Source organism: Schistocerca cancellata, chromosome 2 (assembly GCF_023864275.1).
Source record: "Schistocerca cancellata isolate TAMUIC-IGC-003103 chromosome 2, iqSchCanc2.1, whole genome shotgun sequence".
In the NCBI taxonomy this organism is placed as follows: domain Eukaryota; kingdom Metazoa; phylum Arthropoda; class Insecta; order Orthoptera; family Acrididae; genus Schistocerca; species Schistocerca cancellata.
In genome coordinates, this window is record NC_064627.1 from 43,334,029 (window position 1) to 43,478,207 (window position 144,179).

General features: G+C 39.9%; 1 protein-coding gene across 1 annotated transcript; it reads right to left on the bottom strand.

Moving 5' to 3' along the window:
- Positions 1–2,495: 2,495 nt before the first annotated feature.
- LOC126161317 (acetyl-CoA acetyltransferase, mitochondrial) lies at positions 2,496–118,242 on the bottom strand. The gene is made up of 9 exons (XM_049917068.1): positions 118,094–118,242; positions 73,718–73,864; positions 58,845–58,959; positions 45,738–45,931; positions 29,836–30,040; positions 26,918–27,003; positions 24,273–24,461; positions 23,822–23,979; positions 2,496–3,307 (listed from the first exon to the last, which is right to left on the bottom strand). The coding sequence occupies exons 1-9, from the start codon at positions 118,130–118,132 to the stop codon at positions 3,187–3,189; spliced, it is 1,254 nt and encodes a 417-aa protein (XP_049773025.1). The 5' UTR covers positions 118,133–118,242; the 3' UTR covers positions 2,496–3,186.
- Between the last annotated feature and the right edge of the window lie 25,937 nt (positions 118,243–144,179).

Below are 144,179 nucleotides of genomic sequence, written 5' to 3' on the forward strand. Positions count from 1 at the left end.
GGAACTGTCACGAAACAAATTCTAAAGCTGTGCTTCCACGCTATCATCACTCTGCAATTCTTCTGCAACCTCTAAAGGTCAATCTCCGTGGTATGCCTTGTCCTCACTACACAGAAAATCACTGTCATTTAGTACACTAAGTAACTGTTCCTCTGTCAATTTAACACTTTTCCTGCTCCTTTTCACATTGGAAGGACCAGGTGTCGGTTCATTAGTCGCCATTATGAACAATATACGTTTGATAACTGACCACACAAAAACGTTTACACCCTTTGATGCTAGCTTAGACGCTGCAACTAGACAGTGAGCGCGGACACTTATAAGCATCGGCTGCACTGGCTCGTGGCTTGTTTTGGCGCTTATAAGCGTCAGCCGCAGCGAAAGTGTTAAGTGTGTTGCATATTCAGTCACAGATAGGTATTATCAAAGAGTAATTCAAAGCCATATTGACCACTGTTTAGTCCAGTTGATAAGATGCTCCAGTTTCTTCCAGTAGTGTGCCATTTTTCAAGCACTTGATAGATTTTAGTGTACATGCTATACATAGTGAATACTGAAAAAACATTCTATGGCACATTATTATTATTATTATTATTATTATTATTATTACTACTATTACTTGTCTTGGAGTAGCCTGTTCATCACTAGCTCCTTGTGAAAGTTAGCATTAATTAAATTCCTGGTATTTGCTGTCCATCAAAGTGTTCTTAATTTCACCAAAGTGTGAAAAAAGTGTGTGTCAGAACTGTAGTTGTTCGTGTTTGGTACCAGATGATAGGCTGCTGTAATGTAATTAAAGGTCACAGATCTATATGTAAATGAATAAAGAAAGTAATGAGTAAATAAGTTCAGCTACTTACCACTCAGTGAGATAGGTACTTGGGCTGTTGCCCCCCCCCCCCTCCCTCCCCCCTTTTGTGTGTGTAGTGTCATTTATTTACATTAATTTTATAGTGGTCTACACACATTTAATGAAAGCGCACAATTAGACTTACATTACATAAACCGTATAGTAACTCTGATGGGTGCTCACATTCTCTTTCTTTTTTCAGAGTGGCTTTAGAAATCTTATCAAAATGCATTGTAAACAATATTTTTCAGACACACCTTAAGTTACTACACAACATCCATTATAGTGAACAGTACACAACATGTTTGCTATTTTTTCTCAGTAGTGTACCTCCACTTGAGGAATTGAGGAAATGTGGAATACACACAAACAGAAATTTGTCAAGAGAATAAGCTCCAAGAACTATATCTCTCACATCTGAAATAAGAAGAGAGAAAGAAGTGTACAGGAGGGGATGGGAGAGGCAACATTACACAGTGTCTGCTCCAATATTTTTATGTGACTTCAGCAAACACTGAGAGTAAGCACTAGTACATTTCACAGTTATGAAGCAAGTAATAAAAGAAAGTTATTGATGTTATTCATTCATATGTGGCTACTTATTACCGCCACCACCACCACCACCACCACCACCACCACCACCACCACCAACAGTACTATGACTAATAACCCCCCCCACCCCTCTCTCAACAAATACACACACACACACACACACACACACACACACACACACACACACACACACACATTAACACCTGCAATTTTTCTTCCCATTTTAAGAACTGTTTCTAATAAATAGCTAGTTCCCCCCTAAGGTTAAAAAAATTGTTTTCCACTTTTAGACTTTGAATCATGGTTGTGAACAATAATAAATGTTAACTCATATGATTTACAGTAATAAAAGAGAGGTCAAGCCTAACTGCTCCTACAAGACTTAGGTACAATGAAGAGAACACAAGATTAAATATATTGCCACAGATGAAACCACTAGGCTAAAGGAACGGATTTCCAAATGTTTCATAGTCATCGCTAAAGAGGAAAAGAAAATACCTTTAATAAAAGCATAGTGTGTCCTCCTGCCATTTTTTTCCTTTTTTTATACGGAAAAATGATTTAATTTTCTGACGAATGTGCATGTTACTGTGTGCAATTCACTACATAGGATGTCGTCGTAATTTGTGGTGCAGGGAATTGGCAATTTTTGATAGGCTCATTACTCTTCTATCACTTAATTCATATAAGAGGGAATCAGAGAACCATCAAAGTGCATTGTCAGAATTAACCTCTTAATGCCAGTGTCGTGAATTCGCATCACACCAGTGTGACGCTACAAACTAATGTTAACTGTTTTTGAGTGCCAGTGCTGGTAGGTGCAGATTCTACATGAAGCTACCAACACTTCTTACATGTGCTGCCATGTCCTGAGTGTTTTGGATACTTCTAAAGGGACATAATTTTTCAATCTTTTTTCCTCCATGAAGAAATTTATTCAGGCACAAAGAGGTTAATTTAATTCTGATGTATTTTGAAGAGCCCACAGCAAAGCAGACATAAGATCAGCAGAATTTTAATGTTAACAGTGAATACGTATTACAAACAAAAGACAGAAGGGACTTACGCTGTATCTTTAAATACAAAAAGGCAATAAAAGAATAATCATTTTTATTGTATTTTAAACATGCTTCCTTACATACGCAAAAACATCTAATAGTACAAAAATAATAAAAATTATAACAAGAACAGGTAGCTGGATTTAGTACTGTACATTTACATTACATCTAAAACAGTTCAGTCTTCATTATAAGTTGTACACATCTTTTAATAAGAATGAAACACAAGACAAAAAACAGTAGCTCATACAAACTTAGTACAATACCTCCAAAAGTAATGCAGTCGAAGATAAATGTGAAAGCTGGTGTACCAGTTGTATCACAATCTCTTTAATTTGACTTGACTGCTCTTTTACATTAGCTTCAAACAATGTTGCAAGAGAGGACTCTTTACCAAGTTGAAAGAATTATAAACTATTTTGTTATAATAAAGAATAAGGCAAAACTGAATCCACAGGTGAAAATACAGTTTACAATTGACTTGACAGACTTTGCCTTTCACCTGGTTCGGTCAAATATGGTGCTGAGAGATAATTAGCAAAGATAATACTTTGTACATTTTGTAAAGTAACACTTAAAATTAATGATGTGATTAAAATGACACAAAAAAATTAAAAATTTTGGACCTTCTCTGTAATTCTTGTGCATAAAAATGATAACTGAATAAATTCCTCTTAATTACTCTTTAGTTTCCTTTTTTCTTCAATCTTCCTCATATCTCTGCAATTATAGTTTCTCAATTAAAATTGAAGAAGCTCCACCACCTCCATTACATATTGATGCAACTCCTTTTTGACCAGGCTTTAGTGCATGAACTAGATGTAACGTTATGCGAGCTCCAGACATGCTGGAATGTAAGATTAAAATGCAAAATTAAACACTGTGTAGTATATTTTACAGTGAGTTGATTAATTTCTGTATGTTAATGTGCAATCTAAAAGTAATTATGTGCTACAATAATTTCCATGTATTTTCAGAACTACCCACAGTCACAGCTGGGGCACAAGCCTTTAACATTTCCCCAACAAGGAAGAAGAGCCAAACTGGCTCATTAAACATCGTGAAACATTGTTTGAAAAATTTTCAGGATTTATGCAAGACCTCATTATTAACACTCTGCGATCCAGCGACACCACAGTCGTGTCTTGCGTGAAATAGCGGTCAACAGCTGGCAACACCACAGTGGTGTCGTGTGCATAGTATCACTCAGTGGCCGGCGACACCACAGTGATGTCATGAGCATATCGCACAGTGGCCGGCTACAGCATTTTAATATCTTTTTTATTCTGTTGGTGTTTTGTTTAGGTAACAATAGGTTACACACATCAACAAGTTTTTTGCTTTTATAAGTACTTGTGCCCTTTTATCATGGCAGACGAGAGAGATGATACGATTATTTACAACGAATGCGCGGAGCAAAACTTGGAGGTTGCCACTACATCACGTACATCTCATCATGATCCGGTTGACAGACTTTCCCGTCACATAAAGCAACACCAACTAATAGGCTATGTATTTCCAAAACGAATAAACAAAAATAAAGGAACTGCCATGTACGTTCAAAAAACAAAAAAAAGAACAACAAACTTAATGTGCAAGTCTTGTGGAGTTGTACTACATCTTGGAGACTGTTTTGCTGCATATCATATGAAAGAGAAATACTAAGTACCAAAGACAATGCAAATAAACAAATATATGAAACAAAGAAATTTTGTATTTATTTACGTATGTATATCTTCAAAATTTCATGAAAGTAGGGGAACAGCATTGAGAACTTATAAGAACTAATGATGAGATTGGAAAAACTTAACAATTTATAATCTCCCAATAACATCAAGAAAGGCTGGTGATAATCCAAGTAATCCGAATTAGCGCTGCCAGTGCCAAGCGAATAAATTTGTATGAGACGTGCGGATGGCAAAGTGTTAATTTTCTGCCATAGAAATAATTGTTGCATTGCCTCTGATACTGACTAATTGTGTTGCATACATGCAATGAATACACTGCTTGTTACTTTGGGGGTCATTCTGTGTCAAATAACAGAGTCTGCAAGATTCTCCTCTCCCCTCCCCCTCACATTTTTGACCAAATTTAAATCTGTAAAGAATGTATCTAATGGACCTGAATGAATTTTAGCCAAGTTTCAGCTCCATCTGTCACATGTTGTGAGTACTAGAGCTATTTGAAATTCTTCTAAAATTGAAGTATGCAATATAATTCTCAACTTTGCAAGTCATTGTTCCTTACATGACAGAGCTAGGATCATCCAAATTAATGTCCTGACAATGTTTTGTGCAGAAATCGGAAATAATCTAAATGAAGATTAGAAATCAGTTCTATGGCACTTAAGTTGTGCTGTGAGAAATTTTCCACACATTGTAACAAGTAATGTGCACTGAGTAAAGAGCACTGGAAATGTGATCATTTGTCAGTGTGTTGTCTGTGGACCAGTCAGCAATTTAATGAATTGTGAACTTTCTTACAATTGTATTCACTATGTTAGCAGCCTCCAAAGTTACCAAACATACCAAATGTACAATATTTAGCTTATACTAGACACCATATCTTAAAATTGACACCTCTGATTTTATAATCATTTACACAACTGAAAAGCTTATCAGAAACACTGTGGCATAGCACTATGCATTGATGATTAGGATAGCTGTAAGATTTGTCTATTGAATGAGTCCCCATGCTGGGAAATGTTACCACCTGTTGTCTCTTATCACTTGTGGTTGCAGGCCGATCCATGCACTTAAACTTTACAGATTGTTTTAATTACTCATCGACCTATGAATTAATGAAGTCATTTACAGTAAAAAATTGTTAAGGCTTTTGTAGCTGCTTGTTAACAAACTGCACATTGACTTCTACCTCAGATTCTTTAGCCAACGTTTGTCGGATGATTTTTCTGATGTTTTGTCAGCATGAGTGGCTGACATTGTCAAAGCTTCAGCTTCCAGTCAGCCGAAGAACTCGAGACAGAAGCCAACAGGCAGTTTGTCATTTACAACACATCAATCAGGATGAAATTTCATATAACCTTTCAAAATGACAATAGTTAACTGTAAAACCAATTTCAGTATCTTACTTAAATTAATATTGGAAATATAATGTAATTGGATAGATAAAAAATTACTCACCAAGTGGTGGCAGGAGAAGGGATGAGAAGGGATAAGGAGGACAGACTGATTGTTGTGAACTACAAGATTTGAAAACCTGAGAACTTAAAGGTGGAAGATAGATCATTGCCAAAACATTGTGCATGAGTTAATAAGAGCGAAAAAGCTAAGTGCATTGTATGTGTGTGAGGTGGAAGGGGGTGGAAAGGGGGGGGGGGGGGGGGACAGCGAAAAATAATAGACAGTTCAGAAAATGAAAGATGTAGAAAAACAAAAGGGAGTGAAGAAAGAGAACAGTTACTGTGAAGAAATGCTGATTCTGAAGAAACTAATGCAAATTAAGGTCAGGTGGATCTCAGCATTTCTTAACTCCTTTTTAGTTTTCCACATCTTTCATTTTCTGAACAGTCTATTTTTCAGCCCCCTCCCCCTCCCCTGCCCCTGCCTCTGTCATATACAATGCTCTTAGCTTTTCGCTATTATTAACTCGTGCATGTTGTTTTGGCAGTAATTTCCGTCTTCCACCTTTAGGCTACCAGGTTTTCAAATGCTGTCCAGTGCAGTCCCCCAACAATCAATGCATACCTTCCAGCAAGCCTCCCCTGACCTGGGATTGTGGACAACTTTTCCAAACTCTACCCCTTTTCCTAAACCATGTTGAGTCTTTTATCTTCAGCCCTCTTCCTTCTACCAGAAGGAGCCACTGGCTCCAAAAGCTTGCAAACTTTAACACGTTTTACATGTTTGTTCTCCTGCCACCACTTGGTAAATAGATTTTTATCAATACAATTACATTTTCAATAATTGATTATTTTCATTAAAATAATTTTGGAGATATTAAAATTACCTGAAAACAAATTTTATACCTTCCTATTGAAAACAACAAATGGACATCTTAATATGTATTGGATGACTTGAAAACATTTTGTAGCTAAATAGTTTATTAAACCGTATTATGTCTAGAACAGTAAATTTCAGTTTCCAAACAGTAATTACTATTTTCAGTTGTATGACAACTATTTTTATTTGTTACACTGACAAAATAAGTGACGATGTGAATGCAGCACCCCACAATGACTGGGTGGTAGTGGTTTGTCATCTTCATCATCATCATTAAATCCCCACTATGGTTGGAGGAAGGCAACAGCAAACCACCTCCATTAGGACCTTGCCCATACAGCGGTGTGGGTCTTCCACATCATTCCCTACACTCTGTCAAGAAGCATGGGACTTCATTTCCATTCCCTTAATTCTGAATGAGAGAGTGAATCATATAGATCAGTGCGTCATCTACAAGGTACAATGTGTTGAAAGAAGCCAGTTAGGGATTGCAGAAGCAAAATCTTTACTTGCATTCTGAAGACTAGTGAAGAGTTTATTTTCAGTTTATTTGATTTTCAGGAAATATTTTGTTTGGAAACTGATTGAAGTAAATTTGGAGTTGGAGATTGGTTGAAGAGGGAAATAACCATTCTGTCTGTGGTAAACTGTGATGCTGATTGGTTACAGTATGTTCCAGCCAGTCATGGCAGAGAATGTGAACACTCATTCTGGAGGGGAAGAGATTTGCACCCATCCATCTTGATATCTCTTAATTCAGCTGTAGCAGTGAGCGGAATTACGTTTAGCTGCTAGTCTTAATTCAAAACCTCACATTAATGGTGAAATGTGCAGAACGGGCAAGCATACTATAAATGGTAACCACTTTCAAAGCATTTATTGACTGTTAAAAGTTGCAGTTCTTTAGACAGCAGGCCACAAGTTCTGTACTTATGCTGGAGTTTGCATTGAGAGAATATGTGAATGTGATCATACCACCTGTAAGCAAATATGTGTCTCTACATCAAGAACTTTGTATCATGGTGGACATGGCAGCAGATGGTGTATTGTGTAAATGAGAAAATATGCCACACCCAACAGCAAACAAAGTCACTAGTGGGTGTAAATCTTTATTCAAGGTTCCAAAGCCATAACATGAGCATCTTATAGTTCCCAAGCCACACTTGTGACTGTTTCTCGTTTACAAACCATAATTCTTTATAATTCAGTTCAGTGTTCAGAATTTGTTGCTGATATTTTTAACATTTGCTGCTGGCAAATCCTAGTTGCACTTTGTGAGTTGGAATTACTGAGATTATCTACTCTTTAATCCACAAACATCTCTTCTTAGAAGGCCACAAGGAGGATTGAGCAGCTCCATAAGCAAGCACAAAGTTGGTTAGTGCATCTCTGCCTTCATTTGAAAATTCACTGATATTTCTAATCCACCATATTCCCTTGTATACACAAGCAACATACTGATTAGACTGGAATTCAGCAGTGTCAACATACCTATATGTCGTATTTGTACACTGGCCTGCATTGGTCACAAAGGATCCTCTGTCATTTGGTACACTGCTAATCAGAAGCCCTGTCTCATCAGTTGGCAAAAGAAGGTGGAGATTCCTTGTACCATAAACAGCAGATCCATTTTCAAATTACTTTTCCCAATGATGATCTGTTTTTTCACTAATTTTTGATACAAATAAATTCAGTGCCAGGAAAATATTCTGTGCAATTTGAATAAATCACCCAGCATTAAAATTTGGTTTTCTACTAGCTTTTGAAGAAGGCTACCTCTTACTGCTCACCATTAACTGTGCCTCCAATCTCATCATGTAGTGCTTCGCCATAGATTGTAAAAAACATCTATTATGCACTGATGTTAAAAATCCCTTTGATGATAGCAAAGATAAAGAAACTTCTCAAAAATGTCTATATATAGCAGCAGAACCATCACTAAAATAGCAAATGTACTTTATTTCTGAGACGATGCATTTCATTTTATATACCCGAGTAAACAACTGAATAACAAACTTGAATTCAATAACTGTCTGATAGTAAAAAAGTATTGGAATATATGTTCAATAGGAAATTATCAAGCAAATTTGAAACGTTGCTGAAAATAATATTACAACCACAACTACAGAAAGCAATAATGGTTCAAATCAAAGTTGACATATGTGCATCTACAACATCAAGACATGTTCTGATTAAGGCAATAAATTTGAAATAAGCTTATACACTAAAATAATCACAGAAGGGAAAGTAGAAAAGTGGAAGGGGTATATAGAGGGTCTATGTAAGAGAGGTGTACTTGAGGGAAATATTATGGAAATAGAAGAGGACATAGATGAAGATGAGAAGGGAGATATGATACTGCGTGAAGAATTTGACAAAGCTCTGAAAGACCTAAGTCGAAACAAGACTCTGGGAAGAGACAACATTCCCTTAGGGTTACTGATAGCCTTTGGAGAGCCAGCCATGAGAAAACTCTCTCATCTGATAAGCAAGATGTATGAGACAGGTGAAATACCCTTAGACTTCTAGAAGAATATAATAATACCAATTCCAAAGAAAGTAGGTGTTAAAGGTGTGAAAATTACTGAACTATCAGTTTAATAAGTCACAGTTCCCCTTTACAGAAGAATGGAAAAACTGATAGAAGCCAGCCATGGGGAAGATCAGTTTGGATTCCGGAGAAATGCAGGAACATGCAAGGCAATACCAAACCTACAACTTGTAACAGAAGATAGGTTAAGGAAAGCCAAACCTACGTTTATGGCATTTGTGGACTTAGAGAAAGCTTTTGACAATGTTGACTGGAATATTCTCTCTCCGACTCTAAAGGTGGCAGGGTTAAAATACAGGGAGTGAAAGACTATTTACAATTTGTACAGAAACCAGATGGCAGTTACAAGAGTCGAGGGACACAAAAACGAAGCAGTAGTTGAGAAGGGAGGGAGACAGGATTGTAACGTTTCCCTCATGGTATTCAATCTGTATACTGAGCAAGCAGTAAAGGAAACAAAAGAAAAATTAGGAGTAGGAATTAAAGTCCATGGAGAAGAACTAAAAACTCTGAGGTTTGCCAATGACATTGTAATTCTGTCAGAGACAGCAAAGAACTTCAAAGAGCAGTTGAACAGAATGGACAGTGTCCTCAAAATGAGGATAATGGAATGTAGTCGAATTAAATCAGGTGATACTGAGGGAATTAGATTAGGAAATGAGACACTTAAAGTAGTAGATGTGTTTTCTATTTGAGGAGCAAAATAACTGATGATGGGCGAAGTAGAGAGGATACAAAATGTAGACTGGTTATGGCAAGAAAAGCATTTCTGAAGAACAAAAATTTGTTAACATTCAAGTATAGATTTAAGTCATTTCTGAAAGTATTTGTATGGAGAGTAGCCACGAATGGAAGTGAAACATGGATAATAAACAGTGTAGACAAGAAGGGAATAGAAGCTTTTGAAATGTGGTGCTACAGAAGAATACTAAGGAATGGATGGGTAGATCACATAACTATCGAGGAGGTACTGAATAGAATTGGAGACAAGAGAAATTTGTGGCACAACCTGACTAGAAGAAGGGATCAGCTGGTAGGACAAATTCTGAGGCATCAAGAGATCAACAATTTAGTACTGGAGGGAAGCTTGGAGAGTAAAAAAATCATAGGAGGAGACCAAGAGATGAATACATTAAGCAGATTCAGAAGGATATAGGTTGCAATAGTTTCTCGGAGATGAAGAGGCTTCCACAGGATATAGTAGTATGGAGAGCTGCATCAAACCAGTCTTTGGACTGAAGAAAACAACAACAACAACAACAACAACAACAACAACATTAAAAAAATCAAGCAGCATACTATTTTACAATTCTCTTAACATCTGAGCTACCCCTGCATGACTCAGTTTCTGTGCTAATTAATTTTATCAGTGTGACCAAAGAGAGACACACCACAACTGTATCATACTGTAAGCAATCACTGATTATGCAGTAATTGATACTTTTTAATCTGTCATTATCCTAATAATTAATGAGAGAGGGTACAGATCTGCTTTGCTACTTTCCCAGTGAAGTCCTCTAACTGTATTTTCAGCAATAAAGGAGAAGTTTTCAGCAAAATACATCAATACAACCAGCTTAACCACTTGCAAATTCTTAGTTTGATGCTTAGCAATGTAGTGATGACTCTACTCTGAAGAAAGTGTTTGAACTCAGTTGCTCCAACTCACTGCAATTATGTCCACAAATTGTTGTAATTTTCTTAATTATTGCATCAATATGATACACCTTCCACTTTGCATCGCCTTTTTCACTCATGGAGCATTTGGTTGAAATCAGTGGCGATATTTCAGCAACAGTTAACACCTTCAGTAATATTGGTCCCATCAATGTCACCTGTAGGATATTCTTTGAGGAGAAATCTTTTCTAGATGACAGGCACTCTTCCAGATCTGATTTTGGATCAGACAGACATACAAAATAACTGAAAACAGACATTTTCAATTTGTACGATTCTTTTGCCAAAATGGTTAAAACTTGATCTTTGTAATAATTCATGTTTGTGTAAGAGCAATGCTTCATGATGAATGCATGTATGTGCAGCTCCATCCAAGTATAAACTACTTTACCAATTAAGCAGCTGCTTTTTTAAAATCCTTTCACAGTTTTTAGATCTTTACAAACTTGCTACACAGCTAAATATCATGAACATTTTCAAAACTGCAAAGATTTAATTGATCATCTTACACATCCACAGCTGATATAACTAAGACAAGTGGCTACATTACAATGCTGGACAGTAACCTCACTTGAAATGTTGAACTTCTTTAGAAGAATTCAGTGTAATAATTTTCCAAACTCACTCCATAAAGGAAACGGGGAACAGAAATATTTGGCCACTAAATTAGCAAATAGTATTTAATTAAACATACTGATAAAGTCCCAAAACGTAAGCAATTTTTTTCACACTTTAACTGAAATAACACAAAAATGAAAATAGGTGTTTCTGGTACACTGAAATGCACTCTTTTCAGTGATGTAAACAATTATACAATCAGACTTGTCAATTTTATGATTGTGGTATCAAAAACTTGGCACAATTGGTGTTTTTTGTAGCTTCGGAAGCTGATAACATGGTGAATGCAGTTGTAATAAACTTCATATTTCACTAAATTGCTGACAGGACACAGGCAATGCACTGACAAATAATCATGTTTTCAATGCCCTTTGCTCACTATCTATTCCTCGTTAAAATATGTGGAATATTTTTCACAACAAAACTTTTCAGCAGGTTTGGAGAGATATTGTGCCATGGGGAGTGCTTTCTGATCTTTATTTATCAACAATTATGGAAAAGATAGATTGAAAGATTCTTGCACATTACGCTTTTGATCAAGCCTTCATCAGAAAAGAAAAACACATACAGACATTCACACAAGTAAGCACATCTCACCCACACATCACCACCATCTCTGGCTGCTCAGGCTAGACCTATCTGAGAATCTTGTATCTTTTAGTATAATTCAATACAACAATGCAAGCAGGTCAGCCAGAGGTAGCAGTCATGTGTGTGTGGTGCACTTGCATATGTGTTTTTCTTTTCTGATGAAGACTTTGCCTGAAAGCTTAATGTGTAACAGTCTTTTCGTTGTCTCATCTTTATGGCGAGCAGCTATTTATCGTTGTTGTGATTAGCATTTTATTTAATTCCATTTAACCTAGTGGACAGCTGGTTGGTGGTCATACCAATATAAAAAGCTGTGAAATTGTTGCAGCAGAGCTAGTATATGATATGGCTGCTTTCACAGGTGGCCTGGCCTTTGATGTGGTAAGATAAGTCTGTGACAGGACTGCAATAGGAAGTGCTGGATGGATGGATTGGGCAGGTCTTGCACTTTGGTCTTCTACAGGTATATGATCCCTGTGGCATAGGGATGGACTAGGGTGTTATGGAGGTTTAACGGGCAATGCAACATCTTTGGTAGGATATCCTTCATTTCAGGGTACAATGATAGAAAGCCATGACAAAAGATGTGGTTCAGTTATTACAGTCCAAGGTGATACTAGGTGATGGTGGGGGCACTCTCTTGTAGCTGGCTCTTGAGGTTGGTGGGAGAATTGGGGGTGTGTGGGGAGAGCACAGAAAAACTATCTGTAGACTAGGTCCAGAGTATAGTGCCAATCTGTGAAGGTCTGTGAGGCTTTCAGCATACTGGGAAAGGGAGTACTGGTCACTGCAGATACACTATCCCCAGGCTGTATGAGAGGTATTTTTTGGTGTGGAAGGAATAGCAGTTGTCAAAATACAGGTACTATTGGTGGTTGATGTGTTTAATGTGGGCGGAGATGTGAATGGAGCCATCAGAAAGGAGGATGTTGGCATCCAGGAATGTAACATGTTTGGTTAAGGAGGGTCAGGTGAAGCGGATGGGAGAGAAAGTGTTGAGTTTGTGAAGGAATGATGATAGGGTGTGTTGGCCCTGAGTCCAGATCATGAAGATATCATCAATGAACCTGAACCACATCAGGAGTTTGGGGTTTTGGGAAGCTAGGAATGTTTCCTATAGATGGCTCATAAACAGAGTGGCATAGGAGGGTGTCAGCTAGGTGCCCATGACTGTGCTGCAGATGTGTTTATATATCATCCCTTCAAAGAAGTAGTACCTGTGGGATAGGATAAAGTTAGTTTTGTGTATGAGGAATGAGGTAGTGGATTTGGAGTCTGAAGGATATTGTGGAAGGTTGTGTTCAATTGTGGCTAGACCATGGGCATGAGGGATGTTGGTGCATAAGTAAATTGCATCAAGAGTGACCAACAGGGAACCAGGAAGTAAAGGGTTAGGATTGATGGAGAGTTGGTGAAGGATGTGGTTGGTATCTTTGACGTGGGAGATTAGATTATGGGCAACTGGTTGGAGGTGTCTGTTAATGAGGCTTGAAATTCTTTTAGTAGGGAGCACAATAACCAGTTCAGTGGGGCATCCAAGGTTGTTAGGTTTGCCAGTTTTGGGCAAGCATGCAGAAGGTGGATGTGCACGGATAAGGCCTTAAGCAGGGATTGGAGGTTATGTTGGATTTCAGGGATGGGATCACTGTGGCAGAGCTTATGGGTGAATGAGTCAGACAATTTCAGAGACTTTCGATCAGGTATTCACTGCAACTCATGTCCATGAAAGACCCAGATGCATGACCTGCCGAATACACCCACCATGTGCTTCCTATTCCAGTCGTGTCACAGGCTTATCTTACCCCCCATCAAATGTCGGCTCACCTGTGAAAGCAGCTATGTGTTATGTAAGCTCAGCTGCAACCACTATATATCTTTTTATATTGGTGTGACTACCAACCCGACGTCCACTAGGATGAACAACCATCACCAAACTGTGGCCAAGAGCAAAGTAAACCACGTTGTGGCACAACATGCAGCTGAATATTACATGCTTGTTTGCAATGGCTGCTTCAGAACTAGGGACATCAGGATCCATCCCAATATCACCAGCATTTCTGAAATGCTCAGATGGACATTATCCTTACAACACATTCTCTGCTGCTGAAATTAACCTGGCCTCAAGCTGGGGTAAACTATTGTCCCCACACCCTCCATCCATCACTTCCCACTCCCTCTGTCCTATCACCTCCTCCATTTTCAAAAGCCGTCACTCTCATTATGTGCCGACCACGTGCATCTTTCCCCCTCCCCTGCTCATCACCTCCCCCCCCCCCCCCCCAAATACACGCTATACCTCCCAACAATGCACTGGCAGTCTTGTCAGGCTGACATTTGTTTTGTTTTGTTTTAGGGTGCAAAAACAGCAAGGGTAATAAATGCCCGTGTCAGGACTGAAGAACACGAAGACAAAGAGAGCAATGAAAAATGACTACATGTAAATCCCAATTGATGGAAGAGAAGACAGCTAAAAACAGGAAGGAGGAGAAAGGTCTATAAAATATGCCATAGAGAAATGGAGGTCCTGAACTAAAGATTAAATGTACTTCGCCATATGGGTACGACATATAAAAAGTAAAACACGGCCAACAGCCTGCACATCATTTGCTAAAACGGCCGATAACTCCGACGGCAAATACAAATAAGAATGTTGTTTTTGTGGTCTTCAGTCCAGAGACTGGTTTGATGCAGCTCTCCACGCTACTCTGTCCTGTGCAAGCAACATCTCCAAGTAACTACAGCAAGTTACATCCTTCTGAATCTGCTTAGTGTATTCACCTCTTGGTCTCCCTCTATGATTTTTACCCTCCACACTGCCCTCCAATATTAAACTGGTGATCCCTTGATACCTCAGAACATGTCCTACCAACCAATCCCTTCTTCTTGTCAAGTTGTGCCACCAATTCCTCTTCTCCCCAATTCTATTCAGTCTTCTTCTTCTTTCTTTGCACTACAGCTCATGATGAGCCTTTGCCTCTTCCTCACTTTCCTTCCATTTCTCTCGGTCCTTTACCAAAAATCTCCAGTTTCTATAGCCCATCTTCTTAAAGATCTTTGATTGCTGCATCTTTCCATCTGGCTCTTGGTTGACCATGTCCTCTCTGCCCTCCTGGCTTTCCCTGTAATATTTTTTTTGGTACTTCTGTAACATTCATGCGAGCCACATGTCCCGCCCACCTCAGTCTGGATGATTTCCACTATCCTCCTGATGGGTTGGTCTTTATATATGATATGCAACTTATGGTTGTATCTCCTCCTCCATCTTCCTCTTTCACAGATTGGGCTGATAATTATTCTAAGTATTCTTTCAAATGCATCCAGTGTTAATATCTTTAGCTGTTAATGCCCAGGCTTCAGAGGCTTATGTAAGCACTGGTCATATAAGAGATTTATAGACAGTTAATTTAGTGGTATGAGTCAGGAACCTTGAGGATAGAAGTCTTGTTAGGGCAAAATAGGCTCTACTGGCTAGCATTAATCTCTGCTTAATTTCATATAAGGTATCATTTAGATGCATAACTGTCGAGCCCAGGTACTTGAAATGTTCAACTCTATCAAACGTATAATTGCCCATTGTTATTGTATTTGGCATCTTTTCTCTATGTGCTTTTCCAGCTGCCATATATTTTGTTTCTTGTACGTTAATGATCAACCCCATGTTCCTACAAGCCTGTTCGAGAGCTGTAAATGTCTCTTCCATTGCATTTTGAGTTCTTGCTATTATATCTATGTCATCCGCATTGGCCAGTATCTGCACTGATTTATAGAAGATCGTTCCACTATTCAGAAGATCTGCGTTTCTCATCACCTTCTCCAGGGCAGCATTAAAGAGAAGACATGCCAATGCATCCCCTTGTCGCACTCCGTTTTTAATATTCAATGCATTGGACACCATTCCTCCTATTCTTACACTACCTTGTGTTTCACTCATTGTCATTTTCACCAGCCTTACCAACTTACTCGAGATTCCCAGTTCATCTAGAGCTTGATATAACTGCTCTCTATTTATGCTATCATAAGCTGGTTTGAAATCTATAAAGAGGTCATGCATGCCAACCCCGTATTTGTTTGTTTTTCCAGGATTTGTCTTAAGGTGAATATTTGATCTGTAGTTGACTTCCTGGGAAGGAATCCGCATTGGTATGGCCCCATCTCCCTCTGTATGATAGGGAGTATTCTGTCGAATAGTATATTAGAGAATATTTTATATCCCAAATTAAGTAGTGTGATCCCTCTGTAATTGCCACACTCCATCTTATCTCCTTTCTTATATATGGGACATATGATACCCTCTTTCCACTGTTGGTGAATTTTCTCCTCTTCTCGTATTCTGGTGACCATTCTCAGAAGGCTTCGTTCCAGCTCTCTGCCTTCAATTTCTTCATAGCAGTTTTCACTACTTCTGTATTTGGTGGGGTATTGTTGTCTGGATCCTCTTCCCCATTCATTTCTGTTGGATTCCCTGGTATAGTTATTCTAGGGTTGAGGAGACTATCAAGATACCTGCACCATCTTTCGCATATTCCCTTCTCTTCACTTATTATAATATTCCCTGTCTCATCTTTTATTAAGCTTGTTTTACTACCAAAAGGCTTCTGCACCACATTCGCCTTTCTATAGAATTTTCTCATTTCATTTTTGCTTCTCATGAGCTCAATTTCTTTGACACTTGCTTTCATCCATTGTCTCTTTTTTTCTTAGGCGAGTCCTGTTTTCAATCCCCCATTTTTCTTCTACGATTCTCCTTGTACAGTGTGATCGCAGTGTCCTTCTATATGCTTTGTTCTTTTTTTCAGTTACTATTTCACATTCAGTATCAAACCATGATGGTCTTACTTGTCTCGTCCCAATTCCAAGTCTTGCCGATGTCCCCATCATCTTTTTTATCACTTCCCACTGATCTTCGATATTATTATATTCTCCAACATTTTCCAGAACCCAAGTTATCTTCTCCTGATACTATTCTCTAACTTTCACTAATTCTAAAGTTGTAATATTATATTTCTGTGCCCTGCGTCTGACTGCTTTTGCTGCATTAGACATCCTTGCCCTCACCCATGTCCATACCAGAAAATGATGTGTATCTATGTTTGGGCCTCGGAGACTCCTCACGTCCAGTAGGTCCAATTTGTGTCTGAAATCTATCGACACATGGTCGATCTGGTTTATTGTGTTTCCATCCAGTGATTTCCATGTTCCCTTATGCATTTCTTTATGTGGGAACAGTGTTGATCCTATTACCATATTTCTAGATGCTGCGAACAGTATAAGCCTCATTCCGTTCTCATTACGTGTTGCACATTTGCTGTGGGGGCCAATTATCGGTCTATAAATCTGTTCTTTTCCCACCTGAGCATTTAGGTCTCCAGCTGTTATATCATGCCCTGGGCACTCATCATATACTCTTTCCCAAGATTCATAGAATACTTCTTTCTCTTCTCCTTCTTCGGATACTTCTGGTGCATGGGGATTAATTATGGAATGGTTAAACAATTTCCCCTTTATCCTGAGTGTTGATAATCTTGGACTAATGGGTATAAACCCCATTACCTGGTGCTTTAATTGATGGTGTACAACAAATCCTCTCCTCAGCTCATGATTTCTTTCACTGCAGCTATAGAATATACTTGCCTCTTTCTTCTCTAAAACTCCACGCCCTGTCCATCTAATTTTTAGTAGTGCTATTATACTTTGCTTCAGATTCATTATTTGATCCAGCATTACTTTCAGTGCTCCTGGTCAATATAGGGATCTCACATTCCAATTACCAATACATAGATCTGATCTATGCCTTATATTTCTCTTCTTCCTTATTTTCCCTGCTTCATCTCCCAGTACCTACTGCAACCTACATCCTTCTGAATTTGCTTAGTGTATTCATCTCTTTGTCTCCCTCTATGATTTTTACCCTCCACGCTGCCCTCCAATAATGAATTGGTGATCCTTTGATGCCTCAGAACATGTCCTACCAACCGATCCCTTCTTCTAGTCAAGTTGTGCCACAAATTTCTCTTCTCCCCAATTCTATTCAGTACCTCTTCATTAGTTACGTGATCTATCCATCTAATCTTCAGCATTCTTCTGTAGCACCACATTCTGAAAGACTCTCTATTCTCTTCTTGTCTCAACTATTTATCGTCAATTTTTCACTACCATACATGGCCTTACTCTACACAAATATTTTCAGAAGAGACTTCCTTACTCTTAAATCTATACTCGATGTGAACAAATTTCCCTTCTTCAGAAACGCTTTCTTGCCATTGCCAGTCTACATTTTATATCCTCTTTACTTTGGCCATCATCAGTTACTTTGCTCCCCAAATAGTAAAACTCATCTACCACTTTAAATGTCTCATTTCCTAGTCTAATTCCCTCAGTATCACCTGATTTAATTCGATTACATTCCATTATCCTCGTTTTGCTTTTATTGATGTTCATTTTATATCTTCCTTTCAAGACCATTCCATTCCTCTTCCAGGTCCTTTGCTGTCTCTGACAGAATTACAATGTCATTAGCAAACCTCAGAATTTTTATTTCTTCTCCATGGATTTTAATTCTTACTTCAAATTTTTCTTTTGTTTCCTTTACTGCTTGATCAATATACAGATTGAATAACATCAGGAAGAGGTTACAATCCTGTCTCATTCCCTTCCCAACCACTGCTTCCCTTTCATGCCCCTCGACTCTCATAAATGCCATCTGGTTTCTGTACAAATTGTAAATAGTCCTTGCTCCCTATATTTTACCCCTGCCACCCTCAGAATTTGAGAGCAAGTATTCCAGTCAATAATGCCAAAAGCTTTCTTTTAAGTCTACAAATGTTAGAAACTTAAGTCTATCTTCTAAGGCAAGTCATAGGGTCAGTATTGTCTCGCGTGTTCCAATATTTCTATGGAATCCAAACTGACCTTTCCTGAGGTCAACTTCTACCAGTTTTTCCTTTCATCTGTAAAGAATTCATGTTAGTATTTTGCACCAGTGACTTATTAAGCTGATAGTTCGGTAATTTGCACACCTGTCAGTGCCTGCTTTCTTTGGGATTGGAATTATTATATTCTTCCTGATGTTTGGGTATTTCACCTGTTTCACACATCTTGCTCACCAGGTGGAGGAATTTGGTCTGGGCTGGCTCTCCCACAGCTACCAGTAGTTCTAATGGAATGTTGTCTATTCCAATGGCCTTGTTTCGACTTAGGTCTTTCAGTGCTCTGTCAAATTCTTCAAGCAGTATCATATTTCCCATTTCATCTTTATCTACATCATTTCATCTTTATCTACATCCTCTTACATTTCCATAATATTTCCTTCAAGTACATTGCCTTTGTATAGACCCTCTATATACTCCTTCCACCTTTCTGCTTTCCCTTCTTTGCTTAGAACTGGGTTTCCATCTGAGCTCTTGATATTCATGCAAGTGGTTCTCTTTTTTCCAAAGGTCTCCTTAATTTTCCTGTAGGCAGTATCTATCTTACCCCTAGTGAGATAAGCCTCTACATCCTTACATTTCTCCTCTAGCCATCCCTGCTTAGCCATTTTGCACTTCCTGTTGATCTCATTTTTGAGACGTTTGTATTCCTTCTTGCCTGCTTCATTTACTGCATTTTTATATTTATTCCTTTCATCAATTAAATTCAAAATCTCTTCTGTTACCCAAGGATTTCTACTAGCCTTTGTCTTTTTACCTACTTGATCCTCTGCTGCCTTCACTATTTGATCTCTCAAAGCTACCCATAGCTCTTCCACTGTATTTCTTTCCCCAGTTCTTGTTAATTGTTACATAATGCTCTCTCTGAAACTCTCCACGACTTCTGGTTCTTTCAGTTTATCCACGTCCCATCTCCTTAAATTCTCACCTTCTTTCAGTTTCTTGAGTTTTAATCAACAGTTCATAATGAACAGATAGTGGTCAGAGTCCACGTCTGCCCCTCGAAATGTCTTACAATTTAAAACCTGTTTCCTACATCACTGTCTTGTCATTATATAATCTATCTGAAACCTTTCAGTGTCTCCTGGTCTCTTCCATGTATACAATCTTTAACTATGATTAAGTTATGCTCTGTGCAAAATTCTACGAGAGAGCTTCCTCTTTCATTCCTTAGCCCCACTCCATATTCACCTACTACTTTTCCTTCTCTTCCTTTTCCTACTATTGAATTCCAGTCCCCCATGACTATTAAATTTTTGTCTCCGTTTCACTATCTGAATAATTTCTTTTATCTCATCACATATTTCTTCAATCTCTTCGTCATTTGTGGAGCTATTTGGCATATAAACTTGTACTACTGTGGTAGGTGTGAGCTTCATATCTCTCTTGGCTACAATAATGCATTCACTATACTGTTCATAGTAGCTCGCACATGCTTCTATTTTTTTATTCATTATTAAACCTACTCCTGCATTACCCCTTTTTGATTTTGTATTTGTAACCGTACATTCACTTCACCAGAAGTCTTGTTCCTCCTGCCACCAAACTTCACTAATTCCCACTATATCTAACTTGAATCTATCCATTTCCCTTTTTAATTTTTCTAACCTACCTCCCCACTTAAGGTATCTGACATTCCTCACTTCGATCCATATAACGCCAGTTTTCTTTGTCCTGATAATGAAGTCTTCCTGAGTAGCCCCCGCCCGGAGATCCGAATGGGGGACTATTTTACCTCCGGAATATTTTACACAAGAGGAGACCATCACCATTTAACCATGCAGTACAGCTGCACGCCCTCGGGAAAAATTATGGTTCTAGTTTCCCCTTACTTTCAGCTGTTCACAGTACCAGCACAGCAAGGCCGTTTTGGTCAATGTTACAAGGCCAGATCTGCCTATCATCCAGACTGTTCCCCTGCATGTCCGAAAGAACAGATACCATCAGTGACCATGCAGTTCGTTAGAATGAAATTACAATGAAATGAACACTCTTAGCTGCTTAGAGGCGTTGACATACGTCAACGGGGACGGATGAAAATGTGTTCCCCGACCGAGACTCGAACCCGGGATCTCCTGCTTACACGGCAGACGCTCTATCCATATGAGCTACTGAGGACACAGAGGATAGCACGACTGCAGGGATTTATCTCTGGCACGCCTCCCGTGAAACCCACATTGTCAACGTATTGTCCCGCACTACATTTGTAGTGCCCTCGCCCATTATACTCATTACTCGCGGCACGTTGCATGTCCGAAAGAACAGATACCATCTTAGTGTGTATATATATATAGTTAAGGATCACCGGCCACTTGACCATCTTAATCTTCTGTGTGAATGCACAAACACTGCCTGAACTCTTACGGGAATCGGCAATGCGCTGCGAGCAGCTATAAGTCCTCTTTGTTGGATCAAAGGCCACAAATGTTCCACTGGAGGAGAATCATGATAAGGAAAAAATGAAGGGCTGTCACCTCAGCAGCTCCCAAGTGCCAGCCTTGGGAAATTCACTGCTACAGGGCACAGAGGCAGGCTGATCCTGCTCCACAAGTACTACAGAGATGTCGGCATTTTCCTTCTGTCGGTCTGCGGAGTGCAGTCCAGAAAAATGGTTGGGGGTGCGCACTGGCAAGAAAGAGGTCGGTTGGGGGGAGGGTATCACGTGGTGACACAGTCGAAGTGGATCTCTGAGTCAGTGAAGGAGAAGACCGTTTCACTCTGTTTGACATCTTGGAGATTTTCTAGTTGGCAGAGAAAGACTCAGATGTTTGTTGGCTGGAGGGACGTAGGAAGTCTTCATGGGAGTATTCCTTGTGTCCTTTCCGGCCTGCTGTTTGTGTAGCAGGTGACTTTGCCTCATGAGGCGAAAGTTTGGTGGCTTGTTGCACAGCTGGAGGAGGAGACAGGGGTTCTACCATAACACTGGGTGATTTCAGAACTGCAGTGCTAAATCTGAGGTTGCGTGTCCACATGGCCATGTCCTTTGTGGAGCGAGATGTAGCAAGAACAGTACTGTAGGTGTCAGATGTTAGAACGCAGGGTTTCTGACTATCCAACAACTTGCAAGTGACCAGATAGGCACTATTTCCTTCACCCAAATCTCCTGGACAGCCTGCTCATCAAGATACATGGGTCATTCATGGGAGGAGGCAGCATGGTCACCATTACAGTTGACACAGTGGGGAAAAGGAGGCAGACAATTGCCCTCATGAGGATCCCTACTATAGGTTACACATTTGGTCGGGTATCAACAGGACTCTTGAGTGTAGTTGAAATGATGACACTGGTAGCAGCGCATCGGGTTCAGAATGTATGGTCGGACTGTGATAACTTCATAGCCTGCATTGATCTTTGACAAAAGAATCACTCCATCAAAAGTGGGGCACTAAGGATTCATCTACTTTTTTCATCAGCCAATGGACTGCACTGACGCTCTGATTAGAGAGGTATGTTTGGATTTGTGCCTCAGTCAGACCATTAAGCAACCTAGTGTAAATAACACCACGGGAAGAATTCAGCATTTGATGGACCTCAACATGAAAAGGATAGCCATGGAGGACCGAAGCTGCAAGCAGTTGTTGTGCTTGAGATTCAGAAGTAGTCTTCAAATGCAAAGTGCCATTTTGTAAATGAGAGCAGGATTTCAGAAAGACAGTAACTGCATCAACACCTTTCTGAATAATAAATGGATTTACCACAGCATAGGCCAGACCATCTTCAGTATGTGAAACCACGAGGAACGGTGGTGCAGTAGGGAGGGTCTTTGAATCATTAGCCTCATTATATTTATGTTTGGTAGACAGTGACAGTGAAAAAGATGATTGCAAGAAAATCCCCCAAAATTGCCAGTGTCTCCGATAGTGCACTCCTTCCAACTGGGGCCCCCCCTCAGAAGGGGCACACCTGCCTTAGGTGATTGTTCACACCTCATTTCACACCTCCCGAACACCTGACAGAGGGACCAATTGGCAATTTAGGACAGCAGCAACTCAGGCAATCAACCCTCCCTGGGCCTGCCTTTACCAGGGGGTATGTACGAACCCTACCTTTCAACCTGGGACTGGGAATTACGCATTACCCAGTCACCTGTTCTGTATCAAGCATGTGGGCTGGCCTTCAGAAGTGCACAGGGAGGAAGAATAAAAAGAGGAACCTCAAACACTGAAGCAGAACCTCAAACACTGAAGCAGAGGAAAGATAAGAGAAGAGGAATCAAAAACCAGAAAAGAAAGAAAGAAGGAAGGAACAAAAGACAGTGGAGATACTGTTCTGATATCGGCAACTGAATATGCAGAACACATTTGCAACAACATCCCAGACATGTTCCCCAAGGGAGAGGAAAAAAATAGCAAGCAGATAGACACACAGCATGGAAGTGAAAAGATGTTGCAAAGGCTGGGGTCCCATGGTAGCCAAGCATGAACCTATCAAAGGGAGCCCCATGGGGGGAGAGGGGGGGGGGGGAGGGGCAGGTTGCCATGTTGTCCCTGTATGCCCCGCCAGACTGCATTCTTCCCCCCCCCCCCCCCCCCCACCCATACCCTGCTTTCCCACTGCCTTCCCCACCCACTCCAGATTGCTATTCACTTGACAGCAGTGATATTCCAGTCAGAGCTGCAGTGGTAGCAGTCATGGTTGCATAAGGTGTGTTTGCTTGTGTGAATCTGTGTGTGTGTGTGTGTGTGTGTGTGTGTGTGTGTGTGTGTGTGTGTGTGTGTGTGTGTAGGATTTGGCCGAAAGCTATAATGTGTAATTGACTGTTCATCATCATGAGTATTATGAGCAAATGATGTTTATTTATTACCTTGAGATGAGTAAAACACTGCAAATAATTTACAGTACTGGAAATTTAAACAACAGGTTTCCAGAGAGCAGGAACAGTTTCCGTAATGAAAACATTAGTACCACAAAGACGTCTGAGGTACAAACTTTAAGAAAGTACACAATGTGTTACTTCTTCACATAAGCATTATCTATGCAGAATACAGAACAACAACTATTAATGTCACTTGTACTAAAAACAGATTAACACATACCCTATAGGATGACCCAAGCTCACTGCTCCACCATGCACATTGACCTTACTTGGATCAAGGTCTAGTATCTTGATGTTAGCTAGAACAACAACACTGAATGCCTCATTTATTTCCCAAAGGGCAATGTCATCTTTTTTCACACCGCCGGTCTCCAGCAACTGAAATGGAAACATCTTTTTTAACCAACCATTTACAAAAAAAAATAAGTAGATTCATTAATGTATTACAGTGTTCTCAACATTGAATATGTAACATTCAGAAAGCAGAAAATAATTACTTTATTTATTTCTTCACTACTGTGAAGGAAGACCTTACAGAAATGGAATGGGTAATAGAATACATCATCACCAAAGCAGCAGTAAGAAATGTATAGTCCCTATCATATATATTCTTGTAACTTTAATCTAAACTACAAAAACATTCATTAATTGTGAGCAATGTGGAAATGTACCTTTGGAATAGCAAAAGCAGGTGCAATTGGAAAATCTATAGGTTCTGTTGCTGCATCTTTAAAAGCAACCACTCTTGCTAGTGGTTTACAGCCAAATTTTTTCAGAGCAGATTCTGTCATGAGGACACATGCTGCTGCTCCGTCATTTAGTGTAGATGCATTTCCAGCAGTTACTGTGCCATTCTCTTTCTGAAAAGTAAAAAATAAAATAAATACCAAAATATTTATACCTCCCATACACAGCTATTATTCATATCACAAGTGAACTCTGTGGTAACCAGTCAAAGTCAAATCTGAATCAAGACATGTCAAAATCATCCAATTTAGCTTTTGTCACAAAGTATATTCCCACATATAATATAATGGATACAACCACATACTTTTCTTGAACATAAGCAGAAAACACACCAGCATAAAGAGACTTTTAAAAAATGTTCAGCATATTCCAGCTCACACAAACTAGACCTTAACTCAAATGATAATATTCACTGCATTAAGTAATAGTTGTAATAATTCAAATGCTCACATGCTTTCACAATAAAGAAGAAAAACAAAATAATGTCCACAAACAGGGTGCCACCTTGTCTGATTGTAATGCCATCTGACATATTTATACAAAGCAGTTACAAACGAGTACATTTAAATTAGTATGATGCTCAAGGACATTTTAATAAGGAGAAGAGTGCATGATGTCAGTCAGCCATCCAGAGGTCCTTATGAAAGATGTATTGAAATCAAAATGTCAACACTATGAATTTATGTTGGATATCTTTAGCAAAGTTAACTGACATGCATATGTGGTGGTTTATGACCATGAAGCAGTCATTTTTAGTGCTGATGGTAGAAGAAATTTTAACCACAATTGTTTGGATGGCAAGGGGAGGAGAGGTGATAGTGTGAAATTCAAGACTACCAGACTTGGTACCAGTGTCATGGATTCAGTTTCAAACATAGCTGCAGTGTCTTAGAAATCATAAAGTGAGAGCACCTGACACTTTAAATGGTGATTCACCTGTTTGATAAGAACATTACACCTGACAGTCCCCTTCATGCTATTCAAGGGGAGCTGTTATGTGCTAGCATTGGGTCTCAAACTTTTCCTGCTCTCATCATCATTAAAAAAAAAAACAATCATGATACCACAGAGCCACTACAGTCACCTGCACTCGACAGATACACTGAAAACAAGTCTCATACAGCATGTAGAAAGTGCCCAATGTGTGCGGAAGAAGAAAACTCTTTCCAATCACGCAGCTGAAATTACCTCTGAGGGTCTTCCTGCCAATAATGCCACATGATTCTTTCCTTTTTATACTGTATAAACACAAATTTCAAAACTTTTTTTTTATTATCAGCATACCACTGATTCTATAAGAGAAGCAATCCTGCCCTGTCACAAATATTTAGGAGACTAACTGTGGTGTCACCGCCAGACACCACACTTGCTAGGTGGTAGCTTAAATCGGCCGCGGTCCATTAGTACATGTCGGACCCGCGTGTCGCCGCCATCAGTACTTGCAGACCTAGCGCCACCACATGGCAGGTCTAGAAAGACGGACTAGCAATCGCCCCAGTTGTACGGACGACATTGCTAGCGACTAGACGTACGAAGCCTTCCTCTCATTTGCCGAGAGACAGTTAGAATAGCCTTCAGCTAAGCACATGACTACGACCTAGCAAGGCGCCATTAGCCTTACCTACTTTGAGAGTTATAGTATAAATGTCTCAAGAAGAACGCTGTATTCATCAGAGAATAAAAGTTAAGTATAAAGCAACTACGTACTTTTCTTGCTACCATTCAATAGTTATCCTGTTTCAGACTTCACGCCCGTCTGCATTAGTTAGCGTGCCTTTCGGCTACCTCCGAGTGGTGTGGCTGTCTTGCTACGCCACAACACTAACTGCAGTTTCACCTGATATATCAATCTGACGCACATGCTCACAAATAAGCTGGAAGATTTCAATATTATGGGAAAGCTGCATGTAAGTAAATCTGTCTTCAATCTGAAGGGTATTTTCAACACCACAGTTCTTATAACCTTCAACCAAACTTAATCAGGTTTTGGAGGACCTACAATTAGATGTAGCCCCTGAATTGCGGCTGAACTCAACATTTCTCACTTATAGAAATCACTTCAGAAGTGAAAGAAGTGGTAAAGTGATGGAACAAAAACCCCTAGGGTCAACTGACAATCAAACCCCCCAGGCCTTTGGAATAATAGCCAGGCATGTAGCCCAGTGAGCACCACAAACATGCTTCTCGAGCTGGCACTTCCAACAACATAAGAGGGGAAAACCACTTCAGTGGGCAGTTTTAAATTAATAATAGAATGACAATGTTCAATTCCTCATGAAGAGGAAATAAATATGCTTAATAATGCTGAATGGTCCACACTAAAGCAGATGAAGGATTCTTTAATATCATAACACAGCTGAGGGACAGCCCTGAGGAACATAAATTCTTTTTGCTCCTAAACTGATTTTCTTCTAGAAGCAAACATGGTTAAATGACAAAAGTGTAAGGCCTGAAGAACTGAAAGTAACCTGGGACTATTAGATAACAGAATACCAGCATTTAAGCAACACTTTTTATATATCAGTGACATTACTACAGAGAGGAAGAACAACTTTAATGAATGCCTTACCTGAAATGCTGGTTTAAGTTTTGTAAACTTATCAAAGTCAACCCTTCTGAATTCTTCATCTTCAGAAATAACTAGGTCTGGCTTCCCTGCAAGAGTACAAAAAAACAGTAAAATACAAATGCAATGCCACTGCTATACAGGGTGTATGTTTTAACTTAGACAAGTAAATATCTCTAAATTAACATGGCATACAAAAAGACTGTTTAAGGTGAAAAGTTAATATTAGTAACTGGGACATCAGTCAGTGCTACAACTGGCCACCTCCTAACCACCCTTTCTATATGGGGTGCGGTCAACTCTGTATTTTCAAATGGGAAGCCCCCCCCTCCTTTTCCCCTATTACTGTTTATTTGGTTTCTATGCCAAAAACTATGTATGGTTTATTCAGACCATTGCTTCCGATTCATGCTAGCTGGTGTTGTAATCGACAAATATCAAGTGCGCCTGTTTTTGCAACCAAAACATTTGATTCCACGTTTCATACAATGTAAATGTCAGCCTTGGTGTTCTAATGGTTGATATTTATGTTTGAAATTTACTTTAATGTTGCAAATTTGAGTGTACAGAACAATACAGTTAGCCATTTCAATGTTTGGTTAGATACTACATTTAGTGTGGTGCAGGAACAACAACCTGGACATAATATTTTTCTGTTCCCACTGAGATGCTTGATACCTCTGAGTCCCCTTGCCTCTCACCATTGAGGTGGTTGATTTCAGTGAGTATCCATGGCAGATGTGCCTGTTACTATAATGTCATGGACATTTTAGTCTATTACAATGATTGTGGTTTGTATTCCACCAATGGCCAAAACAGCCACCACGAGTGTTACGGCAGTTGGATGGAAAAATACACATACAGGAATTAGTCATCCTGATGGCAGGTTTCGAGGGTAGCCACCAAAATCATGCATTCTGATGGTTTGGGGACTTCCCATATCAACCTCATAGGGAACGATAACTATGTTACCATGCAAGTAGCTCATCTGCCAGACGTGTAAATGTCTTGCCATATTATTTGTACTGTACAATCATATATACAACACTTTAAAACCAGTATCAACTATTAGAAGACAAAATATCACATTTACATCATAATGCAAATGAAAGCTCCAAAACTAGCTGCAATGAAGTAACATATTTTTAATATTTCACACGACAGGTATGTTTTGGCTTATTGCCATTATCAATGGATGTCTATTTGGAATTGACAACCATATCGCACTTGTAGTAATTTTTTCGTCAAGTAGTGGTAAGTATAATATTTTTTGTAATTACAGAACATAAAAAAATATGTTTTTGACAGATATTTTGACATTCCACATGTACTATATGCTATACATGTATATAGTATTATGCTAAAGAACTGTCAAAATACTGAAATGCCAAAATATCTGCCAAAAACTTAATTTGTACATTTTGTAACTACAAAAAATATTATACTTAACAGAGAAAAAAATTACTATAGATGCCATATGGCTGTCACTTCCAACTAGATGTCACTTGATAATGACAATAAGCCTAAATACGCCTATCCTGCAAAATATTAAAAATATATTACCTTACTGCAGCCAGTTTTGAAGCTTTCATTTTCATTGTGTCTTATAATGACAAGCTATGCTGCAGGCCCTACATAATGTAAAATTTACATTGTAAATGAAACGTAGAACCACATGTGATGGTTCTTAGTTGCAAAAACAGGAACATCTATCAAGAATGGGAAACAATGGTTTGAGTGAACCATACATATTTTTTGGTGTAGAATCCAAATATGCAATAAAAGTGGGGAATTCCCATATGAAAATACAAAGTTGACCTTGCCCATGCAGGAGCAGTGGTCAGGAGGATGCCAGTTTTAGCACAGGCAGATATCCCCTTTACGAATATCAACTTTGACCTCAAAACTTTTTTTGTGCGATGTGTCATTTTCGAGATATTTAGTTGTCTCAGGTTCCATTTTATTCTGTATCCCTTATTTCACAATTAATATTTAGCTATCATATATTTACAATTTTGTGATAACCTAAAATCTAAAATTTAGAGCAAAAAACAAAACTTTAAATATAACGCAGTCAGGTCTACCAGGACACGTGGGTGAGACAGAAAATGTGTGCATACACAGAGGGAGGGGAGGAAGGAAGTAGTAGGGAATCTTAAGAAAAACAATGAAAAACTGAAGAGGAATTACTATTTCTGAAAGCCACAAGCTGTAGTAAAATTAGTACTCATCACAGCACACTCAAAAGGCAATAGAGGCAACGTGGGACAATGCCAATCAGTCCCTCCAATCAGAGACTATAGTTGCTTAAAATCAGTGACTGGAAGTTCTTAATAGTTCGTATGTTGAATGACTGTAGCTTATCTAATAACAACAAACTTTTACATAGCAGGCCAACATCCAGTGTTTCTTCGGGAATAGCTGACGAAAGAATCACTTGCTCTCGTCATTAGCTCCTTCACAGAAAACTTCAGGAAATTATATAGAAACTACTTTTTGGTTACAAAATTAAGATTTCACTAATATGATACAGCACAGTTTCTTTAATCTGTGAAATTACAAGTGGTAGGTCAAAGCCTGGCTAATTACAAATGGTAGGTCACATCCTGGCTGAAAACATACAAGAGTAGAACTTGTCTACCTTTCCATGGAACCTAAAACAGAAGAAAAATGACATCGACTGCTTTTCTCTACTCACTTCTTAACCAGCTATTATCAATATTGGTTCTAAATATCCAGCTTAGAACTCCCCCTTATGATTCCTATGGACAGGGCAGTCTGTGAGGTGTACTTTTTCAAATAATATACATTCACAGCTGTCAGTTGCACCTTCACATATTTCCTGTCTATGCTCTTTTAATATCTAAATAATTGGACCATTGTGTCAACTAATTGCAGACATATGAAAGTTAAATACTCACCTTTCTTCTGCGGTACACTAACAGGTACCAATTCATCTTTGTATGCCCCTGTTTTGTATGCCTCTGCACTTTTCTTGTAGCTGTTTATTGCATATTGGTCTTGATCTTCACGAGAAAACCCATAATTCTTAGCTGTATTTTCAGCACAGTTTCCCATATGGATGTGATGGTAAACATCAAGCAGTCCATCAAAAACAACACCGTCCTGCAAGAGGAGAAACATGTAACTTTTGAAACAGACTGAAGTATTGACAAAATACAATAGGAATAAACAAATACCACTTAATGCAGTATGATATACTTACAAGATTGATAACATTTGTACCTTACTCCTAATTATTGTTTAGTAAAAGCCTTCAACAAAACAGTCACAATACCATTAGTTCTACATTTAACTCTTGAATGTTGCACAACTAGGTATTCAAAAATAAATATTGTAGTCGTTTTTTAAATTACACAGAACACTAGTAATGGTCACTTTCAATATTTCTTAACATCCAGATTGGAACTCTTTCATATATTTTACTTTTTGAAGAATGTGGCATATCCTTATACCTTAAACTCACTAATTCACTATGTTAGAAAACATGAATTTCCCAATCATCTATATCGTTTTGATGGTAATATATTGCTGATTTCTAGTTCACCTCCTGCTACCTTGAGTATTACTCAATTTTCATCATGAATTTATATTATTTCTTCAAAATATACCAATTATAATAATTGCTAATTGCCAAATTCACCAGCCTATTACTGGCTGAGCCTCCAAAAAGGGGGGAAGGAGGGATTAGGTAGCCTGGAACAGGTAGATTTTGCTGACTGATGATTGGCCTTTAACTCTGAAATGGAAGGAAATTTAAATGAATCACAAAGTCCACTTGTTTAAAATGTTTCAAACACACCTGCATTCAGACCTTTTAGTGATGAATCCTTCGCTGATATGCTTTGAAAATGATGGAAAATGATATATATGATGGTCACGAAAAGCTGAATAATTTGTACCTAATTACAGTACCTCATAAATGAAATTTTGTTTTGTGGCTGCACTACAGGATATAGGACGTAGAAGAAAGAAAGAAAGAAAGATGGAATGAGTGAAAGAAGGAATGGTTTAGGTTTAATATTTTGTTGATATTAAAGTTATATGAATTATGAGCTCTGTTAGATAATTAGAAGTACAAACAATGAGCCTAAATGTGCTATATTAGGTAGCACACAGACACCATTCATTTTCCAAGTAAATATGAATGAATATTAGAGTTATAATAGAAGGAAACATTCCATGAAGGAAAAATATACCTAAAAACAAAGATGATGTGACTTACCAAATGAAAGTGCTGGCAGGTCGACAGACACACAAACGAACACAAACATACACACAAAATTCAAGCTTTCGCAACAAACTGTTGCCTCATCAGGAAAGAGGGAAGGAGAGGGAAAGACGAAAGGATGTGGGTTTTAAGGGAGAGGGTAAGGAGTCATTCCAGTCCCGGGAGCGGAAAGACTTACCTTATGGGGAAAAAAGGACGGGTATACACTGGCACACACACACATATCCATCCACACATATACAGACACAAGCAGACATATTTAAAGACAAAGAGTTTGGGCAGAGATGTCAGTCGAGGCAGAAGTGCAGAGGCAAAGATGTTGTTGAATGACAGGTGAGGTATGAGTGGCGGCAACTTGAAATTAGCGGAGATTGAGGCCTGGTGGATAATGGGAAGAGAGGATATATTGAAGAGCAAGTTCCCATCTCCGGAGTTCGGATAGGTTGGTGTTGTAGGAAGTATCCAGATAACCCGGACGGTGTAACTCTGCGCCAAGATGTGCTGGTCGTGCACCAAGGCATGTTTAGCCACAGGGTGATCCTCATTACCAACAAACACTGTCTGCCTGTGTCCATTCATGCGAATGGACAGTTTGTTGCTGGTCATTCCCACATAGAATGCATCACAGTGTAGGCAGGTCAGTTGGTAGATCACGTGGGTGCTTTCACACGTGGCTCTGCCTTTGATTGTGTACACCTTCCGGGTTACAGGGCTGGAGTAGGTGGTGGTGGGAGGGTGCATGGGACAGGTTTTACACCGGGGGCGGTTACAAGGGTAGGAGCCAGAGGGTAGGGAAGGTGGTTTGGGGATTTCATAGGGATGTACTAAGAGGTTACGAAGGTTAGGTGGACGGCGGAAAGACACTCTTGGTGGAGTGGGGAGGATTTCATGAAGGATGGATCTCATTTCAGGGCAGGATTTGAGGAAGTCGTATCCCTGCTGGAGAGCCACATTCAGAATCTGATCCAGTCCCGGAAAGTATCCTGTCACAAGTGGGGCACTTTTGTGGTTCTTCTGTGGGAGGTTCTGGGTTTGAGAGGATGAGGAAGTGGCTCTGTTTATTTGCTTCTGTACCAGGTCGGGAGGGTAGTTGCGGGATGCGAAAGCTGTTGTCAGGTTGTTGGTGTAATGCTTCAGGGATTCCGGACTGGAGCAGATTCGTTTGCCACGAAGACCTAGGCTGTATGGAAGGGACCGTTTGATGTGGAATGGGTGGCAGCTGTCGTAATGGAGGTACTGTTGCTTGTTGGTGGGTTTGATGTGGACAGACGTGTGAAGCTGGCCATTGGACAGGTGAAGGTCAACATCAAGGAAAGTGGCATGGGATTTGGAGTAGGACCAGGTGAATCTGATGGAACCAAAGGAGTTGAGGTTGGAGAGGAAATTCTGGAGTTCTTATTCACTGTGAGTCCAGATCATGAAGATGTCATCAATAAATCTGTACCAAACTTTGGGTTGGCAGGCCTGGGTAACCAAGAAGGCTTCCTCTAAGCGACCCATGAATAGGCTGGCATACGAGGGGGCCATCCTGGTACCCATGGCTGTTCCCTTTAATTGTTGGTATGTCTGGTTTTCAAAAGTGAAGAAGTTGTGGGTCAGGATGAAGCTGGCTAAGGTAATGAGGAAAGAGGTTTTAGGTAGGGTGGCAGGTGATCGGCGTGAAAGGAAGTGCTCCATCGCAGCGAGGCCCTGGACGTGCGGGATATTTGTGTATAAGGAAGTGGCATCAATGGTTACAAGGATGGTTTCTGGGGGTAACGGATTGGTTAAGGATTCCAGGCGTTCGAGAAAGTGGTTGGTGTCTTTGATGAAGGATGGGAGACTGCATGTAATGGGTTGAAGGTGTTGATCTACGTAGGCAGAGATACGTTCTGTGGGGGCTTGGTAACCAGCTACAATGGGGCGGCCGGGATGATTGGGTTTGTGAATTTTAGGAAGAAGGTAGAAGGTAGGGGTGCGGAGTGTCGGTGGGGTCAGGAGGTTGATGGAGTCAGGTGAAAGGTTTTGTAGGGGGCCTAAGATTCTGAGGATTCCTTGAAGCTCTGCCTGGACATCAGGAATGGGATTACCTTGGCAAACTTTGTATGTGGTGTTGTCTGAAAGCTGACGCAGTCCCTCAGCCACATACTCCCGACGATCAAGTACCACGGTCGTGGAACCCTTGTCCGCCGGAAGAATGACGATGGACCGGTCAGCCTTCAGATCACGGATAGCCTGGGCTTCAGCAGTGGTGATGTTGGGAGTAGGATTAAGGTTTTTTAAGAAGGATTGAGAGGCAAGGCTGGAAGTCAGAAATTCCTGGAAGGTTTGGAGAGGGTGATTTTGAGGAAGAGGAGGTGGGTCCCGCTGTGACGGAGGACGGAACTGTTCCAGGCAAGGTTCAATTTGGATAGTGTCTTGGGGAGTTGGATCATTAGGGGTAGGATTAGGATCATTTTTCTTCGTGGCAAAATGATACTTCCAGCAGAGAGTACGAGTGTAGGATAGTAAATCTTTGACGAGGGCTGTTTGGTTGAATCTGGGAGTGGGGCTGAAGGTGAGGCCTTTGGATAGGACAGAGGTTTCGGATTGGGAGAGAGGTTTGGAGGAAAGGTTAACTACTGAATTAGGGTGTTGTGGTGTCAGATTGTGTTGATCGGAATTTTGAGGTTTTGGAGGGAGTGGAGCTGGAAGTGGGAGATTGAGTAGATAGGAGAGACTGGGTTTGTGTGCAATGAGAGGTGGTTGAGGTTTGCTGGAAAGGTTGTGAAGGGTGAGTGAGTTGCCTTTCCGAAGGTGGGAAACCAGGAGATTGGATAGTTTTTTGAGGTGAAGGGTGGCATGCTGTTCTAATTGGCGGTTGGCCTGTAGGAGGATGCTCTGAATAGCCGGTGTGGATGTGGGAGAGGAAAGATTGAGGACTTTTATTAAGGATAGGAGTTGACGGGTGTGTTCATTGGCTGAGTTGATGTGTAGGTGAAGGATTAGGTGGGTGAGGGCAATGGATTGTTCAGTTTGGAACTGGTATAGGGACTGATGGAAAGAAGGGTTGCAGCCAGAGATGGGAACTTTAAGTGTGAGGCCTTTGGGGGTTATGCCAAATGTCAGACAAGCCTGAGAAAATAAAATATGTGAGCGTAATCTGGCTAGGGTGAAGGCATGTTTGCGGAGGGAATGTAAATAAAACTTAATGGGGTCGTTGTGGGGGTGTTGTGAGGGTGACATGGTATTAGAAGGTGGAGAGTTTAACATGAGGTTGAAATGAAAAAGAAAGATAGAAATATATGGGGAGAGATGAAGGCGAACTAGAAAGCAATTGGAGATCTGGTATGAAAAAAGGCGAAAAAGTGTTGGTTAAGTTGATCCTGTGGTGAACTTGGGTTGGTAGACAGCGATGTGCAAAAAGGTTAGGTGGTTGTGTTGCCGCTAAATCACGTTAAAAGACGGAGAAATTTGGGAAAATTTCGAGAAAATTTCGAAAAAACGTATTAAAGGAGTGGTGTTGTGGTGAAAGATTACGAAAATGGGGCTAACAATTGTAGAAATAATGACGTTAAAACCTGTGGGGAGCGGCTAAAATGATCAGTGATGTGCGAAAAACGGAAGTGGAAATAAAGTTAAAGTTATTAGAACTAGCCGAAATGGTTGTTAAATACGTGAAAGCAGCTGTTATTGAACTAGAAACGGTGGATATTATAGCAGCGGTAGTGTTGAAAGCGGAAAATAAAAATTTTTTGGTTATGGTTTTATTTGTTTTTATTTATTTATTTCGTGTTCCATAGATCCATATGGGAAAATATCCCTGGACATAGAACGAGTCAAGGTTTTTACAGATTATTGTTTTGTGCACAAATGCATTGATCTTATCATTAGATTAAAGAAACTGTGAAGTTTAGCATATACCCTTACATATTAGTTAAGATACAGGACATCTGAAAGAATATACAGTCATACATAAATTTGGGTATTGTATTAAGTTACACTGTACTTACAGAGTATGATTAATCAATTGTAGAGGTCACACAGTAAGGTCTAAGCACAAACAAGAGATTCTATGCATTTTTGCTAAGAAATTCATCAATACTGTAACAAGATTCATCTAAAAGGAACTGCTTGAGATTTTCTTTAAACTTGGGCATGTTTCCAACCAGTTCTTTAATGTGCAGTGGGAGGGCATTAAGAATCTTGGTGCCACTGTATAATACCCCCTTCTGGACCATGCTTTTCGTTTTTAGCTCATAATGGATATCCAGTTTCCTTCGGGTGTTATAACTGTGGTAAGAGCTATTGATTTTGAATAAGTTGCTATTTTTTAAACAAAGCACACCAGGGAAAAATATATTGGGCAGGTGTTGTAAGGATTTGTAGAGCTCTAAACAGATCCCTGCACGAGTGCCTAGGATGTACTCCACACACAATTCTTATTGCTCGCTTCTGTGCATGGAACACTTTTTTTGCTATTGGTTGATTTCCTCAAAATATTATACCATAGGCCATAAGTTGGTGAAAACAGCCAAAATATGCAGTTTTTATTGTGCTCATTTCCCTAGTGTCTGAAATTATTCTTAAGGCAAATGTTGCTGAGCTTAGCCTTTTGTACAGATCTTGAATATGGTGGTGCCACTTCATTTTGCTATCTATATGCAAAACAAGAATTTGGAGGACTCAACCTTCAAAATCTCGTGCTCACCCATTTTTAGGTTCATTTCATTAGTAACATTTGTGTTACAAGAGAAATGAATGTAATTTGTCTTTTTTAGGTTGACTGTAAGGCCATTGGTTTCAAACCAGTTTGTCAAATCTGCAAAAGCTTTATTCGCAGCCTCATTTGACACATTCCCTGAGAGATTATTAACTGATAAAGTGGTGTCGTCAGCAAACACGAGTATTTTCCCATAATCTGTACATAGTGCTAAGTCATTTATAAATATTAGAAAGAGCAGTGGGTCCAATACTGAGCCTTTGGGTACTCCTGCAGTAATGGAGCCCCATTCTGAAGATACCTGGCCACCATGCAGTCCTTCCATGATTACTTCTACTTTCTACCACACAGATAGGATTCAAGCCATGTGCCTATGGTTCCACCCATTCCTAGGGTCTTGGCTTTACTCAAGAGAATAAGGTGACTTACACTGTCAAAAGCTTTTGACAGGTCACAAAATATTCCAACCGTCATCATATTATTATTTATGGCTCCCGTAACATTGTCAACAAAGGCATGTATTGCATCCACAGTTGATACCCCTTTCCGAAAGCCAAACTGGCTACTGCTGAGGATGTTATATTTACTAAGATGCTCAACCATTCTGCTCTGCATCAATTTCTCTAGTACCTTGGAGAAAACTGAGAGTAATGAAATTGGTTGATAGTTTGTAGCCTCAGTCTTTTCTCCCTTTTTATAAATTGGTCGTATAAGCCCATATTTTAGCCTGTCGGGAAAAACACCTTCTTCCAATGATGTATTACTAATATGGCAGAGGACTGTACTTATTTCTTTACAACAGTATTTCAGTAACTTGCTGTAAATGTTGTCAACTCCAGCAGAATTTTTACATTTTAAAGACATAATTATTTTTTCTAATTCTATCACTGTAGTTTTTAGAAGATGCATCTCATCTATTTTGTTAGTTAAGGTGTTATGCAAGTATTCTGTAGCTTTCTTTACAGAACCCTGGCATCCCATTTGGTTGGCGACTGTTAGAAAATGATTGTTAAAGATATTAGCCACCATTGCGGGAGCATCCACCGAAAGGCTCCCAGTTCTTAAGTTAATCACTTCTTTGGCAGATAGGCTTTTCCCCATCTCGCTTTTAACATATTTCCATGTGGTTTTCATTTTGTTATTTGATTTGTCAATTTCCTTTTTTAGATACATACTTTTAGATTTCTGGATCACCTTCCTTAACATCTTAAGAGTACACTTTATATTGCTCCATCACTGCAGTATTGTTAGACTGTCTAGCTGAGGCACACAATTTTCTTTTTGTTTTACATGAAATTTTGATGCCCTGTGTGGTGTCACCACTGGACACCACACTTGCTAGGTGGTAGCTTTTAAATCGGCGGCGGTCCGCTAGTATACGACGGACCCGCGTGTCGCCACTGTCAGTAATTGCAGACCGAGCACCACCACACGGCAGGTCTAGAGAGACGTACTAGCACTCGCCCCAGTTGTACAGCCGACGTTGCTAACCATGGTTCACTGACAACTACGCTCTCATTTGCCGAGACGATAGTTAGCATAGCCTTCAGCTACTTTTGCTACGACCTAGCAAGGCGCCATTACCAATTGATATTGTGATTATAAAGCCTGTACAGTAACGAGAGATGTTCTACAAATGTGGATTAAAGTTAAGTATTCCAGAAGCTTTCTTTATAGCATTCATTACGTATCCTGTTTCAGACCTCACGCCAGCCTGCGTGAGCTTATAGCGTGCATTTAGGTCTCCTCCAACAAAACAGTGTTGGCACGTCTGCCGACACTTCACCCTGGGTAACCCATGGCTTAAATGCAGGGTTACATTGATTTTCTCTTACTCTTATTTGGAAACACCTCCTCAAAAAGATTTGACGTCAAATTAATAAATACATTAAATTTTGTGTTGACATCTGCTGAGTTGCTTCTGCCTGTATGTCTCCATTGTTTCTTCATTTATTGGTCTCACATTTTTCCAGATAGTTTTTGGTTTTCTGTTAAGATTTAAATGGGGGATTGTCAGAAGTATAGCATCATGGTCTGACAGCCCATTTAGGACTTGACTGGCTGTCAAGCTACTGTGCCTAGACTTATCAACAAACACATTATCAATTAGAGTACTGGAGTGGTCAGTTATCCTAGTGGGAAATTCAACTACTTGCGGTAGATTGTAACAGCTCATTAGTTGCTCCAGCTCCATTCTGTCATAACTTTCATTCAGGAAATTTACATTAAAGTCGCCAAGTATTATGGCTGAAATTTTTTTTCCTGTACAATTTTGATAACATTGCTTCAATCTATTTGAGAAAGATTCCAAGATTCCCTGATACACTATTTGTTGCCAGTGAGAACAGTTTTTCTTCGAGTCACTCAGCAGATCACATTTCTTTCCCTCTGCTTCCGTTAGTCACGCCAAGTGGTATGAAATTTAATTTTGACACTAAAAATCAAATTAAAATTAATGAAGATTGACACATTTATCAGACATGGAAAGTAGCAACAAAACCATTAAGGAATTTCTGCTTTCGTGGATGGCTTTCCATCAGCACACAATTGGATAAGAAGAGGCTAAGATGCAGAGGTCAATGGAAAATTTTTAAAAATTTAACAAAAGGGCATTTTTGTTTGCATTAATTGTTCTTCCTGGTACTATTGAACACTGTGTTGTCATCTGGAAGAGAAATTTTGATTCAATTCTTCACCTTTTTTCTTTGGTTTTTTAATGAAATGATGAAGATAAAGAACATATTAATCAGCTTCAGCTTACTGAATGAGAATGAGCTCATCCAGCCAATTTAGAAGAACCTAATTTTGAAGATGATATCTTAAACACAGTACAACCTAGCTCATTCCCATTCACACCCTACTGTCACACATGAAAGTTTAATCTAGGAGAATCCTTTAAGAAGCCAGGGAACATACTCCAAACCTCTGAGTTGTTGACTCTTTACTGCTTTAGTCAGCAACCCTTTTTTTCTCATACTGTGCCACAAATCAGATTAATTAATGACATCTTGATATAATTTTAATTCATAAATAAAGATGACCAAAGAACAGTTTTACTGTAGTGTCAGTCTTCAAGTCCAACAATTGGTATTACAGTTGAAAGGAAACTTAAGGCTCAGAATACACTCACTTTTTTATAAGCTTCTCCAATAGAGAGAGATTGGTATCGACATTTCAGTTATCCTCCTAAACATATTTTTTACCTGAAGTGTATCTTCATGCTGAAGCATTCCAAATGCCTGTGCCTGACACTGGTATCCCTTCTGCTTGAGCTATGACAAGTAAGAAATTTTGTCTAACAGCAGTTATAATTAATACATCCATGTGAATAAGGTTTATTAATAGTGTATGGTACTTCAGTTACCGACACAACTGAACTTTCTCTGTCGAATGCAAACAACATGGCAATGCAGTAACAGTACCTTCACAATTAAAGATACTTACTGCTGAGATTTGTAAGCATCTGTGAGAAGATGGAAGAGCCTTTATTGCAATGATTTGTGCAGATTATTATTAGTAACAAATTTCAAAATTTTTCCAGAAGATCCTTAACTACAACCTGAATGGGACAGACAGATATTGGAAGATGTTGGAAAAGAAGGGACTTTTGTTTGACAGTTTGGAACATCAATAGCTTAATCCTTGAAAGCAAGAAACAAAATAGTAGTATCCAACTTGAAAATGGAAAATAGCTTTGATTTGTTGATGGAAATAATTTCTAAAAATAGAATGGAGAAGGGAATTTAGCTTTTTACCATAACATATTAAACAAATTAATGAAACCAAAGACGAAATTACTCTTAACCCAGATTATCAAAGTATCTTTCCCTTACTCATGGAAAATATATATGCTGAGCATCATCCCTGATATCCAGTCCATCACATGCATAATAAGTTTTGAATTAATATGGATCTATCCAACAGAGAAACTATATTTTTTAGATACGGAGAAAATTTTAATTTCATATAAAATATAATATGCAAAAAATAATTATGTTGTGAACAGTCTGTTATTAAATTACATAAAAATCCATTGAACTTTGGAAACATGATTTACCAGAGTATTATACGATAACATTTTTCTTTTTTTCTTCAGAAGCTTTTAGAAAAAATTTTATCATTCACCTATTCTGAATAATCAAAACTACAAACTATTTACTGATAGAAAGAACCTGCCTACAAAAGTTAATCATCGTCACTGGTATCAGTATCTCCATTTGTAAGCCCATTGGCATTTCTTTCTTTCCATCACTCCTCCCATAGTATATTGTCATCTGAGCCATCCATAGCATTGGATTATGCAGCACCCTTTGACTACTTTTATAACAGATTCACTTGAAATTCTGACCCAGGCAGTAAGGGCCCACTGGCTCAGCATGGATGTTGAGTATTTCTTTAACTTCCCCCTGTAGCATGGGCACTGTCTCCAAGAAGTCACTCAACTGTTACATGTGAGCTTTAAAAGGTCTGTTCACAACAATATCCATTACTTGAAGTTGTAAGGTCAGGCTGCACAAAATTATTACCATGAATGTGTGGTACTTTGGTATCAGATCCTTAACTTCCTGGCTGTAGTGTTCCCTGAAAGAAGTGAGCACCAATGTTTTCCTTCTGTTTAGGAAAGAGCTTGGTATTCTGCTCCAAACAACCTTCAATCAATCTAGCGTCAAGTCATTTGTCATCAACATCTTTGTTGGCTTCTAACTATAAGTCTTGCAGGCAGTTTTTGTTTCGGTATCTTTTTCCTGCAAAGTATGCCATATGGATGGAACCACCTTCCATTTTCTAGTGCGCCCAGTATTACTGTTATTCTGGACTTTTCACTGCCAGAACTTACAGGAACACTATTAATACCCTTCACATCAACAGTAACATTTGATAACATATATGGCCTAGCAAAGTTCTGTAGATTGATTATACGATACTCATCTTATGGTTCAAATGGCTCTGAGCACTATGGGAGATAACATCTGAAATCATCAGTCCCCTAGAACTTAGAACTACTTAAACCTAGCTAACTTAAGGACATCACACACATCCATGCTCGAGGCAGGATTCGAACCTGCGACCGTAGTGGTCGCACGGTTCCAGACTGAAGCGTTTAGAACCACTTGGCCACACCAGCCAGCTCTCATCTTATGCCAAGGGAAATTGCTGAGCAAGCATTTTTCTGCGTTTTAATGTAAGCCCAACCCCCCCCCCCTCCTCCTCCTCCTCCTCCTCCTCCTCCTCCTCCTCCTCCTCCTCCTCCTCCTCCTCCTCCTCCTGCTTCTTCTTCTTATCAAAATTATTCTTCTGTTCCAGTTTGGATGATTTATTGAGTAATTGGGAAGCCTTCACTGCATATCTCTTGCATGTACTGAAAAACGTGGTACTCCAATTCATGAAACATTTCCTGTTTTGGTCCCCTCATTATCTGCATTCATCTGACACCGCCTACAAAAATTCACTTATGCGGTCTCAAATTTCCCTTCCTGCAGCAGAGTTGTTTGTAGCCTCTGCCTCATGATTCACCATTAACTTTAAATTAGCATTCTATTTTCTGCATGAAACAGCTGTGAACTCATATATCCATGTTCCTCAACAGTCACAGCTGTCATCATCAACCATTATCAGTTGCTACAATTTACTATTCTTACTGCATTTACAATATAAGGAAACTGAATGACAACAATAATTTGTCCTCTCAGTTCTCTACAGCTGAATCAGCAGAAATCTTACAACCTCTGATTAACACAGCAGGCAGTCTTGAAAAATAACAGTATGGCAGAGCAGTATCAACTTTGGCATCTTCACTGAAGCTCACATTTTATTTCATGTGCTGCATTTCGTATTCTGTGTGAACATATTTCCATTAGCATTAATTTGTATGCTGTGCTAAATTCTACATTGGGCCACCATCAGTGACGATGATGTCTATCTAAAACTCACAGACTGGCAATGTGACAACTGTGTGTTGTCAAGGACATGACAGTTTCATTTAATCAATGAGAGGTGAGAAAAAGAGGCAATGTATTTCCACATATAAGTAGCAATGAAATTTATAATCTCTGTTGTCACAAATATTTTTCTGTTTCTTCTCAATATGTTGTGATTTCGGGGGTTCTGGTTACTGTGGGACCTGAGGACACAGCTGTTTTTTCCAAATATATATAAGCAGATTTAGTATTGATACTGATGTGATAATGTAACAATATTCCTTTGTCTCTTGCTTGTCTGCTCATTGCTCTTTCATTTGCTGCAAAGAACCAGACTATGACACACCCCCTTTTGTTCGTATCATACCTCATGGCAAGCACTGACATCATTGTTGTGCAAAACATGTAAGCATGCCACTAGCTTCTAAGTAGACTTTCACTGTCTCCAGCAAAATCTACACATTATCTGTCCAATTTTGTAGTCAAATCAGTTCAGACTACAAATGGATTCAGGCAGTTTAAATGTGGCAGATGTTCATGAAAAACCAATGTACATGGTGTACGTTCCCAAGGTTGGCAGTATGATGCAAGCAGCTCACCACTCTTTCTCACACTTTTCTTAGTTCTCGACCAGTCTAGTGTCACTGTTCTCCCTCTAAGCCAGTCAAAATATTCCAAATAAATCTGCATGTCACCCCAGTTGCCAAACACTGTATTAATCTATTATACAACACAAAAATGTTAACCTCAGCAGCAATAATGTAATCAACAAACGTAAGATGATCCTGGACTTTTCTAATGCCAAATTTGGGAAAAAACCTCATCTTATAACCAGATAAATCTGGGAATTTAAAACAGGAACTAATATAATGAAACAGCCAACTGGAATGCCCCAAACTTGTGGTATGTCTAACTACACATGCCTTAGACAATATCCATGCAATCTGGTTTCACTGCAAACTTACTTTTTTTTCTTTTTTTGTAAAAGCAATTTTTACCCAACCACTAAGGTTCAAATATCAACATGAACAGCTCTCACAAAAATCTACTTTTAAGTATGTGTGAATTACTTCTACGTTAACCAACTGTGACAAACCACCTCAAGAGCGTCTACTATGTGGTCCACTACCAATTACAGCAACAATTACCAAATTAAAATCTCCAACAAAATCCCAATTTTCTTCTCATCTGCCCACAAAAAAGTACTTTGCTACTACTACATCTATGATCTTTTCTGCTCTTCCTGCTCTTCAATCACGAACACTAACTTTAATTTCTAACCTGCATTATCCCAAAGTGCGTTCCAATGTTCACTCTGTATTCCCTTAACTCTCCCTAAACAGACAAGAAACAAAACTAAATGAAATGAAGATGACAGAGTAATGGAATTATGAAATGTTTACTGCACCTCTAGGTACAGCTGACATCTTTGAAGCTAATGAGTATATGTCCTCATTCCAGCAAACATAAATTGAAAGCTCATTACTTGTTTCAGAAGTTGTATGAGAACTCTAGAACAGATATAAACAAACAAAACAAAATACAAATTGAAGGTTCAGACAGTTGAAAACATTGAACTGAATCTTCCTATCAGCTCATATGATCTCTTTTCCCCAAGATAAAAGCGAATATCTTTTTCCATGGAGGATATTGAATTAACTGACTGTTTAAAAGTGCAATACATAAGGAATTTGTTGTGACTGATTTATAATATTATAAATGAACAGTATAATTTTAAGCAACAATTTACAATGCCAACTATATTTTGATGATGCTACACCATAAATCTATACAAAACTTGCTCCTTTCATTCATTTCATGAGGCAACTAGCAGCACAGTCCAGCTTTTCATCAGTATCATTAAGTATCTACAGTCAAATGACTTGACTGCAAACAAATAAAATTCAGAGAACAATGTTAAGTAAGTGAATATAGTCACTTTCATGTAACTTGCACAACACAAGCAGTGCACACCAGGAAAGTTGTGTGTTCCACACTAAACTGGTATTTGGAATGACATCTCGTGTCAACGATGGGATCACATCATGATGTAAGTTAAATGTTTAAAACCAATGTAGATACTGTATGCAAATCGTGTGTGTGTGTGTGTGTGTGTGTGTGTGTGTGTGTGTGTGTGTCTGTCTCAATATGAAACGAAGGCTGGCTGATGTGGCACAAACAAAAGAAAAAAACAGGAAAAAATATTAATGGTCTACATGTTTAACTCACATTACAACACTCTTCTTGTGAAGCTTAGTACGCACTGTGATGCATTGTTGAGACTCACTGCCACAGTTCTTTGTTGTGGACTTTTTATAGCAGACTTCTTCACTTTGCCACCCAAAGACTCGTATCACAAGTGGGTTACATTCAAGGAAAGCAGAAAGCTGAGTCACCTGCTGCACTGCTGGCAGAATGTACAGTACGTAAATGAAGCAAAGTTGCTGAAATGGTTTTCCTGATAAGCCTGGCGAGTTCTCTCCACATTGGTGGCAACTTCCTGATGAGTATTTGGTGCTGCTATGCCTGTGAGCTGCTAGAGTTTTACAAGTGGCTTAGTTTTCAAACATATTGTAATAATCCTACAGGTTTCATTTAGTGCCTTGTCAACTTAGTTTGCATGGGCAGATTTCTAACTGACTGAGCATGCATATGTAGTATCATTCATTTGATTCTGACTGGATTATGTACACAAACTGTACGGATCACAGTGTCCTACAATCAGAGGATCATGCACCACGATCTTCACATGGTTATCTCTAGACGGGGACAGGTCAATGTAGTACAAAACAGCTTCTGCTATGCACTGTACAGTTGCAGATAAAAAATATATATGTAAATATATACATATATCTAAGATTCTGTAACTTACCAAATGAAAACGTTGGTACATTGATAGAGACAATAACAAACACAAACACACACACAAATTTCAAGCTTTCGCAACCCGCGGTTGCTTCATCAGGAAAGAGGGAATTCCCACGTGGAATGTTTCCCTCTATTATATAAATATAAACATAGATTAAGCTGATCACAGGGGTTCATAGGACAAGCACCATACCCACAATCTGTACTAATTACAGTGTAAGTAACAGGGGAGGGGCATTCCACAACAGCTCCTCACAGTCTCTCAAGAACACCAGTTCTTGTATTTTCTACAATCATCACCATTCTATATAGCTTTCATTTGCAGATTCCATCAATGCACTAAATTGTTCAACCTACAATGTAGCAAATTTTATAAATCACTCTTCATGACAGATCATAGGGATCTCTGCAAGGAGCAGCTAACTGCCATCTGGTAATATGACAACCCTCCATCATTATTATTGGGTTTGATCAAGAGGCCAAAAACTATTATAAATAAGATTACAAGAAAGAATTTACTCCAGAGTTTGTATCTGGAGTGATACTGAATAAGTATTGCAATAAAGGTCAACATAAATGGAATGAATTTAATGGACTGACATGAAAATGCATTGAGATGAAATTATGCTAGTGATTAGCAGGAAACAATATGTGGAAACATCAGTTACAATGAAAGTTTGTGCCAGGCCTGGATACGTGCTCAGACAGCCTAATTGTGAACTAACTCTCCATGATAAACAGGAAATCCAGCTAAGTCCCATCTGGCACAAATTTTTAATTTTTTCTACATATTCAATGTACATAAATGTTAAGCCATTAGCTATAGAGCCATTTGGTGTCATATTTTCTTTAATCTTTAGCTCTCACAAAAAGCTGGTTTTGTCAAATTGGAATATATTCAGATGTGGCAATACAGATGATTACTGATTTTCATCATATGTATTCTTTCAAGCTACAGATAGTCTGCCTACTGATCTACTGGTGAAGCACATTGCTGGAAAAACAAAATATTGCCAGTTGTTTGTAAGTAATGTATTAAGTGACTCTCTGAAATCACACTGTTGATTTCTGCCAGACTGAACAATTTAAACAACGTACACTTACCACAAGATTGACACCTCCATAACTTGTTTCTCCTCTCTTCATGTAAAATGGTACATTTGACATAGATTCCATGCCACCTGCAAGGGCAACTTCCTGATGGCCACACATCAAACTTTGGCTTGCCAGCATTATAGCTTTCATTCCTGATGCACACACCTTATTTACTGTTGTGCATATTGTAGACTTGGGCAGACCTGTAAGTTTAATTACAATGCTCAAACAAATTTTGGTAAAGAGCAATGCGAACTTCATGGCCCAATGAACAGGAAAATGGTTTTCACTAAAGAAACAGTGACATCAGTAGTGAATGCAATTTAGCTCTCATTAAATTATTATTGCTTAAATTTAATCTTTTTCATCCCCAACAATAGTTTCTTCAAACCATGCCACATGAGACATTTCTGAAAAGGTGACTCATGAGTAACTGCCCGGATAATTCAGCTGTTATGAGAATTGCCCTTGAAAAATCCCAGCCCCAGGTTGGCATACAGTTTGAAACACTTTTTGTTTTTAATGGTTTTAGGGCGCAAAACTGCTACGGTCATAAGCGCCCGTTCTGTGGCTTAGGGAAGGGTAAAAAACTGAATGGGAAATCAGCAGCAATGGGAGTGAAACTCAAAAATGGGAGCAACTAAAAACAGAAGGAAAATTAGAAAACTACCATAGAAGGGGGGGAGGGAGGGGGGTTGTTTTCCCAAAAAAAGAGCTTCAAATGACTGATGTCATCTCACTGACACTAATAAACTCGAGGATGCGATCGGCTGAGCACGTGTCATCTGCTAAAAGGTAAGATATATCAGGTGACAGCTGTAAACGGGTGCATAGCTGAGTAAAATAGGGGCACTGAAGTAAAAGGTATCTCACCGTCCACAGTTGAGAGCAGTGGGGACAAAGCGGGGGAGGATCACCACTTAAAAGATGCCGATGGCTAAAAAGACAGTGCCCTATCAGGAGACCAGTTAAAATTATCTCTTCCCGATGACGAAGTCAGGAGGAAGAGGTCCAAACACATGGAAGAAGTTTCACGTCCTGCAATTTATTATAGGGAAGTGTAGACCAATGTGGGTGCCATAAAAGAGCAACAGAATAACATTAAACACTCTGTAGATCGGCGAAGGGAACCAAGCGAACAGCAGGCTGAAGAGAGAGCCTGCAGCCTTGGCCGCTATATCGGCCACCTCGTTTGCACGGGTACCAACGTGTCCTGGGATCCAGAGGAACGCCACAGAGACGTCCCGAGTGGAGCAAGTGGAGGCAGTCCTGAATCCGGTGAACCAGAGGGTGGACAGGATAAAGAGGTTGGAGGCCGAGGAGAGAACTGAGCGAATCCAAGCATATAATATACTGAATCCGCTTATGGCAAGGGTTGTATTGGACAGGCTGGAGAACAGCGTAAAGATCCGCAGTAAAAACCGAACACTGGTCAGGAAGCCGAAATCTATTAGGAGTGTCGCCAACAATATAAGCACTCCCAACGCCGAATGTTGTTTCTGAGCCATCAGTGTAAATGAATGTGACATACTCCATTTGTGTGCATAGAGCAGCAAATGCCCAAACGATAAACGAGAGGAGGGGTACTATCTTTGGGAAGCTGACAAAGGTCACAGAGCAGGCAGGTCCGAGGGCATTGCCTAGGTGACACCACAGCCCTAGTTGTCAAGAAAGTTTTAGGAAAGTGGAAGGAAAGAGAACGTAGCAGTTGATGTAAGCAGATTCCCGATGGTAGCAGAGAGGAAGGGTGGCCTGCATACCCTAAATCCAAGGAGGTGTCGAAAAAAAGAGCATGGGCCAGATGAGCAGGCGTAGAAGACAGATGACTAGCATGACGACTCACCGACAGCTCGCTGATTGGACAGCGGAGGTTCAGCAGTCTCAGCATAAAGGCAGTCCATGGGGCTGGTGTAAAAAACTCCAGATGCTAAATGCAATCTGTGGTGGTGGACAGAGTTGGGACACCAAAGAATAGACGGCTGAGCAGAGGAGTAAACTATGCTTCCATAGTCCAATTTCGAGCACACTAAGGTGCGATAGAGTGGAGAAGGACCACTCGGTCTGCTTCCCAGGAGCTACCATTCAGAACACTGATGGTGTTGACGGATCGCAGACAGTGAGCCGAAAGATATGAAACGTGGGAGGACCAGCACAGTTTTCTGTCAAACGTAAGTCCTAAGAATTTAGCTACATCCGTGAACGGAAGGTCGACAGGGCCTAGATGTAGGGAAGGCAGAGGAAGCTCCGTACGATGCCACAAATTTACACAGGCGGTCATACTGGGAGAAAAGTGGAAACCGGTTCCGATGCTCCATGAGTGGAGGTGATCAAGACATCCTTGAAGACATTGTTCAAGAAGGCTGGTCTGTTGAGAGCTGTAGTAGATCACAAAATCATCGACAAACCAGGAGCCCACGACATCGAGAAGGAGACAATCCGCAATTGGATTTATGGTGATGGAAACATTACAACACTTGGTACGGAGCCCTGGGGCAACCTGTTTTCTTGGGAGAAAGTACATGAGAGAATAGTGTTCACCCGCACCTGAAATGTGTGCTCTGTCATAAATTCACGAATAAAAAGGGGTAGCCGACCTCGAAAGCTCCAAGAGAACAGTGTGCGGAGGATGTCTGTCCTCCAACACATATCGTATGCTCTCTCCATATCAAAAAATATTGCTACCGTTTGGCATTTCCTGAGAAAATGGTTCATGATATAAGTGAAGAGAGCAACACGATGGTCAACTGCAGAACGATGCTTTCGGAAACCGCATTGGGCAAGTGTTAAAAGGTTTCGGGACTTCAGCCACCTGGAGCAAATCGGAGGTGCAAGGTATTGAACATTCTGCGACTGTAAGAATAACTTCTGTAACATGAGAGACTTGATCGTCGACACTAGGAAAGTGACTGTCATCGAATGTCACTAGAGAGGAGAAAAGTGTCCAATCGGCTTGGGAAAACTTCAAGTGTCTTGGGCGCATAGCTGGCAGTTGTGGCTGTAATTGAAGGACACATGGAAAATGGTCACTTGATTGTGTATCAGCAAGAGCAAACCATTCAAAGTGCCGAGCTAGCCGAACAGTACCGACAGATAGGTCCAAATGAGAGAAATTTGTCGTGGAGGCAAACAAAAATGTAGGTTCCCCAGTGTTGAGGCAAAAAAGATCTGCTTGATGGAAGAGGTCAATCAATAGAGAGCCATGCGGACAAGGACGGGGAGATCCCCAAAGCAGATGGTGGGCATTGAAGTCCCCAACCAGCAAATAGGGGGGTGGGAGCTGACCAAGGATATGAAGGAGATCAGCTCTTGCCATCAGTGTGGACAATGGAATGTAGACAGTAAAAATAGAGAAGGTGTATCCAGAAAGGGAAAGACAGACAGCAACAGCTTGGAAGGAACTATTTAAAGGGACTGGGTGATAATGGACAGTATCATGGAAAATAATCATAAGTCCCCCATATGCTGGAGTGCCATCAACAGAGGGGAGATCAAACTGGACTGACTGGAAATGAGGGAAAACATGCCATGGCGGAGGAGGAGAGGAACTTTGTTTCTTATGAGCCTTCTTGGAAACAGAATGTTGAGATGAGGGAGGAATCAATGGTTGTGAAGTCGGGATACATAAAAAATCTTCGTGAGTAGGCTCTTTTTTGGAAGTCTGGGCGTCTGATTTCGGGGCTCGTGATTTAGCAGGAGCCAATGACGGGTGAGCCATAAAGTGAGCAGGTAATGGTGCGGAGGTTGAATGGGCCATCTTTGAACTGGCCGATCTGACGACCATGGCACTAAAGGTGAGATCACAAGTCTGCGTGTCTGCCTCCTTAGTAGGCCGAGGAGATGCAAGAACAGTGCTATATTTACCTGCTGGGGGCACAGTGGGCTTTTGACTGGCGAATAACTTATGAGCAGCAAATGCAGACACCTTTTCCTTCACTCAGATTTCCTGAATAATTCGTTCATCTTTGAAAATAGGGCAGTCTCTAGAGGAAAGCGGCGCGGTCACCCATACAGTTGATGCAATGAGGGGATGGAGGTGGCCAATCACCCTCACAGGTATCCCTGCCACATGTAACGCAATTGGCCGGATTGGAACACAACTGGCTGGTATGATTAAACCGTTGACACTGATATCAACATGTAGCGTTGGGAATGTAAGGGCGAAATGAAATTATATCATATCCTGCTTTAATGTTCGATGGAAGTTGAACTCTGTCAAACGTCAAGAAGAGAGTATGGGTTGGTACCAATTCCTTGTCAACCCTTTTCATGACTCAATGCACAGCCGTTATGCCCTGGTCAGAGAGGTAGTTTTGAATTTCCTCATTGGATGATCCGTCAAGTGAGTGTGTATAAACAACCCCATGTGATGAATTTAAAGTGTGGTGTGATTCCACCTGGACAGGGAAAGTGTGTAGCAGTGGAGTTCACAGCAATTTTTGTGCCTGGAGGGCACAAGATGCCATTTCTTAATCGGGAACAAGACTTTTCAGGACCTGCAATTGTGTCGATACCTTTCTGAATAATGAAAGAATTGACTGTGGAGAAGTCTTGACCTTCGTCAGGCCAAGAAACAACTAGGAAATGTGGCACTGTTGGGAACATTGTCTGTGGCTGAGACTCATCTTTCACTTGTGAGCGGAAGTTGTAGATGTAGAGGAAACCAATGCGGAAGTATCCCCCATGATTAATGGCGTCTCTGATGGTGCACTCCTTCCTCGTGGGGAGCATCTCTGAGGGCACTCCTGGCTTAGGTGATTGTTCACACCTCCCGAGAAACGGACAGAGGGACCAATCGGCAGGTTCAGAAAGTACGAGCTTGGGTAATCACCCCTCCCTGGATCTGGCCTTTACTAGGGGGTAGTACGTGTCCTACCTGTCAACCCGGGATGGGGAATTATGCATTACCCCGTCACTGGCTACGCGTGGGAACGTGTGGGTCGGCCTTCAGACAAGGACAGGGAGGAAAGGAAGAGAAAGGGAGGAACAAATAAAAAGGAAAGAAGCGAGGTCTCTAACGCTGCAGTGGAGAAGAGGGTAAAGAGAAGAGGCAAGGAAAAGAGTAGAACAAATGGAGGAGAGACTGTCCAGCAAAGAGAGCAAAGAAGAGAAACTATTATGTCTTACAAGCATCCATCTCTGGACGTAGGCACGAAACATACTCCCGAAGAGGGAGAAGGAAGGGAAGAGATGGGGAGGGGAAGGGGGGGGGGGGTAGGATGTGTAAAGTAAGGTATGGAGCCCAGAAAGGCAAGAGCCGCACTAGCTCAGGGTCCCGTGATCACCATGCAAATATCCACAAAAGAGCAGGACCCCGTGGGGAAGGGGGGGGGACAATTTGAAACTGCCTTCAGTTTTTAGAACAGTGTACTTCATTGTCGATGGAAACATCCTCATGGCTGTGACTAAACCATTTTCTGATAGTATCTTTTCTTAATGTAGCACTAGTCCACCAACAAATACAAGAGGGCATCTGTGAAGCTTGGAAAATAGGGAGACATATTGACAGAATTTAAACTGTGAGCATGGATTGTGAGCAACAGTTCGAAAGCTCAGTTGGCAGGAGAAGATGGGTCCACATGCCAGTCCAGTGCAAAGTTTTAAGTTGCCAGTTAACTTTCATTTCTGCTTAGTTTAAAATATGAAAATGCAAAAGTAACTGCATTACCTTCAATTTTGACAGCTTTTGCTTCTATCTATCTATTTTGTGGAGATGGATATGGGATTTGCTGAAGACCCAAATGAGTTTGTCTGCAAACCACTCTCGAGGCAGAACAGTGCTCCATCGAAACAAAGCTACAAAAATCCACCAAAACCGTCTTGAAACTATGATGTTCATGTTAACATATAAAATGCATTGTATTACGAAGTTATAAAGTTTCACTGAACTGCATTAACTGGATTTTATTAGTATGACAGGGTGTATACGTGGACAAGGAAAAAAAATTCCCGGATTTTTCCCGGATTTCCCGGTTAAAAATACACTTTCTCCCGGATGAAAACACACTTTTTCCGTGCTATTAAGTGACAGGTTTTTTTTTTTTTGCATCAGTAAGTACGCTGTATATTTTCGTATCACGAAAGTATAAATTCGAATCCCACCAAACACCGCATGTTACTTTCCGAACCATGTAATCGAGATTACGATACGCTTTTGTAAGCGAGTCATTGCTCATGTCACGTGATCCCGCCAGCCGATGACAGCGGATATTCAGAGCGTAGGACACGTGATGTAGTCCGCTAATAGCAACATCACTGTTAAGTAGCGCGGATACACAAACAGGAAAAGTTAATGTTTTAAATTAATATACATAGTGTTGCTACAAGAAAAGCAAAGCTTTCACGTACAACATTGGTCTCTAAGGTTAATAAGCTGCAACAGAAACTAAGCTTTCACATATAATGTTGATTTTTCTTGCCCGTGTTACACTTTAAGATACATCACACAAATGTGCCAGTAAAATTTTTAGCTGAGTCCAGTGACTTGTTCTCAAATTTTTCCACAAATAAATTAGCTACCGCAGAGGAGCGAGAGCTTCCCGTAGCACTACACCAATTTGCTCATAATAACGACACGATTGTCTGATCTGGGCTCTAAATACTTCTAATCGCTCGTCATCAAATGCTCTGTGATTTAAGGAATTCATCGCACATTCTCACACATAGTTCCACTTGCGAAAGAGGAAATTTGCTTTGAAAGTAACGTTTCTCAAACAGCCATTCGCAATATTTTCCCGCGACCTGTTAGAAATAGGTTCGTTTCAGCAGTCGTCAGAGAGTGCCAGGTAAGAGGCGCCACCGCGCTTTGGCAGCTACGATGACGCAGGAAGCCCGTATGTTCGTATGTGTAAAACATTAAAAGATCTTACGTTATGTCATAAAAGAAAAGAGGCCGAAATATCGGTGTCTAATGCTGCGTAAGTTGTTAATACAAATACTACCCATGACTGGTGTGGTGTCTCAAATATGATTACGTTTATTTTGTCGCTGTCTGCTAGATAAAACAAAATAGGTCTTTCTAACACTGCAGAAATTGTAACACATACGAAATAAACGAGACTGTTTTTGCACAAATGGTCATTTTTATAACACGACAGAATATAATTCACGAAGACCAACATAAAATGACTATTAGGCCTACTACAAGCAAATAGTTTAATGTTAGAAAATAGTTTCACATTTCATTCATACGCCCCAGTTTCTCGAGCATGAGATCGAAAAGTAGTAGTACGAGATTTTTACTTAAATTTGGAATCGTCATATTCTTCCCTAATTGGTGTGATGTCCCCGTTCCTCGTTCTAACAAACAATCTTGTCATGACTATAGTTCAATTCTTTTATCTTGGCGGCTCGCGCATGCCCGCCTAGACGCGGGAGATTGCTGCGTTGCCAGTTGCACATGACGCACGCGCCAAGAGAAGCAGCGCCATAGTATAGCATAGTTCGCAAGCTTACGTTTAGGGGGGAGCGCGCAGTTCATGAAGTAAAGCCACTACGGCCGCAGTAACCCTTTCGCTGCTACAAAGACGTGCTCCCTGCATTCCGCGCTGTGGGCGATTTTGTCACTGCACTGCTCGCCTGTGCAGACACATTTGTGTTCCAACTGCTTTGACACTCTTATCAATCGATTCCACAAAAACTATTTGGCCCAAAAATTAGATTTTACACATCTTCTTGACTGATACCTTCCCCCCATAAATGACTTAATTTTGTTTCGATGTTCAACGCAGTTATTATGCAGCATTAAATACAGTAAACCATTGCACGAAATTTTGAAGAGTTTGCAGAGGTTAAGTCCATAGAGTATACTTTCCGGATGGTCGATTTTAGTTGCCACAATGTTGAGAATGAAATGTGGACAAGATACCTATATACTTCATTTAATTTAAGTACCACATAAGTGTCGTATGTAATATTGAGAAATATTCCACCTTTCGCGACTGTAACGAAAGTTTTACTTACACTGGGCACGTTTGGCTTTATTTTAAAGCTCTTCAATCAATCAAAAGGAAGTAGACAAAATACATTAAACAAAACTGTGGACTTACAAAAACATTAGGACTTGAATATACCGTCTGTCAGTGAAGTGCTCAGAGCTATGTCAAATATAATTTTGTGTGTGGCACACACAAACAGCATTTATTTGCTAAAACACTGATGAGCCGACACAAACGTTGAATATTGTGCTACCGCAGCACAAAACTACGAAAGGTGACTTGGCAATGGAGGACACAAAATACAGTCCTCTTATGATGCTTCAAAAGAGAGAAACGCGTCTGGTCTAAATAAGTCGCTTATTACAGTTGCAGAAGAGGGATATATTTCAATACCATTGGTAAAACTGCGACTGTGGAACAAAAACAAGAAATAGAACATGAATACCATTGTGTATGTGCCATAGCTTTCACCGATGGAAGTGCTTTAAAATAAAGCCAAACGCGCCCTGGGTAAATAAAACTTTTATTACAGTCGCGAAAGACGGAATATTTCTCAATATTACATACGACACCTATGTGGTACTTAAATTAAATGAGATATTGTTATACAGTAAATATTATATGAAATTTAGGTATCTTGTCCACATTTCATTCTCAACATTGTGGCAACTAAAATCGACCACACGGAAAGTATACGCTATGGACTTTTACCTCTGCAAACTCTTCAAAATTTCGTGCAATGGTTTACTACATTTAATGCTGCACATCAAAACAAAATTAAGTCATTTATGGGGGGAAGGTATCAGTCAAGAAGACGTGTAAAAATCAAATTTTTTGGCCAAATAGTTTTTGTGAAATCGAATGATAAGTGTGTCAAAGCAGTGGGAACACCATGTGTCTGCACAGGCGAGAAGTGCAGTGATGACAAAATCGCGCACAGCGCGGAATGCTTGGAGCACGTGTCTGCAGCAGCGAAAAAGTTGATGAAGAGGCAAAGCACTAGAAATTTCATTAAAACGAATAAAATTCGTGAAGTAAGGCACTCCAATATTGTTTTAAAATAAAGAAAATATTAAGCACCGCACAAGGTTTGAACTCATAACCTTCCGATCGGCAGCCCAACACCTTAGCCTTTCCGCTACCGCAGCTCATTGTACAGTGTAACTCCATAAGAACTCTAACACTCACGCAACTACTTATAAACACTGTTGGTATGACTATGAATTACTCACGCTTCGTCGAAGTACAATAGGAAATAAACAATTACCGCTGTTCTTTATTGCGAAAAAGCAGTTCGTGAGATTGAAACAAACACCTTTCCTTGCTATCGCTTGAATTAGGAGTCTTATTGCTTGTTTGGTTTAATTAATTAATAGAATATGAAGCAGTTGGTATAAAGAATGCTTTTTCCAAACTTTCTATAAATGAAAATCTGCTATCAAGACATTGCTTTTGTTCTATTACTTTATTTATGACTGAACGTTTCTAAAACTGAAGACACTCGTCCGTGCTCTGCACTGCAGTCGAGATCTGGCAACGTCGTTCTCTGTTCATTGGCTGACTGTGTTTTTTGACGTCAGATGCGCAGAACGAACCTAAACTCGGCCGCCAAGATATATGACGCGCACTATAACTCTGGAACTATTCCTGCCTTTGTCAAAATTTAGTCGCTGGTTAACTTCACTAACCCTGCCAGAATCACCGGTTTAGTTATCCCTGATTATTCTCCGGTTAGGCGTTGTTATGTTCGTACAAACCACTTTCCGCCCTACTTCCAGAATAGAAGTTAATCGGCTGCTAGAAGGGGGCTGTACAACTGGCCCTTACAAGTGGAGCGATCTGGCCAAAAATTTTCTGACAAAATTTCATTTTCTTGGATACACCGAGAAGATAATACGTAATCTTTCTTACCTGTTAGTCGTTTATTTCCACTCTGGTAGTCTGACTCTATGGATTTCGCTAGTAATTATAGCACAGCTGATCATTCCAAGCCCAATCAACCACGTAATCAGACAGCGGTTGGCGTTCACTCGTTCGGCTTTACTCTGCTCAGCTCGTATAACCCGGTCCCCTTTTGCTTGCAGGAAAGTTTATTTCTAGATGCGACGATGATTCCCCTGACAGACATCACGTACACTAGGCACGCATTCAAAAATTAATTTATGATTCATTCAGAAATCAACTTACAGAGTGCGTTCAAAAACCAAGAGGGATGCGATTCAAAATCATGAGTAATCGGTAGACCAACGTGCGCTGGATGCTAGGCTCTTTGTGAAACGATTTTTTTTCTTCTCAAGAATATGAATTTGGCGCCCCCTCCACCCCCGTAATTGTCATTCGGGTCAGATACATCGGTTTGCCCCGCCACTCAACTGCGCATGCGCATGAGCCCGCTCGTAACTCCTATAACGAATCTAGTTAAACCGTTGTGACGTCACTCTCATCGGAGACATTTTGTTGTTATAAAGCATTGCATAGTCTTCCTAACACCTTTGACACATTTTGTTGTTGGCAAACGTTTGTATGAGCACTGTGTTTTGTTGTTGTATATGGCACATTTCCTTTGCAATTTATGTTTTATTTTCATTTTTTTTTTCTCGTTCACGTTTTATTGTTGTAGTATTATTCTGCAGTAGCAGGATAGAGTAATATCCTTTATTAGAGCATCGATTCTTACCAGTCAATATTGCAAAAATTTAACTGAAACCTAAAATAATGAAAAATTCCCGGAATTCTAAAAAATTCCCGGATTTTTCCCGGATCTCCCGGTTGTCCCGGGTCGTATACACCCTGTATGAGGGTAATCCCAAAAGTAAGGTCTCCTTTTTTTTATATAAGTACATAGACATGTTTATTTCTACAATGGTTTACATCAGTTTACAGCTTGAACATTTAGCTATTTTCACCATTTCTGTTGATGCATTTTTGTAGACACTGAGGCAGTTTTTCTACGCCCATGTTATACCAGCTCACCGCCATGCTGTTCAGAAAGTTATGAACCTCTTCTTTCACCTCGTTGTCAGAGCTGAATCGCTTTCTGGCCAAATGTTCTTTTAACCTAGGGAACAGGTGATACTCACTGGGTGCCAAGTCAGGACTATAGGGTGGGTAGGTGATTATGTTCCACTGAAACTGCTGCAGGTGAGCAACGGTTTGCTGAGCGATGTGTGGGCGAGCGTTGTCATGGAGAATAAATACACCCTTGCTCAATATTCCTCTTCTCCAGATCTGAATTGCCCATCTGAGTCTTTTCAGAGACTCAGAGTACCTGTCAGCATTAAATGTGGTCCCAGCAATTCAGCTCCGATGACGAGGTGAAAGAAGAGGTTCATAACTTTCTGAACAGCATGGCGGCGAGCTGGTATGACATGGGCATACAAAAACTGCCACAGAGTCTACAAAAATGCATCAACAGAAATGCTGATTATGTAGAAAAATAGCTAAATAGTCAAGCTGTAAACTGGTGTAAACCATTGTAGAAATAAACAGGTCTATGTACTTATAAAGAAATAGGAGACCTTACTTTTAGGATTACCCTCGTACTAACGGTTTCAGCTGTAGGCCATCATCTGGTACAAAAATTGCTTAAAACATTTCATTTGTCATGAATATTTAAACACAAAGCATTGAATATTTTAATCCACATGAAACACATAATAAAAAACTCATTGATAGTATTTACAAGTGCAGCTATCATCCTATTCGTATGAGACAACAATGTGGTTCATGTGGATTAAAATATTAAATGCTTTGTGTTTCAATATTGATGACAAATAAATGTGTTAAGTGAGTTTTATACCAGATGATTGCTTATGACAGAAACCAATAGAACTAACAAAATTGAGCTAATGCAGTTCAGTGTTACGAGTTTTTTGAAACATATATCGACTGCCAAAAATTGCTGGAAAAGAAACATACATAAAGTTCCAGTCTTCAATTAAAAAAATATTTTGCACCATACACTACAGCACTATGTAACACACTAAAACATTGGTACATAATGTTAGGAGAAATTCCTGATAGGAGAAATTCCTGACCTATGTTGTGCATGGCAGTAGAAGTTGGAAACCTCATACTGCAAGAAATGGCAAGAGAGAATAAACACAATGGTGTAACTGAATGGGATGAACTTTGAACCATACGTGGAAACCAAAAATGTATTGAAACATGACAGACAGACATACTGTAAGGGCACACTGTGAATGAACTCAAAATTTGTGAAAGGATTACAATACATGATTGCACATGCAACATTAAATGAGGTAGAATATTCTAGTTGTCCAACTCTCAACTTAGCAGCCTGAACTTTTTGATGCGAGGTTGTATAAAAAAATGTGTTTTGGGTGGGCTTTGCTGACAATGTTGGAGCAATCAATTTGTCAACAATAATGTAGTGCAAGTTCACAATAATTTGTAATAATGGACCGCTGGTCATAGTGGTATGGAACCTATAAAAAGAAACACTTGTTCTAATTTACAATACATAAAATCAGGTGTAATACATAGAATTATGACATGTATTCTTAAAATATTTGAAAATACACACAAATTTATCCACTGACGTATTATGTCCAGTGCTTTAAAACCATTGCATAATCATGTACATATAAGCCTAAACAATATTACTATTTTCAGTTTAAAACTACAAATGATGAATTTTCCCTTGAAAAACTGGGCAGCGTGCCTGTGAGGTCCCTGACAGCCTCAGGCTCATAGCATGTGCCCTATGGATGAACTGCCTCCAGGTGCAAATCACATGATGGGAGGTTTATCAGGAATATGTCGAGTCATCTGCATAATGATATTTAGAGACTGGCTGCAGCATTCGGGGGCTTCAAGTCATCATAAAATCTCCAACAAAGACATCATGTACAGCTCCGCAACTATATTTATTTGTGTATTGTCATGCACCTAATTTGTGGTACACCTCCTTTAGTGAATGCATAATTCTTCATTAAGTTTCTAGTCCCAAGTGTGATCATAATGTGGCATGTTCCACAATCCTAGTTATTACTTGGAACCAAATAACAGCATCAACATTTTTATTTTTGATCAAAACCAAAAATATTGAAAATAAAAGAACAACTGATCATGTTACTCAATTTTTTTTCTTGAACTATTCACAAACTTTAGCATTCAGCCAAAACACAGACTATGTTCTGTTCAAGAATTTACACCATACCTGCAAACAAAGCAGCTTGCCTTGCTGGAGCCTGGCCAACTCCCCCTTGGCAAACATTCCCCATGAAAACTTCTTTCACTTCGTCCTTTTGAATTCCAGCTCTCTCTATTGCAGCCTGTAAGATAGTAGGGCTATATAATGAACTGTAAATAAAAGTAGTACATTATACAACAACTTACATGTGAGAAGTTAATTGTTTTTGCAATTAAACTGTGGCCAAATCAATATAGATACAGCTATCGTTTTAAACCACTATGTTATCAACAGCTGTAGATCTACTCTCGCAATTATGAAATAATTGCTTAAACATGTTCTGAGAGTTCTTCACACTTTCTTAATCTTTCATATCAATGCACATTACAACAATCTTAAATAAGACATTAAGTGTAGGTCACATTTTCTCAAAGGGAGCGAAATGTCAAAACATTATAAATGAATGCAGGAAACATGAAACCAAAGTATAGAAACTACTAAAACATGCTACAAAAATATTTAATATTAGGCCCTTGGGATCATGCAAAAGGACAACAAAGTTCAAATGACCAGGATATGCAACAGTTTTGAAAGGCCAACTTATGGTACCACATGTGAGAGTAAAGGTACACACTTGACAAGAACACACTACATACAAGTAGCAGTAGTAAGGGCAATGGAGAGGGTCAGTAAATAAGTGAAAAAGATGACAAAGAGTTAGGAAATAAGATAAATAAACAGATTAAAATAAATGAAGGTTACTAGAGAAGATATTTGACTCGAGGGAAGGTTGAATAAGGTAACGTGACAGAGAAAGGAAATAGAAACAGGAACACTGTGGAAACAGGGAATCTGCTAAACCATAAACGAACAGGGGAATGAACTGAAATGTACAGGAAAAAGAAGAAGACAACAGCTACAGCAATTTATATAAATATGAGAGACATGCAAGAATAAACAGAGCCACAGTACAGTGTCAAAGATATTCATGCAGAAATTACAGTAAAAAAGAGAAAGTGGGAAGCAGATAAACATGAAAATAACCGAACAAAATACTAGTTTTTGGAAATGGTATTTTCTGATAAGAAAGAGGAAAAGGAATGAGTATAAAAGTAACCCAAATCACTGGGTCGAGTGAGACTGCAGAGCAGGCTGATAAGGAAACTAACAACATTATGATGCTCGAAAACTCAACCAGTTGAAAGTGGTAGAGAGTGCATCAAACAAGTCAGAGATGAGGGAAGGACACACATAGTAGAGTATAGGAGCACCAGAGGCTAGCAACACAGAAAAAGGAATGGAAATGTAGACAGTACAAAACCTCTTGTGAGGTTTTTCTAGTTTTCTCCTCCATCAGAAACTTGCCCAAATGGCAGATAGGGGAATGCTTTCCAGATATGGGTGGTACTAAGGAGATGAAATACTTGGGTAAACCTTAAATAAACTAGCCTACAGTTAGGCAATAGCACTAACGATACTGACTACAGGAGGAGACAAAGTATGTGCAGCAACAAAATGAAGACAGACAAGGGAAGACAGCAACCATCAACCTGGCTGCCTTACTGTGGTGCGCAAAGCAAGGAGAAGGTACCTCATAACCAGCTCAATGCAGAAAACCACCTTTGTCTGTCATGTAGTCTTCTGGTACTAAAGTTCTTGGAGGTAAAATAGTACTCCATTTGTATCTCCAAGTGGAGTGTGTCTCAGAGGTGGGTTAATGACACATAGTAACTAAGATAAGAACACAATTAAATAAAAGAAGCTATTTAAATATGACAACATAACCATCATCTGGATACAATTATGATGAAACACAAGAAGTGAATGAACAACTTCAATACAGTAAAACATGCTTTTTACACTTTTCTGCAGAATGTCTCAAAAAAGAGTAAAATACAGGAAAGTGTGAAATAAAGGAAAGCATAGGAAACACAACAAGTTGTAGATTTCATGCCTACTGTTCTCTGTTTATGAAGAGTTGTGAACTCAAGTGTTTTAGTAAATATTGTGTTACAGATTTTATAATGCTCATCAACACATCCCACATTGGAAGATGAATATCTTTGTAACGTAGTTTCGCAAAAGACTTTTGCTTCCATGTTTTATTTACACCTCTGGACATGATCGGAATGAAGAGGGAATCTTCCTGCGTGCAAGCATTTGTGTGTGTCAGCACTCAGCCAGTACCTGTGCGATTATCATGAAGGCAGCAGCTGAGTGCTAAAACACACACACACACACACACACACACACACACACACACACACACACACATATATACACACAAATGCATGTTCCTTTCTTCATCACTTTCATCATATTGTGTTCATCATTAAGGCTGTGACTCAGGATACTTTCCCACCATTCCAAACACTGTGACCCTATATAGTACTGGTGGCTCTGACCCAACACAATGACAGTGAATATCTCACTTACCGTGCTAGTGCTACATTACATGATCAATAATGCATTTTCTGCTTTGTTCTAAGACTGACTGAGCAAGAGGACAATGCATTTTTGCAGAAATCTACATGAAAATCAATGTTAAAAAATAACTTATAATGCAGGAAATGTTGTAACATGGAATCATTAATGACAAGAAAGCATTGTATAGAGAGAATAGGACTTCTGTTGAAACCGACAAATATGGACATGAAAAGTGGGAAAACATAAAATGCAGGAATGTGAAAACAGGATTTTTCTATATGCGGAATACAGAGAGAATTTCATTTAATGGGTGTCTCATAAGAGACATACAAGAAGCCGAAGTGGCAAGAAGGTACAGGAGCCATATACGAGAGAGGACAAAGACAACTTGACTCCTGCACAGAGAAACAGCTGGTGCCCACAAAAACATTATTTTAGAACCATCCAAGAACACATTATACATCACCAAAACCAGAGGATACAGGGCACTATCAAATTGATTACATTATTGTCAATAAGAAACAAAGAAATCAAATTAAACAAAGTAAATCTTACCCTGTAACTGATATGTGCAGCAATCTTAATCTAACAGCAATGCAGTATAAACTGCAACTGAAAATAAATTGGAGATTCAAAGTAAAAACTGAGAGAAGGGTAACAGATATATTAATAATATTGAGTACCACAGAAAACTACAGAAATTCAGTGAAAGTACTCCTCAAAGATAACATAGGTCAAACTACAAACCACTCTTGGAAAAATCTAAAAAAAATTGAAGTGGCAACAAAGGGCACAATATGTCTCTTGCAAAATTTACCCAGGAAACCATGGATAAATGATCACAAAATCTGCAGGAAATGTATGAAAACTACAAAAAGGAAATGCAGTAAAGGAACACAACCAGATAAGAAATCATTTCGGAAAATGAAAACACAATAATTCAGTCCTCTCCAAAGAGGGAAGGATTCTTCTAGAAAAAGAGGATGTAGCTAACAGATGAGAATAATATATTGAGGTGTACAATGAGCCGCATCCAGAAAATAAGTTTCCTTATTTTTTAAAACAATATAGTTACATGAAAAACTTCAGGTACAGCAATATTTGAGCTATTTTTCGATATAGTCACCAAAATAATTGAGATACTTGTCATATCATCCTCTGTCGTGTACGTCATAGAAGTCTACCACCTGTGAATGAAACCAGAATGTGGCAATTGCCTTCAGATCATCACCATTGTCAAAATGCTGGCCGGAGGATTGGAATTTCTTGAAGTGCAAGAAAAGATGGGAATCGCTGGGAGCAACATCAAGATTGTATGCTGGATGATCAAACAGCTCCCAGCCAAACTTCTGCAAAACATCTGATGCACGCCAAGCCATATGGGGATGAGCATTGTCATGGAGCAGCGCAATACCTGCAGTAATCACTTCACACCTCTTGGCATGCTGCAGTTTATGCATTGTTTCACAGTAACACTCAGCATTCACTGTTTCACCTCTGGACATGAAGTCAATAAGCAGAATACCCTTCATGTACCAGAATGCTGTGGACATCACTTTCTGCATCGACACAGTCTGTTTGAATTTCATCTTGACCAGAGATCCACTTTCATGCCAATGCATTGACTGCTGTTTGGTTTCCAGGGTCAAGTGAGAAATTCCTGTCTCATTGCTTGTGATGGTCCTGTCAAGGAATGCAACTGCTGCAGAAATGTCAGTGCTGCTCCAAAGCATTTCGTTTCGTGCTCGGCTGTTAGGTTTTTCGGCACCCAATTTCTTGGACAGCATGTGCACAGTGGCAGTTTTGTGCAACAAGGATCATGATATCTGCAGAAAATTGCTGCTGAGCTCTGTAGTCATGAAGTGACGTTTCTCCAAGATGTGCCACCACACTAGCTCGGCTATGTGATCATTGATGATGGACAGTCACCCACTGCGCTCTTCATCAATGACACTTTGACAACCTTTGGAAAAAAGCCTACACCAGTGATGCAGCATCTGTTAGCTCATGATGTAGACCTGACGGAGCTGACAATTTCGATAAGTGCTCTGTTTCATGCATTAGGGAACTCCATCACCGGTCGAACCTGGCAGGTGGCAGGAGAATGAATAAGGGACAACATTTCAGAGCACTGCTGCTGCAGTACTGTCACCGGGCAGGACCTGCCCAATGGCCATTTGATTGTTACATCATAGATCTGCTGCACATGCAAAATTTTCCCAGCTAAATACTTCTACTTTATAGGAAACAACATTGGGGAAACTTACTTTCTGGATGTGTCTTGTACAAGCCAGAACAATTAAGTGAAACAGAAGAAGGAAATAAAGTACAAAAAATGAAAATGGGGCCTGAAATTGCAAAAGAAGAATTTTTTAAAAAGTACTAAATAACAGTTGATATAGGGCTCATTCACTGATATATATGAAACTATTATTACCCCAGAAGACTTTAGGAGAAGTATCATAATAAAGATTCCAAAGAAAAACATAATAGCCACATGGAAAGGTCACAGGACTTTGAGCATAACAAGAATAATACACAGACGTATTAAAAACAATACTGAAGCCAATGTAGCAGAAGATAAATTTGGCTTCCAAGAAGGTAGAGTCACAAGAGAAGCTGTCCTGTCTTTGCAGTATAACTGAAGAAAGCTTTAGGGTCAACATAAGAATTTACACAGCTACTCAGAAAAGCATCCAACATTGTCAACTGGAACAAACTAATGGAAATTCTAAATATGATTACACAAGAATGTAGAGGCAGAAGAACAAGTAAAATACTATACAAAGAAAAAATAGCAACAGTAAAGATGATAAGTATACAAAAAGAAGCTAGAATTCTTACAGGCATTAGACACTGAAGCAATCTGTGCTCATCCCTATTCAGCATCTACATAGGACATGCAGTAAATGACTGCAAATACTACTGTACAAGCATCAGAAAAAAAAATGGATAAAGAATACAGATGCTTAGATTGTAGATGACATAGCTGTGGTAGCTCCAGATGAAAGATATGCCCAAAACGTTTTTTGGACACAGTACTAAGGAATGAGTACAAAGTGGGGAAAAAAAAAAAAAAAAAAAAAAAAAAAAAAAAAAAAAAATTACTCATGTGCTCCAAGGAACTGGAAGAAAGAAACATCACAATTAGAGAAAATAAAATAAGAAACAAACAAGATCACATAAATATTTAAGAACTAAGATAAATGCAGATGGAAGAACCACAGAAGACATAAAACAAAAAATTAGTGGAGCAAAACCATCAACCCAATAGTACTGCAAATAACTGGAGAAGAAAGGTAATTTATGAGAACAATATAGCAAAGACGACACAAATAGATTTGCCAAGAAAGGTACAATCAATTCCTTGTAAAAAGTTCCAGAAGGAACATTACAAGGGAAGATAGCCTGAGAAAAACCACAACTGGTAGTTTTAAAACAAGTTATGCCTAATGCAGGAGTCTCTAATAATGCAGAAATGTAGAAATTAGCTTCTAATAGCTCCGTAGTGGTTGTGCAGCAGTGTGTAGTAGCATGCAGGATGTAAAGTATTTACACTTCCGCTGACATTGCTTTATGCTTTGCCTTTTGATAATTTTTCCATTATTGATCTTGTTGTTACTGAATTCTTGGACTGCAATGTACACAATAAAGTTTATTCAACCTGAACTGCAACATTTTGGTGATACTGACATGATCTTACATGCTAATCGATGTAATCTCAGGTGACAACTGACATCAACTGACGTGATATCTGTTCCATTCTGAACATCAAGAGCAAACCAACCACACCAGCTGTGCCACACGCTATCCTTGTACTACATCACTAACTTGTTTTGAACATGAAGCACCAGTCTACTGTGCCAGCCATGTCACGCACCACATGCCGTCTGCATACTGAGTGGTAGCATTGTCAAACTCAATACTGTCCATCAACATGCCCCCCCGAATGCTTTGATTAACTGAGTCATTATTAATCCAATGCCTTTCTGGCAACAAAACACAGTTCAATGTTTCATGCAGCTTTTTGTGCTCACCAGTAACACGGTTGACGAAACCAAGTATGGCTATATTGTCACTGTGATAAAATGAAGATATGACTATCAAGGTGCAAGATATTCTGACCTCACCTACGATCACTGACCAATATATGACTCTTATGAATGTCCTGACCACTCACTTTTCACAATCTGAGGCAAAGTATCTTGACATGTTGCTGCGAACAGATTAGTTATGAGACCTCACTCCCTCGCAGCTGTTGTGCCGGTTACGGATAGCAATAAGCAATGCCATTAATGAGGACATCCTGAGAAACATCTGGTTGTCACATCTCTCTCCAGACACACACAATATTCTCACAGTATGTGCTGGAGATCTACAGGTGCTAGTGCAAACCTCAGATTGCATAGCAGAGATGTACCCATCCTCAGTGGTAGTAGCTGTTGGCTCACAGTCAGTCGCTGTTATTACATCAATAGAGGCACAGCACAAGTTTCTGCACTACAAACACAGCATTCCAATCGCTGACAGCAGTGACACCACTCATCAACGAAACACAGCTGATCACATTTGTCAACAAAAGTTTTATGGTACCACAGGTGGTTTGGTTCTCAAGCACAGAAATTCAGTCCTTTGAGTGAAATAAGAAATGCAGTAGAAAGTCAGTAATGACACCAACTGGCTTTCTGATCAGCAGTCGTCAACTGTTAATCAAAATGGCTCTGAGCACTATGGGACTTAACATCTACGGTCATCAGTCCCCTAGAACTTAGAACTACTTAAACCTAACTAACCTAAGGACATCACACAACACCCAGTCATCATGAGGCAGAGAAAATCCCTGACCCCCCCGAGAATCGAACCCGGGAACCCGGGCGTGGGAAGCGAGAACGCTACCGCACAACTGTTAATCACCGACCTTTACACAAAGCTTCAGTCTCGGTAGACACAGCTGTGGATGTGTTGATATACCCATCCTTTCATCTGCCTAACCACAGCAGAGATGATTGTCTCCTCTTTGCCACTAATGGATCTGCAATACAGACATATGGTTGCATGACATGCTCACTGACCTAGGTCTATGTTGCAAGTTGGAATGGCAGTTTATCATTAAAAAAATGTGACAAATTCTATACTCAGAACTGACTTTGCCATTTTGTGGTCTGCTACCAGTCCTTCGATATTGTCATCTCCTTGATACATTTTTACATTATGTGATAATATCGCTGTAAAGATGACCTGTGGTGACTCTCCTTATGTAGAACTTCTAAACCAGTTCCAAGAGAAAACCCAGCAACTAACTATGCTAGCATCAATATGCCATTCAACATACATTATATCCTGAGGACTCCAAGACCAACCATCCACACTCAACCTCGCTGCTTGACACCACAGAAGCTGAAAATGGCTAATAAGAATTGTCTTTCATGCTTGCGCAAAGGGATCTGCTGACAAGCAAGCTGCAGCTAGGACTCACTGATACATGTTGTTTCCAAAAAGACGAAAGGATGGCGTTAGTGTGGTGACTACCAGCTGCTCAGCGCCAGGAAAATCCCTGATCACTAACATTCAGCATACTGGAGACATAAAACATCTGCAGCAAGCACACCTTCTCCACTTTCGACACTGCGTGTGCATACTAACCAGTACCTGTATCATTACAAGACATAGCAAAAACATCGATCACCACTCTGGCCTCTTCAAATGTATAAGAATGCGGCATGGCTTATGCAATGCCGCACAGACATTTCAACATTTTATGGATGAGGTGACACAAGATCTAGATTTTTGCTATGTATACACTAATAACATACTAATCACGTTCAGTACCAATGCCAGACATCTGGAACATCTGTATCAGATATTTACATGCCTTCATTCACATGGACTTATTAATCCCTCAAAATGTGTCTTCAGAGCTTCAGAAGTCTGCTTCTTGTGCTTCACAATCAATGCCCATGGAATCTGGCTGCATAATAGAAATTAGGTTCCATAGTCAACTATCTGCAACCTGTGACTGTTAATGAATTACGACCATTTTCACAGATTACGGATTTCCATCATCACTGCGTGCAGCTCACCTAGACCAAGTGAGAAATTGCTGTGGAATAATGAAACTGAGACAGCTTACAACAATGTGAAGACTGCTATCACCAAGGCTGCTTTGTTACTGCACTCTGACCCACATGTTGGCGAGAGCAATAGGTGCTATGCTACAACAACACATAGATCAAGAGTGGCAACCCTTGCCGTTATACAGCAAAATGTTGTCCCATCACAACAGAGCTGGTCTATGTACGATTGTCAGCTGTATGTGGCACTTCAATTAGGAAATCAGGCACATACTTGAAGGTCAAATTTTACTTTTTCACAAACCACATACCATGGGACATATGCCTCCTGTTAATGTCCAGACAAGCATCACCACTTGGATTTCATTGAACAGTTCACAACCCACTCTGTCAACATCAAGGGAGAATTTAATGTCCCAGCAGATGCTGTCTCTTCCATACATGTGATTTCAGGTGCTGTCTACTATGAGGCACTACCCTGGGTGCAACAATCTGACAATGAGCATCAAGATTAATTGGCATGGCTATCCAGTCTGCTGCCCCACTGTATCCAAGTGCTGCCAATGAATGTGCTGTTGCACTGTGACATCTCCAGCTCGAAGATATAGCCATTTGTGACCGTTGGCTTTCAACAGTAGGCAATCACGTCCCTGCACAACCTATGTCATCCTGGGGACTGTGCTACACCACACTTGCTCAAACGAACTTTCATGTAGCCTAACACCAGCAGAGACAGTAAGGCATTTCTTCACCAATGCAAGGTCCGTCAGTGAAATAAAATCACTCACAATATTGTTCACCGCTTGGCACATTCGTTCCAACTAACCAGGGATTTGACTATGTCCATATAGACAACATTGGACTGCTGCTTAATCTGAAGGATGCCCTGCTGTGTCACTACCATCAACCAATTTATTAACTGGCCTGAGGTCTTTCGTATGTCTGACATCACAGCTGAGACAGTCACAACCATGCTCTTTCTCTTTTGGGGATGGATCACCTGTACTGGCATACCATCGCATATTACCACCAACAGTTTGAATCCTATCTGTTCAATGAGGATGATGTTTGGTTTGTGGGGCGCTCAACTGCGCGGTTATCAGCACCCGTACAAATTCCCAACCTTTGCCTAGCCCAATCTCGCCACTTTCATGAATGATGATGAAATGATGAGGATAACACAAACACCCAGTCATCTCGAGGCAGATGAAAATCCCTGACCCCACTGGGAATCGAATGTGGGACCCCGTGCTTGCGAAGCGAGAATGTGACTGCGAGACCACGAGCTGTGGGCCTATCTGTTCAAGGCATAAGCTTCCCGGTTAGGTATGAAGCACATATTACCTGGCAGTGAGTGGTTTGGCAGAACACTTATATCAGCAGTTTAATGTATACCTTCGATGGCACGAGTCCCAATGTTAGACTGAGATGCTATTTGAAAGCAAGTGCAGCTAGCATTCTGTACGGGCAACCAATCAGACTGCACAGTGCGCTCCTTTGCAATATGCCCAATGCTCATCGATGCTTCCAATTTTGTTAGCAAGCTGCGCTCACAGATATGGCAGCTCTGTCTTACTGCACCAAGAGATTCACCACCCCTACATTTTAATTGACCTGCCGAAGTGCAATCCAGTATTTGTTTGGAACAAGGCTATCCACAAGTTTTTGAAGCCACTGTACAATGTGCCATACCCAGTACTTAGCAGAGATGGCAAAACATTTAAGATCAATGTTATGGGTACCCTCAAGATAATCTCCATCAACCATCTAAAAACCTGCCTCCAGTACTTCCTCCAATGATGTAAACAAATCACCTGCCGTGCCACCTGCCACCTAAGAACAACACAGAGTCACCTGCCACCCCACCACTCATCACCCTGGACATCAAGTGCTGTGATGGCTCCACAGCAGCAAGGCTTTTTGTCATACAATTGAGACCCCCAAGTTAAATGCAATCACCAATTTCATTAGCACTTGAGGGAGGGGGTGAATGTAGTGGTTGTCCATTGATGTGCAGAAGTGTGCAAGATATGAAGTGTCTACACTCAGAAGTAATATCACAGACACTGTTCTATTTCATGTCCCCCCCGCGCACGCACACACACACACACACACACACACACACACACACACACACACACACAGAATTTAGCCAGAGGAAACCCCTTACAGCACTGAGGCAATTTACATTAGGAGCTCCCAGAAAGAAAAAAAAAATGATTGTCAAAAACCTAGTGATGTACCTTCACCCATGACACCCACAATTTCAGAGGTTGCGTGTCCATACAGTCACTTATGGGGAGGCCACCTGGGTCAAACCACTGGCGTACTATGATGAGCCGCCAAAGGAACAGTATAATTTCAGCAATTGCAAAAAAGTGTTCGAACTGTTCTTTATCCTGTATTACTGTTGTCCAGGCAAGGAGTTCAGTGCTGCACACAACCTGTATCTTATGTGTTGTCTATAAAGTACTATGTTCCATAAAGCACGTTTGTTCTTACTCTAACACATAGACTTATCCAAGAACTCACGAACAGCATCTGTTTTGGAAATGATATACATATAAGAGGGCTATTCAGAAAATAGGGAACGTTTCCATCTGACACCACTAAGTGCACACCGATCGCGTATAGTTTGGTATGTGCATGCTCACTTGGCATCCATCAGTGACAGCAGGAACGTCTCTGCAGGTCCAGTTTTTTCGATATTCGAATCTGAAATGTGCGCTGCAATCAAATATCCCACCAGTTTTGAGATGCAGTCTGTGATATGGTTTTTGTTGCCAAAAAACCTAAAATCTATACAAATTTATCATGAACTGTGTGAAGTGTGCGGAAACAATGATGAGTGAATGTTCCACCCAGAAATCGTGCTTTCGGTTTCAAAATGGCCGAACCAACGTTCATGATGAAGAGAAGAGTGGACACCCGAGCATTGTGACTGACGATCATGTCACTAAAGTTGATGAAATGATTCTTGAAAATTGTCACTTCACAATAATGGAGCTTTCGCTTTCTTTTCCACAAGTTTCACAGACCTTTTTTGTTTGAAATTGTCACTCAAAAGCTAGGCTACCACAAATTTTGTGTGTGTCGGGTGCCCAAAATGCTTACAGAGCACCATAAAGAACAGCGAATGGAGGCAACGTATGACATTTCTGGAGGCCCACCACAAACGTGGTAATTCATTACTGGATCAAATCATAACCAGTGATAAGACTTGGATGAAACACGTCAATTGCGAGACAAAATTACAGTCCATGGAGTGGGGGCACACAAAGCCCCCCCAAAAACCAAGAAAATGTTTGCAAACCTTGTCAGCAAGGAAGCTGATGGCGACAGTGTTTTGAGATAGGCAAGGTGTGCTTCTTATTGATTTTCTCGAACATGGAACAACCGTAAATTCTACCTAGTACTGTCAAACTTTGCACAGCCTTAGAAGAGCAGTTCAAAACAAACGCCAAGGAAAGCTGACGTCCAAAATTTTGTTTTTGCGTGACAATGCTCAACCTCACACAGCAAACTGCACTAAAGAACTCCTTAATTCATTCATATGGGAAGTTTTCCCCTCATCCGCCCTACAGCCCCAATCTTGTGCCAAGCAACTTCCACTGGCTTGCAACGCAGTGCTTTGATGACGACGTGGAACTCCAGGCGGGCGTGACTCACTGGCTGAAGTCTCAGGTGACAGAATTTTATGATGGTCTTCCAAAGCTTGTCCACCACTACGATAAGTGCCTCAATGAGTTTGGCGACTATGTGGAAAAGTAGTATGTCAGTTGCTCTTTCAGATGTATATAATAAAATGTATTTCTTGCACTTAGTTTTTTTTTTTAATGTCAAAATGTTCCCTACTTTCTGAATAGCCCTTGTAGATTTATGCAAAATGCATTCAAAAAGAAAAGAGCCAGATGCCTTAAAATGAAAACTGGTAAAAGGACAGAAAAATGTTATTGCTTGCGGAAGAAGGTGGGGTCCCTACAAGAGCAATGAGATCCCAAACTCACTGCTACACGGGCAATAGCACACATTCAAACATGTGTTGACAGTCTGCTGCATTCAGTCATGTTGAAAACAGTGAAAAGGAGGCTTCAGCATAAGAGCAATGGGGTGTAGTGCAGCATAACAGCGGAAGGAATACAAGGAATTAAAAGTCATTGAAGAATGGCATAAGTGTATGGACACCCCTGCATGTCTACACTGCAAGTAACGGCACAAGCAATGCCAGGAAGGATGGATGTCTTCCGTCAATGATGCACAATCTGGAACACCAAACCCTATTAGTGATTTCATTGCCCAGCAAATTCCAGGAAAGATGGATGTCTTCAGCCAATGATGCACATCTGGAACACCAAACCCCATTACTGATTTCATTGCCCAGCAGGTGGATTATTCAGAACCATTGAGCTATGACAACAGCCATTAGCATGAAGGTCAGACTGAGTATCGGAAGTGTTCGCATAACCATGAAGGACCAACCGAAATTTCACAAAGTGTGCTCCTAATGGGTGCTTCACAGTATCCAGCCAGCACACGGAGCATGTTGAATGTGTCGGTCGGTCTCTCTCTCTCTCTCTCTCTCTCTCTAACACTTGCAGCATTAAGCCAAGCAAGGGAATGAGTGACAGTCACAAGCTGTCACTGCAGATGAGACACTGTGTTACCACTTCGACAAACCCAAGTAAAAAAAAATTGCAGTCTCCACTTGAAGCATGAATGTTTGCTGCTATCCACAGGCAATGGGACAACAGCAAATGCGTAACATTACTCATAAAGTTTGGGCACCCTTTTCAAAGCAATCAAATCGAAATGACTGGTGCAGGTCAACCACAGGGTCATTCTGGTCCACAACAACATATAGTCTCATACAGCAAACACAGCCGAGCACCTCTTGCAGACATTCAAATGGAAGGACCTCAGTCAACTTACATAAAAGTTTGTACCTGCCTCCCTGCAATTACGCTATTTTTGCAGAGCCTTTCTGAGAAGCAAACAAGTCACCTCAAACGAGGGCATCAAGCATTATGTTTGGAACTAGTTCACAACACAGCCCCAGAAATATTACGAGATGGCCATTCACTGGGTTATGTCACAGTGGGACAAGTGCCTCGACAGCACTCGGCAGTACTTTCGAAATCATTTTGAAATAAAGGTACAAGTTTCTATTTACAGTCCTTCGGCTTTTTTTAAGTCCCTCATACACACAATGCAGAAGAAAGTGAATGATAACTTCTTTAATTGTGTAGTCAGGACTGCAGATTTCTTTTACGATCACCTATGCTCACTATCAGCGCATGTTGGAATACTCTGCTGTACGAGACATCCTTCCAGCTCAAACAATGAGTGATTATTGCTCCGATACATACTGACATTGTACAATATGATATACATGAATCCAATATAAAAATGTGCAGTCAAATCTTCCCACAGCAAGTGTAATAATGTTTAGTAGTAGTAGTAGTAGTAGTAGTAGTAGTAGTAGTAAAGAACAGGACATGATTTCTTACCCATTAGAAAAACCACCGAGCGAGGTGGCACAGTGGTTAGCGCACTGATCTCACATCTGGGAGAATGATGGTTCAAACCAATGTCAGGCCATTCTGATTTAGGTTTTTTGTGATTTCCCTAAATTGCTTCAGACAAATGCCAGGATGGATTCTCTGAAAAGATGTGGCTGACTTCCTTCCCACTCCTTCCCTAATCTGATGGAACCAATGACCTCGTGATTTGGCCACCAACTCCCCCAAATTGACCAACCAATCAACTATTAGAAAAACTTTGCCCAGTACTATACTCATGATCTTGTCTTTGGTCCAATGACCGGTTTGATGCAGCTCTCCACAAAGTCTATCTTCTGCAAGCCTCTACATTTCTGCAGAAGTACTGCAACCTACAGCAATTTGAACCTGTTTACTGTAGTCACCAGTTGGCATTTTATATGTTTTAGTGTTTCACAATGACGTGGGCCAATACCCAAAATGATTTTATTCAAAATGACACTGGCTATGCAACCCTAAGGTGAGATTTAAGTCTAATTCCACCAATGTACGGGCATTTTCAACTTGCCAACTAACTGTTCGGACTGATGTGCCAAGATTTATATCAGTCATTATTTCCAGCCATAGGTTTGTCTTTTAGCATACATCACACCCAATATTTTCTGCTCAATCACCCAGAAATAAAACATCACATGCTTGCAGTTACGAAGAATGTATATGTTTTAAGAATAGCACACAATGCCTGCTGATACAACTGGCTGCTACGTAGGATGGCAAAGAATTCAGATTTCAACTTCAACCCTTTATTTGCTGTCAAGTGTGGGTCTTTCAGATATTAAATTTCAAAAGTAGTTTTGTTAGTTTAGTATGTAGGGGGTAAAAGATGTAATTTATTTATTTTTACCTGTACAGCAATTGAACCAAGTTTTGGAGCAGTCAGTGATGCCATACTTCCTCGAAATGGACCCATCGGTGTTCTTGCTGATGAAACTATGTACACTTCATTCAGCTTTACAGCTGATGAGTAGTGCCGGGTGCTCTCCAGCTGCGCCTATTGGAAACAGTCAAAGAAGTATTATTTTTCTTCCATAGAGAAAGCAACAAAAGTAAGAATAAGTCATTGGGTATCAACCACAAGCATTACAAACCTATACATTGTTCAAGAGCATTACTATCTAGCAATGCAATATTGTGTCAATATGACATTATGTTGAGACTCTATGTGAATATCATCAATTACTAAGCCGGGAAAGCCAATGCACAACCATAAAAGACACAAACAAAAAGAAAAACTTTAGTCTTTTACTCATTCGTACACACACTTATCTTGTTCCATAAATCCCATCACAAAGAAAAACCTTCAAAGCATAGTTCTGCGTCAAGTCAGTGAGTCATTGCTGCAAGGATGTTTCAAGGAACATTACATACATAGTTACTGAAGACTGGAAATATTTTTAAACATTATGTAACAGGCTGCATATCTCTGTCTATAAGCAGATTAATATTAAACTAGTAAAAGTTACAGAGTTATCACAGGTTTTTAATTAAGAAATGTCACCGTATAATATCAATGCAGACGCAGAAAAAAATTAATAATAATAATAATGAGAAGAATAAGAAGAAGAAGAAGAACACAACGATAGTAAGACGAGTGAGGGGAATAGTTATGCTATTAGTCCCAATTCTCACAAAACATACCAATTTTAATGGGTGTTATGATCCATCCAACATAATCCTTACATTGGATGCAAAATGTCCCAACTTGATAGCAACACTCAGTTCAAAGTACAATATGTATTCACTTAAAAAAGGGTCCATTACACGAAAGGACCAAAATGTGTTCATGAGCGTGTTGATGGCTGCAACCGAGGAAGTTGGAATACAGAGTGCCTGGAGGTCGAGATCAGCTGACGAACTAAATGGACACCTCAGCACGTCTACAACTACATTTATACTCCGCAAGCCACCCAACGGTGTGTGGTGGAGTGCACTTTACGTGCCACTGTCATTACCTCCCTTTTCTGTTCCAGTCGCGTATGGTTCGCGGGAAGAGCGAGTGCCGGAAAGCCTCCGTGTGCGCTCGAATCTCTCTAATTTTACATTCGTGATCTCCTCGGGAGGTATAAGTAGGGGGAAGTAATATATTCTATACCTCATCCAGAAACGCACCCTCTCGAAACCTGGCGAGCAAGCTACACCGCGATGCAGAGCGCCTCTCTTGCAGAGTATGCCACTTGAGATTGCTAAACATCTCCGTAACGCTATCACAGTTACCAAATAACCCTGTGACGAAACGCACCTCTCTTCTTTGGATCTTCTCTATCTCCTCCGTCAACCCGATATGGTACGGATCCCACACTGATGAGCAATACTTAAGTATAGGTCAAACAAGTGTTTTGTAAGTCACCTCCTTTGTTGATGGACTACAGTTTCTAAGGACTCTCCCAATGAATCTCAACCTGGTACCTGCCTTACCAACAATTAATTTTATGTGATCATTCCACTTCAAATCGTTCCGCACGCATACTCCCAGATATTTTACTGACCAGTGTTTGTTCCGCTATCATATAATCATACAGTAAAGGATCCTTCTTTCTATGTATTCGCAATACATTACATTTGTCTATGTTAAGGGTCAGTTGCCACTCCCTGCACCAAGTGCCTACCCGCTGCAGATCTTCCTGCATTTCGCTACAATTTTCTAATGCTGCAACTTCTCTGTATACTACAGCATCATCCGCGAAAAGCCGCACGGAACTTTCGACACTATCTACTAGGTCATTTATATATATATCGTGAAAAGCAATGGTCCCATAACACTCCCCTGTCGCACGCCAGAGGTTACCTTAACGTCTGTAGACGTTTCTCCATTGATAACAACATGCTGTGTTCTGTTTGCTAAAAACTCTCCAGTCCAGCCACACATCTGGTCTGATATCCCGTGGGCTCTTACTTTGTTTATCAGGTGACAGTGCAGAACATGCCCAAACAGCATGTTTTGAAAACACTCAGGCTAGTGCCTTTCATTGTTCTGTTACCACCACCATCTCACTGTTTTCTGTACTACGTTACATATTAGAGCAACGACAAAACAACCATGCCCGAGACAGGATTCGAACCTGTAACCTCCGGTAAATTGTCATGGTGCGTTAGCCCATTGGGCCATCACAGGCAGCTGATTCCACGATTTCTGGATACACAGGGGTTGATTAAGTGGGCAGGCTAGATGGAGTGGATGGCCTCCCAGGTTGTCTGGCCTTGGGGAGCTTCCAAATCTTGAGGGCTTCGAGATTTGAAGGCCCTCAGAACCAGACCATTTTTAATCGCCAAAATATGTTCAGCAGATAAGAGCAAGTTTGGAGTTCCAGGCCCCATATGTATGTAAGAAATAAACATACCTCTTATCAGGCCATGGAAATTATCAGTGGATGTCTTCAGAATTTTTAGAATTTTTGTAAATATTGTATGAAACTTGAGACCTGTTGAATGATAATCAGTTGTCTGCTAGACGCAGTTATTCTACATGAAACTGTTTTTAACACTACGACATCTATACGAGTGTGCTACAAGTACAGTTTAAAAATGTGTATGTAAGTGATTTATTAATTTTTTTTAACCAAACGATTACACTCTAAAAATTACATTTTCAAAGGTTACATATAATTATTATACAGTTTATTTTGTGAATACGGAAATCGAATTAAATGAACTAGAATACAGTCAACTAGATTTAAGCAAAGGGTTTTGCCAATTGTAGACATCAAGCTCAATACCAGAGTTATCTAGACCTTACAAGCCGGAACTAACCATTGAAAAAAGTTTTGCAAGGTTTATTTCTGCTGAATAATTTTTATCCAGTTACTCAGCACCTAAAAGGAATGCACTACGCTCGTTCTATGGCGGCTTCAGTACGAAACAAGTAACAGACCCGTACAATAGGGAAATTATGTGGCAATTTATTTCAGAAACCTAACATCAAACGAATTGAAGAATAACAACGAGGGCAATCAATTTGAACTATGTTGTCGTAAGTACATGGTATGTCTCTACATGTGAAAGATTCCGGAGTTAAAACTTCCCCTCATTCAGATCTCTGGGAGGGGAACACATTGAGAGTAGACATATCTGAAAGGAAGAAAGGGACAGTGAAAGGAGGAAAGATACGGATTGGAACATGGAATGTGAGGACACTTCTGCAAGCAGGAAAGCTAGAGAATGCAAACAGGAGATGAAAAGGAACAGATTAGATGCCCTCGGTTTGTGTGAAATGAGATGGGGAGAGAATGGGGAGATAGAAAGTGGAGATTATAAACTCTTTTACTCATGGGAAATCAAGAGTAGTGAAGACGGAGTAGGAATACTGATAGGGCGAAAGTTGAAATATAAGGTAATGAAGGTACAATATATTGATGGAAGACTGATGATACAACTGAAGGGTAGATTTGGTATTAATACAGGTATATATGCCAACCAGCCAGCACAGAGATGAGGAAGTGGAAGAATATTATGAGAAAATACAAGAACTCATAGAGAAAGAAAATAGAAATGCCTGCATTATCATCATGGGGGACTGGAATGCAGTGGTGGGTGAAGGAAGAGATGAAGATTCAGTAGGAAAATTTGGATTAGGAATAAGAAATGAGAGAGGTGAACGACTAATTAGTTTCTGTAAAGAAAATTCATTAGCAGTGGGTAACACATTATTTGAACACCACAAAAGGAGACGTTACACATGGATTCAAATTTGAATAGGGAAAGATATCAGCTGGACTACATCCTGATACAAAAAAGGTTTAGGAACTGTTTGAAGAATGCTAAAGCTTATCCAGGAGCGGATATAAATTCAGACCACAATCTAGTGATGGGAGAGATATAAGTGAAGTTGAAACAAGTCTGGAGAGGTAAAGCAAAGGAAAGACTAAATATAGAAAGACTTAAAGAGGTAGGAAAGGCATCAGATTTGGAGAACAGATTTATGGAAAAATGGCAAAGAGGTAGTGTTGATGAAAGTGTTAATGACAAGTGGATAAAAATGAGGGAAGGACTCAGGGACTCTGCCACAGTAGTACTAGGAATTAGAGTATCCCAAAGCACCAGGAAAGAATGGATAACAGAAAACATGTTGAAAAAGATGGAAGAGCGCAGAAAGTGGAAAAGTGTAGAAACTGAAGAAGGCAAAAAGAGGTACAGGAAACTGAATAATGAATTAATAAGAGAAAATGAAGAAGCAAGAGAAAAATGGAAATGCGATGAAATAGAGAAAATGGAGAGAGGGAAAGTATGAAATGATGTATAGACTGGCTAGTGAGATAGTTTTTGAATATAAAACAAAGAGGAATAACATGGAAATAGAAAGAGCGGATGGTACTCTAACAGAAGAACCACAGGAGGTTTTGAACAGATGGCAAGAATATATTTAATGTCTGTATAAGGGGGATAAAATGGAAAGCGAAATTAAGGTTGAAGAGGAGCAATATGTGCTGGAAGATGGAAAGGGATTTACCATCTTGGGAGCAGAAGTAGAAAAGGCACTGAAGGAGATGAAGAATAGGAAGGCATGTGGAATAGATGATTTGCCAGTAGAACCATTGAAGAGTCTGAGAAACAAGGCAAGAAAAGATATAGTCTACCTCTGTAATGAAATAGATGACAAAGGGGAATGGTCTGAGGACTTCGCTGCAACAGTTATGATACCAATAGAGAAAAAGAGAAATACTAAAAAATGTGAAGAGCACCGGACCATCAGCCTAATTTCTCATGCAGCTAAAGTCTTGCTGAGAGTGTTGAATAGAAGGTTATATGGCAAGCTGGCTAGAGGGATTGCAGAGAAGCAGTTCGGATTTAGAAGAGGAAAAGGAACAAGAGATGCTATTTGCCTGCTAAGAACAATAGGGGAAAGATATATGGAAAGGGGTAAAGAAATTTTTGCTGTTTTTATAGATTCAGAAAAGGCTTTTGACAGAGTTCAGTGGAACAAGCTGATGGATATCTTGAAGAGGAAAGGAGTAGATTGGAAAGAGAGACGACTTATACAGAATCTATATTTACACCAGAAAGTAAGGATAAGGACTGGAAATGAAAGGTCAGAAGGAAGCCGCATTGAACGAGGTGTTAGACAAGGTTGTCGGCTTTCCCCACTGCTGTATAACAGAGAGACCAGGAGTGTATGTTGGCAGAACTGCTGTTGCGAAACTGTGTTACGCGAATGATTCACAATACGATAACATTTTAAAGATCTCACCCTTCCCTCGGTTCTGGTCGGGTCGTGTTGGAGTGCAATAATGAAACCAAAAACAAGTGTTATTTGGGCCTATTTCGTTGAGGTTATTGATTTGAGTGCCAAATGCAAAATCCGTGAAAAAGTATATTCACGAAAAGGGCGTACGACCACCGCATAGAAGTCATCTTAAATCATTACAAAATGGCTCTGAGCACTATGGGACTTAACATCTGAAGTAATCAGTCCCCTAGAACTACTTAAACCTAACCTAAGGACATCACACACATCCAAGCCCGAGGCAGGATTCTAAATTGCGACCGTAGCAGCAGCACGGTTCCGGACTGAAGCGCCCAGAACCGCTCGGCCACTCCGGCCGGTTTAAATCATTACATACGAGAAATTTGCAGAGTTTGAGAAGTTAGATGAAACTATCAAACTTTCAGTGGAGGCGAAGAAACAAAAGGTTAGTCAATATGTATATAATAATGTAGTCGGTACTAATAATATAGTTCCGACTACATAATTACATAAATATAAAAAATAACATGGTTCGATTATTGCAGGGTGAGCTTCCAATACTGTTGCGAAACTGTTTTATCCAAATGATTCACAATACGATAACGTTATTACATAAATATAAAGAATAACATAGTTCGATTATTGCAGGATGAGCTGTGTCCACTGATTTTGCGAAACTGTTTTATCCGAATGATTCATAATACGATAACATTTTATAGATCTCACCCCTCCCTCGATTCTGGTCGGGTCGTGTTGGTACAAGTCGACAGATAATGTGTCTTTTCTTGTTGCTGCCAGCACTTAACGATTTAAGCATTTAACAATGTGTAGCACGGAATAAATACATCACTGTACTACGTAAGCTGCGTAGGTGTGTATGTTGGCAGAACTGCACAAAATTTAAACACGTTTTCCCTCCCAGTCCTCATCCAGTCTGAGGTGAGCACTTAAAAAAGTTAACGCACTCCATTAAAAAAACTTCTCTAAGAATTTCAACTTCCATTTATCTATAGAAGAGTGATGGCACTCACGTAACCAGTCACCAGTCACGTTGCATTTACTCAGTACGATGTTAATTTATTTATTGCATTTTATGCTCCATATTGCATACCAGGTGTCGGTAACTTCTTTACCAACATCCGTTCTAAAATAAACACTAATGGTTGTAAGTACAGTTATCAAAACCTAGTATCCAATATGGAGAATAAAATCCAGTATTTAAAAATGAACACCCTACTGAGAAACTGCAGCGTGATTTGTAAGTTGGTTCAGAAGCGTTTCATTTTCAATTGTCTCTATAACTGGACTCGCTGCGAATTACTGACGTGTTCCACTTAACAAGACTGATTTTTTTTTACTTTTAACGTATTTAATTTCTTGTGGTAGTTTACTATTTTTATTGTGTCGTTATAGGTTTCTTTTACTCCGGCCAAAGATGCTTAACAACAACCACTTACATTGCAACAAAGTCTGTAAGTAAATAATTATTGGGATTCCTCACACGTAAGGTGTCAACAAACGGATCGTGTGTTTGCTGAAATGATTGCCCTCCAGAACTTATAGTTTAATTTTGTCGAGGGTGGCTTTCGTAGAGTAATGAATGCTGCTCTTCCAAAGTATAAACTGAAAGGTCGTGATTTTTTTTACTTCGTATTTCTGCGATAACTTTTACAATAAGCTGGCGAGAAAGGTCAAAAATTTACTTTAAGAATTTGAAAAAATATCTTTTGCAGCCGACATATATAGTCTGCTCTACATTCCGGAATTTCATTACTTAGTTTGATTTCTCATGGCATTTCAAACGAATTTTTAAATGTTAAGTCACGACTGGGTGTCTTATAGGTGACGTAATATCGACTATATTTGAAACGATACTTAAAGAATAGAGCATAAATCATCTAGCAGTGCATTGTATTGTTTGTAATCGTGTATTTAACATGATTGAAGCACTGCAGTTGTCTGGGTTTGATATGTGAATTGTGGAATACATCAGATACAACTCTGTATTCGAACCACAGGGGTGGTTCCAACTACTTACTGCCAAACTGAAAAAAAAAATCCATCCCTTAAAATCATTCCTTGGTCGCACAAACCGAGCAGGCAAAAATTCAAAGGGAATGCCTTAATCATTGCGCTTCATCTGTCATTCAGAATTGCCCAACACAGTAAATATGGTTAAATATACAGTATATAAATGAATTTTAATTTTATGGTGTATCTTTTGTATATGTATTGAGTGTTCTGTTTTTACGAAAATCCTGTTAACTTCTTCTATTTCCAGCTGGAACAGCATTTTCGATATGATGCAACGATTTTCAGAGCTCAAGGATTCGTTAATTCTGTACTTATTTTCAAATCAAATCACGATGACCTCCACTGAGACTGGACAAATATTCAAAAAAATTTAGAAGTAACGAAACTATTCGAAGGAATTACTAGAAACTCTATTTTCAAGTGAGTTTTTCACGTTAATTCAAGTTCTTGTGACGACTTTACAGCAAGAAAAACAAAAACTGATACTACAGAACAATTCCAAAATTTTACAAGAAAATCAGGTGATGAATTGAATTCAACCATGAGATTAGAAGAACATACCAAAAACGATAAGTACACCATAACAACGTATTTAGATCCGCTATACAAGTCAGTGGCATCGTCACATACCAAGTTGAGCCCAAAATTTGATGATGATAATGATGAAAGACAGAGATTCAAACTCATCTCAAGATGATTGCATACCTACTAACTAAAAGGTGCCGATTTGAAATTGAAAAATCGGATTTCAACAAGTTGTGGCTTAATCACAGAGTCTCAATTAGAAACATCGTTACAAACATTAGAATTCGTATGAACGAAGGTAAGCAAGACGCGACTACGACTAACGAAACCGACAATCTAATAGGTTTGATTGTAGCATCAAAATCAGAGTACAAAAAAGAAAAAGAGACTTCCTCTAAAGGCTGGTCCGCTAATGTGGTGGAAAGCAAAAGGAGACACATACACTACCATCTGTTGCCATTATAGGCTATGTCAGCGTCTACCAGTAGGGTAGCCAGTGAACAGTTATTCAGTGGGGCTGCCCTCATATACGAAGAACATCGAAATTGATTGCAGGTGAAAAAGCGGCAAAATTACTTTTTGTTACACATAATCTTCCATTGATAAATGTTAAGCATTAATATAATAAAAAACAGTGTCTCGTAAAGAATTGTTAATTTTTCTTAATATATACACTTCCACTAAAATTGGCTTTTGACGTCTGTTTCCACTTCTGCTTGTTATCACACTTACGCCGCATTACTAGTTATGACAATGCCGAGTCATTGTCAGGTATACATAGATGAGTACACCGAAAAATTCGAGACGTCTGTCAAAATTTCTCTTTAATAACTGTGATAATTATTCACAAACTCTTTGTGGAGCTCATGGATTCTAATGTTTCCTCAACCGTCAACTATTTTTGAACTGGCGAGAAGTTCAATGCTTCTCGTCTTCTACATATACATGGGAATTACTTGCAGAGAAAACAAAAAGGAATAAGTTGGAAACGTGTTTTTTTCTGATACTCGCTGGAGTGCTCATTACAATTCAGTCAGTCAAAAAAGAAAAGTGGAAACAATTGTGAGCACTTTGGAAAATAAGGGTATGGAGATCCATCCAAGGCAAACCTTGATACTATTCTGCAGCAAACCTGCTCCTTCCAGTTGTGTGTGACTAACTTCTTGACCTGACTCAACTTTTTGCACGCGGTATTGGAGAAAGTAGACATAGTCCAACTATAGCGCCTGTCTACAGTCTCCGAAACTGACTTTGGATTAAGGACTCGCCAAATTAAAAGCCCTGAATGAGTCTTTGATGACGTTATTACTTTTGGCACTAAAAAATGCAGTGATAGTGACATTAACACTTACCGACTAGGAAGACAGAAGGTAATTAAAAAAAAATGCCGGTTGAATTAGCTCATGGCCCTGGATTATCGACTCAAGAAGTCCATCGGTCAGAGTGTGAATACATACACGGATTTATACACGAACTGTCACAACGATGCATCGTCGTGAAGTAAATCACCAAAAGTTTGTAGACTATTTAAACAAGATTTATTCTGATGATCCTCTGGCTGTGGCAGTGGAGAATTTGATAGAAATTTATGATATGTCTGATAAGGGGCGTATGCTGCAAAAAGGTATCTTAGGCAGCCGATACGAGCGAGTCCAACAAATCCTTCAGTTTATAACTAACTGGAATGTCAGAGGATAATTACCATGCATCACTTATAACCCAGTACTTCTTGAGTAAACATGCCTTGGTCGCACCATGAGAGAGAAGTTTTAAACTAATTTAAATTATTTTCGCTCTACAGTGAGTCAAGAAGGACTGGCCAATCTTTCCATTTTATCAGCGGGAAAGTTTCAAATGCAATAGATTTCAGCGACATCGTTAAGAATTTCAGAAAAGTAAAAGCACAAAAACATTTACTATAACAATACGAATAAAAACTATTATGTGGGTACTATAGGCCTATAGTAACTTGGCACGTGGACTACTAGTTCTTGATGATACCAGTATGGAAATTTATGGCATTTATTTCTTCGTGTTCCATTGATCAAATGTACAACAGATATGGAACCAGTCATGATTATATGTAACAAATTTCAAATGCTAATAGACACAAATTATAAAATGTGCATAGGAACAAAATATGCTAGTAATTACCAGCTTCGGCATTTCCTACAGTGAAACGGAGGTATAAAGCAATTAAATAATAAAATACAATTATTCCATATTACATATTTACTAGAATTTAAGTACATCATTAGGCTGAGCGAAAATTTCCTGCTGACATAGGTTATGTTCAGTTAAAATGTGGTAATATCAAATATTACAAGTACAAGGCGTAATATCTAAGTGACATTGTGCAAATATTTACATCTAATAATTCATCAAGAGAGTAAAAAGAGTTTTCCAGAAGATAATTCTTCAGTTTAGCTGCTCTTAAATTATGGCATTACACTGGTAAAATTTTTTATGTCCTATGGGAGAGCATTTAAACGCCATTGTGCTACAGCTGTGTACCCCATTTTGTACTACACTCAAGTCGTATTTTGATCTTGTATCATAGTCATGAAAGATGCTAATGGTTTTGTACATGGGGAGGTTCTTAATTAAACCACACATATGAAATAGGATATATTTTTAGGTCATTGGTAACACTAGCGTTCCAGCCAGTCCCATGGCCAGATAAAGTGGGAGGGTTAATCTTTGAGTTAACCATCCAACATTGTACAAAAACTGACAGGTTCCTATATACTCATGGCCTGCCTTGGATTGGAATGGATATAACGGAAAACGATCCAGGCTTATAAATGAAGGATTACGAATAGGTACATGGAACATAAAAACACTGTACGCTGCATGACAGACAAAGATACTTGATGACGAACTGACAGAGTACAAGATGGATATTACAGCCTTGCAAGAGATAAGATGGCCTGGACAAAGTATTCACAGAGAGAAAAACTATATGATCATTTACAGTGGTAACAAGCAGGGCCACCATATATTTTGGGCAGGATTTGCAGTTCATAACAATATAATGGCCAATGTGATGACACTAAAAAATGTCAATGAAAGAATATATCACATCCGATTCATAGGCAAATATAGAAATATCTCATTAATAAGTGTCAATGCCCAAACTGAGGAGGAGGACATAAAAGACGAATTCTATGACACCTTAGACCAGTTGTACTCCACATTACCACAGTACAACATCAGAATTGGGCTGGGAGACAAATGCCAAAATATGACAAGAACAACAATGACAAGCATCTATAGGCATGTTCAGCCTTCACACTGAATCAGATGATAATGGTATGAGGCTTATCAACTTCGCCACAGCTAGAAACATGAATATAGCAAGTACATCATTCCCCCATAAAGACATACATAAAGCAACATGGGCCTCACTGGATGGATGAACTAGGAATCAAATAGACCATGATTTGATAGGAAAAAACATACAAAGGCAATAACAGATGTTAGGACAATGAGAGGCGCTGAGATAGGATCAGACCATTCTTTTGTGCTAATAAAGATGTAAAAATCACTACCAAAACCACCAAGTAAGAACATCAGTGGTAAAAGAACCCAAGGAGTAGTTGTGAATAGGCTAAAACAGGAGGAGGAGTTGAATAAACAGTTTAAGGGGAAGCTTACAAATAGCTTCGCTGAATTAGACAACGACAACAAAAGAATATGTTGTTGTTGTTGTTTTTGTGGTCTTCAGTCCAGAGACTAGTTTGATGCAGCTCTCCATGCCACTCTACCCTGTGCAAGATTCTTCATCTCCCAGTACTTACTGCAACCTACATCCTTCTGAATCTGATTAGTGTATTCATCTCTTGGTCTCCCTCTACGATTTTTACCTTCCACGCTGCCCTCCAATGCTATATTTGTGATCCCTTGATGCCTCAGAACATATCCTACCAACCAGTCCCTTCTTCTTGTCAAGTTGTGCCACAAACTCCTCCCCAATTCTATTCAATACCTCCTCATTAGTTATGTGATCTACCCATCTAATCTTCAGCATTCTTCTGTAGCACCACATTTCGAAAGCTGCTATTCTCTTCTTGTCCAAACTATTTATCGTCCATGTTTCACTTCCATACATGGCTACACTCCATACAAATACTTTCAGAAACGGCTTCCTGACACTTAAATCTATACTCGATGTTAACAAATTTCTCTTCTTCAGAAACGCTTTCCTTGCCATTGCCAGTCTACATTTTATATCCTCCCTACTTCGACCATCATCAGTTATTTTGCTTCCCAAATAGCAAAACTCCTATACTACTTTAAGCGTCTCATTTCCTAATCTAATTCCCTCAGCATCACCCGACTTAATTCGACTACATTCCATTATCCTCGTTTTGCTTTTTGTTGATGTTCATCTTATATCCTCCTTTCAAGACACTATCCATTCCGTTCAACTGCTCTTCCAAGCCCTTTGCTGTCTCTGACAGAATTACAATGTCATCGGCGAACCTCAACGTTTTTATTTCTTCTCCATTGATTTTAATTCCTACTCCGAATTTTTCTTTCGTTTCCTTTACTGCTTGCTCAATATACAGATTGAATAACATCGGGGACAGGCTACAACCCTGTTTCACTCCCTTCCCAACCACTGCTTCTCTTTCATGTCCCTCGACTCTTATAACTGCCATCTGGTTTCTGTACAAATTGTAAACAGCCTTTCGCTCCCTGTATTTTACCCTGCCACCTTCAGAATTTGAAAGAGAGTATTCCAGTCAACATTGTAAAAAGCTTTCTCGAAGTCTACAAATGCTAGAAATGTAGGTTTGCCTTTCCTTAATCTATTTTCTAAGATAAGTCGTAGGGTCAGTATTGCCTCACGTGTTCCAACATTTCAGCGGAATCCAAACTGATCTTCGCCGAGGTCGGCTTCTACCAGTTGTTCCATTCGTCTGTAAAGAATACGCATTAGTATTTTGCAGCTGTGACTTATTAAACTGATAGTTCGGTAATTTTCACATCCGTCAACACCTGCTTTCTTTGGGATTGGAATTATTATATTCTTCTTGAAGTCTGAGGGTATTTAGCCTGTCTCATACATCTTGCTCACCAGATGGTAGAGTTTTGTCAGGACTGGCCCTCCCAAGGCCGTCAGTAGTTCCAATGGAATGTTGTTTACTCCGGGGGCCTTGTTTCGACTCAGGTCTTTCAGTGCTCTGTCAAACTCTTCACGCAGTATCGTATCTCCCATTTCATCTTCTTCTACATCCTCTTTCAATTCCATAATATTGTCCTCAAGTACATCGCCCTTGTATAGATCCTCTATATACTCCTTCCACCTTTCTGCTTTCCCTTCATTGCTTAGAACTGGGTTTCCATCTGAGCTCTTGATATTCATAGAAGTGGCTCTCTTTTCTCCAAAGGTCTCTAATTTTCCTGTAGGAAGTATCTATCTTACCCCTAGTGAGATAAGCCTCTACATCCTTACATTTGTCCTCTAGCCATCCCTGCTTAGCCATTTTGCACTTCCTGTCGATCTCATTTTCGACGTTTGTATTCCCTTTTACCTGCTTCATTTACTGCGTTTTATATTTTCTCCTTTCATCGATTAAATTCAATATTTCTTCTGTTACCCAAGGGTTTCTACTAGCCCTCGTCTTTTTACGTATTTGATCCTCTGCTGCCTTCACTATTTCATCCCTCAAAGCTACCCATTCCTCTTCTACTGTATTTCTTTCCCCCATTCCTGCCATTTGTTCCCTTACGCTCTTCCTGACACTCTGTACAACCTCTGGTTCTTTCAGTTTATCCAGGCCCCATCTCCTTAAATTCCCACCTTTTTGCAGTTTCTTCAGTTTTAATCTACAGTTCATAACCAATAGATTGTGGTCAAAATCCACATCTGCCCCTGGAAATGTCTTACAATTTTAAACCTGATTCCTAAAACTCTGTCTTACCATTATATAATCTAATCTGATACCTGCTAGTATCTCCAGGATTCTTCCACGTATACAACCTTCTTTTATGATTCTTGAATCAAGTGTTAGCTATAATTAAGTTATGCTCTGTGCAAAATTCTACCAGGCGGCATCCTCTTTCATTTCTCTCCTCCAATCCATATTCACCCACTATATTTCCTTTTCTCCCTTTTCCTACCCTCGAATTCCAGTCACCCATGACTATTAAATTTTCGTCTCCTTCACTACATGAATAATTTCTGTTATCTCATCATACATTTCATCAATTTCTTCATCATCTGCAGAGCTAGTTGGCATATAAACTTGTACTACTGTAGTAGGCATGGGCTTCATGTCTATCTTGGCCACAATAGTGCGTTCACTATGCTGTTCTTAGTAGCTTATCCGCACTCCAATTTTTTTTATTCGTTATTAAACCTACTCCTGCATTACCCCTATTTGATTTTGTATTTATAACCCTGTATTCACCTGACCAAAAGTCTTGTTCCTCCTGTCAGCGAACTTTACTAATTCCCACTATATCTAACTTCAACCTATCGATTTCCCTTTTTAAATTTTCTAACCTACCTGCCCGATTAAGGGATCTGACATTCCACGCTCCGATCTGTAGAACGCCAGTTTTTTTTTCTCCTGATAACGACGTCCTCTTGAGTAGTCCCCGCCCGGAGATCCGAATGGGGGACTATTTTACCTCCGGAATATTTTACCCAAGAGGACGCCATCATTTAACCATACAGTAAAGCTGCATGCCTTCGGGAAAAATTACGGCTGTAGTTTCCCCTTGCTTTCAGCCGTTCGCAGTACCAGCATAGCAAGGCCGTTTTGGTTAGTGTTGCAAGGCCAGATCAGTCAATCATCCAGACTGTTGCCCCTGCAACTACTGAAAAGGCTGCTGCCCCTCTTCAGGAACCACACGTTTGTCTGGCCTCTCAACAGATACTCCTCCGTTGTGGTTGCACCTACGGTACGCCATCAGTATCGCTGAGGCACGCAAGCCTCCCCACCAACGGCAAGGTCCATGGTTCATGGGGGTAAGAAGAAGATGATATCAACACAAAATGGAAGAAGATAACAGTTATGAGGGAGACAGCACATGAGCTACTAGGCGATAATAATAATAGCAATATAAAGCGCAAATCATGCTTCAATGAAACATGTAGAAAAGTAGTACAGGATAAGAGGAGAGCCAGACACACAATGATGAACAATAACAACCACGAAAACCAAGCAACATACAGGGAAGTCACGAGAGAAATGAAGAGTATAATATGGCGAGAGAAAGGAGCATTCATATATATAAACAGATAGAGAAGGCTTAGGAGGACTATAACCAGAACAATAGTAAAAAGTTTTACAGGACAGTGAATAGCTATAGAAAAGAGTACAGAGCTAAGTCTGTGGTAATGAAGGACGAGAATGGAAAACTGATCACTACGAATGAAGGAAATTTAGAGAACTGAAGGAAATACTTCAAAGAACTGCTGAACAACCCGCTAGATACCTACAAGAATGAAAACAAGACAGAAAATCAGACCGTACAATCATTAATCGATGAACTAACTGTGATGGAGGTGAAGGAGGCAATGAAATGACTAAAAAAAACATGGGAAGGCCTCTGACGTAGACATGACACCAGCAGAGCTCGTCAAAGAAGGGGAGAGAAGATAATGAATGGTTGGCCGATATGATAAAAGATGTATGGAGAAAAGAAGTAATGCTGGAGGAAAGGGAAACTGCTGCAATATGTCCCATATACAAGAGAGGAGACAAAACGCTGTCACAGAACTACAGAGGGATATCTCTTGTATGCACATGCTATAAGGTAATACCAGAATTATACTGAACAGGCTCAACCCATACATTGAGGAAATATTAGACACAGCACAAGCAGGGTTCATAAACGGTAAATCAACAATCGACCAATATTCGCACTAAGACAAATGTCAGATAAGAAATGGCAGTACAGTCATGAAACCTTTTGCCTGTTTATAGATTTCAACAAAGCATATGGGAGCATAGTAAGAGAGGAAATGTGGAGGATAATGGCACAGTACGTGACACCTGAAAAGCTGATAAAGCTAACTAAAATGTGTGTGATGGGATCGAAGTGTAGAGTGAAAGTGCAGGGGGATTTCTCAGAAGCATTTGAAGTAAAAACAGGAGTGAGACAGGGAGATATTGTATCACCAACCCCATTCAATTTGGCCCTCAACAACACCCTGAGGAGGGTAACGTGTGAAAATGCAGGAGTCACCATAGGAAAAAAGATGGATGTCCTGGCTTTTGCAGATGATATTGTGCTGATAGGAAAGAACATGGAAGACCTGGAGAAAATGGGGACTATGCCAAATGAAGAATTTAAGAAAGTAGGACTAACAGTAAGTATAAATGAAAGTAAAACAAAGTTCATGGCAGTAGGAAGAAGAGCTCATTTAGGACCAAACCATCTAAAAATCGGAAATCTAACAATACAGAAGACAGTTACATTCATGTACCTCAGTGTCAACATCAACCAACAAAACCTTATAGAACAAGAGACAGTAACAAGAATTCAAGCTGGGGGAAGATGCCTAGAGCTATGCACAGCATCATTAAGATCGAAGTTACTATCTAGGCAGGCAAAAATAGGAATATATCAAAACATCATCAAGCCAATAGTGTGCTATGGATGTGAGGCATGGACCCTGACAAAGAAAACAGAGAAAAAACTCGTCACTTTTGAAAATAAAGTACGGAGAAAAATATATGGACCAGTGAAAGAAAATGAACAGTGGAGAATAAGGAAAAACAGAGAACTCAATTATAGACACTGCCCGACGTCCTAACGAGTGTGAAAATTAAGAAACTAAGATGTTACGGATATGTGAGGAGGAGAAGGGAGAACACGGAAATAATGGCTGCAATGGATGGAGAAGCAGAAGAAGAGAGACCACTGGGACGGCCGAGAATGAGATGCAAGGATAATACCATGGGAGACATGCAGATACTGCGTCTGGGAGGTGAAGACGCAGATGACAGGAAAGTGTGGAAGTCTGGAATGAGTGAAGCCAAGGACCGATTGCGGTTTGTGTGGCCAGTACAAGTAACTAGTAATACTATGCGTCAGCCATTAAGTGACGCATGGCTTGAAGACTTTGTGAATTTAATCTCACCAGCTTTCGCAGCCGAGCAGCCATATGCCCCCCCCCCCCCTCCCCACCTCCCCACCCCACCGAGCAACGGGATTACAATCATCCGCTTCTGGTACCGTTTTCGTATGAAGAACTGATGAATGGCATTAAACAGAGCGTAACTTCCACACCCGATGAGTAAGGTATACACTATCAGATCATAGAAAATCTCCCAGGCACAGCGCCTAGAAAACTGTTACATATACACTCCTGGAAATGGAAAAAAGAACACATTGACACCGGTGTGTCAGACACACCATACTTGCTCCGGACACTGCGAGAGGGCTGTACAAGCAATGATCACACGCACGGCACAGCGGACACACCAGGAACCGCGGTGTTGGCCATTGAATGGCGCTAGCTGCGCAGCATTTGTGCGCCGCCGCCGTCAGTGTCAGCCAGTTTGCCGTGGCATACGGAGCTCCATCGCAGTCTTTATCACTGGTAGCATGCCGCGACAGCGTGGACGTGAACCGTATGTGCAGTTGACGGACTTTGAGCGAGGGCGTATAGTGGGCATGCGGGAGGCCGGGTGGACGTACCGCCGAATTGCTCAACACGTGGGGCGTGAAGTCTCCACAGTACATCGATGTTGTCGCCAGTGGTCGGCGGAAGGTGCACGTGCCCGTCGACCTGGGACCGGACCGCAGCGACGCACGGATGCACGCCAAGACCGTAGGATCCTACGCAGTGCCGTAGGGGACCGCACCGCCACTTCCCAGCAAATTAGGGACACTGTTGCTCCTGGGGTATCGGCAAGGACCATTCGCAACCGTCTCCATGAAGCTGGGCTACGGTCCCGCACACCGTTAGGCCGTCTTCCGCTCACGCCCCAACATCGTGCAGCCCGCCTCCAGTGGTGTCGCGACAGGCGTGAATGGAGGGACGAATGGAGACGTGTCGTCTTCAGCGATGAGAGTCGCTTCTGCCTTGGTGCCAATGATGGTCGTATGCGTGTTTGGCGCCGTGCAGGTGAGCGCCACAATCAGGACTGCATACGACCGAGGCACACAGGGCCAACACCCGGCATCATGGTGTGGGGAGCGATCTCCTACACTGGCCGTACACCACTGGTGATCGTCGAGGGGACACTGAATAGTGCACGGTACATCCAAACCGTCATCGAACCCATCGTTCTACCATTCCTAGACCGGCAAGGGAACTTGCTGTTCCAACAGGACAATGCACGTCCGCATGTATCCCGTGCCACCCAACGTGCTCTACAAGGTGTAAGTCAACTACCCTGGCCAGCAAGATCTCCGGATCTGTCCCCCATTGAGCATGTTTGGGACTGGATGAAGCGTCGTCTCACGCGGTCTGCACGTCCAGCACGAACGCTGGTCCAACTGAGGCGCCAGGTGGAAATGGCATGGCAAGCCGTTCCACAGGACTACATCCAGCATCTCTACGATCGTCTCCGTGGGAGAATAGCAGCCTGCATTGCTGCGAAAGGTGGATATACACTGTACTAGTGCCGACATTGTGCATGCTCTGTTGCCTGTGTCTATGTGCCTGTGGTTCTGTCAGTGTGATCATGTGATGTATCTGACCCCAGGAATGTGTCAATAAAGTTTCCCCTTCCTGGGACAATGAATTCACGGTGTTCTTATTTCAATTTCCAGGAGTGTATTTAACCAAATATTGATGAATGACACGCTAATAGAAGATTGGACAACTCAAGTAATGGTACCCATACTGAAACCACATAAGGATGAAGAGCAGGGTAAATCATATAGACCTATTTCTCTTTCTTCCTGTATTGGCAAAACTTTAGAAAGCCTGGTAAAAAATAGCTTGGAATGGTGGTTGGAATCAAATCAGACCCTGTCATCGAGTCAGTATGGGTTTAGAAACGTCAGAGAGCTATGACGCAACAACAAGAAAAGAGAATGTAACAGCTCTATTCCTGGATATAGTTGGAGCGTATGATAATGTTCTTATACCTGTATTGCTACAGAAGTTGGAAACCACTGGAATCCCGCCACAACTGATTTGTGGAATCAGCACTTTCCTTGCTCAAAGACACATATGGGTTCGGTTCTAAAATAAATTAGTTGGACCACGTCGCCTTGCAACAGGTCTTCCACAAGGAGCTATCATCAGCCCCCTACTCTTTGCACTATATACTAACGAGCTGGCGAGGACTATCCCTTTCTCAGTTAAAATCCACCAGTATGCAGATGATATTTGTTTATATGTGTCGACCAAAGGAATGGATCAGGCTGTGTGTGAGCTATCAAATGCGATGGGCACACTGGATCAAACATTGCGTAGCTGTGGGTTACAGATTTCAGCAGAAAAATCAGTACTTGTTCCTTTCACGAACCAAAGTATGCCAGGGTACTGTAACAGTGCTAGACTTTCTGGTCATAAAATACCACTAAAATCCCATGCGAGGTTTCTTGGTGTTCTCTTCGATTCCAGAATGAGTTGGATACCTCATATTCAAACTGTTGTCAGTACGTTTGAAAAAGCATTGAACCTTATCAGATCAGTGACAAGAGTATGGTGGGGTGTTCACCCCAATTCTCTGCTCACTCTACCGCACGTTGATACGTTCCCATATAGACTATGGATGCACACTGCTGCTAAAAAGTACCTATTCGCAGAACAATGATGTGTGATCGTTATATCTTACAGCGGATGGCAGATACTAAACATCCACTGATAAAGTGCGAAACGCTCTCTCAAATCGGGAGTAACAGAAATGTCAGGAAACAGCAGATTTATATCTCCACGTGTAAATATCTCCACTTGTAAATATCTCCACGTGTAAATAACTCCACGTGTAAATAACTCCACGTGTAAATAACTCCACGTGTAAATAACTCCACGTGTAAATAACTCCACGTGTAAATAACTCCACGTGTAAATAACTCCACGTGTAAATAACTCCAAAAGAAAGTATATCGAAGTGAGGTTCTTCCAATGTTCCTATATGACTATCATAGCTCTTATCACGATATTCCTGTAGTATATGTCGACTATTCCAGCAAAGGAAAAGGATATGGGTAGTTTTCGCCTACATCGTACCTGGCAGAAAAGTGGGCAGGGTATCTTAAACTATATACAGATGGCTCAAAAATGGGGACGGAAAATCATACCGGATGTGCTTTCTTCTGTCCAGAATCTGCAGAAGAAAGGAAGTTTCAACTACCAGGTGATGCTTCCATATTTCCTGCTGAAACTTTCGCTATTATAGAGGCAATGAAATATGCAAGATCTCTTAAAATACCCAAGGCAGTAATAATCACTGACTCTCAAAGCGCTCTGAAATCCATTAGTTACAGGAATTGGGACAAAATAACTAGTAAATACACCCCGACATACTGGATCATTATCACAAAGCTAAGAAGACTGGCCAAATTTTAGAATTTGTATGGGACAAATCACATTCCGGCATTCTATACAATGACAAAGCAGACCTACTAGCGAGAGATGCGACTTACAGTGGAAGACCTATGGACATTAAACTGCCATATACAGAATACCTCCTAAAAGTAAAACAACAAGCGATTCTCTACTGGCAGGAGAATGGACTGAAAGCCAACAAACAATAGGTAAAAGCTATGCACGCATACAGAATCCATACCAAGACAAACATGGTTTGCGAACTTCAAACATTCAAGGAAAATTATAACGTCCATTGTGAGTATGCGTCTCAATCAAGGATCTTCCCCTGCCAACTTACACAGAATCGGCGTATCGGAGACACCCTACTGTCAATGTGAAGAGGAAACAATTGGTGATGTAAATCACATCTTATTTCAGTGTAGACGCTATGAGAAAGGTAGAGCCAACTTTTTAAAGGAGCTCTTAAAACTTGGGTCACTGCCAGCCGCTTTGCACGTTCCCAATTCTCGGAGACACCACCAGGAGTAGATACGATGTCATATCCCGGTTTCTTGCGAAAGAAGACAAAAATCTAAAATGAATTGAACTTAACTAAAGAACTTAATTAACAAATAAATTTTTAGCGGTTAACTGTGTTTTGTAATCTGATTACAATAATTTTGATCTGAAAACATGTGAATGTATGCCCTAAATAGTATCTATGACGAAGAAAAAATTGTTGTGTGTATCAGTACATTTATTTGTGCTGGCTAAAATATTTGTATGCTAGAAGCCAATAAAATAAATAAATAAAATAACTGGCAATACGGGACTAGTGCAGCAGGGGATACAACCCGTCGGCTTTGAACAATGACGTCACAAGTCGCCAGAGAGCATGTATTACAGAGATGAAAGAGCTGAGGAGAATGTTGAGAAACAAAGGAATGCGAGAGAGATAAACATTGATCTTGTCAAAAGCATAAGTGTTTTTTGACTTTTTAAAAAAAAAATCTCACGAGATAGAATAAACTGATCCTACTTTATTAAGCAATATCTTGTCAAAAGCCGAGAAGCGATTGTTCTTAATGTTCTAGCTCCCTTCAGTACGTAATAAGTGTTTTTCGACTTAAAAAAAAAATCTCACGAGATAGAATAAACTGATCCTACTTTATTAAGCAGCTCCCTTCAGTACCTAATAAGTGTTTTTTGGCTTTAAAAAAAAAAAAATCTCACGAGATAGAATAAACTGATCCTACTTTATTAAGCAATATCTTGTGAAAAGCCGAGAAGCGATTCTTCTTAGTGTTCTAGCGCCCTTCAGTACGTAATAAGAGTTTTTTGGCTTTAAAAAAAAAAAAAAATTTCGAGATAGAATAAACTGATCCTACTTCATTAAGCAATCAGTAAAGAAACGATTTTTTGACTTAAAAAAAAATCTCACGAGATAGAATAAACTGATCCTACTTTATTAAGCAGCTCCCTTCAGTACCTACTAAGTGTTTCTTGGCTTAAAAAAAGAAATCTCACGAGATAGAATAAACTGATCCTACTTTATTAAGCAATATCTTGTCAAAAGCCGAGAAGCGATTGTTCTTAATGTTCTAGCTCCCTTCAGTACGTAATAAGTGTTTTTCGACTTAAAAAAAAAAATCTCACGAGATAGAATAAACTGATCCTACTTTATTAAGCAGCTCCCTTCAGTACCTAATAAGTGTTTTTTGGCTTTAAAAAAAAAAAATCTCACGAGATAGAATAAACTGATCCTACTTTATTAAGCAATATCTTGTGAAAAGCCGAGAAGCGATTCTTCTTAGTGTTCTAGCGCCCTTCAGTACGTAATAAGAGTTTTTTGGCTTTTAAAAAAAAAAAATTTCACGAGATAGAATAAACTGATCCTACTTCATTAAGCAACCAGTAAAATGATGCACCCAATACCAAGCGATCGCTTTTAGATTTACATTCAATTATTTTAATGATAGTGCTTATTAGAACACAGAACTGCTTTATTATCTATGCCTCGAAGTGAAGACATTACGATCTATGACTAAGGAATGACGTCATTGTTCAAAGCCGACGGGTTGTATCCCCTGCTGCACTAGACCCGGCAATACTACGTGCCGTACCGATTTGCAGAAGTTAGTTGCCAAGTGTGCAGAGTAGGCTATTAGCCAGCGTTGACTAGACTATTGTGTGCTTTGTCACAGACCTGTGCTGTCGCCATCTATGTCTTGTTTCGCTATTATCAGTATATTTTTATTCACATGCCAATACCAACAGTGATCTCAGCTTCTGTAACACAAAGCAATCAACTGACGATTACAGCCGTCGTGCACGTTGCTGCTTACCTGATGAAAAGTTACAGTTCGCGAGTGGTAGTATCCCGTGCTAAGTTATGAAACTAGCTTACATTATAGTAGTATAGGCTTCGTTTCAAGATATATATTTTCGTATTCTGTTCTTTATTATTTCTTGCTCTCTACTTAATGGTTACTGTGCTAAATGATGATTTGTGTTCCAAGTTTCTCTCTTACGGTATATGTTTTCATAATAATATTACAATTACTAGAGCATACAGCACACGCACTATAAATACTTTTTCAGCCGTCACATTTATATTATGTAATTTTTTTTTACAAAATGTGTACTACAAATACATCAATTTCTAATGAGACCGGGGCCCTCCTTTAATTTCGCCGCCGCTGGTCCTATGACGGACTTAGTCTACCACTACTGATCCATCCGAAGTATACCAGCGCCAGAATAAGTGGCTAACTTCGTGGCTGTAGTCTGGCAAAAACCAGTTTTCGTGTCGCTCAAATACGCGTAGCCATTTCGTAGCGACAACTGTGCGAGTACAGTCCAATTTCAGTATGTACATTAGAAGATTAGTACTAGTGTTTCAATACTTTGCTCACTCATGGTGAAATGTGAGAAGTTGTTTTTTTTTTTTCAGCTTTAAGACAGCACTTTTAATGGAAAAAGTACATTTGGGTACCGGTACAGTAGCATCAGTGTACCAACTTTGTTCGGTATATATTATAAGGAAATATTTATTTATTTATTTATCATCCTGTCATCGTACAAACGATATTGGACTTGTCATACATAGAGAGTAACATTATAGAATATACAAAATGAAATTGTCTACAATTGGATTTGTCATACGCAGAAATTAAAATATAGAATGTACAAAATGAAATTGTCTATAATAAATGACAGAAAACTTACAGTTTCTTTCCACATAAATGGTTTATAGTAATTTGTTTCTCAGTAACAATATATAACTAGTACTAGTCCCGACGTTTAGGTCCTTGTACAGTCGGATTTTTAAACCACAAGTGCCAGTTCTGAACTTAGAGATGATTCAGTGGCCAGTATCGGCTTCATTTTACGCCGTGGAGAGAAACACCAAAGCCTACGACGATATATACAGTTTAGTATACTCAAAAGACGGATACTGTCGCCATGGAAAGCTGCCTGGTTCAGTGTGAAGTGATAACGGAAAACTAAAAACAGCACCGCGTCCTTGAACATTAATCTCCCAGACAGGGGGTATGTTTCAAGGCCAGTGTCAGCAAAACTGACGATTACCGGCAACTCTCGTATGAACACCAAAACAGATTTCGTAAATGTAGAAAGTTCTCAGTGCTAAAAAGACATAGCCAAACAACAAAAAATGCAATCGTAGTGGAATCTGTTGGTAACTGAACATACGGTATAATGTATCCCATAAATCTGTGATTAAAAATGTAAAATCAGGTTCGGAAGTAACCGTAGGCTAATCCAGAGCATAACATCCAAGAAAGACTGTTCAGTGTTGAAATGCGTGCTGTGTTTGTAAAAAAATTACACTACGCCAATCTGAAAGAAACGATAGAATTGAAAATTCGGTTCCTTCGTGCATTCAGAAATGCTTTAGGGATTAATAAACAAAATATATCAATTTTGTTTTTCAATTCGAGAGACTTGTCTCCACTTTCAGTACTAGTTTTTTACTGCACAATCTCGAATTAAGTTGCTTGCATTTCACATGGGTGCTGTACAGCTTTTACCATCGATTAGAACAATACAATAGAATATGAGTTTAATTATCGCACCGCTGCAAAAATGAGCAACATAAATATCAGTGTCAGCGGGTTTGAGAAACGGATGAAATCGATAAAACTGAACAATCCCTATGAGACTCTACATAGAATTTGCAGCGGGGTTAACTCCTCTTTTAACTATACTATACTGTAGATCCATCATACAAAAAAACCAGTGCCGGTAGTGAAAAGAAAGAACACCCGCCTACAAGAAGGGCACCAATAGCAGAATGTAATGCGGTATTTTGAACAGAATGGCGTTCTCCATGACAACCAGCAAGGATTCATGGATTAAAAGTTCAAACATGTGCACTGTCAACCCACACTTTTCTCACATGACATCCTGAAAGCCATGGACCACAGCAGTCAGGCAGATGCAGTATGTCTCGACTTCCAAAAGGCATTTGACTCAGTGCCACAAAAGTATAATCATATGGAATACCAAGCCAATTCTGTGATTTGATTGAGGATTCCCTGGTAGGGAAGATGCAACGTTTTATCTTGGAGTGACCTCGAGTGCACCACAAGCAAGGGTGTTGGGTCCCTTTCTGCTCATGTTTAACATTAATGATCTTTCAGATAATGTTTAGCGTAACCCCATACTATTCGCAGAAGATGCAGTTATCTAAAATGAAGAACCATCTGAAAAAAAAAAAACCTGTAGAAATATCCAGTTGGATATTGGTAAGATTTGAAAGTGTGTGAAGATTGGCAACTTGCTTTAAATGTTCAGAAATGTAAAATTCTGCATTTCACAAAAAAGATGCATCCTACGGCTACAGCATCAACATGTCCGTATTAGAAATGGCCAGCTCATACAAATACTTGGGTGGAACACCTTGTAAGGGTATGAAGTGGAACGATTGCATAGGCTCAGCTGTAGGTAAAGCAAGTGGCAGGCTATGGTTCATTGGTAAAACGCTAATAATTGCAAACAGTCTACAAAGGGGATTGCTTATAAACAATTTATTCTAGCGTGTGGTGCCCATACCAGCTAGGACTGATGGGGGATATTGAATGTATACAGAGAAGGGCAGCATGAATAGTCACAATTTGTTTGACCCATGGGAGAACATCATGGAGATGCTGAAGAAACTGAGCTGGCAAACACTTGAAGATAGAAACAAACTATCCTGAGAAAGCCTACTTACAAAAAAAAAAAAAAAGAAACAGCTTTAAAAGATCAATTTAGGAATATGCTGCACCCCCTAGGTGTCACTCTAACAGAGTTCGTGAGGACACGAGTAGATTAGTTACAGCACACACACAGGAATTTAAATCAGTCGTTCTACCTGTGCTCTTTACATGAATAGAATGGGAAGAATCACTAATAAATGGTACAATGAAAAGTTCCCCCTGACATGTACTTTGCAGAGTATGGATGTACATGTAGACGTAGATGGTCAATACAAATGTATCATAGGGATCAATATTGGACCCACTCTTCTTTTTGTTATATATGAATGGTTTGCTGTCATATAAACAAGAAGTAGAAATTGTTCTCTTTGCTGACAGTTCAAGTATTATAGTCAAGCCTAATGGAGAAAATGCAACACTTGAAAATGTAAATAAAACTTTATTGAAAATTAATGCCTGGTTTTCTGCAAATGGACTTATACTGAACTTAGATAAACGACAACACACGTAATTCTAGTACGGCACAAGGCCCAGTACATTATTAGAAATAATACAAAATGATAAATCAGTACATGGAACAGAATATTCAAAATTCTTAGGTGTTTATATTGATATGAAACTGAAACAGAGAAAGTCATATATTATAGATCTTCCCAAATGTCGTAGCTCTTCAAGTTTATATTTTCATTCTTATTTGGGATGACTCATCACTGAGGAAGAAAGTGATGGTTGCACAGAAGCCTGAAGCTGAGCATAATGTGTGTTGTCGTCCCTAGAACCTATAGCAGACAGATTTTTGAATAGTAAGGCGTAATGACAACATGTACATCCTTATGGAGTTTGTTGTTAACAAACAGTCACAATATGAAAACAACAGTAAAATTTGTGAACATCATACTAGGAGAAGTATTCAGCAGTAAAAAAAATCTTTGACCATCTACCCAGTGATGTAAAGAAGTTAACAGATAAAAAGTGAAATCATATCCGTTTGACAATTCTTACACTCTAGAAGAAAGAATTTCTGAGTGTGTAAATATAATCTGACTTTGTGTGTGTGCATGGTGGGGGGATTGGGTAGAGGTATTTTGAACATTTATATATATATGATCATAAGAAAAATTTACAGCATTCATGTAATTGGTCAGCATGTTGCCAAGTGTAAAACTCATTTGTTGCATATCATACAGAGAGATTGCACTTATGATCCTTGTGACATACAAATAACTGAACTAAACTGAAGTAGTGAATACATTTAGTTTTACTAAGAAGTAAGAACAAAACATAGCTTGAAATTTAAAGGAAAATGTGTAGTAGTGTTTTCCCCCCTTTTCAAATAACCTGATAATGGCATTATGATCAAGCATAGAATTTGCTATTCATTCATCATATTCTATGAATCAATTTCCAATAAGAGTCTAGTGTCATTTGTGTCATGTTCATGGATATTCCAAGTTTTTATTTAAAGTGTTCTCTCTCTCTCTCTCTCTCTCTCTCTCTCTCTCTCTCTCTGTTTCTCTCTCTGTCTCCTTCAGTGCTGAAGTATGTGTTAACACACAAATTTAAGAGACATATCTGCTCTGACGACATGAGTTTAACTACCTGTACACTTGGGCCAAAGGCCATAGAAATCATGAGCATGTTACAAGCAGAAATGGTTGAGTAATTAGTGAAATGAAATTAGTGAGAGCCTTTACATTAAAGGTTTCTTGAATGTATATTTAAAGGAAACAGACTATAGCCTTAGTTGTAGTTTTCTCTGTCGCATCACCTATTTGAATATATGCATGAGAGGGACAGTTATAGTGTGGTATCCCATCCTTTTGGCCCTGTGACATCATGCCCCTCACCGCATTTTATTACTGTTAATATAAAGTGCACCAGGAAGTTTAAAATATGTCTTAAGTAGATGTAATTACAATGGTTTGTTCACAATCCAACAATGATTTGCTGAAGAACAAAGTGTACTACTTTGCTTTCCACCATTTGCCAATAGGTGGCGACAATGGTAAGTAGTGGTCAAAAGAAACATATCACAGAGTCAGGCAGTTATCTTGGACCTCGGTCAACATAACCTCATTCAAATATTAGTCGATTTGTGTCTGCATCATAAAGTTGTTCTTGATTGAAAATGTCAGTTTACGAACCTAATTCTCATCATTTGTAGAAGGTGTTACTGTTTTGTTTCAATATGAAGAAAACAGCAGCTGTCTCATCGAATGCTCTCAAGTACGTATAGTAAGGATGCTGTTAGTGAAAGAATGTGTTGTGAGTGGTTTCAAGGCTTCAAGAACAGTGATTTTAACATCTTAGACCGGCATAGTGGTGGAAGAGAGAATGTTTTCGAAGATGCAGAAGTGGAGATACTGCTGAATGAAGACTCATGTCAAACTCAAGAAGAATTAGCACGATTAGTGAGAGTGACACAGCAAGCCATTTCAAAAAGTCTCAAGGCTATGGACATGATTCAGAAAAAGGAACTTTGGTCCCGTTTGAGCTGAAACTAAGAGACATTGAATGGCATTTGTGTGTTTGTGAACAGCTGTTTCAGAGGCAAAAACAGAAGGGATGTCTGCATCACATTGTAAGTGGGGATGAAAAACTGATTCATTGCAATAACCCTAAATGCAAAAAATCATGGGGATATCCCGGCCATGCTTCCACGTCGACAGCCAAACCGCATATTCACAGCTCCAAAATCATGCTCTGCATTTGGAGGGACCAGCTCGGTGTCGTGTACTATGAGGTGTTAAAACCAAGTGAAACAATCGCAGGTACTCATTATCGAACACAATTAATGCGTTTGAGAAGAGCATTAAAAGACAAACGGCCACAACACAGCGAGAGGCATGATAAAGTGACTTTGCAGCATGACAACGCTCGACCCGACGTTGCAAAAGAGGTCAACACATACTTGGAAACATTCAAATGGGAAGTCCTACCCCACCTGCCATATTCTCCAGACATTGCTCTCTCTATTACCTGTTTAGATCAATGGCACATGGCCTGGCTGATCAACACTTCCGAACTCATGAAGGAGTCACAAATTGGATCGATTCGTGGATCGCTTCAAAAGACGAACAATTTTTTCGATGCGGAATTCGTACACTGCCCAAAAGATGGGAGAAAGTAGTGGCCAGCAATGGAAAATACTTTGAATGATACATGTGTAACCAATTTGTTTCATTAAAGCCTCAAATGTTTGGGAAAAACGGCGAAAGCAAAGTTGTACATCTTGTACATTAGAGTTTAACAGCAAGGTTTGTCTCTCTCCCTCCCTCCTCCTATCTTGAGGATATTATTACGGTTGGGGTTTAGATTAAGGTCTAAATGACACTATTGGTATATTTGAAAATTCATGCAGCCTGCCAGAAAATTGTCATGTTGTGCATTAAATATTGTGACTTTAGCACAGTTTTTTTTAGGCTTTCGATACTGCTATGATATGTGGTGTGACACATGGAGACAGACATGTTTACATATTGTTACCTCAGTTCTATAACACCGATGCAGAGTACGTTACCCGGGATACAATGGATAGCTGGGATGGTGGAATTTCAATTGGTGGCAAGTAAATCAACAATCTGCTCAGTTCACTTGTACATAACTTCCCCAATCATACTGTAATCATTGGCAGAGACAATTAACTGGCAAAATTACAGATTTGTTAGTGGTGGGTATGATAAGACATTCCGCGAAACATTACTACGTGCCTTCTCTGAAAACTACCTTGAACAGCTAGTTAGGAACCTGACTCATAATGGAAATATATTGGATATTATAGCAACAAATTGATCTGATTTCTTTAAGGATGTCCACACCAACACTAGCATCAGTTACCTGACACAGCTGTGGCAACAGTGGTTACCAAAGTATAAAAGACAACTAAAACAAGAAGAAAGACTTATATTTTCACCAAACTACATAAAAAATCAGTAATGTCATATCTCAGTAAGCAATGTGGAACTTTCAGCACAGGGTAGGAGCATGCACAGGAACTATGTATTAAGTTTAAAAGAATAGTTGACCATACACTGCAACACATGAAACCAGAACAACAGTTCATAATTGGCTGTAAAGAAACAGAGATTATTGTGTAATAGGTGTAAGACAAAGTGTAGGGCTGTAGGTAGAGACACGCTGAATGAAATGTGTTTGGCTGTCAAGAGAGAAATGTGCGATGCTTTCAATGACTACCATAGCAGAATACTGTTAAATGATATTTCACAAAACCTAAAGAAATTCTGGTCATATGTAAAGGTTGTTAGTGGCACCAAAGTTAGTGTCACACCCTATACAAATGAGACAGGAACTGACAGACCCTTACCAAACAGGACTAACAGGAGATATTGAACATTTACAGAGATTGTCAGTACAAATGGTCACACATTGGTTTGATCTATGGGAGTGCGTCACAGAGATATTGAAGGAAGGTTCATTTCATCAAAATCACAAGTTTCACCAATATAAATTTTGTCTCAAAGAATGGTGTGGGTTCCTGTAGTCATGTCCTAGTTCATGAACCACGGGCAACATATGAGTGGCCAAGTAAGTGGTCCCGACAGTCGGGATACCAGTTACTTTGGAATAAGGCTGGGCATCTCGGACATATTCTGAGTTGTGGTTACCTTTGTGCTCATACGGCAAAGACTACCAAATCCACCGGTTAGTCCCTCAGCCGTTAGGGGTAAAACCCAATGGGACTCGGGGCAAGTAAGGCTAGCAACCTGCTTCCCTGGTACTTTAAATATGATGCTGGCAACAATCAGAGCAAAATGCCTCGGACCTTTGGAGGTGACGGAGTCCCACCTCTAACTGACAAACCAGGGACTCCTAAGATATGACTTCGCAAACAAATGGTAATGAGATGGGGAGCTATTAATATCAATGGGGGCTACTCTGGGAAGAAGGTAGAGCTGGCAGAGGCTGCAAGTAAAATGGGGCTGGACGTTTTAGCTGTTAGTGACATTCGGGTAAGGGGTGAGAAAGAAGAGGAAGTGGGAGAATACAAGGTCTACCTGTCAGGAGTCAAAGCAGGAATAGCACAATGGGGCGTAGGGCTTTACATCAAGAAAGAAATGGAACCCAGTGTAGTTGCAATAAGGTATGTAAACGAATGACTGATGTGGATAGATTTGACAGTGTCTAGCAAGAAAATTAGGATTGTGTCAGTATATTCGCATTGTGAAGGGACAGATCAAGATAAGATGGATAGTTTTTATGAGGCACTCAGTGATGTAGTTGTTAGAGTAAAGGGCAAGGACAGTGTTCTGCTCATGGGTGATTTTAACGTCAGGATTGGAAATCGAACAGAAGGCTATGAAAAGATTACGGGTAAATTTGGAGAGGATATGGAGGCCAACAGGAACGGGAAACAACTCTTGGATTTCTGTGCCAGTATGGGCTTAGTAATCACAAACTCCTTTTTTAAACATAAGAACATTCACCGGTATACTTGGGAAGGCAGGGGAACCAGATCTGTCATTGACTATATAATAACAGATCAGGAATTCAGGAAGGCTGTGAGGTACACACATGTATTCAGGGGGTTCTTTGATGACACTGATCATTATTTAATCTGCAGTGAAATTGGGATTGTGAGGCCGAAAGTGCAGGAGGTCAGGTCCATATGTAGGAGGATAAGAGTGGAGAAACTTCAGGATAAGGAAATCAGGCACAAGTACATAACAGCGATCTCAGAAAGGTACCAGTTAGTTGAATATAGTCAATTACAGTCATTGGAAAAGGAATGGACAAGGTACAGGGACACAGTACTAGAAGTGGCTAAAGAATGTCTTGGAACAGTAGTGTGTAAAAGTAGGATGAAGCAAACAGCTTGGTGGAATGATACAGTCAAGGCAGCCTGTAAAAGGAAAAAGAAGGCGTATCAAAAATGGCTACATACCAGAACCCAGGTAGACAGAGAAAGTTATGTTGAAGAAAGAAACAAAGCCAAACAGATAATTGCAGCATCCAAGAAGAAATCGTGGGAAGACTTTGGAAACAGGTTGGAGACTTTGGGTCAAGCTGCTGGAAAACCATTCTGGAGTGTAATTAGCAGTCTTCGAAAGGAAGGTAAGAAGGAAATGACAAGTATTTTGGACAGGTCAGGAAAACTGCTGGTGAATCCTGTGGATGCCTTGGGCAGATGGAGGGAATATTTTGAAGAGTTGCTCAATGTAGGTGTAAATGCGGTCAGTAATGTTTCAGATTTCGAGGCAGAATGGGATAGGAATGATGATGGAAATAGGATCACATTTGAGGAAGTGGAAAAAATGGTCAATAGATTGCAGTGCAATAAAGCGGCTGGGGTGGATGAAATTAAGTCGGAACTCATCAAATACAGTGGAATGTCAGGTCTTAAATGGCTACACAGGATAATTGAAATGGCCTGGGAGTCGGGACAGGTTCCATCAGACTGGACAAAAGCAGTAATCACACCAATCTTTAAACATGGAAACAGAAAAGATTGTAACAACTACAGAGGTATCTCTTTAATCAGCGTTGTGGGTAAAATCGTCACAGGTATTGTTGAAAGGAAAGTGCGAGTATTAGTTGAGGACCAATTGGATGAAAATCAGTGTGGGTTTAGGCCTCTTAGAGGTTGTCAGGACCAGATCTTTAGCTTACGGCAAATAATGGAGAAGTGTTATGAGTGGAACAGGGAATTGTATCTATGCTTTATAGATCTAGAAAAGGCATATGACCAGGTTCCTAGGAGGAAGTTATTGTCTATTCTACAAGATTATGGAATAGGAGGCAAACTTTTGCAAGCAATTAAAGGTCTTTACATGGATAGTCAGGCAGCAGTTAGAGTTGACGGTAAATTGAGTTCATGGTTCAGAGTAGTTTCAGGAGTAAGACAAGGCTGCAACCTGTCTCCACTGTTGTTCATATTATTTATGGATCATATGTTGAAAACAATATGACTGGCTGGGTGAGATTAAGATATGTGAACACAAAATAAGCAGTCTTGCATATGCGGATGACTTAGTTGTGATGACAGATTCGATTGAAAGTTTGCAAAGTAATATTTCAGAGCTAGATCAGAAATGTAAGGACTATGGTATGAAGATTAGCATCGCCAAAACGAAAGTAATGTCAGTGGGAAAGAAATATAAACGGATTGAGTGCCAAATAGGAGGAACAAAGTTAGAACAGGTGGACGGTTTCAAGTACTTAGGATGCATATTCTCACAGGATGGCAACATAGTGAAAGAACTGGAAGCGAGGTGTAGCAAAGCTAATGCAGTGAGCGCTCAGCTACGATCTACTCTCTTCTGCAAGAAGGAAGTCAGTACCAAGACTAAGTTATCTGTGCACCGTTCAATCTTTCGACCAACTTTGTTGTATGGGAGCGAAAGCTGGGTGGATTCAGGTTACCTTATCAACAAGGTTGAGGTTACGGATATGAAAGTAGCTAGGATGATTGCAGGTACTAGTAGATGGGAACAATGGCAGGAGGGTGTCCACAATGAGGAAATCAAAGAAAAACTGGGAATGAACTCTATAGATGTAGCAGTCAGGGCGAACAGGCTTAGATGGTGGGGTCATGTTACACACATGGGAGAAGCAAGGTTACCCAAGAGACTCATGGATTCAGCAGTAGAGGGTAGGAGGAGTCGGGGTAGACCGAGGAGAAGGTACCTGGATTCGGTTAAGAATGATTTTGAAGTAATAGGTTTAACATCAGAAGAGGCACCAATGTTAGCACTGAATAGGGGATCATGGAGGAACTGTATAAGGGGGGGGCTATGCTCCAGACAGAACGCTGAAAGGCATAATCAGTCTTAAATGATGATGATGATGATGATGATGATGATGATGAGAATTCCTATTGTCATACATTTCAACATAAAAAATCAGAAGGGTGTTTGTTCTGTTTAATCATTTAAAACAATAAGGACATAAATAATAATATACATGTTTCATTTTGTGACTCTTACCTAGTGGTCACAAATGATGATCAGTTCTCATAAAACACACTGATAAAATTCCAAAAAGCATTGATTCTGTCAAACAAGTTTTCAATGGACAATATTATGTCTGATTCAAAAGTATATAAACAACCAGTACTAGTGCTTGGACTAGGAGCAGGCAAAGTCATTAAAATGTTTTCATAAGGTATCCGGCAACTTCTGTGTGAAGTGGCCATGAATAACTTGATGAAGGGCCACTTGGACTCATTAACTTGACTTTTGCATCTCTGTGTTCTTCACTTATCTCTAGAATTTTTCCAAGCTACCACTGATTATCATAGATAGCTGTGACAAATGTTTCTTCTTTAATTGTGTTAGAGGCAGTGTTTTGAATTCCATGAGGAACTTAAATGAATTTAGTAGATGATGAATCACACTTTATCAGCAACTTGTTTTCATTCGGTGGTTTGAAAAAATGATTCACTCTTGTCCCAGGAATGGTAGAACCAGTCTCATATCATTTTTGTAACATGTTTGTTAACTTTGTTACCTCGTCTGTTGTAACATAAAATGTTTCTATTCCTGGAACATGTGTTTTGGCAAATGTAAACAGATCTTTCGGACCTAAAATGTGACTGTCATATGGACGCTGTGAACTTGCTCTTGTTGCTAAACATTTAATAGTACCACCAACTCCATCACATGCATTTTTGCCATGACTAGTGACAAAAAAATTCCATTCTGCAGTTACTCCATGATCTTGTTTGTGACGGCACAAACTTAAAAAGTTTTTATATTGTGCAGAACTGCCATCACTGAAGTACATAACATGCTGGATGTGTGGTAATTGTCCAATACATAAGTGAGAGCAGTTTTCTGGAGAAAACATAGAATGTGTTTGTATCATGCTGCAAACAGTCACTTATACAACACAATGACATTGACTTAATGCAATCATCTGTTTTAAAGTACACCACAAAAGGATGAAGAGTGACTTGAATGTTCTACCAGTGAAATCCTTGTGCAGCATCCTGAAGCAAACAGGTATAGTTCTCTGCAAAATCCACTATGATGATGCATGTAGTATCAGAGAGGGTTTCTTTGCTTGATTTGAAGTAGTGACTCTGAGATTTTGATACTTAATGATGTTGTGTTAAATTTTGAAGTTTTTGCACGAGATACTCAACAAATTCATCGGTCGTCTTCATTAATGTCTCCAGTAAAGGTCGATCAGTTTGGATCCATTGTTTGAATACAACATTTTCACAATCTTTTAAGGACTCCAGCTCCATTAAAAAATTGTGCAGTTCATATTCGTCAGGACACTGAGAACAGCGATGCACCATGCACTCCTCATTTTCCAGATTGCAAACAAGTTTCTGTAGAAGTTCAGTGTATGGTTCTTTCACATGTGTAGCATGCAGTAACAGTTTTACGTTTTGGTGATAGATGCATACACATACGTTATGCATTCCACGACTGTTTACAGTAACACATTCTTTTGGCCTAAGTTCACAAAATTTAGTAAAACCAATTTTATCTTCAGGGTATTTTTCTCTGAAAGCTAAGTAGTCTTTTTGTCTTATACACTATTTTGCCAGACAGTCTTTTTTATTAGCAGAAATGCGACTTATATCATCTTCACAGTAAAAATTCTGGACACGTTTTTCCACATCCTTACCTATTCTGTTTCCCATTTTATAACTCCCTTTTGACAAAATACCATCTTATTTTAGCAATACTCTCAATTTCTTTACCATGTATTCAGTAGTGTTAAAAAACATTTGGATTTTTTTCTTTACTCGATGAAGCTGGCGCTAAGGTAAGTATTTGTAATTTTTCTTCAACAGAACTTCTGCTAAATTTCTCTTTAAGTTTTTGCATTAAAATATTACAGTCTGTATATTCAGCACTGCCAGTTTCCTCAGACACTTTTTTCACTGGAACATGTAGCACTTCTGATGCTGTTTGCTGGAATTTTAAAGCTAAGCAACGAGACTTGGATCGAATGTATTCTGGGTGCCTGTCTTGTGCCCTCTTGGTAACCTTAAATGGTGGAATTTTAAGTAGTTCACAACTTTCGGTAAGTTTCTGAAGAGCTGTAGCTGGATCTGGTGTATATTCTTGATCTTCAACTTCACATTCATCCATCCCTGGAAGGTTGTCCCCCATAAGAGATAAAATGTCCTTACGGCACGTTATGCACGGCTTGGTACCTGGGATAAGTCCAAGGGTTTTATATTTCCTTGCCATGGTTAAAGAAATATGTTTCAAATATTTCTTAGCAGGCTTTTTACCATGCTTCATAAAAGGGTCACAGCAAATTCTTTGTCTTCAAATGTTCCCAAATATAGCCTTTTGTGTGAAGAACAAACACGCTTAATATTTTCACAGGTGCATCTTTGCTTTAATAATTCAGTATCAGCTTCATTCAGACTTGACATATCTATTAAATCAAGCTCTTCACTGCTACCGCTTTTCTTCAGACACACAACTGCTGACCAAAAACCTAAAGAACATTTGTTTTCCATTGTGATTTTTAATCAACTGTGTATGTTGCAGAAAAGAACTGGTCGGTTTGAAACTTTTTGTTGTTCTCTAAGTACCAGACAGAATGGCTGCTTATGTAAGGACAAAATCAAGACAAAGCCCTTCAGATATATAAAGTGCACAGACACACAAAAACCTAACACACGCAGCCTGTGTTGCATGTGAGTGTTGCTGCTAGACTGAATTTTCCATTGTTGTTTCATGTATTGTTGATTAGCTATCTGAAGCAATTAATTATTACAGCATTATTGAAAAAGTGTAAGATCTAACAACAGAGGACAAACACCCTTCTAATTTTTTTTATGTTGAAAAGTATGGCAGTAGGAATTATTTGAAACAAAAATTCAGATGGTGAAACTTGTGATTCTGCTGAAAAAAAATGTGAGCAATTACATTAATTACAAATTTTCAAACATTTATTGCTTAGACACAGCACTTTAATATTTTTTTTATTATAGCTCTATTCTTTTACTTTCCAATGACACCAAATTGAATAAAATTGACTCATAAATAAAAAAGTTATAGTGGCTACAATTTTATAAGGCACTTCGTTTCTCAATGCCAATTGGTAGAAGGGACCCACATTTCAAAATGGTCTCCTAATTACAATTTTGGTCAAAAAATTCCAGAAAAAATATTTTAACCCTAACTCATTATGTACATTCTTACACCAAATTTTCAGAAAAATCTGTGACATAAGGGCAATGGCCACTGGGTGATTTCACATGAAATTACCTGGAACTGAACTGGAAGACTCTAGGATTATACTACAACCCCTATCACTCACATAGGGATCGTGAGGATAAGATTAGAATAACTAATGCATGCTCAGAGCAATTAAAACAATCATTCTTCCCATGTTCCACACATGATAGAATAGGAAGTTACCCTAATGACTGGTATAATGGGACATTTACTCTGCCATACATTTCATGGTGGTTTGGGGAGTATAAATGTAGATGCAGAATCTATGTTTAGCTGATGATACTACTATTACTGCAGGAAGTGAGCGAGAAGTTCGTGATCTGTTTTCTGAGTGAAGATTATTACTTTAATTTCAGTCTAGAGATAAACATGAAAAAGACCTAACTAATGGTTATTAACTGACAGAGTTTAGATTAAATCCAACTTACAGGCTACTTACAAGATCTGTAGGTAGTAAGTGAAATGTATACGTAGAACCTCTAATCAATGACACAGGAAATTGTGATGAAGAAATAAAAAGATTAATTGTTCTTGGCTAAGTCTCAATGCTTAAACCCACTAAGATTTAGCAGAACAGGCAATATCAGAAACAACAAATATGCACTTGGTGGACTCATTGGTGTTCCCTCTGTTCTTGTACAGCTACAAGACCCGGACCACGAAAGCTAGCAACAAGGGCCGAATCGATGCCTTCGAGAAGTGGTGTTGGAGGAACATATTTTGGATACCGTGGACAAACAGGAGAACAAATTATTTCATTAGATTAGTATCACAAGAAGTTGATCTTCCCATGTCAGTCAAAGCTACTTATATTAAGAAGAGCTGAAGATCGCTGCGGGGACATCTAGTCGACTATTCAGGTACCTAAGAAATGAATTGAGAGCCATGTCATCACACTTGGCAATGAGTAAACTGCTAATGATAATGAAAACACCTTACAGATTTGGACATGACAGCTAAAATTTCCATACTTGCATGTAGGATTAAGGACTCCCCCTCCCCTTGAGCCTGTGCTCAGTGTCAGAATGAGAACAATGACCTTTTACACCGAGGATCTTTGCTCTAGTATGTTCGTAGGCTTTCACAACTGGAGTCAGTTTCCATAAACTGCCTTTTTGTTTGTAGACTTTCATATTGTTAAATCATCTGGCTTGTAACTCAGAAAAAATTATGGAAACAGCAAATGTCTATAGCAATTTGCAATAAATAATTCTTAAATGAAAGGGTAATTTTTCTACTTAGCCCATATTTATTTACACCTCTTCTTAGTTACACACCTAGTTTGAGCTCAAAAAGCCATTTGTGAGTGCTTACTGACGTGCAGGTGCAATACACATGAAAATGGCAGTAAACTCACACAATTAGCCATGGTATTAAATTCAAAAAAGTGAAGACATTTGGTTCAGGTATTCTGACATCAACAGGCACCTGGCACAGTGACAATAGTCGAGACAGTGAAGACACACTTGGAAGGAGCAGGTTAAAAGCCCTAACCAGCTATCTAGAACTAATTTTCTGTACTTCCTTAAATCACTTACTATGAATGTTGGGATGGTTCCTTGAAAAGAACATGGCTCATTTTCTTCCCCATCCTTGTTCATCTCAAGTTTGAGCTCTGTCTCTAAATGTCTCTCGTTCTTCTTTAGGATTTTTTTTTCTGTCCCTTCTCATTTCACCTCTGGCAACAACATGTGTCTTTGAAAAAAATGCCAGTTTGGGTTTGGAGTTCACAGTAAATTATAGGTCACCTATAACTGGTTAATGCCAGTTCAGAAGTTGGAGGAAAGGAAGATCTTAGCTTGAATAGGATCATGCTTAGTACTGTACTGCAATGTTTAAACAAACCTAGTTACAATGTGCATCTTGAAATCTTGTGGTGGTAGCCTGATCAGTAAAGTAGCCCAAGACGATTAACCTTCTGAAACTTATTATTGCTACCCATTTATTAGATTACATCATATCAGATCAGATCAGATCCAGTCTTCATTCCACAGATCCAAAAATGAGATGATTTTTGTGGGTGTGGAGCATGTCAGGAAGTATGACATAAAAAACGTAGAACATTTGAATATAATACTTAACTGTTCATTTCACAGGAGGTTGTCAAGATATGTGAACACATTACAGTAAACTGGAACTGCTAATATTTACAGAATTAATACACTATCAGAAGCAGATATGGCCATGCGCTTTTAATAATTTTATCATACACAAAATACCCAATCTTGATTGTTATGACCAAGTGCTGTCAGAACTAAATCTAACAGACATATTTACTTAAGCAGGTCTAACAGTCCCTGTTAAGATATTCATCTATAGAGTATTTAAGGAACCATTTGCACTCGAGCACAGACGATATTTAATTTACTGAACTTAGATTATATGTATCTATTTTTTAAGAGAAGAGAAAGCAAAACAAAGGAATTAACACCACTCTCTTGTCGCAGCCAGTAGGTATCAGCACTCTTATGTCAATCGTTGTCCTAGAAGGATGTAATATTTTGTGTGGCTCCACAGTTAGCCATATTGATACTTATTTGCAGAAAAGAGGCGCAGAATTAATAAGTCGCTCTCATCTGTGAATTATCTGCATAGGAATGAGAAATGAGATCCATCCTTCATGAAATCCTCCCCACTCCACCAAGAGTGTCTTTCTGCCGTCCACCTAACCTTCGTAACCTCTTAGTTCATCCCTATGAAATCCCCAAACCACCTTCCCTATCCTCTGGCTCCTACCCTTGCAACCGCCCCCGGTGTAAAACCTGTCCCATGCACCCTCCCACCACCACCTACTCCAGTCCTGTAACCCGGAAGGTGTACACAATCAAAGGCAGAGCCACGTGTGAAAGCACCCACGTGATTTACCAACTGACCTGCCTACACTGTGAAGCTTTCTATGTGGGAATGACCAGCAACAAACTGTCCAATTCGCATGAATGGACACAGGCAGACAGTGTTTGTTGGTAATGAGGATCACCCTGTGGCTAAACATGCCTTGGTGCACGGCCAGCACATCTTGGCACAGTGTTACACCGTCCGGGTTATCTGGATACTTCCCACTAACACCAACCTGTCAGAACTCCAGAGATGGGAACTTGCCCTTCAGTATATCCTCTCTTCTCGTTATCCGCCAGGCCTCAACCTCCGCTAATTTCAAGTTGCCGCCACTCATACCTCACCTGTCTTTCAACATCTTTGCCTCTTTACTTCCGCCTCGACTGACATCTCTGCCCAAACTCTTGCCTTTACAAATGTCTGCTTGTGTCTGTGTAAGTGTGGGTGGATGTGTGTGTGTGTGTGTGTGTGTGTGTGTGTGTGTGTGTGTGTGTGCGCGCGAGTGTATAGCTGTCCTATTTTCCCCCTAAGGTAAGTCTTTCCGCTCCTGGGATTGGAATGAGTCCTTACCCTCTCCCTTAAAACCCACATCCTTTCGTCTTTCCCTCTCCTACCCTCTTTCCTGATGAAGCAACTGTTTGTTGCGAAAGCTTGAATTTTGTGTGTACCTTTGTGTGTCTATCGACCTGCCAGCGCTTTTGTTTGGTAAGTCTCATCTTTGTTTTTAGATATGTTAAATAATTTAGTTAGATGTGAATGTATTGAGGTGAACTTCTTTAGCCAGAAATTTGCTATTTTATCTTTTCCAGGGGCTTTCCAATTGTGAGTAGAATTAATTGCTTGGGTGACTTCATGTTGCAAAATTATCACTTCAGGAATTTGTGGTATCATCTTGTATGCATCTGTTTCTGCTTGTATCCACCGTGCATGCCTGTTATTCTGTACCGGGTTTGACCATATGTTGCTCCAGAAGTGTTCCATGTCTGTTATGTTTGGTGGGTTGTCTATTTTAATGTGTGTGTTATCTATTGTCTGATAAAATTTCTTTTGGTTTGTGTTGAATGTTTGGTTTTGCTTCCTTCGATTTTAACTTTTTTTGTATCTTCTTAGTCGTTTGGCCAATGCTTGTAATTTCTGCTTCTTTTCATCTAATTGCTCTATCGCTTCTTGTTGTGAGATTTTACCTAACCTTTTTCGTTTTTTTGTTTGATATTTCATTTCTTATAAACTGTGTTACCTGTCCGATGTCTTTTCTCAGTTTTTCTATTCTGATCTGTAGCCTGTGTTGCCATGCTGGTTTTGTGGGTTTCTTCTGTGTGTTGGTTTGATCTGATCTCTGCCTAGTGTGTATATTTAGTGTAGTGAGTGCTCCTATATAAACCAGTAGTTGTAACTCTTCCATAGTTGTATTTTAATTTATTTTGTTGTGTATGATTGTGTTGATAGTTGTTGTTGTTGTTTCGACTTGTGGGTTATTTGGTGGTCTATGCAAGACTGGTCTAATGTCTGTATTTGTGTCTTTGTATTCATTATGTCAGCTGAAATTTTTCTTCTATATCTAACATGTTATTATTATTATTTTATTTTTATTTGTTAAAAGTTGAAGGAGCTGCCAATCAAAAAAGTTTTTGAAACTGTTTTTAAACTGTGCTTTATCTGAAAAAGATTGTTGGCGTTTTATTGAAAATGTATGTTCCTGACTATTTTGTTGTGTATGATTGTGTTGATAGTTGTTATTGTTGTTTCGACTCGTGGGTTATTTGGTGGTCTATGCAAGACTGGTCTAATGTCTGTATTTGTGTCTTTGTATTCATTATGTCAGCTGAAATTTTTCTTCTATATCTAACATGTTATTATTATTATTATTTTATTTTTATTTGTTAAAAGTAGAAGGAGCTGCCAATCAAAAAAGTTTTTGAAACTGTTTTTAAACTGTGCTTTATCTGAAAAAGATTGTTGGCGTTTTATTGAAAATGTATGTTCCTGACTATTGGACCTGTTTTGTACTAAGGTTGGTGATTTTAGATCTTAATGTAAATTGTTCTTATTTCTAGTGTTGATACTACTTATTAAGCTATTTGATGGAAATAGACACATATTATTTGCAACAAATTACATTAAGGAATAAATATACTAAGAAGGCAGCAATTAAAATACCTTCTTTGAATATGTTTCTACGTGGTGTTCTTGAAATTACACTAAAGTGAGTTTTATTACACACTTTTACATTGCTAAAAACTTTTGCTCAGCTTGATGAGTTACCCAAAACATGATCCCATATGACATAACAGAATGAAAGCAAGCAAAGTATGCAAGTTTTTGCATTTATATTTACTATACAAGTTTTTGCCTTTACATTTCCTATATCTAACAGCATTTGCATTGCAAATACAGACTTGTTTAAGTGCTTCAGCAATTCTGTGGTATGCTCTTCCCAACTGAATTTATTACTATCCCAGAAATTTAACACTGTCAACCTCTTCTATCTGTCTGTCTTCACATGTTATATGCAAGCTTGAAGGAAATCTCTTACAGATTCTGAACTGCATTAGTGGGTCTTTTCAAAGTTTAGTCACAGTGAATTAGCTTTACACCATTTATTACTGGCAGTGAAAATTTGATTAGCAAATATTTCTAAATCTATATTTGACTTGCTATTTATTGCTATGTTTGTATCACTTGCAAACAAAACAAACCTAGCACCCAACAGTGTGACAGACGAGAGGTCATTAATGTACACAAGAAAATAACCAATAGATCCAAGACAGAACCTTGAGAAATGCAACATGTAATTAATTCCCAATCAGATGAAGACTGATTGCTTACTCCACAGGTATTTGCTTCTTGTTAGTTGGGTAAGACTCGAACCATTTTGCACCACTACCAGTGACACCATAATATTCTAATTTACTTAAGACAATGCTGTGATTCACACAGTTAAAGGCTTCTGACAAGTCACAGAAAATGCCAGTAGCCTGTAATTTGTTACCCAATGACTTAAGTACATTCTCACTGTAAATAGCCTTCTGTATATCAGAACACTTAAGGAACCCAAGTTGTGACTTAGACAATATATTATTAGCAGTCAGATGTTTAAGAAGTGAAATTGGTCAATATTCTGACAGTGTCTCTTTACGGCCCTTCTTGTAAAGAGGCTTAACTTCAGTAGTCTGGAAATGTTCCACTGATAAGAGATTGGTTAAGTGAATAATTTAAGACAGAACTCAAAGCACGTGAACACTTAACTTTGTTGGTGTGTTATCATAGCCATTAGAATACTTTGATGTTAAGGATTTTATGATTTATGCTACTTCTCTGAAAGAAGTGAGTGTCACTTCCATTTTACTTAAGTTATTTGTAGAGATGATCTCCGATATTCCATTGCACTGTTTACTGAATCTCATAATGCCAAGTTGTCAGTAACAGAAACAAAGTACTTGTTTAAGAAGTTTGCAACGCTACATGCACTTGTTACCAATGTCCCATTTATTTTTAGTGCTATATGTTCCCCTTCCATTCTGGCCCCATCTATGTGTCTCTTCACCACATCCCATATGGTTTTTGTTTTGTTGCCTTATGCAATTACCTTTTTAATATAATAAAACTGCCTAGACTTCTAGATTACTTGCTTCAATGTTTTGCAGTATTCTTTGTAATGCATTACAGTGATAACATCAGAGCTGTTCACAGATGCCTGGGATGTTTCTCAAATATTTAAATTCTCTTCATTTCACATGCTGAACTTATTTCAATGATGTACCTACAAAATACACTCAAAGAACCAGCCTGAGACTGACAAGGTTTTCTACATATTAATTACATTATTCTGATTCCATCTTATCTGTTACCATATAGTTGAAAAATTCTTATTCATGGATTACTGCTCTTACAGGCAAAGCCATTTGTATGTCACTGTGTTGGAGAACTCCTCAAATACATAACTTCTAGGGTGAAGATTGAAACAAAGACGAGACAAAGCATTCTGTGACTTAAGATATACTAAAAGGATTAGAGCACTGACACTGCAATGACTCCACAGAATAAAGAGCACATAAAAGCTTACCAAAATGTCAAAAATTTGCTGCTCATATTATCACATTTTGGTCTTCCATTTACCTACTAGGAAGCAGTGGAAAGAGGCAAAATTCGCCACCATCACATAAACGTTACTGTGCAAGAACTGAAGTAAAGATTCGTGTTAATTTTACTACTTTCTTATTACCATAGTCCTTCGATTCGTTATGTTCTTTCGGAACAAATTGGTTTGTACGAAAAGTCTGACTTCCCAATCTGCTCGAAAGTTCACTTAAAACACAGCACGTAGATAATCTGGAAGGACGTCGTTTACAATTTCCAAGTATCACAGAAAGCAATGTCGCTGAGATGCATCCAGTTGCAGAATGTTTTCCCATGTTTCTTGCGAAAAAAATACACGATTTCATAATAATTACGAAACTGAGCCAGTGAATCAGATTGTGAATCCCTTTACGAAACTGAGTTAATGAACCAGATTGTGAATCCCCGTAGGTGAAAATGAGACTGAATACAGACAACTCCCACTGTTTTCTTTTGTAATTACACGAGTTGTCAAGGAGAAGGTACAATACAATTCTTTGACACACTCAAACGAACAGTACTAATGTTACACTTGGAAGATACTTGTAAGCAACGGTATTTTCCACTTCAAGAAACTATAGGCTACGATCATGCGGGAAGATGCACAAGTCACATTCAGCGTAAAGCCTAATGACAATAATATATTCTCTTCTTTAATGTTGTACTTTAAAACTTCTTTCCTTACCAAACGCGATAACCTTAAAAACACTCCCATGTTGCTCATTGCGGACTGCGACGCTTTCTGAACCCCGACCTCACTGCACAACAGCCAACAGCTGTTATCTGACACGTGTTACTTAACAGCATTCTCACCAACTACGATACAGATACACATTCTGCTGTATCATTAAGTTTACATAATACTATACCGTACTACATTCGCAAATAAACGACGTGAACGAAAATGTTTTCGAAGCAAAATAATATATCATAATAAACAAACCCTATTTACGTTCGATTAAAGATTGACATTAAACTAATAATACCACAAGCTCAAGTAATATTTAACGAGTGTACCACAAGAATGCGAAAAATACTAGCACTGTGCACATTCATATAGTGTAGCGCTTAGTAGGGATGCCCAAGTGGTTTACCATTTCGGAACAGTGCGCTTTTCTCTTTCTTCGCAGGTGCCAAATATCTGATTTAACTATGCTGTGCGTTCTACCGAGAAACTAATATTCTAATAGAAAAACTGACACGCTTTTCTCGTTGAGAAAACCTCAGGAAGGAGGCGAAAGTTTACATGATGATTTCGATTTATGGTCCTCTATAGCACTAAAATGTATCACACAGGAGAAATCTTTCTCACTCTATTAGTCAAATACATCAGCAATGTTTAAGAAAAATAAACTATCTGTAATATATAAATAAATGGGTACTGGTGTTGGTTATCATTAATGAAAAGTGACATGTTTTATCCTGGCAATTATTTCAGAAGTTTTCAGCTCAGAAATAACCAGAATGGCACATTTAATTATTTTCCAAAAAATATACTATAAAATACAAGGTCAAATTCAAATGTACGAAACAGTCTCCCTGTACACACCACAAATCTTTATTTCAAAAGTTATGCACCAGCATTGGCCCTGATTGCTTGGTCATTCATTCACATATAGTGTTTCGTAAATCATCTTATGAAGGAAAGTCTTGATGGATGTGGAATGACTCAAGTTATACATTAGCAAGCAGAAGCTGCCACTGCTGACTACTTTTGTAGAGTATTAATCTACTAACAACAAATTATGACTACTGCCAATCTACTTTTAACTACCATACTGGTAGCCTATTCATTTTTGTAATTTACTTCCTGATTTCTTTACATATGTATATTAGGAGAAAAATGGTGCCTTTGAAAAAGGCATTGCTTCTTCTCTAACACCAGCCCTAATCAGCTGCAGTTTTTATATAATACTTCAAGATTCGCATCATGGCAGACAACTGCAAGACATCATCCTATGTGGTAAAGGAAAATCATCTTTTAAATCTTTCAGGCAAGCCAAATTACCTTGTTCTCTAATGAGTTTGTGTCACTGTTTCAAGCTGTTTTTTTAATAGGACTGTATGGAACAAGCCTCAGGATACTAAAAGGAAACCCTGGATTACTAGAAGGATCAGAATTGCCTATAAAATGAAAAGAAATGTACACAAATTGCTAAGGATACATGATGATCCCATGAAAAAGAAAAATTCTAGATTGTACATAATATTTTAAAAAGAGTCATAAAAATTCCATAACCATGCTTGGTACATTGCATATGAACTTGACAACTCCAACAAAAAGATCAAAAACCATCTGGAAAATTATTTAAAGGGAGAGTGAAGAAAAAACAGAGAGCATGTCTGATATAGAAATAAGTCAGGGGTGGAAATATAGTAAAAAGACAGTGAATGATTCACTAATATCTTCAATATAAGTTTTTAGCAGATACAAGAAAATTGATTGTAAATAGTCAGTATTGATACAATAATCCTTCTGCATAAAGCTAACTGTTCCAAAGTTAGTCACATGCTTGTATCTCCTAAGACACTTAGTGATATCATGAAGACAATTAAAGAGGTGAAAGCAAAAAGTTCTTCTTTCACAAGGATATTTAAGCACTGTCATGATTACATAAGTGCAGACCTGTTCATATATTTAACATATCCCTTCATCAAGATATTGGAGTTAAGAGCTAGATTCCTATATGCTTTACAGTGACAATAAAACTATAAAACCAATGCAAGAACATAGTGTAATTAAACAGTTAACTTGTTGTAGCAGTCATAGCACTGACATGCAATTCAAGTAGACACTGGAGAAGAATTCTTCAGTACTCTACAGAGGGTGCTCTTTTAATTTACACAAATGTTAATCCTCAATTGTTCCAGTGGTAAAAACTGAATTTCCTTAGGTAGAGCAAGAAACAGTTTAGGGCCACCATTGGGAAGCTTTTCTGTACCTTTGTTAATCGACATTTTGACCTGTCTATACTATCTTTATTGCAAGTGCAGTGTTGGTGAACTTCAGTTCTCTTTCTGTAGGTCTCATGATTAACCTTTACGTTAATGTGGCAATTGAACGTATACTGGCTGTAAACATTCAAAACTTCTGATATGCAGATTCTATAGTATAGACAGAGAAGTGCTTAATGAAATACATTTAGCTGTAAAGAAAGTAATGCATGAAGCCTTCAGTGATTACCATAGCAGATATTGTAACAAAACCTAAACAAATTCTGGTTGTATCTAAATGCTATTAGTGGCACCAAAGCTAGCATCCAGTCCCTAGCGAATGAGACAGAAACTGAAACTGAGGGTGGCAAAGCAAAAGCTGAAATGCTTAATTCCATTTTCAAATTTCCTTTACAAAGGAAAATCCAGCAGAATAGCCCAGATTTAATCCTTGTGCCACTGAAGATATGAGCAAAATAAGTTTCGTGTCAGTGGCATTGAGAAACAGCTGAAATCATTAAAGAGCTTGATGAAATCCATATCAGATTCTACACTAAATTTTTGGCTGAGTTGGCCCCTCTTCTGACTATAATCTATCACAGATCCCTTGAACAAAAAACCGTGGCCAGTTCTCGGAAAACGCACAGGTCGCATTCAGATTCAGATTCTTTATTGGTCATTCAGCATTATTACATGCAATAGCCTTCGTCAGTTCACTTAACCTATTAACTTTACAAAATAAATTTTTACATATTTAAGTTCATATTGGGCATTTCTAAAAATTCTTCTAATGAATAGAATGGGTTAGTTAACAAGAAGTTATGAACATTTTCTTTAAATAATTTGTCGGCTTGATTGACCCATTTTTAGACAATTTGTTATATATTTTAATTGCCATACACTTGTGACTATTGTTAGTTTTAGCTAATCTATTTTGTGGCAACAGCAGAGAAGTACAGGTTCTTGTATAGTAGTCATGCCTTTGATTTGTTACACTTAAATTAGGTAGTTCAGCAAGTATGTAGTTAACACTGTCAAGATTATATAAATTAATAACTGTTAAAATTCTATATTTAATGAACAATGGTTTACAATGTGTTCTATTATCTACCTTAGCCATTACACTGATTGCTTTCTTCTGGATCACCATAATTGCTTTTATTTTTCTGCTGTTTCCCCAGAGTATTAATCCATACCTTAAAACAGATTGAAAAAAGGCAAAGTACGCTGTCCTTATGTGCTCAAATGTCACACAACACATCAGTCTCTTCAAAAAATATATAACTCTTGACAACCTAACCGCTATGTGATCAACATGAGAGTTCCATGTTAGACTGTTGTCAAGTATGATACCTAAAAACTTTGCCTTTTGTTTTTCTATTTTTGTAGTCTTTGATAGACTGAACCACATATTCTGGGTCTTTTCCTCATTTAATAGCAGACCACTGGCATTAAACCATGATGTTGCATTTTCTTTTGCCAATTTCATATCACTAACAAGGTTATCAAGTACATGGTTTACAGATAGAAAAGTTGTGTCATCTTCATACATACACTCCTGGAAATGGAAAAAAGAACACATTGACACCGGTGTGTCAGACCCACCATACTTGCTCCGGACACTGCGAGAGGGCTGTACAAGCAATGATCACACGCACGGCACAGCGGACACACCAGGAACCGCGGTGTTGGCCGTCGAATGGCGCTAGCTGCGCAGCATTTGTGCACTGCCGCCGTCAGTGTCAGCCAGTTTGCCGTGGCATACGGAGCTCCATCGCAGTCTTTAACACTGGTAGCATGCTGCGACAGCGTGGACGTGAACCGTATGTGCAGTTGACGGACTTTGAGCGAGGGCGTATAGTGGGCATGCGGGAGGCCGGGTGGACGTACCGCCGAATTGCTCAACACGTGGGGCGTGAGGTCTCCACAGTACATCGATGTTGTCGCCAGTGGTCGGTGGAAGGTGCATGTGCCCGTCGACCTGGGACCGGACCGCAGCGACGCACGGATGCACGCCAAGACCGTAGGATCCTACGCAGTGCCGTAGGGGACCGCACCGCCACTTCCCAGCAAATTAGGGACACTGTTGCTCCTGGGGTATCGGCGAGGACCATTCGCAACCGTCTCCATGAAGCTGGGCTACGGTCCCGCACACCGTTAGGCCGTCTTCCGCTCACGCCCCAACATCGTGCAGCCCGCCTCCAGTGGTGTCGCGACAGGCATGAATGGAGGGACGAATGGAGACGTGTCGTCTTCAGCGATGAGAGTCGCTTCTGCCTTGGTGCCAATGATGGTCGTATGCGTGTTTGGCGCCGTGCAGGTGAGCGCCATAATCAGGACTGCATACGACCGAGGCACACAGGGCCAACACCCGGCATCATGGTGTGGGGAGCGATCTCCTACACTGGCCGTACACCACTGGTGATCATCGAGGGGACACTGAATAGTGCACGGTACATCCAAACCGTCATCGAACCCATCATTCTACCATTCCTAGACCGGCAAGGGAACTTGCTGTTCCAACAGGACAATGCACGTCCGCATGTATCCCGTGCCACCCAACGTGCTCTACAAGGTGTAAGTCAACTACCCTGGCCAGCAAGATCTCCGGATCTGTCCCCCATTGAGCATGTTTGGGACTGGATGAAGCGTCGTCTCACGCGGTTTGCACATCCGGCACGAACGCTGGTCCAACTGAGGCGCCAGGTGGAAATGGCATGGCAAGCCGTTCCACAGGACTACATCCAGCATCTCTACGATCGTCTCCATGGAAGAATAGCAGCCTGCATTGCTGCGAAAGGTGGATATACACTGTACTAGTGCCGACATTGTGCATGCTCTGTTGCCTGTGTCTATGTGCCTGTGGTTCTGTCAGTGTGATCATGTGATGTATCTGACCCCAGGAATGTGTCAATAAAGTTTCCCCTTCCTGGGACAATGAATTCACGGTGTTCTTATTTCAATTTCCAGGAGTTATATGTCTTTACATCTATATTTCCTGGTAAGTCATTAATGTGTACAGGGAAAGGAAGTGGTCCCAATTTAGATCCCTGTGGCACTCCGTGTTGTACCTTGAGTATGTTTGACAGATGACTTCCTGAACTCACCACCTGTTTCCTTTTATTGAGGTATGATTTGATGAGTTTTAAACTTTTTTATCACATATTCCATAGTACTCAAATTTAGAGAGCAAAAGTGAGTGGCAACACAGTCAAAAGCTTTGCTCAGATCACATAAGTTACCTGTGTGTGCGCATGGTCCTCAAATGCTACTAGAATGTCTCTGACTAACAGCTCTATGGCGTTTATAGCTGACCTTCCTTTTCTGTAACCAAACTGTGATGCACTTAAAATACCATTTAGTTCTAGGTACTCATACATCTGCTGATATATTATGCTTTCAAAGACTTTTCCTAGTACTGGAATTAGTGAAATTGGTCTGTAGTTTGCAGGATCTGATTGGACACCCTTCTTAAAGACTGGAGTTACCTTGGATAGTTTGAGAGGATCAGGAAAAAACCCTTCTATGAGACACAGGTTTATAGAGTATGTGCAATGTAATGTGTGATTTCTTTCAACAGATTGTTTGACATATTAAAAATATCTGTACTGTATGAATTTTTCATTTTTTTTTTTTTTTTTACTATTTTAAGAACTTCATGTTGGCGTACCTCTTTGAAGTGTTTCAATGATGATCTGGCCCTATTATGATTTAGGTTTGCTCTCTTAAGATAATCTATACATGTCACATTGGGTTTACTGATCAACTTTTTGATATCAGCAGCACAGCTTACAAAATATTTATTGAATGTATTTGCTGGTATTGAGACTGTCTTGTCAAAGTTTCTGACTTCACCTTTAACAGCATTAATTACTGACCAGGCTGTTTTGCATTGGTTTTTACTATTTTTATGAGATTTATGTTGTATCTTTGTTTTGCCAATTGCAACTCTTTCTTATACAGTTTCTTAGTGATTTTCTTCAACAAGGATAACAGAAGTGATCTACAAAACTGCCATCCAATATTCTTTACACTGATTTGTTGTAGAATCTTACATGTTCTGAGGTCAGACATAATGAGGTATCTTGAACAAAATTACCTCCTCCATGCCAACCACCATGGATTCTGGAAACACTGGTCATGTGAAACCCAACTTGCATGTTTCTCACATGACATACTGAAAGCTTTGAATTTCTTTACATTTACATCTAGGCAAACCACCATGAGGTATATGGCAGAGAGTATGTCCTATTGTACAAGTTATTACAGTTTCTTCCCATTCAGTTCATGTGTATTGTCTAGATAAATGAGTGGTTGAATGCATATTGTAATTATTCTAATCTTATCCTCATGATCCATATGTGAGTGATACTTATGGAAATGCAGCGTATTCCTAGATTCATCATTTAAAACCAGTTATTGAAACTTTGTTATAGGCTTTCTTGGGATAGTTTATGTCCATCTTCAAGAGTCTGTCAGTTCAGTTTCTTCAGTATCTCTGTGTCAGTTTCCTACAGATGAAACCAAACTGTGACCATTGGTGCTGCCCTTCTCTGTATCTATTCAGTATCCCCTGTTAGTCCTGTCTGGTATGGGTCCCACATACCCACACACTTGAGCCAGATTCTAGAACTGATTGCACTGGTGATAAGCTATCTCCTTTGTAGTCTGATTGCATTGCTCCAGTATTCTACCAGTAAACTGAAGTCTGCCACTTGCTTTATGCACAGCTGAGTCTATGTGATCATCCCATTTCATATCCTTACAAAGTGTTACACCCAGGTGTGAGTCGACTGATTCCAACAATGATTAATTGATATTACAGACATAGAATACTATGTTTTTTTCATTTTGTAAGGTCACAATTTTATATTTCTGAAATTTAAAGCAAGTTGCCAGTCTTATCAAGATCTGGATGAATATCTATGCAGCTTCATTATAGATAAGTGCATCACCTGCAAAAAGCCTATTGTTATTATTAATATTTTCTCCAAGATTGTTTATATACAACATGAGCACCAAGGGTCTCAACACACTTCTCTGGGGTAAACACAAACTTACTTCTACATCTGATGACGACTCTTCATCCTAGATAACATTCTGCATCCTCCTTGTCAGAAAGACCTCAGTCTAGTCACAAATTTTGCTTGACACCCAATATGACTGTACTTTTGACAACAAGCATAGGTGTGGTACTGGGTTAAATATTTTTTGTAAATTAAGAAATACTGTGTCTACCTGATTGCCATCATCCAAAGCTTTCAGTACATCTTGTGAGAAAAGTGCAAGTTTGGTTTCACATGATCAATGTTTTCGGAGTCCATGCTGGTTAGTACTGAGCAGGTCACTCTGTTCAAGATACCTGATTATGTTTGACCTCAGAATATGTTCTAGGGTTCTGCAACTAATCAATGTCAAGGATACTGGACACTAGTTTTGAGTATGACTTTTATTACCCTTCTTGTAGACTGATGTGACCTGTACTTTTTCCAAGAATTAGACATGGTTTATTGTTTGAGGTATCTATGATGGATTATAGTTAGAAGAGGAGCTAACTCATCCACAAGTTCAGTATTGATTCTGATAGGGGCTTCATTGCTTTTCAAGACATCTTTGAACTCTGGCACTCCGTTGTGAATGCTTCAGCAGTTTACCATTAGGATTTTAATACTCTCACCTGCGGAAGGCATTTTTTTCCATCTTACACTGACAACTTCTGGGTCTCCTACAGCTACTGTTACCTCGATCAGATGGAGAGTCACCTAATTTAAAAAAGCCTTGTGTGCATCCCACACACATCTTAGTAGCAGCCTCCAATTTGTAGTGCACACTTGAGCCATTTAGGGGGATCAAGGCAGTCAGATGAATGCAGTATCTCTTGATTTCTGAAAAGCATTTGATTCAGTACTACACCTACACTTTTTGTCAAAAGTATTATCATGTGGCATATCAAGTGAAATCTGTGACTGGATTCAGGATTTTTGGTTGGGCGGACACAGCATGTTACCTTGGATGGAGAGTCTTCATCAAATGTAAAAGTAACTTCAGATGTGTCCCAGGGAAGTGTGTTGGGACCCTCGCTGTTCATGTTATATATTAATGATGGTACAGACATTAATAACAACCCAAGCTTTTTACAGATGATGCAGTTATATGAAATGAAGTACTGTCTGAAAGAACTTGCATAAATATTCGGTTAGATCTTGATAAGATTTCAAAGTGGTGCAAAGACTGGCAACTTGCTTTAAATGTGCAAATATGTAAAGCTGTGCATTTCACAAAAAAGAGTATTCATTGAATTCTAGAATCTGGCTCAAGTGTGTAGGTATCTGAGACCCGTACTAAATAGGACTAACAGGAGATACAGAATGTATACGGAGAAGGGCAACACGAGTGGTCACAAGTTGGTTTGATCTGTAGGAAAATGTCCCAGAGGTACTGAAGAAACTGAACTGGCAGACTCTTGAAGATAGGCGTAAACTGTATTGAGAAAGTCTTCTAACAAAATTTCAAGAACTGGCTTTAAATGCTGACTCTATGAGTATACTACAGACCCCCACATATCGCTCACATACGGATTATGAGGATAAGATCAGAATAATTACATCATGCACAGAGGCATCCAAACAATCGTTATTCCTGTGTTCCATATGAGAATGGAATGGAAAGAAACCATAATATCTGATACAGTGGGACATACCCTCTGCCACACCTCACAGTGGCTTGCAGATGTCGTAAAAGTTAATTTACAGTGGTCAGTTATTCTTTGTTTGAGGTAATGATCCTAATTGCTTTCTTTTGCAATAAAAGCATATTCTTGCAGCCTACAGAATGACCCCACAACAGCCCACGACTAATGCGGTTGTGGAACAGTACACTATTAGTAGGTAGTGTTCTGATATTATACTTCTAGTTTCCTCAAGAGGTACAGGACCCATGAAAGTTTGGAACATATGTATTTAGCATGCTGTTGCCAGGTTAACTTGGTATAAATGAAAAAGCCCAGAAACTTTTGAGCAGCCATGTCACATAATGCTCCAATATCACTGAATCTGTACATCATCATCTGAGTTTTGTCTTCACTAATTTTCATCTTGTTCATGATGAAGCAGATGTCATCTTCATTGAGAAGGACTTCTGCTTGTTGAATTGCCTGAACAACATTCTCTTCTTTTGAGAACAAGTTTTTATCATCTTCAAACTGCAAGGTGTGCCCGTTGGAGCCAACATCATTAACAAAAATCAGAAACCATGTCAGTCCTTTTATGGATCCCTGTGGCACACCATGTTGTAACTTCTTTTCACCTGCGTCTGTCTTCCACTGATAAAGTCTATCATCTGTTATTCAGGCAGGATCCAAGAGTTTGCAGAACAGATCCCCCAATACCATATGATTTTAGCTTACCAAGCAGGACCTTATGTGAGATACAATCGAATGCCTTACTAAGATCACAGAGTACTAGCGCTACACACTCTTTGTCTTAAAAACTCTGACTTATATTTGTAAGTAAGTTGAGTATTTCTGTTGTTGCTGACCTGCCCTTCCAAAAGCTGTCTTGCATATTGTAAATAAAGTTATTTTCATCAACTTAATAGTTGATCTTTCATTATTGGCTCCATCACCTCAGCTAGAACTGGTAATATAGGTATGGGCCAGTAGCTTCACACTTTCTGTGGATTGCCTTTTTTGTGTGTGCTACTTTCAGGAAGTCTGGGAAACCCCATCTTGGAGGCATTTATTTATTACTCCTGTTAGTGGTTGTGCAGTTTCACTGGTTATGGTTTTTTAATAAGGTGCAGGACATGTCATGAATATTGGAGCTCTGTGAAGGTTTATGATTTTTTTATAATTTTTGTTATGTCATTTGGATACAGTCTGTTCTGTATTACCATATCACATATATTCCAAAATTTCAAAGCAACTGCATATTCTATTCCAAAGTCAGGAATTTCTCAAACCTTGCTTTCCATTATCTTTATAAAATATTCATTAAACTCATCTGGACTGGAAGAATTAGTGCCCAAGTAAGTAGTTTCTGAATCTGACAATAGCCCAATAAATAGACAATAATTCTTTCTCAATTTCAGTGTAATATTTCTTGTGTTTTTTAAATGTTCGGCAAACAAGGGTGATGGATCTGTGTTAACAACCCATTCACTTCTACTGCTTGGAAAAGGCGAGCTCCTAGACTATAGTCATTGCTATCTGCCTTGATACAAAATAGAATGAATAAATCAGACCTGTATAATATTTTACTGTTACACATTGTGTCTTTATGTTATCAAAGGCAACCTTGGTCCCACTTGTCTTGAGAAGTTTATTCAAATTAGGTGTATTTAAAGCCTGTGTACTCAGGAATTTTTGGTAATATCCACACATTCTGAAAAATGAATTAATCTGTTTCTTTGTTTTTGGAATTGGGAATTTTGCTATGGCTTCATATTTCTCTTAGTCTTACAAAATCCCCTCTTTTGAGATGCTGTGGTCAAGAAATTTTAGTTTTTTCATAGCAAATTTACATGTGGGTAATTTTATGGACATATCCATTGCCTTAATTTGTTACAAACTTCCCTCAATATCTTAACATAATCTTTCCAACATTACCCAGTGATCACAATATTATCAACATAAATTGTTAATTTAGCCAGAATTTCCTTTCCTGAAACAAAATCTAAAGCCCTAATAAACTCTGCAACCAAAACATTGAGTCTGAAGCGTACCACACAGTACTGATGCAGTACATTTTCTTGAATTTGGATCCAGTGCTACCTGAAGAAAGCCACAGGTGCAGTCCAAACTAGTCAAAAACTTCATATCTTTGAATTTATGTAGAAGCTTGTCACTATTCTTAGAATGATCTGCTTCTCTTTCTAGAAATTCATTCAGGTGTCTCGAATAATATTACACCTACCTAACACTACCATCCCATTTAGGAACCACTACTAACGGGTTGTTATACTCACTAATACTTCACCCCACAATAGTCCATATCTCATTTTATGCGATTCCTTTTCCACATCTTTTCTTCTGGAGGTGGGAGCCAAAAAGGGTCATGTGGCTTTAATCTGAGTCCACACTCATGATCCCTTACCTTATCACATCTTTCATCAAATATATCACAATAACCCCACAACAGTTCCGTCAGTTCAGTGTTTTGATCAGGACTTAATCTCTCTAGCTTCAACTAGACTACTGTATGCCTCATCATCATTATCTTTCCAATTATCTTCTTCACAGTATCCCCCATCATCTACAAAACTCACTTCTCAAATATGAATACCCAGTCTGTACAATTTTGAATTAATAAATTTGTTATTGGACTTATTCCCAATTTATGTTCTGTAAATATAAATTTTTGGTTCATCCAATCAAAACTTGCCTCTGTCTTCACTATCCAATTCATAACCAACAAAACATTTTCATTCAGGTTAGAAATGAAAAAACACCCTGTTGTTGTGACTCGCCGATCATTCAAAGTGCCGCCGCGCAATTACGCGCATCTACGTGCGGCGCTGTCTGCCAGCCATGCAGCAGCTGTGCCAACTAAGCCGCCAGCCGAGCAGCGGCCGCTAGACTGGGACTCAGTGTTCATTCGAATGCTAACGTGTACACATGTCTTACTTGTCAACTTACTCTGTGACTTATATGTGTTGTGGCGTTCCGAAATATATGTGTTAAACTTGAAGTTCTAACAACTGGCGACGAGGTAGTGGATTTTTCCTTTTCACCGTTGACTCACAGGGTTCCATGGCTACTGTCGAGCAACTATTGCAAAATCTCCTTGAACAGCAAACACTTCTAACAGCGGCGATTCGCAATTTCGTCGCGGCGTCAAATGCGGGGCGTTTCTAGTCATTGGCTATACCTCCTTTTCCTCGTTACGACGAGACGGCAGAAGACTGGTCTGATTATGAAAAACGTCTTCGACAGCACTTCTTGGCATTTCATGTCATGGACGAACAACCATGTAAGTCTCTGTTCCTTTCCTGGATTTCACCTCAAATGTATCGGTTGTTGTCGCAATTGGCTCCTTTGAAGGATCCTGCGTCTTTGTCCTCTGCTGAGATGTGCTCACATCTGTCTTCTATTTTCAAAAGCAAATGCATGTGGTAGCCTCTCGTGTTGCCTTTTATCGTTGTCAAAAACAGCCACATCAGACCTATCGCACTTGGGCTGCTGAACTTCATGGCCTCAGTCGAAAGTGTCAATTTGTTACTGACGTTCACAAAGAATCCTATGCCGATTCCATGGTACGGGATGCTATTATCCGGTCGGCGCCCGACAAAGAAGTTTGGCAACGTGCCCTTCAGTTGGCGAATCCGACTCTAGATGAAGTTCTCTCCATTGCGCAGTCTTTTGAAATTTCTCGCGCCGCTGGGGTGCAAATAGAGGCGTGGGGTGACGTCGGGGAAATACAACCTCTGTGCGCTGTTGACGACGCGTGCGGCGCGTCCCCGCCGGCCGACGTGGCCGCAGTGCGCTCCCACGTGCAGCCTCGGCCTAGCCGTATACAACCCGCTAAGAAACTGCAACAAAACCCCCAGCAACTTCCTTCATGTCCGCGGTGTTTTACGAAACATTCACGCGAGGATTGTCCCCAACGTTGGGCTGTGTGTCACAATTGCAAAAAGAAAGGTCATGTGTCTTCCGTTTGCAAATCCGACCGCATACATGATGTTCATGAACATGACGCTGATTCTGATTCTGTGTTGTTTGTCAATTGCACTTCTTCCCTTTCAGGGAAGTTATTCCTCACTGTCCAAATCCTTGGTCGAGATGTTCGCATGCAAGTGGATACCGGTTCTTCTGCCTCTATTATTAATTCTCAGACGTATCTTCAGTTGGGTTCTCCACTCCTGTCACCTGTCACTCGGCAATTACGTACGTACAATAAACAGAAGATTTCTCTCTTGGGACAGTTTAATGCTGAGGTATCTTACAAAACCGTTGTTCGCACTGTTCGCATATTTGTGGTCGACCAGAGCAACGCAGAAAATCTTTTTGGTTTTGATGCCTGTCAATATTGTCTCTGATGCTATTCCTTATGCTCAACTGGATTCCTTGTTGACGACATTTTCGCCCCTTTTTTCTCCTGGGTTAGGCCGTGCAAATGACTTTGAAGCTCATATCACGCTCACACCCACTGCTCGGACTGTGTTTTTTGGGCTAGGCCCATTCCTGTGGCCCTTTGTGATCCGCTAAAACGGGAGGTGGATTGTCTCACTACTTCAGGGGTCTGCTTCCTGTCACTTCCAGTGAGTGGTCCTCTCCTGTCGTTGTCGTTGCTAAGCCAAATGGTGATATTCATCTCTGTGGCGATTTCAAAGCCACTGTAAATGCTCAATGCCTCATCGACACTTACCCTATGCCCCGTCCTGAAGAACTGTTCACTAAACTTGCTGGAGGCCAATATTTTTCTAAAATTGACCTCTCAGAAGCTTATCATCAACTTCCTCTCGACGCTGCTTCCCGGCAGTTTCTGGTCCTTAACACGCCTTTCGGCCTCTATCAATACCAGCGCTTGCCATTCGGGGTTGCTAGCGCCCCTGCTCTCTTTCAGCGATTCTTGGAACAATTACTGCTCCCTGTCCATGGGTGTATCAATTACATGGACGACGTTGTTGTCACTGGCTCCGCCACTGAAGAACATCTTCAAAATCTCCACACACTTTTTCATGTCTTACAGACTGCCGGTCTTAAGTGTAATCTTCAGAAATCACAATTTTTTCAGGCATCTATCACGTACTCGGGGTTTCAACTCTCTCGGGATGGTATTCGCCCGCTTCAGCAAACTGTCGCTGCGATCGATGCCCTTCCTCGCCCTATGTCTGTTAAGGAACTGCAGGCCTTCTTGGGGAAAATAGTATGCTATCACAAGTTTTTACCGTCTGCGGCTTCGGTGGCTCAGCCGTTGCTTCGCCTGTTGCATAAAAACGTGCCTTTTCACTTGTCCGCGTCTTGCGAAGCAGCTTTCCAGAAATTGAAGACTATGCTGAAACAGGCCCCATGCCTGGCTACTTATCGACCTGGCCAACATCTTGTTCTTGCCACAGACACCTCTCAATACGGGGTCGGTGCAGTCCTTGTGCACTGTTTTTCTGACGGTTCAGAACAACGCATTGCTTATGCCTCCAAAACGCTCACGGATGCCCAACAAAAGTATTCTCAAATTGAGAAAGAAGCTTTGGCCATCATTTATGCTCTTCATAAGTTTGGTGTTTTTCTCTATGGCTCAAAATTTCATCTTGTTACGGATCATAAACCACTTGTTTCCTTGTTTCATCCATCAACGTCACTTCCCAGCAAGGTTGCACACCGCCTCCAGTGTTGGGCTCTTTACTAGTCTCATTTCAATTATGAGATTCATTTCCGGCCAACGGCTCAACATGCAAATGCTGATGCACTGCCTCGCCTTCCCATGGGTCCTGATCTGGCATTCAATAGGGATGAACTTCTGTGTTTCCACTTGGATGTTGCCAAGCAGCGGGTTGTGGACGGGTTCCCCATCACTGGGGACAGGCTGGCGGCTGCTACGGGTTCTGACCCTACCCTCTCCCGGGTTTTACGCTGTATTCAGAAGGGTTGGCCAGATCACCCGTCCGCTAAGACTTCTGATCTGTTGCAGAACTACTACACTTTGCGCTACCGCCTCACGGCTAGGGATGGTGTTATCCTCCTCTCCACTGACAATGCTTTGCCGCGTGTTGTGGTACCTGTGTCTTTGCGTGCTTTGGTCTAGCGCCTCCTTCACCAAGGGCACTGGGGTGTGTCTCGCACAAAATCTCTGGCACGCTGTCATGTATAGTGGCCTGGCATCGACTCTGAAATAGCACACATGATCGCTGCCTGCGGCCCTTGTGCGTCACAGGCCGCTGCCCCGAAGTCATCTTTGTCACCGTGGCCTTCGCCTGAGAAGCCCTGGGAGCGCATTCATGCTGACTTTGCGGGACCCTTTTTAGGTACTTATTGGCTCGTCGTAATTGACACCTACTCTAACTTTCCTTTCATTGTCCGTTGCACGTTGCCTACCACCGCGGCAACCACCAGTGCTCTCGCCCGCATTTTTTCTTTGGAAGGCCTCCCCTCTACTCTTGTTACTGATAATGGTCCACAATTTGTCTCTTCCGAATTTGCGGATTTTTGTGCTCTTCATGGCATTACGCATGTCACGGCGCCGCCGTTTCATCTACAATCCAACGGTGAGGCTGAACGACTGGTCCGCACATTTAAGGCTCAGATGTGGAAACTTCTGACTTCTTCTGCTGCTGATGATGCGCTTCTCCAGTTTCTGGCATCTTACCGTTTCACCCCCATGGGCGACCACAGCCCGGCTGAGCTCTTATATGGCCGACAGCCCCGCAGGCTACTTCATCATCTGTGGCCTTCCACCTCACGGCCGCGGGTGCCTTCACTTGGCTGGTTCACCGCCAACAACCTCGTCTGGGTACAGGGATATGGCAGGCAGCCAAAATGGAGCCCGGGCCGCATCTTAAGACACCGTGGCAGACACCTGTATGAAATCCAGATGGACACGGGTGTTGCAGTGCGTCATTCGGACCAGCTTCGGCCTCGGGTGCCAGCAACACCTGTTCCGAATGCCACCCCACCACCTTTCGGCTCTACCTGATGCTCGGGATCTTGGCATCTCTCAATACTCACAACGCAGCCCTCTCACTGTCATCGCGATGCCAGCACCAGAACGGACGCCACCAGGAGACGTGCCCATGCAGGAACCGGATGACCATCCTCTGTCAGAGCAAATCTACTCGCCTCCTCCTCCAACGGATGCCAACACATCACCCATGTCTCCTGTCATATCAACTGGACTTGCCGCAACGGGCAGATTGGTGCATGGGGCCCCAGCAGATTCGACCACTATGTCTCCTGTTATCTCGACCCGTTATCATCGGGGACACTTCCATCCGTACGGGAAGCTTTCTCCTCGAAACTTTACAGCGAGTCAAACAATGCCTATGGACGTTAGCCATCTACAGGACACCTCCATCAAGACCAGTGCAACAATTTCAAAGAGTGGAAAAGTGTTGTGACTCGCCGATCATTCAAAGTGCCGCCGCGCAATTACGCGCATCCTCTATGTGCGGCGCTGTCTGCCAGCCATGCAGCAGCTGCGCCACCTAAGCGGCCAGCCGAGCAGCGGCCGCTAGACTGGGACTCAGTGTTCATTCGAATGCTAACGTGCACACATGTCTTACTTGTCAACTTACTCTGTGACTTATATGTCTTGTGGCGTTCCAAAATATATGTGTTAAACTTGAAGTTCTAACACCCATGTGATTTGAATATTTTTTGTAGAGAAAGATAAAAGTATGTGTCTATTTATACTTTTGCTAACACTGCCAATGGCTCCTCTTATTTTAGTGCCAACAACTGGTAACTCTGACACCTGTACTTTGTTTGGTATGTCTATTAATTTCCCTGATATGGCACATATGGGATTACCTGTGTTAATCAAGCTATAGGTTTCCCTTCAGTCTTACTGGAAGTGTGATCCAGAGGTTAGTTAAAGGAACTAAAAATTCAGTTCCAGTCAGAGACCAGAAAGTGATAGTAGGAAAGGGAAGAGAAGGATAAAATAGTAAGAGAGCAAGAACTGGGTAGAAAGGAAAGAAAAAAGAACCTACTTGATTTTACAAAGAGCATATTTTAGTCATTGCAACCACTTGTTTTAAGAATCACAAAATATGGTTGTATATTTGGAAGACACATGGAGACATTAGAAGGTTTCAGGTAGGTTATATACTTGTAGAACAGGGATTTCTAAACCAGCTTTTTTAGGATAAATCCAGACAACAGGTTCCCCTGCCTAAAGAGTATCTCCAGTAGTTTCAAAATATTCAAACAATCACTCACAAGACAGATTTTAACACTTCAGTTATCACATATACCAGTTGTCACAAAGAAAAACAAACCACTGGAAAGAGTAACATGGGTCATTTCATAGACTTAACAATCCTCCATCAAAACGTGCAATCAATAAAAAATAAAATAAAACTATTAGGAGTTGAGCTCCAATGTTTGAACTGTGCAGTAGTTTGTATTACTGAGCACTGGTGTAGACACTGGACTCGCATTCGGGAGGACGATGGTTCAATCCCGCATCCGGCCATCCTGATTTAGGTTTTCCGTGATTTCCCTAAATCACTCCAGGCAAATGCCGGGATGGTTCCTCTGAAAGGGCACGGCCGACTTCCTTCCCAATCCTTCCCTAATCCGATGAGACCGATGACCACGCTGTCTGGTCTCCTTCCCCAAACAAACCAACCAACCAACCACTGGTGTAGAGACACAGAAATCCAAAATGTAGTATTATCATTGTATGAAAAGGCAAACTCTTACTGCATAACTACTTCAAGGGGTGGAGAATCATGCATTTATATCAGAAAAGGAACACAGTTCAAATCAAGACATGACCTCAATACAGTAAGTGAAGACAAACACTTTGAAATATCAGCTATTGAATTAACAGGGCCTGATATCACCAAGAAATTAATCCCAGTGGTAGTGTGGACACTTTCTTCAATAAAGTTCTAGATAAAGTCTCAAGTACAAAGGTCAACATAATTCTGTGTGGGGACATTAACACCAACACTAATATCATAAATGAATCCATCAACACCTTCATAAACATCCTTCAAATTTTTGGCATGTCCCTATTGGTCAATAGTGCAACAAGGGTTACTACAATGACTGCATCAGTAATTGACCATGTGGCCACAAATATGGACAGGGGAAACTGTGATGTAGCTGTAAAAGATCTCAGACTATCAGACAACCTCTGTCAAATAACAACGGTAAAGTCAGGCATCGAATCATTCACTAAACTACAAGCCTACAAACGACATCTATCAGAAATCAAAATTAAAGATTTTTCAAAAGAGCTAAAAAAAACAAAACAAAGCTGGGATGAAGTGTATAAGGAAACCAATGTGAATATGAAATTCTCTAAATTCTCCACATTGTTTAAATTAAACTTTGAAAAGGCATTTCCAAATGTATGCATGTCTGTATCAACAGCTCACAAAAACAGATGGATAACAGCAGGTATTAAGAAGTCCTCCCAAACACTTAAACACCTCAGTTCCTTGCAACAGATTCACAATGATCCAGAATTCTTAAATTTCTATCATAGATACAAAAAAATCTATAGGAAGATGCTGGTTGCTGCAAAAAAGTAATTTAATGACAAAATAATACATAATGTAGAGAATAAAAGCAAAGCAGTCTGGGATGTTACAAAAAAGGAAACGGGGAGAGGCAAACAAATGCAGAATAACACACTGCTAAGGGAGGGGGATAAGGTAATAGATGATCCACAACACTTAGCAAACTATGTAAATGAGAATTTTTTAAGCATTGCAGAGAAGTTGTAGCAAAAATTCCCCAAAACAAATATAACACGTGCAAATAATGTTGCACTAAATACAATGATGTTACTTCCAACCACAGAGAATGAAGTCCATAAAACTGTCCAAAAACTAAAAAATAAAAAGTCAGTAGGCTTAGATGAAGTACCAATGTGTGTACTGAAACAATGCATAGGGATTATACAAGGCCCCGTAACAGATATAATAAATGAATCCTTCACATAAATTACCAGCCCATTCTGTGCTGTAAGCATAATCAAAAATAATAGAAGCAATTATGAAAGACAGATTAATGAATTACCTGAATAAATACCATATTTTAAGGGAATCACAGTTTGGTTTCTGAAGTGGCAAAAATATGGAGTCAGCCATTGTAGAATTCACTAAAGTTGTACCTGATGCTCTTGATAAAGATGAGTGTGTCACAGGCATATCTTTGGATCTTTCCAAGGCGACTGATACAGTCGACCACAAGATTCTATTGAATAAATTTGAGGCATTAGGAATAAGAGGGGTAGCTAATGACGGGTATTTGTCATACCTAACAGATAGGGTACAAAGAGCAGAGATAACATATACTTCAAATAGATCTAAACATTTAGTAAAGCACTTATCAGAATCAACATACATTAGTATAAGGGTTTTGCAAGGTAGCATATTATGACCAATACTGTTCCTGATATACATCAATGACTTTCCCAGTGGTATTACTCATGGTGAAAAAATTCTCTTCGCTGATGACAGCAATATTATAGTCGCTGAGAAAATGAGAACTCCTTGCCGAGCAAGCAAATGAAACTCTCAAGGAAGTTTATGATTGGTCAATAAACAATAAAGTGACATTGAAGATAAAGAAAAATAATGCCATGAATTTCAGTTTGAAGAGGAAAAATGACCATGTTAAATTAAATGTAGGTGGCACCTCTACAGACTGTGTAACAAATGCAAAATTTCTAGGAATGAATATTGATTCTCAATTGAAGTGATGTGAATACAGAAAGGTACTTGCAAACAGAATGTCATCAGCATGTTATGCCCTTAGAATCCTATCATCAGTGTGTAACATGCAGTGTCTTCTAGTTACATATTATTCATATGTACACTCAGTCCTTAGCTATAGCATTCTTTTTTGGGGAACAAATGCACAAAATATGAACACAATTTTCAAACTCCAGAAAAGAGCCATAAGAATAATAACCAAAAATACTAGCCGTGCTCCATGTAAAGATCTGTTCACTAGGGATTTTAACTGCTCCATGTGAATACATTTACCAGTAAGTTGTACTCATCAAAAATAACATTGGTAATTACTGCACAAACAGCTCTGTCCGTGACTGTGCAACAAGAGGTAGACTCAACTTACATTTTATTAAAAAAAAAAAGCACTCCGTCATCAGGCCACGACTGGCCTACTGGGACCATCCGACTGCCGTATCATCCTTAGAGGAGGATGCGGATAGGAGGGTCGTGGGGTCAGCACACTGCACTCCCGGTCGTTATGGTTGTATTCTTGCCCGAAGCCACTACTATTCGGTCAAGTAGCTCCTCAAGTGGCATCACGAGGCTGAGTACACCCCGAAAAATGGCAACAGTGCAGGGCGGCTTGGATGGTCACCCATTCAAGTGCCGACCACACCCGACAGCGCTTAACTTCGGTGATCTCACGGGATCTGGTGTATCCACTGCGGCAAGGCCATTGGCATCTATACATTTATCAATAAGAAAAATTATTAAGTGTCTTTACAATGCCGGCCGCAGTGGCCAAGCAGTTCTAGGCGCCCCAGTCCGGAACTACGTGACCGCCACAGTCGCAGGCTCGAATCATGCCTCAGGCAAGGATGCGCGTGGTCCCCGGGTTTGTTAGGTTAAAGGAGCTCTAAGTTCTAGGGGACTGATGACCTCAGATGCCAATTCCCATAGTGCTCAGAGCCATTTGAATTCCTTTACCAACTGCTGAGGCTCCATGTGACCATATCTCGGATATGATCGACATTTTCATTAGGCGTGCATGGCTGACCATTGCTTTTCCCTTTGCAACCAACTTTGAAGAATTTTGTATGCCAGTAATAAATCTGCTTGTGCCAAGGCAACTTACATTTACCAAGAAAAAATAAACATAAAACTCAAAACAGCATTTTCTACCAAGGAATAAAATGGTACAATAAATTACCAAAAGAGATTAAAGAAATTACAAAAATACACTTATTTAAAAAGGCAGTTAAAAGTACCTGTTACGCAATACATTTTATACATTAAAGAATTATTTAGATAAAACAGAGTAGGGGTGTAGCAAAAAAAGTTATACAAATAAATAATAATAATGATTTTAAAACATCCTACATTCCAAATAACTCCTTCACACTATGTTTTTTTTCCTTCTTTTTTCCTTCCTAGGAATAATTACCCCCAAGCTATGAAAAGTATTGTATACCAGGAGTAAATCTAATGATTGTCTCTAGCTAGAATTCTGTAAATATATGTGTATACGATTAAATAAAATAGGAAGAAACATTCCACATGGGAAAAATATATTAAAAACAAAGATTCCATGACTTACCAAACGGAAAAGTGCTGGTAGATAGGCACAATAAAAAAACACACAAACACACACACAAAATTTCAAGCTTTCGCAACCCACGGTTGCTTCATCAGGAAAGAGGGAAGGAGAGGGAAAGACGAAAGGATGTGGGTTTTAAGGGAGAGGGTAAGGAGTCATTCCGATACCTGGAGTGGAAAGACTTACCTTAGGGGGAGAAAACAACAGGTAAAGGGCAAGTTCCCATCTCCGGAGTTCTGACAGGTTGGTGTTAGTGGGAAGTATCCAGATAACTCGGACGGTGTAACACTGTGCCAAGATGTGCTGCCATGCACCAAGGCATGTTTAGCCACAGGGTGATCCTCATTACCAACAAACACTGTCTGCCTGTGTCCATTCATGCCAATGGACAGTTTGTTGCTGGTCATTCCCACATAGAAAGCGTCACAGTGTAGGCAGGTCAGTTGGTAAATCACGTGGGTGCTTTCACACGTGGCTCTGCCTTTGATCGTGTACACCTTCCGGGTTACAGGACTGGAGTAGGTGGTGGTGGGAGGTTGCAGGGGACAGGTTTTACACCAGAGGCGGTTACAAGGGTAGGAGCCAGAGGGTAGGGAAGGTGTTTTGGGGATTTCATAGGGATGGACCAAGAGGTTACAAAGGTTAGGTGGACGGCGGAAAGACACTCTTGGTGGAGTGGGGAGGATTTCATAAAGGAAGGATCTCATTTCGGGGCAGGATTTGAGGAAGTCGTATCCCTGCTGGAGAGCCACATTCAGAGTCTGATCCAGTCCTGGGAAGTATCCTGTCACAAGTGGGGCACTTTTGGTGTTCTTCTGTGAGAGGTTCTGAGTTTGAGGGGATGAGGAAGTGGCTCTGGTTATTTGCTTCTGTACCAGGTCTGGAGGGTAGTTGCAGGATGCGAAAGCTGTTTTCAGGTTGTTGGTGTATAGGTTCAGGGATTCAGGACTGGAGCAGATTCGTTTGCCACGAAGGCTCTGGAGTGGGGAGGATTTCATAAAGGAAGGATCTCATTTCGGGGCAGGATTTGAGGAAGTCGTATCCCTGCTGGAGATTCAGGACTGGAGCAGATTCGTTTGCCACGAAGGCAAAGGGACCGTTTGATATGGAATGGGTGGCAGCTGTCATAATGGAGGTACTGTTGCTTGTTGGTGGGTTTGATGTGGACGGATGTGTGAAGCTGGCCATTGGACAGATGGAGGTCAACGTCAAGGAAAGTGGCATGGGATTTGGAGTAGGACCAGGTGAATCTGATGGAACCAAAGGAGTTGAGGTTGGAGGGGAAATTCTGGAGTTCTTCTTCACTGTGAGTCCAGATCATGAAGATGTCATCAATAAATCAGTACCAAACTTTGTGTTGGCAGGCTTGGGTAACCAAGAAGGCTTCCTCTAAGCGACCCATAAATAGGTTGGCATACGAGGGGGCCATCCTGGTACCCATAGCTGTTCCCTTTAATTGTTGGTATGTCTGGCCTTCAAAAGTGAAGAAGTTGTGAGTCAGGGTGAAGCTGGCTAAGGTGATGAGGAAAGAGGTTTTAGGTAGCGTGGCAGGTGATCGGCGTGAAAGGAAGTGCTCCATTGCAGCGAGGCCCTGGACGTGCAGGATATTTGTGTGTAAGGAAGTGGCATCAATGGTTACAAGGATGGTTTCCAGGGGTAACAGACTGGGTAAGGATTCCAGGCATTCAAGAAAGTGGTTGGTGTCTTTGATGAAGGATGGGAGACTGCATGTAATGGGTTGAAGGTGTTGATCTACGTAGGCAGAGATACGGTTTGTGGGGGCTTGGTAACCAGCTACAATGGGGCAGCCAGGATGTTTGGGAATGTGAATTTTAGGAAGTAGGTAGAAGGTAGGAGTGCGAGGTGTCGGTGGGGTCAGGAGGTTGATGGAGTCAGGTGAAAGGTTTTGTAGGGGGCCTAAGGTTCTGAGGATTCCTTGAAGCTCCGCCTGGACATCAGGAATGGGATTACCTTGGCAAACTTTGTATGTAGTGTTGTCTGAAAGCTGACGCAGTCCCTCAGCCACATACTCCCGACGATCAAGTACCACGGTTGTGGAACCCTTGTCAGCCGGAAGAATGATAATGGATCGGTCAGCTTTCAGATCACGGATAGCCTGGGCTTCGGCTGTGGTGATGTTGGGAGTAGGATTAAGGTTTTTCAAGAAAGATTGAGCTGTCCATTCGCATGAATGGACACAGGCAGACAGTGTTTGTTGGTAATGAGGATCACCCTGTGGCTAAACATGCCTTGGTGCACGGCCAGCACATCTTGGCACAGTGTTACACTGTCCGGGTTATCCGGATAGTTCCCACTAACACCAACCTATCCGAACTCCGGAGATGGGAACTTGCCCTTCAATATATCCTCTCTTCCTGTTATCCACCAGGCCTCAATCTCCACAAATTTCAAGTTGCCGCCACTCATACCTCACCTGTCATTCAACAACATCTTTGCCTCTGCACTTCCGCCTCGACTGACATCTCTGCCCAAACTCTTTGCCTTTAAATATGTCTGCTTGTGTCTGTATATGTGTGGACGGATATGTGTGTGTGTGTGCGAGTGTATACCTGTCCTTTTTTCCCCCTAAGGTAAGTCTTTCCGCTCCCGGGATTGGAATGACTCCTTACCCTCTCCCTTAAAATCCACATCCTTTCGTCTTTCCCTCTCCTTCCCTCTTTCCTGACAAAGCAACCGTGGGTTGCGAAAGCTTGAAATTTTGTGTGTGTGTTTGTGTGTTTTTTTATTGTGCCTGTCTACCAGCGCTTTCCCATTTGGTAAGTCATGGAATCTTTGTTTTTAATGTGTATACGATTAGATTATTTTAAATTGATCTAAAATTGTAAATACTTTGGCATGTCGTTTATCCTTGTATATAGAGATCTACAGATGAATAAAGCTACTTCTAGTAGCTCTTAATCTGTATTCTGGGTATAATTTATTGGCTATGAATTGCAGAATAAAACTGAAGAAATTGCAGAGGGGCAGGAAATTAAGGAGATGGAACCTGTATAAACTGAAAAAAACCAGAGATTTTTGAGAGTTTTAAAAGGCAATATTGACTGAAACAGGGAAAAGCAATACAATAGAAGATGAATGGGTAGCTTTGCAAGATGAGATGGAGTAGACAGCAGAGGATCCAGTGAATTTCCTTGAATAATTAATAAGTGTATGGAGATGGGTAGAAGGAAATTCGGAAATGGAGTACCCTGATTTGTATGTGTGGAAATTTATGAACAGAAGAGGCAACAGAGTCTGTGATGGGCCTAAAAAAAAAAAAAAAAAAAAAAAAAAAAAAAAAAAAAAAAAAAAAAAAAAAAAAAAAAAAAAAAAAAACTTACAGGCATGAACAGCATCTACATCTTCATCTACATGATTACTCTGTAATTCACAATTAAGTGCCTGGCAGAAGGTTTATTGAATCACCTTCAAGCTACTTCTCTACTGTTTCACTCTCAAAGGAAGCATGCGGAAAAAATTAGCATTTAAATCTTTTTGTGTGAGCTCTGGTTTCTCATATTTTATCACAATCATTTTTCCCTATGTAGATGAATGCCAGCAGAATATTTTCACAATGGAGGAGGAAGTTAGTGATAGAAATTTCACAAGAATCTCCTGCCACAATGAAAAAAAAATCTTTGTTTTTATGATTACCATCCCACTTCTCGTGTCATTTCTGTGGCACTCTATCCACTATTTTGCAATAATATAACATGAGTTGCACTTCTCTGAACTTTTTTGATGTCCTTTATCAGCCTCATCTGATGTGGATCCCACACCACATAACAATTCTCCAGAAGAGGGCAGCCAAGTGTGGTGTGAGCAGTCTGTTTAGTAGATCTACTGGTCTTTCTAAGTATCCTGCCAGTAAATCACAGTCTTTTGTTTGCTTTCCCCACAGCATTATCTACATTATCATTCCAATACTTATTCATAGTTGTAATCCCTAGTTAGTTAGTTATATGTTCCATGGATCATGTTGCATGATAGATTGTAATGATGTGGAATGAGTCATTTTACATTCACATTGCAAATTAATTTGTACATATGTTTACATTCTGAAAATTTCTAAGTTTTATGTACCACCTTTTACACATTACAATAGCAAAAATTCTTCTATGCAGTAGAAGGAGATGTCAAGGAGAAACTTTCTTAGTTTGTTATCAAATTTTACTTTTCTATTTGTCGGACGTTTTATATCATTGGGTACACGATCATAAATTTTTATTGCAACATTGTGTGCCCCTTTTTGTACTAAAGACAACCTTAATGTGGAATAATGAATGTCATTTTTCCTTCTGGTATTGTAATTATGTACCTCATTGTTCCTTTTGAATTGTAGTGGATTATTAACAACAAATTTCATGAGGGAATAAATATCTACATCTACATCATACTCCGCAAGCCGCCTAATGGTATGTGGTGGAGGGTACTTTTGGTACCACTATCTAATCCCTCCAATCCTGTTCCACTCGTGAATAGTGTATGGAAAGAATGACTGTTGGTAAGGCTCTGTATTGGCTCTAATTTCTCGAAATTTCCATAGTAAATCTCTCCATGATGCACAACACCTCTCTCGTAATGTCTGCCAATGGAGTATGTTTAGCAACTCCGTAACTCTCTCTCGCCAGCTCAACAATTCCATGACAAAACACACCACTTGTTGTTGGATCTTCTCTATCTCCTCTATCAGTCCTACCTGATAAGGATCCCAGATAGATGAACAATACTCAAGAATCAGGGAACAAGTGCCTTATAAGCCACTTCTTTTGTGGATGAACTACGTTTCCTAAAGATTGTTCCAATGAATCTGGGTCTGGTGTCTGCTTTTCCTACTACCTGTTTTATATGGTCATTCCACTTAAGGTCACTCTAGATAGTTACACCTAGATAT

What these genes read in the sequence shown, in the direction of transcription:
- LOC126161317 (XM_049917068.1), bottom strand. Translation starts at nt 118,132, where the DNA reads ATGAGCAACATGGGAGTGTTTTTAAGGTTATCGCGTTTG. An exon ending in ATGGAGGTGTCAATCTTGTG is followed by an intron (nt 30,041 to 45,737) that starts GTAAGTGTACGT and finishes CTCCTCTTGCAG; the next exon opens with GACGGTGTTGTTTTTGATGG. An exon ending in AACTTAAACCAGCATTTCAG is followed by an intron (nt 24,462 to 26,917) that starts GTAAGGCATTCA and finishes TTTACTTTTCAG; the next exon opens with AAAGAGAATGGCACAGTAAC.